The sequence below is a fragment of the Oncorhynchus mykiss genome, chromosome 20 (assembly GCF_057628025.1).
Source record: "Oncorhynchus mykiss isolate SJ-2025 chromosome 20, ASM5762802v1, whole genome shotgun sequence".
Lineage (NCBI taxonomy): Eukaryota > Metazoa > Chordata > Actinopteri > Salmoniformes > Salmonidae > Oncorhynchus > Oncorhynchus mykiss.
The window spans coordinates 39,626,176-39,770,354 of NC_143041.1; the positions used below are offsets into that span (position 1 = coordinate 39,626,176).

Below are 144,179 nucleotides of genomic sequence, written 5' to 3' on the forward strand. Positions count from 1 at the left end.
ATGGATCCTAATGCTGGGCGTGCTCAGGGGGGATGAAGATAACAGTAGCATGCTAAAAACAACAACAACATAGGCAATGGCTTTGTGAGAGCTAAACTGTGTGTGGATATTTCCCCTCATTATTGTGCAAATTTTCACACATTTTCTCCCTCCATTTTTGTATTTCAATACTTTCTGGTGCACATCTGAAATAGGCAGCAGCTCATTTAAACCGATGGTGTGTTTGTGGATAAATATTACAGCTGAATGAGGAAAAGGTTTTAGTTAATCAAATCATTTTGATGCGTCATGAAAACAATGCATTGTTGTATATAATCAAATACGGTGAACATTTTTCTGTCCTTCATTTCATTTCTGTCCATGCCAAATCATTATAATTTTCTGGGACGCTCTACCACCAAGTGTGAATATACCCAGTGGCAAATCTTTCTGTCCAACCTGTGAGTGATCATTATCATTAATCTGTCAGTAATCCCATGTCAAAGGTCTTCATCACCACGACAGACTGCCTATCAAATTCCAGTGGATAATGGGAAACCACCTCACACATGGTAAATAACTTGCTAACATCAGATTACATTCATACTCTATATTGGGATTCTCTGAAACTCACTTAGATCATTCCTTTAATGATACATCAGTAGTACTTCTTCTGTTCGTTCCTTTTCATGTGTCTAGGATTAAACCTATGTCTCACAGCCCTTTGTCTGGCGTACACAGTGAGGTGCCTCCTGAAGGTTTGACCGCGGGGTAGGGGATTCCAGTACCTGGTTGACTGGGAGGGTTATGGCCCGGAGGAGAAGTGCTGGGTCCCCGCTAGGGACCAAGGCCTCATTGCTGAGTTCCAACGCCAGCCCCCCAGGTCAACCAGGTATGCGCCCAGGTATGCGCCCAGGTTGCGCCCTTAGAGGGGGGTGGGTGGGGGTACTGTCACACCCTGATCTGTTTCACCTGTCTTCGTGCTTGTCTCCCCCCGCCCCCCCTCCCAGGTGTTGCCCATCTTTCCCATTATCCCCACTGTGTTTTCTGTTTGTCTGTTGCCAGTTCGTTTTGTTTCGTCAAGCCTACCAGCGTTATTCCCATGCTCCTGTCTTTCTCTAGTTTCTAGTTTTGACCATTCTGCCTGCCCTGACCCTGAGTCTGCCTGTCTTTCTGTACCTTTCGAACTCCGCTCTGAATTACTGACTTCTGCCTGCCCTTGACCTGCCGTTTGCCTGCCCCCTGTTTTTTTAATAAACTTTTTTGTTACTTCGAAACTGTCTGCATCTGGGTCTTGACAGTTGAAGTGTTGTGGTTGCAAGTTCAAGTGCTAACAGTCAGTATCTGGATAATATGTGTGCAATGCTTGATAATGTGTGTGATGCTAACAGAGGTCTATTTTCTGGGTGACCTGAATATAGACTGGTTTTCATCAAGCTGTCCGCTCAAGAGGTAGCTTCTTACTATAACCAGTTCCTGTAATTTGTCTCAGGTTATGTATGAATGAGTGTTTACAAGAACTACGTCATCCATGTGTATTGGTCAGATTTTTACAAATGCTTCAGAACTACTAAGCTAACATATGGAATTGTTTTAAGATGATTATACAATGGATCTTTTAGCTACTTGATTTTGAATTTTAGCACCCCTGTGGGTATAAAACAAATATCTATTGAATTTGGCCTTTACTACTATAGCCCATAGAAACACAATGCGTAACACATTCATAAATTGCAAAACCTTATGATAATTTGTTTCTATGTCTGTCCTATATCTAGGAGATATAAGGAAGCTCAGGAAATATTTGTGTTTTTTGGACACATATTTAACCCCTTATTTTTTGGGGCACCAAACTACTTAGACCCTTCCATTAATTTGTATGGGTTACCTTCAGACAAGTCCCGTGACAATTGTGGGCACCATGTTCATGAGTTTCATCTTTCCATAATAGTCATATTAGTTTTGTAGGCCAAACTGTTCGGACGCTACAGATGTTTTTGTGAGAAGAACCATTTTCGGGATGTCATGGTTTGGCAAACATCGCTGTAGCTCAGCCAACTTTGAGACGCAGTCCATGCAGAAAACATAACTCTAGTTTAAACGGACAGATTTTGATGGGGATTTTTTTTATTATGACTTAAGGATTTAAAGAAACTGACTGTTAGAACAGTTAAGGATTGATGAGGAATTTAACCATGTTATAGTTGAGAGAGATCAAGCAAAAGGAGTGGCTAAGTAAATTGAGAAATGGTGTGACTAAACTGAACAAAAATAAGAAACTGTATGAAACTATGAAATTATGTAAAGTATGATGGAAAAACATTGGAGTACATTAAATGAAATTATGGGCAAATGAAAGACATTCAAATCGTATTTCATTGATTCAGAAGGCTCATTCATCACAAAAACCTTTTGATATTGCCAATTTTTATGACTATTTGGTAGGCAAAGTGGGCAAACTCAGACATGAAATGCCAACAACATTGTGAGCTATCATATTCATGCATAAAATACAGAATAGTTAAAGAAAACATACATTTTGAATTCTGTAAAGTTATTGTGGGAGAGGTGGAAAAATGATTGTTGTCCACCAATAATGAAAAAACACCTTGACAACTTGGAAACACATTGACAACTTGGAAAGCCACTGAGGATGGTAGCAAACTATATTGCCACTCCTGTTTGTCATATCGTTAATCTGAGCCTAGAGAAAAGTGTTTTTTCCTCAGACCTGAAGAGAAGCTCAAGTAATTCCGCTACCCAAGAATGGTAAAGCGCCCTTGGCTGGTTCTAACAGTTTACCAATCAGCTTGTGTTTGACCAGACACATGCTCTTAGCAAACTCTGGGGAAAAGTTGTTTGACCAGATACAATGCTATTTCTCTGTGAACAATTTAACAAGACTTTCAGCGTGCTTGTAGAGAAGGGCACTCAACATGTACTGCACTGACATAAATGAGTGATTGGCTGAAATAAATTGATAAGAAAAAGATTGTGGAAGCTCTATTGTTAAACTTTAGTGCAGCCGTTAATATTATTGATCATAATCTGTTATCGGAAAAATGTATGTTATGGTTTTACATCCTCTACAACGGGTTGGTCAAAACAAGCATTGTGATTGGTTGAGACACGTTATAAGCCATACTATAAAAACGGTTTAGCACGGGAGTAAACATTTTCTTAACGAGTCAGATAATAAGTTGCATGGACTCACTCTTTGTGCTATAATAGTGTTTAGCATGATTTTTGAATGACTACATCATTTCTGTACCCCAAACATACAATTGTCTGTATGGTCCCTCAGTGAATTTCAAACTCAAACACAAAGAGCAGGGGGGTTTTCTAAAGAAGGGCAACTAGTTCCAGAGTTCCTCTGTGGGGAGGGGTAAACCTTCCAGAAGGACAACCACTTCTGCAGCACTCCACCAACCCAAGAAGACATGAGGCTGAAATCGCTGCCAACATTGCTTCAATAAAGTACTGAGTAAAGTGTCTGAATGCTTATAACAATGTGAAATTTCTGTTTTTTATTTTAAATGTAAAAAAAAATCAATCTAAAAACCTGTTTTTGCTTTGTCGTTATGGGGTATTGTGTGCAGATTGATACAGGAAAACAGATTATTTAATACATTTTAGAATAAGGCTGTAATGTAACAAAATATGGAAAAAAGGAAGGGGTCTGAATACTTTCCGACTGTGTATATATATATATATATATATATATATATATATATATATATATATATATATAGATAGATAGATAGATAGATAGATAGATAATTGTATATATATATATATATATATATACACAGTGCATTCGGAAAGTTATATATATATATATATATATTCTGTAATGTTAATGTTTTAAATGTTTGTAAATTGTAAAAAGTATTTTTGTCTGTAATGTGTTTTTTGTTATGTGTTGGGCCCCAGGAAGACTAGCTGTCACCATTGGCGTCGGCTAATGGTGATCCTAATAAAAATCCTAAGTGTAGTCACTCACAAACCTCACACAAACTCTTATCCCTCTGTTAGCCCTCTGAGCAAATGAAAAAGCATTAGCATGGAAAAGCCATCTCACACATTACGGCTAAGCGTGGCCACTCACAAACCTAACACCTATTCATCATATCCCATTGGCCCATTCCTCTTTGATCACTGTAATGCCGTTTTACTTGAATCCTATAGAGACTACTGTCTCCAACCATTATTTTACGTGAAAAGCATGCTAATAAACGCATCTGCTTAGTGTCTCAAGGTATATCCACAGCTGTTCTGCTCAGCATCCTACAATGGTGGAGGGAGGCTTTTGTTTTGGATGTGTAAGTAGGACAACTGTGAACGGCTCATTTCTACACAGGTTTGACTGCCTTTCCCCCCCTCTGTGCTCCTGGCATATGAAAGGCTGCCTAGCTGATAGAGACGACGACCCACATTGTTTAATCCCCTGTATTGTGTAGCAGTGCTGGGAGGATTCGGAAAGTGGCAAAGCAGGGGAAACAATGGTGCAGGACATTCTCCGTTGCTACACTCTTAGAAACAAAGGTTATATCTAGAACCTAAACCTAACCTAACTAAGAACCTAACCTCTTTGGCTATTCCCACAGGAGAACTATTTGAAGAACCTTTTTTGGTTCCAGGTACAACCCTTTTGGGTCCAGGTAGAATCATTTTCAAATCAAAATGAATTGGTCACAGATTTGCAGATGTTATTGCAAGTGCAGCAAAATGCTTGTGTTTCTAACTCCAACAGTGTAGCAATACGCACATAATCCAAAAAAGCTATGATCCCTTACTGATGTCACTTGTTAAATCCTCTTCAATCAGTGTAGATGAAGGGGAAGAGACAGGTTAAAGAATGATTTTTAATTATTGAGACAATTAAGACATAGATTATGTATGTTTGCCATTCAGAGGGTGAATGGGCAAGACAAAAGGTGTTAAGTGCCTTTGAACGGGCTATGGTAGTAGGTGCCAGGTATCGCTTGTTTGAGTGTGTCAAGAACTGCAACACTACTGGGTTGTTTGAGTGTGTCAAGAACTGCAACGCTCCTGGGTTTTTCACGTTCAACAGTTTCCCGTGTGTATCAGAAAAAGTCCCCCACCCAAAGGGCATCCAGCCAACTTGACACAACTGTGGAACGCACTGGAGTCATCATGGGCCAGCATCCCTGTGGAATGCTTTCGACACCTTGTAGAGTCCGTGCCCCGACGAATTGAGGCTGTTCTGAGAGCAAAAGGAGGTGCAACTCAATATTAGGACGGTGTTCCTAATGTTTTGTACACTCAGTGTATATATAATGGTGTGCATATACAGTACTAACTTTTTGTACTGAATTCAAGGTGTTATGTTTGGGGCAAATCCAATACAACACATTACTGAGTACCACACTCCATATTTTCAAGTATAGTGTTGGCTGCCTCATGTTATGGGTCTGTTTGTAATCGTTAAGGACTGGAGAGTTTTTCAGGAATAAAAAGAAACAGAATGAAGCTAAGCACAGACTAAGTCCTAGAGGCAAGATTACTTTAAAATGGCTGTCTAGCAATGATCAACAACCAACTTGACAGAGCTTGAAGAATTTTTGTAAGAATAATGTGCAAGAAAATATTGTACAATTCAGGAGTCCAAAGCTCTTAGAGACTTAGACATATTCTAATGATTCTAACATGTATTGACTCAAGGGTGTAGATGTGTGAGAAAAAAAAATATTGAATACATTTTGAATTCAGGCTGTAACACAGCAAAATGTGGAATTAGTCAAGGGGTATGAATACTTTCTGAAGGCATAATTGGCCTGGCCTACTCCAAAATTAGGTCTACTGTAGGTGATGCTGTTGGTTCCTTGGTTGTGCAAGGTGTCTTAGTTAGTCTACAATTATAGCGAATTTGTATTTGATTTTGAATAGCCTAGAAATGGGGAATTTGTATTTGATTTTGAATAGCCTAGAAATGGGGAATTTGTATTTGATTTTGAATAGCCTAGAAATGGGGAATTTGTAATTGATTTTGAATAGCCTAGAAATGGGGAATTTGTATTTGATTTTGAATAGCCTAGAAATGGGGAATTTGTATTTGATTTTGAATAGCCTAGAAATGGGGAATTTGTTATATGTTCATAACTAATAGGCTGACACATTACCTTTAGCAACAGAATCTCGCCCTCGTGAATTTCCATCATCTCCTTCTCTCTCTCTCCTTCATTCCTTTCTCAAGCATGCAGAGAGAGGGGCTTTCAACATTTTAATTAAATATGTTTAGTTGTGAAAATATATTACTATCGATGTCTCTAACAGATCTCACTTGGTTTCCCAAATTAAGCACGGGGTAGCTGCAGCAACAAGGTTGGAGAGCCCATGGCATACAGAGTTTGGGCAGAATATCACCTTTAGCGCAGTGAGAGGCTGCATTCTCCTCAAACAGTGGTTGATGCATGGAGTAAAATAACCAGAGTAGCCTACCCAGCATGATTGAAAAACTAACAAGCGGGAAAGAGGCCTTCATTCGCTATTCGAGTAAATATGGCTGAGGTCTTTTTTCCCCTGCTCCTGTCCATTTGATAATGGACCATTCTAAAACAAAACACATTTTACATATTAGTAAAGACAAGATTCAATTGAGAATAGTCTGATGGGTAAAAATATGATCACCTGATGAGAGAACAGAATGCAGCCTGAGGCAAGGAACAGAGAGCAAGCTTTTTTTGTGACTTTCTCAAATCATCAGTAGCCTTCAGTCGCACCATGCAGCCCATATATGTTTTGATTTCTAAGACATTCTAATGTTCATGTCATTCACAACTAAAGTTGAGAAATAACTATAAATCTAGGGTATAGGACCTGTTTTAAATGCTAACTTTTATGCTCAACATTGCCACTTCAAATGCGCACTCGCTCCAGAATGGGAAAAACATCCTTATTATTTATTCAGCTAAGTTCAATTATATTATTCTTACTATAAAATCATATAATGTAAAATAATGGCACAGGACTTATAAGTATATCTTGTCTGCTAAATGAACAAGCCTACAACCTATGGCATGGCACATAGCCACATAGTCTAATATACAGTAGGCCAACTCATATTCTGTTCTTCTGAAGTACATTTTCTTCATATCACAATGTTTCTTTAGACCTGCATGAATTCAATAATGGTTTTATTGTGATGGTGTATATTAAATAGATTTTTTCAACTTTTTTTAATATAGATGTTCCAAAGGTTCGCATCAGTGCCTTGTATGCATGGAGGCCTGGAGATGCTTAATGTGTTTATGTTAATTAACTGTCATATAACAGACTCTTATCCAGAGCAACTTAAAGTAGTGAGTGAATACATTTTAATTCATACTGGTCCCCCATAGGTATCAAACCCACAACCCTGGCATTGCAAGTGCCATGCTCTACCAACTGAGCCACACGGGACCAATTACCGTAAGACCGGCAGGCTTTTGCAAAGCAATAACTGGCTGACCAAATTTCATGACTGCTACAGCCGTACGGGGTGAACAGGCCGTGGCTCAGGAGGCTGAGGTCCTTGATGATATTCTTGGCCTTTCTGTGACACCAGGTGCTGTGGATGTCCTGGACGGCAGGCAGTGTGCCACCAGTGATGCATTGGGTCACCCTCTGGAGAGCCCTGTGGTTGCAGATGGTGCAATTGCCATACCAGGCGGTGATACAGCACAACAGGATACTCTCAATGGTGCATCTGTAAAAGTTTGTGAGGTTGAAGAGGCGCTGTTGCATCTTTTTCACCACACTGTCTGTGTGAAGGGACCATTTAAGGTCGTCAGTGATGTGCATGCAGAGGAACTTTAAGCTTTTAACCCTCTCTGCTGCGTCCTCTTCAATGTGGATGGGTGAGTGCTCGCTCTGCTGTCTCCTATAGTCCATGATCAGCTCCTTAGTTTTGTTGAGGGAGAGGATATTTTCCTGGGCTCTCACTTCCTCCCTGTAGGCTGTCTGGTCGTTAATCAGGCCTACCACTGTTGTGTTGTCAGCAACTTGATGATTGAGTTGGCCACGCAGTCATGGGTGAATAGGGAGTACACGAGGGGGCTGAGCACGCTCCCCTGTGGGTCCCCCATGTTGAGAATCAGAGTGGTGAAGGTGTTATTACCTACTTTCACCACTTGGGGTTGGCCCGTCAGGAAGTCCAGGACCTAGTTGCACTGAGAGGAGTTCCGTCTCTGCCGGCAGCCTTGCGAGGCTTAACATGCTTAAGTAACTTACTCACATCGGCCATGGGGAATGAGAGCACACAGTCCTCATGAGCGCGAAGACCTGTGTTGGCGGTTCAATATTGTTTTCCTCAAAGAGGGAGAAGAAAGTGTTTAGCTTGTCCGGGAGCGAGGCGTCAGTGTCCGCGACGTGGCTGGCTTTCCTTTTATAATCCGTGACTATCTGGACTCCCTGCCACATATGTCTCGTGTCTGAACCAGTGAATTGCGACTTCACTTTGTCCCTGTACTGTCGTTTTGCCTCTTTGGTTGCCTTACGGAGGTCATAGCTGATACGTTTGTACCCGTGCATGTTCCCAGTCACCTTGCTGTGGTTAAATGCGGTGGTTCGCACTTTCAGTTTTGTGCGAATGCTGCCATCAGGAGATGTGTTGATAGAATTCTGGTAGCGTTTTCCTCAGATTCCGTTTACTAAAGTCCCGAGCTATAATAAATGTGGGCTCCGGATATGCGGTTTTCAGTGTGTACATACTGTGGTCCAGTGTAGTTCGTTGACCCATAAATGGTTCTACCTGGAACCAAAAAAGGTTATCCTTTTTTCTAAGAGTGTAGACTTGTCTTCTTTCCTGCTGTACATTGTCTCCTCTCGCACTGCTGCAATGTCTGTTCCACATGATGTTATGTTATTTGCTGGAGAGCAAAGTCTGCTTTTTTTTCATTACTGTGTAAAGGATCATAAACAAGTGCAAAGGCTGAGACTGAAGGACTTTATGATTCTCAACTTACATTTTAGTGAAACATAAGTACACATTAATTTATTACATTGGTACTACAAAGTTATTTTTCTTTATGACCCCTCAACTGAAGGAGAATTTTCAGATTAATAGCAAATAATCCTCCTATCCAAAGCCTATATATTACCATCACAAGGGAAATAGGCCTAAATCTAATAGAGGAAATCCACTTTGGTGGTATGATATTGTTTAATGCAATTACCATCATACTTGAAAACAAAGCATAATTGGTTTCTTTCATCAATCTATTGAGCTGCAACAGTTTAATCAGTTGGCCTTTAAAAGTGCTGTAGTTGCTGATTCTTGAATTACCCGTCTGAAATATGCACACTCCCAAAAGCCAAAAACACTGTCTGAATATTGGCTTCATCAAATCCTGTAAGGTTCTTTAATACAGGGTCAATATGATGGGCAGAGTGAATGAGCTTATGTTTAACAAAGAGTAGAAGAAAACATGAAAAGAAAATGATTTAATATCTTACAGTATGATGATGATGACTCGTTTATATTCCGCAGGGGATTAATTAGATATCACATTTAAATAACTACAGGGATATTAACGTCTTCAGATGTAGCTATTGATCATCCAGGCATATTATTGTCTCACAAAGGATTCCTTTTGTTCGTGTCTTAAAATGTTATTTTGGCGGAGGTCCTCCTGTCTGAATTTGGAGAATAAATGTGTCAATGACTCGTGAATTGTTGATTCGATTTTTCTCCAGAGTGAATTAACCCTGCTGTGTTGAACACTTTAATCTGTTGCTTTCACTTCTCAAGTCTCGCCTTTGGAGACCTTGGGTAGGTTTATTACAATGAGACTTTAAATAATTACAAGAAAAGCATTTAGCAATTTGTAAAGTGAAATAATTTCAATGTTTTTGAGGACATTTGTTCTTCTCATCTTTGGATCAGAGAAGAAGTTGTGGTGACTTAGCTAGAGAGGGTGAGTGTTACCTACCCCTTGACACTGATGGAACATGTCAGCAAAGTGCACTGGCCCCATCCCTGTAGGCGCTATGGTGCTGCCAAAGCTTGTTTGCAGTATGATGTTCAAACCATATTTGAACAATGTTTTGAGCAGACCTCATAAGTCTCTATAAAAAAAAGTCTGTGTGCATTCCCTTTGACTGTAGCCTAGTTTATCCCTGTTTTTTACTAGATGTAAAGGTTCAAGCCAAGAAAATACTTTTTAATCTGGCACTTTTTTTCTCCTCTCTTTTTTTCCCTCACCAGCCAAGATAACAACCCAATGAAGCTCACAGCAGGGACTGGCAGATGACTGTTAAAGGAATAAATGGGCTTACTGTGGCGCCCCTTCTGTTCGGTGGCAGAAAAGAGAGGTTAACGGGGAAGATGGGGCGACTGAACATCTCTGAGCAACAAAATAACAGCTGAGATAACTGCTCTCACTCTTACCTTTAAGGATACTGAACTTCTATGTCACCAGCAAGGAGGTGCACTTCTTTGACCACTTACTGTAGTTTCGGTTTCAGTATCATTTTCACTTGTCTGCCAATTGTTCCCACCTGGGGGCGAAGATTAGATCTCCGGAATGTGGATTAACTTGCATCGGTTGTTCATCACACACCCCAACTACGGGAAGTTCAACTTTCTGGACAAACTCTCTACAGTAAGTGAACCGCAGAGAGTTTGATGGTGTGTTTGGACCTCATCTTCCTGTAAGGAGCCTCTTTTGCCCCTGCCCCACTGTGGATCATCTCATTTCTTCTCAAAGCCTCTGGAACTGTCTCTGTACTTTTCAGCTGGTGCTGATATTGGTATCCCTGACTGCTCAAGTCCTTGTTACCTCAGTAAATTAGTGGTAAAGCTGCAGTATTCAACAATGGTATTGAGCAATGACTGGGAACACCGTAAATAGTGCTTTCCCCTCTTATAAACACACTCAAACTGTCCTTTACTTGGAGGGGAACTCAAATGGATGCTGGGGTTGCTGTTATCGATACTCTGCAGATAGCCCAGCAAATTAAATGATCAACAGAACAAAAAACCTGGCCATTAAGCGTGTTTGCAGATGGTAGATCCCAGTCACCTGGTGTGTAGGCCTTTGTTCCTGGAGAGGAGGCACAGCGAGATTAGAAGTGCAGTATCCGTGGGAGACCGCTCTTTGCCAAGCCAGACATGATGTCAGCACGTCGCTGGCTGAGAACACTGTTAAAAATCCCTAGAGGTGGCCGCTTGGAGCACAGGACTGGAGGCTGTGTCAGGTTTGATTGGCTCTCCCTTGAAGGCGATGGTTGCATGTTACTTCAGCAGTTGCCTTTTGCACATTGAAGGCGAGTGTTCTGTTTGCCTCAGCATCGGGGGTCCACACAACAGCACCACCCACCAACACTTTATTTAGTGTTTGTCTGTGCATGAATCTTTACCTTTTTACTCCTATGTGGCTGGGGAGATGTTTATCTTTGTTGTTTCAATTTTGAGTAACATTTAAAGTGCAGAAAAAAACAGCTATAATGATTTACTGCGGACCATTAGAATCAGTATTCCTCTCAAGGTAAAAACACAATAGGATCCATAGCTGCTAGCTGTAAAGGTAAAAACACAACAGGATCAATAGCTGCTAGCTGTAAAGGTAAAAACAGAATAGGATCAATAGCTGCTAGCTGTAAAGGTAAAAACAGAATAGGAGCAATAGCTGCTAGCCATAAAGGTAAAAACACAACAGGATCAATAGCTGCTAGCTGTAAAGGTAAAAACAGAATAGGAGCAATAGCTGCTAGCCATAAAGGTAAAAACACAACAGGATCAATAGCTGCTAGCCATAAAGGTAAAAACACAACAGGATCAATAGCTGCTAGCCATACAGGTATTGTACTCAATGGTGGTTAAATGCCTCAGACTGGCTAAATGCAGTAACATCGGCTACTATAGGTTTGAGGAACGGTGAACTAATCTTATGTCCTCCTGAAACAGTCACCACAACACCACATCTTTATAAACAGGAGTGCCCTAGAGTTACAACACCACACAGGAACAGTATAAAGCATTCCCATATAATATCATTGGTCAACCGAGAATCTGAGCACAAGTAAATCCTATAAATAATCTCGCAGAGAGGAATAGTTCTTGTCATGGTGACCATATGGCCAATTCATTATGAGATGCAGAGCATGTCTTAATGAGATAAAACCTTGGCTTTTCCATGGGATATTCAAACGCTCTAATACTTCAGATGCAACATCTCAATAGTGTTCGTTTTACTATGTCACCTTCTCTTGAACATGTTGATTCTAGTTTCCCTAGAGGATATCTAATAATTGTCTCAACTCTTCTCCTGTCATTGCGTGTGTGTGTGTTGTTTGTGTTCTGTGACTATCCCTAAACTGAAATCGTTTAGAAAATATTAGTCATCAAGATTTGCTACTCAACTTGTCAGTATTGTTCCAGGTCAGTATGGTTCCAGGTCAGTATTGTTCCAGGTCAGTATGGTTCCAGGTCAGTATTGTTCCAGGTCAGTATTGTTCCAGGTCTGATCCTGTAGACTGGACCTGTATGGGTGTTTTAGGGTCCCAGTCTATTCTCAACAATCCCAGACACTAAATAGGAATCCCCTAAATTCGATCCATTACTCATGTGTACTGAACTATTGGGAATTGTTGTATTTTGTCCTTTTATTCTTTCCATTTTATCACTTTTGAAACCATGCATTGATACAGAGGAAGAAGCTTCAATCTATTTTGCCATAGCTCAAAGAACTAGAGCCATGTCACTGCTTGCTGGCATATTTCCATTAGCATGCAGGGATCAAATCCACTTGAATGGGTGAGGGGTGTGCACCATTGAAGCGCTGTTGAATCATTTAAATTGGTTTGAAATGCAACAGGGAACTCGCCAGTGATTCACCTCAAAGAAAACTTTGGTGAGTTGAACTACGATGACCTTGACTCATGGAGAGGTAACAGCATGTCCAGGTATGCAAAGCACAACTCAATTTCAGCTTTGGAAATAAGAACCCCCCCCCAAAAAAAATATTCCAATGAAGTAGGTCTCTATAAACAACATCAAACATGATGTAATTTGTGGGTATGACCACAAAGCCACCCCAAGCACCAAGCGTCTCTGCACCCCTTGAAATTCCTGACATGTTGTTGACAAAAATCTAATTATAAAATAATTTTGGTAATACCTCACTTGAAGTGGTCTGAAAGAGGGCATTTATAGCAACCTGGCATGATCCTCTTATGTTAATACAAAGCATCAACGTTTCCGGTTTCCGATGAGCTTTCACAACGGTTGATGTGATGTTCTGGCACGTTAACAGTACATTACTCTGTCAAAACAGTGAGGCGATGTGCCACCTCAAGACTGAACAAAATCCATGTACCTTCGTCTGCATCACTGCATCAGTCAACTCTGCTTCGGTCAATATATTGTCTTGAGAAGTAACGTTCAGCAAAGACAACAAACTGCCTGTATGATGAACTGATGAGAAAACATCCCATTGTTAGGGAGTGTGCCAGTGTCTATTGGTATGAAGGGGAGGGCATAGGTGTCACTCTGAGCACTCATTAAAACTGGTCAAAAGTCCCTCAACTTGATACATTTTAAAATAAATATATACCAGATTAACAAAGAATAAATGAAAAGATACTGACTTTGGCCATCAACATGTTGGGGGGGGGGGTAGTGTATGAACTAAAGTCAGCAACAACAAAAAAACGCCCCTTTATCAGGACCCTGTCTTTCAAAGATAATAGGTAAAAATCCAAATAACTTCACAGATCTTCGTTGTAAAGGGTTTAAACACTGTTTCCCATGCTTGTTCAATGAACCATAAACAGTTAATGAACATGCACCTGTGGAACAGTCGTTAAGACACTAACAGCTTACAGACGGTAGGAAGTTAAGGTCACAGTTATGAAAACTTATCATATTAACGAGGCCTTTCTACTGACTCTGAAAAACACCAAAAGAAAGATGCCCAGGGTCCCTGCTCATCTGCGTGAACGTGCTTTCAGCATGCTGCAAGGTGGCATGAGGACTGCAGATGTCCGTACTGTGAAACGCCTAAGACAGCGCTACAGGGAGACAGGACGGACAGCTGATCGACCTCGCAGCGGCAGACCACGTGTAACAACACCTGCACAGGATCGGTACATCCGAACATCACACCTGCGGGACAGGTACAGAATGGCAACAACAACTGCCCAAGTTACACCAGGAACGCACAATCCCTCCATCAGTGCTCAGACTGTCTGCAATAGGCTGAGAGAGGCTGGACTGAGGGTTTGTAGGCCTGCTGTAAGGCAGGTCCTCACCAGACATCACCGGCAACGATGTCGCCTATGGGCACAAACCTACTGTCTCCGGACCAGACAGGACTGGCAAAAAGTGCTCTGACGAGTCGCAGTTTTGACTTATCAGGGGTGATTGTTGGATTCGCATTTATCGTCGAAGGAATGAGCGTTACACCGAGGCCTGTACTCTGGAGCGGGATCGATATGGAGGTGGAGGGTCCATCATGGTCTGGGTCGGTGTGTCACAGCATCAACGGACTGAGCTTGTTATCATTGCAGGCAATCTCAATGCTGTGCGTTACAGGGAAGACATCCTTCTCCCTCATGTGGTACCCTTCCTGCAGGCTAATCCTGACATGACCCTCCAGCATGACAATGCCACCAGCCATACTGCTTGTTCTGTGCGTGATTTCCTCCAAGACAGGAATGTCAGTGTTTTGCCATGGCCAGCGAAGAGCCCTGATATCAATCCCATTGAGCACGTCTGTGACCTGTTGGATCGGAGGGTGAGGGCTAGGTTCATTCACCCCAGAAATGTCCAGGAACTTGCAGGTGCCTTGGTGGAAGAGTGGGGTAACATCTCACAGCAAGAACTGGCAAATCTGGTGCAGTCCATGAGGAGGAGATGCACTGCAGTACTTAATGCAGCTGGTGGTCACACCAGATACTGACTGTTACTTTTGATTTTGACCACCCCTTTGTTCAGGGACACATTATTCCATTTCTGTTAGTCACATGTCTTTGTGGAACTTGTCCAGTTAATTGAATTCAGTTGTTGAATCTTGTTATGTTCTTACAAATATTTACGCATGTTAAGTTTGCTGAAAATAAACGCAGTTGACAGTGAGAGGACATTTATTTTTTTTGCTGAGTTTATATGCCTCTAATGGACTGTGAGACTTTAGTATGCAGAGGCCCTGCCATGTCATTTCACGGTGCTGAGTGGACCAGCTTCAAAAAGTATAATGTGATTGCCATCCTCCCTGGACTGTCATTAAATCACCTTGGAAGTACACTACTGGTCAAAAGTTTTTGAACACCTACTCATTCAAGGTTTTTTTTTAATTTTGACTATTTTCTACATTGTAGAATAATAGTGAAGACATCAAAACTATGAAATAAAAACACATATGGAATCGTGTAGTAACCAAAAAAGTGTTAAACAAATCGAAATATAGTTTATATTTGAGATTCTTCAAATAGCCACCCTTTGCTTTGATAACAGCTTTGCACCCTCTTGACATTCTCTCAACCAGCTTCATGAGGTAGTCACCTGGAATGCATTTCAATTAACAGGTGTGCCTTTTTAAAAGTTAATTTGTGGAATTCTTTTCCTTTTTAATGCATATGAGCCAATCAGTTCTGTTGTGACAAGGTACGGGGGTATACATCCCTATATACATCCCTTTATATACATATATATATCCCTATTTGGTAAAAGACCAAGTCCATATTATGGCAAGAACAGCTCAAATAAGCAAAGAGAAATGACAGTCCATCATTACTTTAAGACACGAAGGTCAGTCAATGTGGAAAATTTCAAGAACTTTGAAAGTTTCTTCAAGCGCAGTCGCAAAAACCATGTAGTGCTATGATGAAACTGGCTCTCATGAGGAACGCCATAGGAATGGAAGACCCAGAGTTACTTCTGCTGTAAAGTTACCATCCTCAGAAATTGCAGCCAAAATAAATGCTTCACATAGTTCAAATAACAGACACATCTCATCATCAACTGTTCAGAGGAGACTGTGTGAATCAGGCCTTCATGGGCGAATTACTTGAAACATTGTAGTGAAGACATCAAAACTATTAAATAATACATATGGAGTTATGTAGTAACCAAAAAAGTGTTCAACAAATCAACATACAGTATATTATATATTTGAGATTCTTCAAATAGCCACCCTTTGCCTTAATGACAGCTTTGAACATGCTGGGCATTCTCTCAACCTTTTCCAACAGTCTTGAAGGAGTTCCCACATATGCTGAGCACTTGTTGGCTGCTTTTCCTTCACTCTGCGGTCCGACTCATCCCAAAACATCTCAGTTTGGTTGAGGTCGGGGGATTATGGAGGCCAGGTCACCTGATGCAGCACTCAATCACTCTCCTGCTTGGTAAAATAGCCCTTACACAGCCTGGAGGTGTGTTGGGTCATTGTCCTGTTGAAAAACAAGTGATAGTCCCCCTAAGCCCAAACCAGATGGGATGGTGTATCGCTGCAGAATGCTGTGGTAGCCATGCTGGTCAAGTGTGCGTTGAATTCTAAATCAATCACAGACAGTGCCACCAGCAAAGCACCCCAACTCCATAACAACTCCTCCATGATTTACGGTGGTAAATACGCATGCGGAGATCATCCGTTCACCCACACCGCATCGCACAAAGACACAGCGGTTGGAACCGAAAATCTCCAATTTGGGCTCCAGACCAAAGGACAGATTTCCACCGGTCTAATGTCCATTGCTCGTGTTTCTTGGCCCAAGCCATTCTCTTATTATTATTATTGGTGTCCTTTAGTTGTGGTTTCTTTGCAGCAATTCATCCATGAAGGCCTGATTCTCCTCTGAACAGTTGATATTGAGATGTGTCTGTTACTATGCTATGTGAAGCATTTATTTGGGCTGCAATTTCTGAGGCTGGTAACTTTAATGAACTTATCCTCTGCGGCAGAAGTAACTCTGGGTCTTCCATTCCTGTGGGGATCCTCATGAGAGCCAGTTTCATCATAGCGCTTGATGGTTTTTGTGACTGCGCTTGAAGAAACTTCAAAAGTTCTTGAAATGTTCCGTATTGACTGACCTTCATGTCTTAAAGTAATGATGGACTGTCATTTCTCTTTGCTTATTTGAGCTGTTCTTGCCATAATATGGACTTGGTCTTTTACCAAATAGGGATACCTATCAAACGCATTAAGAAGGAAAGAAATTCCACAAATTAACTTTTAAAAAGGCACACCTGTTAATTGAAATGCATTCCAGGTGACTACCTTATGAAGCTGGTTGAGAGAATGTCAAGAGTGTGCAAAGCTGTCATCAAAGCAAAGGGTGGCAATTTGAAGAATCTCAAATATGAACTATATTTTGATTTGTTTAACACATTTTTGGTTACTACATGATTCCATATGTGTTATTTCATCGTTTTGATGTCTTCACTATTATTCTACAATGTAGAAAATAGTCAAAATAAAGAAAAACCCTTGAATTAGTAGGTGTTTAAAACTTTTGACCAGTAATGTATTAAGTTAGTTATCAGTAAATAAAAACCTGAAGACAGCACCTACTGTCACGACTTCTACCGAAGTCGTTGCCTCTCCTTGTTTGGGCGGTGCTCGGCGTTCGACGTCACCGGTCTTCTAGCCATCATTGATCCATTTTTTCATTTTCCATTGGTTTTGTCTTGTCTTCCCACACACCTGTTTTCAATCCCATTCATTACCTGTTGTGTATTTAACCCTCTGTTTCCCCTCATGTCTTTGTCAGAGATTGTTTTATTGTCAGTGTTGTTATTTTGTTGTGTTGGTGCGCGACGGGTCCTCGTACCCATGGTTTGTTTCATGTCTGTACCTTTTAGTGTTATGGAGCATGTTCTGTTGACATTTATTAAAAGACTCCATTTACACTTCATTTTGACTCTCCTGCGCCTGACTTCCCTGCCACCTATACACACGACGCTGACACCTACAGATGTAGGATATTAATTTGATCACCCTGTTGTTGCAGGAAATGGATCAACCCCTACAAAAAAGTAAATTAATTATAATCCACATAATAATTCACATTTCCAGTTTCTGCAGGATATTTTCCTGCTGTGAGAAACTAGTCAAATTGAGATCCTACATCTCTGTATGTGAACACTGCGAAACACTGACTTTTTAAACGTGGCGCAACAAATAACGCACCAAAACAAACGCTATTTGTTACCCTCATTCACAAAATGATATTTGCCATTTCTTGGCATTGCTTGTCTTACTTCCTTTTTGAGTTTGTAATAAGTGGTCAATTGGTATGCCTCTCAATGTGGTCAGATGTGGTCAATTGGTATGAATCATCTTGGGCTCCATATTCATCTTGGTATGTCACTCCGTGTTGTAGCGATCCTGCTGGTCTGGTCGGTGAATAAGTGACTAGTAAATTGAACATTTTGCCTGCAGGTTGAAGATCCACTTTCCAAGTATGTTGTATGAAGTGTTTCTGTCCTGAATCTAATTATAGGATGTTTATCATGTGTATCAGTGAGTTTTTAAACCATAGATTTGTTTTAAAGGTGTGCAGGGAAACCCTGGCAAACACTTTCTGAGCAGGAACTGAAACATACAAAGAGCTTTATGAATAAAAAGTTGACAATTTCTGTCTATATTATAAAATATCTGTGAAATAATGTACTTGTCCTATAACACAAAATATGTTTAAGTAAAATTGCACGGTGTGAGAAAGTAACCTTCCATTTTTGTTTCCACATCATTTCAATGATATGACGTGGAATAGACGTTGAATTGACGTCTGTGCCCAGGGGGCTATGTTTCAGACGTGTGGAGCATTACAAAATTAACACTGATATGATTTATCTTCTTTATAGAGTATCAGTTCTGTAAGCCAGTTACTTCTATCAAATAACACTGATGTCTTTCCTGGCATGTGCCAAGTCGAGGGCCTAAATCCTCCATTGTCTGGATCTATCCATCACTATGGATATTAAAAAAGGTTCTGGGACACTTATCGTAGAAGGAAAAAGGTATTAACCCTCGTGTCCTGGCCATATTCCAAACCAGATGTATTTCATTTACTGACCACATAGTCATTCCCTGTGAACAATACAATACAATAAATCCATTTCATGTTTAAATACAATACATTGACGTATACAGCAAAGCAAAGCAAGGCATAGAATTAGCTATGACTTTAAATGTAGTTAGATAAAAAAAAAAAATCTGGTCAAGTTCACAATATTAAGACTTTTCAAAATAGTTTGTCGTTTTGCTGTTGTATTTATGAAAGACGGTTGGAAGCATTCCTTTGTTCTGTATAGAGAAAGTTAGCATATCATCAAAGGGATATCACCCACACTCACTTTATCTGGAAGTGAAAAATGCCTCCAATGATAACAATGGCAGTTTCTACTTCAAAGTAATCTCAAATCCTATTTTCTTTACTCTCATGTGCCGAGAACCAAGAGATACTTCTGTTCTAAACCGAACTGTATCACAGACTCAATATAAGTTACTACAGTAGATATGCTCTCTTTGTTTGGGATATTAAGTCAAAGAACACATATGGCCATTTTGAAATCATTGATAATGACCAGTCATTAAAACAATTTAGTAGCACCACACTGTATGGTACAGGAAGGACCAGGTATTCACTTGATTTAAATCAAATTAAGAAAATACATAATAAAATTGTAATTATACATGAATAACATGGATTATATATTTCTTTGGGATTGACCCAGCACTGTTTTGTTACAGGTAGTTAGTTACCAATTGGGTTGTAAAACGACCCAGAAACAACCCAGTGTTAACACATACTTTCTTAGTAAACACTTGGTAAATACCAATTTAAGCGGAACCATTAAGAAGAAAGTTCTACCCACAATTCTTATAGATAATTCCCATATTCCAATATTTTGGGTCAGCAATCACTTGTGTTTGATGATTGTGTCTGTTGAAAAAAAGAACCATTCCAAATGTAAAAATGTATGATTTAAACATTCATGATTTAATGTGCTTATCTTCACGTTTGTTGAATAGCCCCTTTGGGAGCAGCAATTACATAAATCCCTTGCTTTTGTGTGTATTTGGGGTGGTAATTTGTACACATTGTAGTTTTGTAATTCATCCACCCACAGCAAATCGATGTATAAAAGTAAGCCACATGATTCAGTGTCTTGACTGGTGGCTCCTATCGGGTTTAGTGGTTGTACATGGGCTCTGACTGTATGAAGCACCAGTGTCACCATGTGGTCATGTGTAATGAAATCGCTATTCAAAACTGTATTTCAAGGAATGGCTACAATATTATACTGTATTTGACTTGAAATGAAACATTTAGGTTATTGATGGGATTTAGAAAATACAGTTCTTCAGCTTGTCCATTTAGCCCGTTTGCGAGTAGCAATAATCAATATTATGAGCATTTCTCAGGGTACGACTTTTGAGTGATAGAGGGGAACTACAATAGGTACTGAGTTGATTAATATAAGTTGCTATATAAAACTATGATTTATATAGGAAATAATGTTCAGTGATTAAATATGTGTGATTTAATTCAAGTCACATGTAGAATGATTTCAAAAGCTAAATAAGACCAATTTCCTCCATTTTAATTATTCCAATCAACTCCCAACTCCAGTGTAATGATTACTGGAGCCAGTTTATCACTGAAATTAGAAAAAACTGTGCCGTTGAAAATTGACTTTTTGACAGAACAGGGCTTTGAAGTATGTCAAGCTGAAACAGTTTATCAACTATGAACTTGGAAAAAGGACACAACCCAGAAAGTGTATGATGCAAATAATGAATTGGCTTGCACTCATATTTGGCTTTTTGAATTGCACATACTCAATTAGGTTAGGAGTACACAACATGAATAAAGTGAATTCCTTTCCCGCCAAAACTAGACATGTGATTGTGATTTATTAACAATATCCTTGTGGAGATACTTGATTAACAACTCCCATTGAATAGTGGGGAATCTGATGGCAAGTTGTCAGTGGGCAAACAGCCATAGGTGCTCCATATACATGAATTGATTTGTGGAGTTGAAAATGAGAGTGGGCAAAGAGGTAAGGAAAAGTGCTGATGTGATTCAGATAGGCCTATAGCCACTCTAATCGCTTACATATTTTACATTGCGACTGCATTCAGACACCTTGGGTGAGTGTACGCTGGAACCCAACAGTAAACAGCTCAGGGACCACACAGTGAGAAGTGATTTTTGCTCCTTTTTATTAGCACAAAAGCAAGCGGAGACATGCGGCGGCGAGAAGGGTAACGTGATTTATTGGGGACAGTGACTAGAATCGCCGCGCCTGCCGCTGTGGGCTAAGTGGAGGTCCAGCACTTTGGGGTTATCCATCCGTAGGGACAGCCAATACCTCAACATTGCACCAGCTAATTGAAAGTGCAGCTTTTAAAACAGAGATGTAATAAACTAACCATCAAAGCTGGTCAATTTTTACCAAAGCACCCAAAGTGAGACAGAGACAAGTTCATTAGAAGGGACATTCAGCTTAGTAAACCTTGATGACAACCCCCCCAGTGAAAAATGAGAGACATCTTGTCTTAACGTTGGAATCCTTAGTTGCAACATACATTTTTGGACTTGTAAATTAATGATATATACCTGATTCTCGATGAAAATAAATTATAAATGCCTCATGATATTAGTTTAACTGTTATACCCTATCAAAACACAAAAGCTTGTTTTAACACTGTATAACCAGGGCCATCCCATCGCTTTTTACCAAAAGAGACGGGGTGTTGCTATGTTATTGTTTCAATAAAGGATTCTAGCTTTAAATAAAGTTATATTTCATGACTCATGCAAAAAGATCAATCACTTTTCATCGTCTTGTCTCTCTTTGGAATTGAAGTTCTTCGGTTGTTTACTTTCTCCTTGTTGGGGTAGGGGACTTCATGCTACGAGCTGGGGTGGGAGACTTCAGTCCCTTAGGAGAGGTGGGGGACTTGGCACCGACTGGAGAAGAGACATGGGAAGGAGCTGGGGAAGGGGCAGGGGTGACAACCTTGGGACCTGGGATCTCAATAGGACGTTTAGGTGGGATGATGGACTTGGGCGTTAGCGTTGGTTTGGCCTGTGGAATCGTGTCTCCATGCTTGTAGGCGCTCACAACGATATCCACGGACTCTCCTCCATATTTGTTCTGCACCGTCATAGTATACCTGCCACAGTCTTCCAGGGACACACGCTTGATGGTGAGACTGGCGAACTTCCCGGATTCGAGGGACACCAAGTACTGGTCATCGGTATACACCTCTGCACCATTTTTTAACCAGGTGACTTGAGGTTTGGGGTCACCGCACACTGTGCAGGTCAAACTCAGTGTCTACCAAGCAGGGCAAAGGAATTGAAACACCGTTGGTTACCCACACAGATATAACAGAAGAAGATGGAATGTTGGAGTGCTGTTGTTTGATTTAATCAGAGTTTACTATGCTTATCGTGTCTTGTTAAATCCCTAGTCTCTCCCCTCTTGCAGCCCCAAGGTAAAATAACCAATCACACTACAAACAAGTGTGTGTAGTCACTTTGGAGAGAGGTGCAGTTACAGTGACCTTTACAAGTAGCTCTATTCTGCCATTATGCAAACCATATGACATGTCTACACAATATTCCTATCATATACATCACGCATGTGTTTCATAAGGACCCCAGTTTATGTTTTTCCCGCAATATATCATATGCTGTATGAAGTCTGACATGAGGTGCTGTGAAATGCAATATAACTCCATAATCATCCACCTAAGAGTGATTTTCCAGTGCTGTGCAGTGCTGTAAAGTACTTAAGTAAAAATAATTTATAGTACCTCTTAAGTAGTTGTATTGGGTATCTGTACTTTACTATTTCAATTTTCGACAACTTTTACTTTAGTACATTTTTAAGGAAAATTATATACTTTTTACTCCATACCTTTGCCCTGACACTCAAAAGTACTCTACATTTTGAATGCTTAGCAGAACAGGAAAATGGTCCAATTCACGCACTTATCAAGAGAACTTCCCTGGTCATCCCTACTGCCTCTGATCTGGAGGACTCACTAAACACATGCCCCTGGCTATCCGTCAATAATAAATAAACAAGAAAATGGTGCCATCTGGTTTGCTTAATATAAAGAATTTGAAATTATTTAAACTTTTACTTATGATACTTAAGTATATTTTAGTAATTACATTTAAACCCAAAACTTTTTTACTTTTCTCAAGTAGTATTTTGCTTACATTGACTCAAGTATGACAATTGGGAACTTTTCCCATCACTGGTGCTGTGTATAATGCAACAGTAGGTTACAGGGGACATCAGCTGCATCCATCTGGTTATGATAGTTGACACTGACCTTCGCAATGTGTTAAACCATGTCTGGTGACCTGTTCTAGTGTTAAATATATTCCCATCATTGTATTCAATTGCAAAATAAAATGTCAATTACCTTCTTCTCCATTATGGTAACAACATCAGGGAGACCGCCCAGCACTTTGCCACGTTCTAAAAATGAGGATATTATATAATAACAATATTGTCCGAATCAGAAAATTCCCACAGAGCCACAATCTAGCATTATGACAAGAGAATGTACTCACTGGCTTCAGCAAATGCTTCCTCTCTGGAAAACAAGGGGGAAATGGCAGTGAGTTCATTAGCACAGTGAGGCTTTGTATATTTCACCCCAAGACTGTAACTCCATACACATGCTCTGCATTACCACAATACATTAACACTATATAGAAATTCAAGCTATGTTTTAGCTGAAATGAAGATTAAATGTATATAGTATTATTGACCTGCATACATGTGCATGAAACAACACGGAAATGAATACACTGAACAGAATTATGACGTGATTATCTTACTTGAGAGTTGTGAATTCCGCAAAGGCTTTATCGTAGGCTGTGAAAAAGAAAGAAAAGATTGGCTTTTCATGCATGTAATTATTAAACATCTCCAATTACATTATTTATTATTTATTATAGTTAATATGCACGATGCAACGCGGAGTGCCTGGACACAGCCATTAGCTGTGCAATACTGTGCAGCCGTATTCATCGACATTGCCAATAGTTCTGGACCTTCTTTGGACACTGTGTTAACTAACATCCAGACGAGCTTCAATGCCATACAACTCTCCCTCCGTGGCCTACAACTGCTATTAAATACAAGTAAAACTAAGTGCATGCTCTTCAACCGATCGCTGCCCGCACCTGTCCGCCCGTCCAGCATCACTACTTCTGGACGGTTTTGACTTAGAATATGTGGGCAACTACAAATACCTAGGTGTCTGGTTAGACTGTGAACTCACATTAGAATCGGCTTCCTATTTCGCAACAAAGCATCCTTCACTCATGCTGCCAAACATCCCTTCCTAAAACGGATTATCTTACCGATCCATGACTTCGGCAATGTCATTTACAAAATAGCCTCCAACACTCTACTCAACAAATTGGATGCAGTCTATCACAGTGCCATCCGTTTTGTCACCAAAGCCCTATATACTACCCACCACTGTGACCTGTATGCTCTCATTGGCTGGTCCTCGCTTCATATTCATTGCCAAACCCACTGGCTCCAGGTCATCTATAAGTCTTTGCTAGGTAAAGCCCCGCCTTATCTCAGCTCACTGGTCACCATAGCAGCACCCACCCGTAGCATGCGCTCCAGCAGGTATATTTCACTGGTCACCCACAAAGTCAATTCCTCCTTTGGCTGCCTTTCCTTCCAGTTCTCTGCTGCCAATGACTGGAACGAATTGCAAAAATCACTGAAGCTGGAGACTCATATCTCCCTCACTAACTTTAAGCATCAGCTGTCAGAGCAGCTCATTGCACCTGTACATAGCCCATCTGTAAATAGCCCACCAAACTACCTCATCCTCATATTGTTATTTATTTTTTGCTCCTTTGTACCCCAGTATCTCTACTTGCACATTCATCTTCTGCACATCTATCACTCCAGTGTTAATGCTAAATTGTAATTATTTCGCCACTATGGCCTTTTTATTGCCTTACCTCCCTAATCTTACCTCATTTGCACACACTGAAACATATCGTACCTCACTATTGTAATGTTGTTGTGTTTTGCCTGAAATAGCTCATCCTCGCTCACTCATTACTGTTTCCAGCCCACACATCGCATGACCTGTCAGGGACCAGCCCTTGATTATGTTTGTCATCAAACAGTCTGTTGACTAACTGAAGTCTGAGCCAGGATTGCACCTTTGATATTGTTGTTCCTGTTATTTCATCCACCGGATTAGCCTAAATATGCTGCATGCTTCTGTGTACCCAGCTGCAGAGATGCCCTTTTCTTTGTATTATAAATGTAGAAATCAGTGTGAAACTGGACACGGCATGGGTTACCGTGGCAGGACTACAGTAGAGGGGCCAATAGTTGGTATGTGGTATGATAAAAACTACAACAGTTTTTAGTAGTTGGTCATTTTGATAAAAATGCGCAGTGTTCTCATTACTGTGGTCCAGCTGAAGACTCCACCTCATTGATATACTGCCAGAAAAAATGGTAATGATATACAACCTCCGTTCTTTTCAACATTTAGATGTTAGGTACACACACTAATGAAGACTGGGCTGGGAATCCAATGCATACGAATGAATGTGAATATCTAAAATGGTGAACTCCATTGATCAGGTGTATCATTTACAGATTACCATTATCCTGGTATTGTTCTTGAGGTTCATACATGCTGAATGTGCTAATATCACTGCGTTCATGTGTTATGCTATTTGCAAGACGGAAGGAGAAGTGGGTTGTTAAAGAACAAGTACGACGGCATATATACTGTCTATATGATCTGGCTTACCGTTTCCAGAGAGGTCGATGGTGCGAGTATAGGTCTTATCCGTATCTATTATCTGGATGTGGTAAAGACCCTTATCCTTGTCTGTGGGTTCAATGATCTCCATAGTGGCCATGGCTGGGGTACCTCCAATACGCACCTTCTCAGAGTGAGAGAGTTTCCTTTCCCTGGAATGGTAAAGAGGAGGAACAGATGGAGCATAATAATTATTGTTTTGGGATTGAAAAAACACTGCTATTGAAGGTATCCATTGTGTTGGATTGAGTAGGCCCCTAAAGAGCAGTCAATGAAAAATTGTATAAACTAATTCACAGGTAGCTCAATGAGGACCTAATTAGGATCATACAAACATAACATGAAATTGTGATTGATTTTAATGATAATGGTAGAATTTCCTAATTTCTCTCATAATAAGTGTCATTTTCTAGTAGTTTATCAAATAATGACCAGCTGCAGTTGCCTTTCTGGACCATTTGAGCATCATCATTATGTTATTTATGTGCCATGGCCCTCTTGGCAGGCAGGGAGGACCTGAAATTTGCCAAGCTCAAATTTGTGAGGAATCATGGGAAATGGTGAGCTTTGTTCAGTCATTGCGTGTGAAATTGTTGCCGTGCTGTGAAACATGCTCCCCTTGTCTATGCCATGCACGCCAGAAGAAAGAAAAACCCGAAGCAGCTACTTCAAAACGTTCATACAGGGATGAGAAGACCCACGCATGGTTTAGCTGAAACTGGCTTGCCTTACACAAGCTGCTGTAACCGATGACTTCCCACAAGTGTTTTTTTTATTATCCTGTAGCTATGCTGCTAGGTAGGCCTACTAAATATTTCCTTAGGACAGAGCATTAGTGAGAGTTTATATTTGTTTTGTATTGTTTGTGTGTGAAGAAAGGCTCTGGTGTCACTGTTGTTGTACATTTTTACTAAAGAGTCACAATTTTTGACAAAATCTCAAATCATGTTTACATGCCTGGCTCATGTTACGCCTTGGGATAAAACCTTGTGTGGATTCTATTTACATGAACATTTCCATAATTTCGCATTCTCTGCATAATTTAAGAAAAGAAAAGACCCCCACCCCCCCATATTTAAATACTTAGCATATGCTTACACGTGCAGCCAATGGATTTTCATCTCCTCTGTGTAGTATTTCATGTGGCATTGGAGCTGAATGCCTGTTGCTGTGCAGTGAATTGCCAACTCAGTTGCAGAGGATCCTGGTGAGCGAAAAGGAAAACCCAAGCGTCCTTTAGTGTACATATGCTGACATATATGTTCTATACGTCTCTTAAATTAATAATATATCTTCTTAGATAGACACAACTTGGTGACTTGCTGTGGTTTACTAATTGGTTGGCGAGTGCAGGGAATTGGAAATCAGCACAACAAATGCTGTAATGGGGATAAGATTTCAGGCTAGGACGACAGGTACAGATTTGTTACTTCAGCCCAGTTCATGAGGGTAGAGTAACAAGACCCTTGATATGCCCACTGGCTGTGTAATCCGCATCATTAGTTTTGCTGCACTGATTTAGCTGCACTGAGAAAAACCACAGAACTGTGTGAGGAACACATTATCTGTAATCTAACAATCAAGTCCAACTGATTTATTGCCCTGGTTGAATAATGAGTAGAATAAACTGAAATACGTTTTTAAAAGTATGCTAAAGTATGTTAAAGCATGCTAAGATATGCTAAGTATACTAAAAAAGGGAAGTGGCAATCAAGCAAGCTAAACTTGAAGATATTTGTACCTACCAGCAAGTTTAGAAAGCTTGTTGATAATTTCATCAAAAGCTGTAAGAGAGATGTTGATAGAACAAAATTACATTCAAAGTATGTTCACAGTAAGACAATATATTTCACATACAACATGGTATCATTTATAATGATAATAGTATTTACCATGGCCAGATATTTCAATTTGGGACTGATGCTTTCCTCTGTCGTCACTGATGGTAGCTTTGTAAATGCCAGTGGAAGCCTTGGAGAACTAGGTCGGATAAAAAAAAACATTTCAGGAATCAAATTAGAATAGATATGTCTCAAATTAGTATAGATATGTCTCAGTAGATATGTCTCAAATTAGTAGATATGTCTCAAATTAGTATAGATATGTCTCAGTAGATATGTCTCAGATTAGTAGATATGTCTCAAATTAGTAGATATGTCTCAAATTAGTATAGATATGTCTCAGTAGATATGTCTCAAATTAGTATAGATATGTCTCAGTAGATATGTATCAAATTAGTAGATATGTCTCAGTAGATATGTCTCAAATTAGTAGATATGTCTCAGTAGATATGTCTCAAATTAGTAGATATGTCTCAAATGAGTAGATATGTCTCAAATTAGTAGATATGTCTCAAATTAGTATAGATATGTCTCAGTAGATATGTCTCAAATTAGTATAGATATGTCTCAGTAGATATGTCTCAAATTAGTATAGATATGTCTCAGTAGATATGTCTCAAATTAGTAGATATGTCTCAGTAGATATGTCTCAAATTAGTAGATATGTCTCAGTAGATATGTCTCAAATTAGTAGATATGTCTCAGTAGATATGTCTCAAATTAGTAGATATGTCTCAGTAGATATGTCTCAAATTAGTAGATATGTCTCAGTAGATATGTCTCAAGTTAGAATGCAGTAGATAGGCCTCAAATTATAGTAGATATGTCTCAAATTAGAATAGATATGTCTCAAATTATAATAGATATATCTCAAATTAGTAGATATGTCTCAGTAGATATGTCTCAAATTAGTAGATATGTCTCAGTAGATATGTCTCAAATTAGTAGATATGTCTCAGTAGATATGTCTCAAATTAGTAGATATGTGTCAGTAGATATGTCTCAAATTAGAATGCAGTAGATAGGCCTCAAATTGGAATGCAGTAGAAAGGCCTCAAATTGGAATGCAGTAGAAAGGCCTCAAATTGGAATGCAGTAGATAGGCCTCAAATTAGAATGCAGTAGATAGGCCTCAAATTGGAATGCAATAGATAGGCCTACCCTCTGTAATAGTAGCATTGACCATGTAAGCATGATTAACATCCTTACATTGAGATTAGAATTGTTTTGCTTTAGTCAATTCCGGTTCATACACTGTCTCTAACCACATTTCCATCCACAATTTTTACATGAGTAAAGTCAAACCATATTTTGTAAAAACAGCTGTGATGGAAACAGGAAGTTTCAGTACAATTTTATAAATGCTGACAGATCATTTGTTAGTTCAACATTGTTACGGTGCGTGAATGAGGACCCAAAAGCGAATTAACGTAAACAGAGCTTCTTTAATAACAAAACAAAACGTAGGCTCAGATGGACCGGCAGGTTCCGACAGGACAGGACAAGGTTGCAGCAAACATGACGATAGTCTGGTTCAGGCATGAACAACACAAACAAGAATCCGACAAAGACAGGAGCAGGAACAGAGAGAGATATAGAGGACCTAATCAGAGGGAAAAAGGGAACAGGTGGGAAAAGGGGTGAATGAGGTAGTCAGAGAAGACAAGGAACAGCTGGGGGAAAGAGGGGAAGAAACGGTAACCTAGTAACGACCAGCAGAGGGAGACAGGGTGAAGAGAAAGGACAGAAACAAGACACAACATGACAATACATGACAGTACCCCCCCACTCACCGAGCGCCTCCTGGCGCACTCGAGGAGGAAACCTGGCGGCAACGGAGGAAATCATCGATCAGCGCACGGTCCAGCACGTCCCGAGAGGGAACCCAACTCCTCTCCTCAGGACCGTACCCCTCCCAATCTACTAGGTACTGACGACCACGGCCCCGAGGACGCATGTCCAAAATCCTACGGACCCTGTAGATGGGTGCGCCCTCGACAAGGATGGGGGGGGGGGGAAGACGAGCGGGGGCGCGAAGAACGGGCTTGATACAGGAGACATGGAAGAGCGGGTGGACGCGACGAAGATATCGCGGAAGAAGAAGTCGAACTGCGACAGGATTAATAATCTGAGAAATACGGAACGGACCAATGAACCGCGGGGTCAACTTGCGAGAAGCGGTCTTAAGGGGAAGGTTCTGAGTGGAGAGCCAAACTCTCTGACCGCGACAATATCTAGGACTCTTAGTTCTACGCTTATTAGCAGCCCTCACAGTCTGCGCCCTATAACGGCAAAGTGCAGACCTGACCCTCTTCCAGGTGCGCTCGCAACGTTGGACAAAAGCCTGAGCGGAGGGGACGCTGGACTCGGCGAACTGAGATGAGAACAGCGGAGGCTGGTACCCGAGGCTACTCTGAAAAGGAGATAGCCCGGTCGCAGACGAAGGAAGCGAGTTGTGGGCGTATTCTGCCCAGGGGAGCTGTTCTGACCAAGACGCAGGGTTGCGAAAAGAAAGACTGCGTAAGATGCGACCAATAGTCTGATTGGCCCGTTCTGCTTGACCGTTAGACTGGGGGTGAAAGCCGGAAGAGAGACTGACGGAAGCCCCAATCAAACGGCAAAACTCCCTCCAAAATTGAGACGTGAATTGCGGACCTCTGTCCGAAACGACGTCTGACGGAAGGCCATGAATTCTGAAAACATTCTCGATGATGATTTGTGCCGTCTCTTTAGCAGAAGGAAGCTTAGCAAGGGGAATAAAATGAGCCGCCTTAGAGAACCTGTCGACAACCGTAAGAATAACAGTCTTCCCCGCTGACGAAGGCAGTCCGGTGACAAAATCTAAGGCGATGTGAGACCACGGTCGAGAGGGAATAGGAAGCGGCCTGAGACGGCCGGCAGGAGGGGAGTTACCGGACTTAGTCTGCGCGCAGACCGAACAAGCAGCCACGAAGCGACGCGTGTCATGCTCCCGGGTGGGCCACCAAAAACGCTGGCGAATGGAAGCAAGCGTACCCCGAACGCCAGGGTGGCCGGCTAACTTGGCAGAGTGAGCCCACTGAAGAACGGCCAGACGAGTAGGAACGGGAACGAAAAGAAGGGTCCTAGGACAAGCGCGCGGCGACGGAGTTTGAGTGAGTGCTTGCTTTACCTGCCTCTCAATTCCCCAGACAGTCAACCCGACAACACGCCCCTCAGGGAGAATCCCCTCGGGGTCAGTGGAGGCTACTGAAGAACTGAAGAGACGAGATAAAGCATCAGGCTTGGTGTTCTTAGAGCCCGGACGATAAGAAATCACGAACTCGAAACGAGCGAAAAACAGCGCCCAGCGCGCCTGACGCGCATTAAGTCGTTTGGCAGAACGGATGTACTCAAGGTTCCTATGGTCAGTCCAAACGACAAAAGGAACGGTCGCCCCCTCCAACCACTGTCGCCATTCGCCTAGGGCTAAGCGGATGGCGAGCAGTTCGCGGTTTCCCACATCATAGTTACGTTCCGACGGCGACAGGCGATGAGAAAAATACGCGCAAGGGTGGACCTTGTCGTCAGAGAGGGAGCGCTGAGAAAGAATGGCTCCCACGCCCACCTCTGACGCGTCAACCTCGACAACGAACTGTCTAGTGACGTCAGGTGTAACAAGGATAGGTGCGGATGTAAAACGATTCTTGAGGAGATCAAAAGCTCCCTGGGCGGAAACGGACCACTTAAAGCACGTCTTGACAGAAGTAAGGGCTGTGAGAGGGGCTGCCACCTGACCGAAATTACGGATGAAACGACGATAGAAGTTCGCGAAGCCGAGAAAGCGCTGCAGCTCGACGCGTGACCTAGGGACGGGCCAATCAATGACAGCTTGGACCTTAGCGGGATCCATCTTAATGCCTTCAGCGGAAATAACAGAACCGAGAAATGTGACGGAGGAGGCATGAAAAGAGCACTTCTCAGCCTTCACAAAAAGACAATTCTCTAAAAGGCGCTGGAGGACACGTCGAACGTGCTGAACATGAATCTGGAGTGACGGTGAAAAAATCAGGATATCGTCAAGGTAAACGAAAACAAAGATGTTCAGCATGTCTCTCAGGACATCATTGACTAATGCCTGAAAGACAGCTGGAGCGTTAGCGAGGCCGAAAGGAAGAACCCGGTATTCAAAGTGCCCTAACGGAGTGTTAAACGCCGTCTTCCACTCGTCCCCCTCCCTGATGCGCACGAGATGGTAAGCGTTACGAAGGTCCAACTTAGTGAAAAACCTGGCTCCCTGCAGGATCTCGAAGGCTGAAGACATAAGAGGAAGCGGATAACGATTCTTCACTGTTATGTCATTCAGCCCTCGATAATCTATGCAGGGGCGCAGGGACCCGTCCTTCTTCTTAACAAAAAAAAACCCCGCTCCGGCGGGAGAGGAGGAGGGGACTATGGTACCGGCGGCAAGAGCTACAGACAAATAATCTTCGAGAGCCTTACGTTCGGGAGCCGACAGAGAGTATAGTCTACCCCGGGGGGGAGTGGTTCCCGGAAGGAGATCAATACTACAATCATACGACCGGTGTGGAGGAAGAGAGGTGGCCCTGGACCGACTGAACACCGTGCGCAGATCGTGATATTCCTCCGGCACCCCTGTCAAATCACCAGGCTCCTCCTGTGAAGAAGAGACAGAGGAAACAGGAGGGATAGCAGACATTAAACATTTCACATGACAAGAGACGTTCCAGGAGAGGATAGAATTACTAGACCAATTAATGGAAGGATTATGACAAACTAGCCAGGGATGGCCCAAAACAACAGGTGTAAAAGGTGAACGAAAAATTAAAAAAGAAATGGTTTCGCTATGATTACCAGAAACAGTGAGGGTTAAAGGTAGCGTCTCACGCTGAATCCTGGGGAGAGGACTACCATCCAGGGCGAACAAGGCCGTGGACTCCCTTAACTGTCTGAGAGGAATGTCATGTTCCCGAGCCCAGGTCTCGTCCATAAAACAGCCCTCCGCCCCAGAGTCTATTAAGGCACTGCAGGAAGCTGACGAACCGGTCCAGCGTAGATGGACCGACAAGGTAGTGCAGGATCTTGAAGGAGAGACAGGAGTAGTAGCGCTCACCAGTAGCCCTCCGCTTACTGATGAGCTCTGGCTTTTACTGGACATGAAGTGACAAAATGACCAGCAGAACCGCAATAGAGACAGAGGCGGTTGGTGATTCTCCGTTCCCTCTCCTTAGTCGAGATGCGGATACCTCCCAGCTGCATAGGCTCAGCACCCGAGCCGGCAGAGGAAGATGGTAGTGATGCGGAGAGGGGGGCAACGGAGAACGCGAGCTCCTTTCCACGAGCTCGGTGACGAAGATCAACCCGTCGCTCAATGCGAATAGCGAGTTCAATCAAGGAATCCACGCTGGAAGGAACCTCCCGGGAGAGAATCTCATCCTTTACCTCTGCGCGGAGACCCTCCAGAAAACGAGCGAGCAAAGCCGGCTCGTTCCAGCCACTGGAGGCAGCAAGAGTGCGAAACTCAATAGAGTAGTCTGTTATGGATCGATTACCTTGACATAGGGAAGACAGGGCCCTGGAAGCCTCCTCCCCAAAAACAGATCGATCAAAAACCCGTATCATCTCCTCCTTAAAGTCCTGATACTGGTTAGTACACTCAGCCCTTGCCTCCCAGATTGCCGTGCCCCACTCACGAGCCCGTCCAATAAGGAGAGATATGACGTAGGCGACACGAGCAGTGCTCCTGGAGTAAGTGTTGGGCTGGAGAGAAAACACAATATCACACTGGGTGAGGAACGAGCGGCATTCAGTGGGCTCCCCAGAGTAACACGGCGGGTTATTGATTCTGGGCTCCGGAGATTCGAAAGCCCTGGAAGTGGCCGGTGGATCGAGGCGGAGATGGTGAACCTGTTCTGTGAGGTTGGAGACTTGGGTGGCCAGGGTCTCAACGGCATGTCGAGCAGCAGACAATTCCTGCTCGTGTCTGCCTAGCATCGCTCCCTGGATCTCGACGGCTGAGTGGAGAGGATCCGAAGTCGCTGGGTCCATTCTTGGTCGGATTCTTCTGTTACGGTGCGTGAATGAGGACCCAAAAGCGAATTAACGTAAACAGAGCTTCTTTAATAACAAAACAAAACGTAGGCTCAGATGGACCGGCAGGTTCCGACAGGACAGGACAAGGTTGCAGCAAACATGACGATAGTCTGGTTCAGGCATGAACAACACAAACAAGAATCCGACAAAGACAGGAGCAGGAACAGAGAGAGATATAGAGGACCTAATCAGAGGGAAAAAGGGAACAGGTGGGAAAAGGGGTGAATGAGGTAGTCAGAGAAGACAAGGAACAGCTGGGGGAAAGAGGGGAAGAAACGGTAACCTAGTAACGACCAGCAGAGGGAGACAGGGTGAAGGGAAAGGACAGAAACAAGACACAACATGACAATACATGACAAACATTGGTGCTTTCTTTTTCTGCTGATAAAATGTATCACGCACGAAATGGCAGTGGAAGGCCTTTATGCGCAAATATTGATATAATAACCATCATATCGAAGTATCATTCCGCGATGATATGGTATGTAGTCTACTTCTCCCACTACAACTGGGGAAACCATGCAGTTTATTAGGCTACAGATGAAATAAGTTATGATGAACTTCACAGGGTGATGAAAGTGCACAGTGATGAGCGTGATGCTCCTTTCTAATAAATACCAAGGGTCTTATTCTGATGAGATGGTATCGATGCGTGACTGCCATTTGATAGATAAAAATATTCTCGCTATTATCCATAATAATCTCAACATGTTGACTAGCCTACCCGCACAGCCTACCCGCACTGCATCTACAAGCTGTTGGCTAGTGTGCACATGCCAAGACCAGAGTAGACACATTTGCAAAACTATCGCTAGAGTTGTAAATACGATGGAAACACATTGAACTTTACATTTGTATTTGGTACGTCACAATTTAAGCTGACTTTTATCTGCAACGAGTCAGTTTGGTGGAAACACACCACTGGTGAAAAACATTTTTGAATTTTTTTTTGTTGAAATATTCGCATGAAAATCTATTGCCAATTGGATGCAAACCTAGCTATTGTCTCAATTTCATTTAATTTTTCTCACCACTTCTGGCATTTACATGTGGCCAATGTCAAACAGGCTCAGAGTAACCTCTTCCATCTCATAGCTTTGTGAGGACAGAGTACGATTGCAGGGTGTGAATATTTATAATGACATAATTGGAAGTGACTGCTTTCTATGACAGTGGAGCTTTACTGAGGATCGAGCTGCTCATCTTCTTCCCCTCAGGGTTATTCCTCTTGTTTCCTATAAATGACTGGTGCCCCTAGGACCTCAAGTCAAAATTCACCTCGACTGCACCTCTTACTTCCCTTACATTACATTACATCACATTACATCACGCATGTTTTGCTGGCTGTTTGTCTCTTGTCTTTTTGTGTGAAACAGTGGAGGCTGCTGAGGGCAAAATGGCTCATAATAATGTCTGGAACGGCGCGAATGGAATGGCATCAAACCATGTGTTTGATTTACTTGATACCATTCCACTCATACCGCCCCAGCCAATACCATGAGCATGTCCCCCCCAACTAAAGTGCCACCAAAAACCAACATCCTGTGGTATAAAGTAGGCGGATAAAACCAACATCCTGTGAACTGACAGCATGACTGTGTAGGCGGATAGAACCCTCCAACAACACAAACAAGGGTAATACAGTATTAGAGTATTAGTATGACTAACTTTGGCTCGTCCTGATCATGTCTAGATGATATGGAAAGTCACAGGACTGCTCAGAAATGTACTCAACAACAATTCTGTTCTCAATGACTGCCTTGAGATTTCCAGCAATGAAGTCATAGGATGAATGTGCCTAACCCGGTTTACCAGGCTGCAAGGTCCTTTTACTGTAGACTACTATCCAAACTACTGGGTTTCCAAGAAATTTAATTGTGCTTCTGCCTATTGTCCACATACAGTAACACCTGCTATTATATGTACAGGTAAAATAATGGAAGCACTTGAGTAAATGAGGGATGCAAAGTATGTTGAAAGCAGGTGCTTCCACACAGGTGTGGTTCCTGAGGTAGTTAAGCAATTAAAACATCCCATCATGCTTAAAAGCTCTGCATGGTCAATCTGATGTCTGCAGTGGCTGTACAGAATGGTGTCACATCCCTCGAATAGAGTTCCAGACACTTGTAGAATATATTCCAAAGCGCATTGAAGCTGTTCTGGCGGCTCTGGTGGCTCGTGAGAGCCCAACACCCTATTAATACACTTTATGTTGATGTTTCCTTTATTTTGGCAGTTACCAGTCTTTTGTTCAATCTTTATACAACAGGTGAGTCTAATCCTGAATGCTGATTGGTTAAAAGCGCATTCCAGCAGGTGTCTATTCCATAAATTACCACGGGCTAAATCTATGACGTTAAAATGCAAATATATACAGTATATATTTTTTTATGTTTAAAACATACCGTATACTTGCAGTGAAGCCGCTCAACAGCTACATCACATTAATCATCTAACCAACTCCCACCCAGAGCGACACACAGAAGCAACCAGGGTGGCTGCTGAGGGGAGGATGGCCCTGGTTGCTTTTGTGTGTCGCTCTGGATGTGAGTCTGTTAGATGACTAATGTGATGCAGTTGTTGAGGAGCTTCAGTGCAAGTATATTGTATGTTTTAAACATGGATCGATGGAATACTCAGTACTTTGTTGAAGCACCTTTGGTAGCGATTACAGCATCGAGTCTTCTTGGGTATGATGCTACAAACTTCGCACACCTGTATTTGGGGAGTTTCTCTCATTCTTCTCTGCAGATCCTCTCAAGCTCTGTCAGGTTGGATGGGAAGCGTCACTGACCACCTATTTTCAGGTCTTTCCAGAGATGATAGATCGGGTTCAAGTCCGGGCACTGGCTGGGCCACTAAAGGACATTCAGAGACTTGTACCAAAGTCGGTCCTGCGTTGTCTTGGCTGTGCTTAGGGTCGTTGTCCTGTTGGAAGGTGAACCTGTCTGATGTCCTGAGCGTTCTGGTGCAGGATTTCATCTAGGATCTCTCTTGGTTTCATCAGACCAGAGAATCTTGTTTCTAATGGCCTGAGAGTCTTTAGATGCCCTTTGGCAAACTCCAAGCGGGCTGTCATGTGCCTTTTACTGAGGAGTGGCTTCCGTCTGGCCACTCTACCATAAAGGCCTGATTTTTGTGCTGCAGAGATGGATGTCCTTCTGGAAGGTTCTCCTATCTCCACGGAGGAACTCTGCAGCTCTGTCAGAGTGACCATCTGGTTCTTGGTCACCTTCCTGACCAAGACCCTTCTCCCCCGATTGCTCAGTTTGCCCGGGTGGCCAGCTCTAGGGAGAATCTTGGTGGTTCCAAATGTATTCTATTTAAGAATGATGGGACCTTCAATGATGGGACCTTCAATGCTGCAGAAGCTCTCAGAGCTCTACAGACAATTCCTTCGAATTGAAGAAACATCTCAAGGATGACCAACTGAAACAGGATGCACCTGAGCTGAATTTCGAGTCTCATGGCAAAGGGTCTGAATACTTAAGTAAATAAGGTATTGCTGTTTTTCATTTTTTATAAATTTGTAAAAATGTCTAAAAACCTGTATTTGCTTTATCATTATGGGGTAAAGCTGTAACTTACCAAAATGTGGAAAAGTCAAGGGGTTTGAGTTCTTTCCAAAGACACTGTACAAAGAAATGTCATTTGAAAAAAGGTCAAACAAAACAAAGTGCAGCTAGTTTGCAGTCTTTCCAGCTTCAATTTGAAGTGATTGTGTTAGCCGTGTTGTTGGCTAGCTTCTCTGAACAACAGCGTCCTGAAGAGATATTACATGTTCTACGCCAGGCAAAACCGCTCCTCAATAGCTCATTGTTATGTATGTATCCAAATAAATGTCACTAGAAAACAGCTTAGACAAATGCAGCTACTTTTGTTATTCTTTTTTTTTTAACGTTTGACGTGATTCTAAGTTAGTTGTAGTTGGCTAGCTAGCAAGCAGTACGGCAATGGAAAATTTAGAACGAACGTCTGGGTCGCGTCCATAGATACAGAACAAAAAGACTGAATGACTGGGTCGCGTCCATAGATACAGAACAAAAAGACTGAATGACTGGGTCGCGTCTATGGCAACCGAATCAATAAAATGAACAACCAGCAGGCTTGGGTAGCAACCCTAGATTTGTGTTGGGACTATATCTTGTGGAAGGATGAAATAGTATTAATAAATTAATCTAAAAAACTTATTTTTTTTAATGAAAATATGTCAATCATTATTTTAATATGTTGGTAACCTCTTGTATAAAAGTGAACATGTCCTTGAAGCCGGTGTTTGGAGGATATATTGGCACAGTTCGACTTCGTCTCGGGCTTGACAACACCCGTGCCAATATATCCTGCAAACACTGGCTTATCGGGCATTATCACTTAATTAGAAGGTGTGTGTCTGTGTGATACAATTACCAGGGAAATAGGAAGCTTGCAGGTTCCAGATGCCAGATTGACTGGCCCTTCAGGGGTAATCTCAACGCCATCCTTAAACCAGTGCAGCGCAGTTTCCTTCTTCAGATTATCCACCTGCATTATGAAACAACAGAACCCATACCCCACAGGTAGGTGAACCAGCCCAAACAAAGACGCATGCCTGCATTACAACAACACCATCTGTCAACGCAGGAGAACAACGACTGAGGTGAATCATGCTGACTGTGTTTGTCGTTTAGATTGGCAGTAGCGATAACTCATGCCATCATTTCCATTTAATCTCTTGGCTTAATCTAATTGTACTTTCGGTGAATGTTTAATTACCTTGCAGATGAGTGCCACAGAGCAGTCATCCCCGACATGGACTGACAAAAACTCACTGAAGTGGGGGCCTGGAAAGAGGGCAAGAGAGACAGAAAGGGTGGGAGGGAGAGAGGGGGGGATAGAGGGAGGGAGGGTGAAGAGCGGGCATATGAAGGTCAGATTTCATCAATTGTTTTGCTAATAACACCCTTGTGTCTTTGTAATATCCTTGTAACAATGGGTGGCTTATGGATTTGCAGGTGTGATAACAGTGTGTGGCTGCCATAAATAATGTCAACCATTTTGAAGGAAAAAAACATTATGATATCAATTCATCATCTTAGTATTTGAAATTCATACCTAATTTAAATATTACTCAAATTAATTTCCCAAACACTAGAGGACTGCATAATGATTTCCCAAACACTAGAGGACTGCATAATGATTTCCCAAACACTAGAGGACTGCATAATTATTTCCCAAACACTAGAGGACTGCATAATGAATTTCCCAAACACTAGAGGACTGCATAATGCATTTCCCAAAGACTAGAGGACTGCATAATGAATTTCCCAAAGACTAGAGGACTGCATAATGAATTTCCCAAACACTAGAGGACTACATAATACATTTCCCAAACACTAGAGGACTGCATAATGAATTTCCCAAACACTAGAGGACTGCATAATGCATTTCCCAAAGACTAGAGGACTGCATAATGAATTTCCCAAAGACTAGAGGAATGCATAATGAATTTCCCAAAGACTAGAGGACTGCATAATGAATTTCCCAAAGACTAGAAGACTACATATTTTGAAACACTGTTACCGTCTTTCACTCTGACGTACTCGCTCCTTTGGTGTTCTGCGTCAGCGAGAGCTGCCTTGAAATCTACAACCCAAACAAAGTGATACAGGGGATAAGTCCTGGATCTCTCATGGAGCCCAACCCTGGATTAGAGCACAACCCCCACAGCAGACAGGCTCTCACCAGCTCCGACAAGCACCAGAGAGGACTGTCCTCTGGCTTTGCCATCCTCGATCTGAACAGTAAAGGTGCCCTCACTATCCTCTGTGAAATGATCCAGCACAAACTCAATGATGCCAGCCTCAACGTCATGACTCGCATGATTTGGCTGAGAACACAGAAGAAGACACCAAGAAAGTTTACATGAGAGGACTCATATTAAGTGAATGTTGAGGAATCGTAATGGGCGAATCCAATAATGTGGATATGTTGTGTAATCCACTCTAGTCTTGGCTATAAAAGTCTATTCATGCCATGACATAGTGATGATAGAGTAGAATTAATAGTACAAAGAGAAAAAAAAGTTGTCTGTGCAAGTCCATTGTGAGTTCAATGACAGTGTTGTGTCTGAAACTACACCCTATTTCCTGTATAGTGCACTACTTTTGACCAGAGACCCATAGGGTCAGCCTCCTAGAACCTCTAGTCAGGAGTTGTGCACTGTATGCCAAAAAGGTGTCTAAAGATGTGCACTAAATAAGGAATGGGGGTCAAAAGTGCACTATGTCGGGAATAGGGCACCATTGCGGACAAAGACAGTATGTCGGTTTAGAGTTGACAGGAATAAGGAGGAGAGTCTTACATTAGTCGGTGAGAGTTCATTGTTGTTAGCTAAGAACTTATAGGTGACAGCAGAGGAGATGTGCTCAGCCTGCAGCCAGAAGCGCATGCGGCCGCGCTCCAGAATCTTGTAGGCCAGCTGAGTCTTTAGAGGGATCACTGTGGAAGCAGAAACAATAATGGAAGAAGGTGACGCAAATAGAGGTAGGTTTTGTTCAAAGGAAGACATTTCCCTTCTCAAAGCATAAGAATAAGCTGTGATGAACCACATGCTAAAAACGTTGATGGAGTGAGGGCTGACAAAAACTATTTTCTGGGATTAGCAGTTGTGTGGTTTACATGGAACTACAGTGAAAGTATTCGGCCCCCTTGAACTTTGCGAGCTTTTGCCACATTTCAGGCTTCAAACATAAAGATATAAAACTGTATTTTTTTGTGAAGAATCAACAACAAGTGGGACACAATCATGAAGTGGAACGACATTTATTGGATATTTCAAACTTTTTTAACAAATCAAAAACGCGCAAAATTATTCAGCCCCCTTAAGTTAATACTTTGTAGCGCCACCTTTTGCTGCGATTACAGCTGTAAGTCGCTTGGGGTATGTCTCTATCAGTTTTGCACATCGAGAGACTGAAATGTTTTCCCATTCCTCCTTGCAAAACAGCTCGAGCTCAGTGAGGTTGGATGGAGAGCATTTGTGAACAGCAGTTTTCAGTTCTTTCCACAGATTCTCGATTGGATTCAGGTCTGGACTTTGACTTGGCCATTCTAACACCTGGATATGTTTATTTTTGAACCATTCCATTGTAGATTTTGCTTTATGTTTTGGATCATTGTCTTGTTGGAAGACAAATCTCCGTCCCAGTCTCAGGTCTTTTGCAGACTGCATCAGGTTTTCTTCCAGAATGGTCCTGTATTTGGCTCCATCCATCTTCCCATCAATTTTAACCATCTTCCCTGTCCCTGCTGAAGAAAAGCAGGCCCAAACCATGATGCTGCCACCACCATGTTTGACAGTGGGGATGGTGTGTTCAGGGTGATGAGCTGTGTTGCTTTTACGCCAAACATAACGTTTTGCATTGTTGCCAAACAGTTCAATTTTGGTTTCATCTGACCAGAGCACCTTCTTCCACATGTTTGGTGTGTCTCCCAGGTGGCTTGTGGCAAACTTTAAACAACACTTTTTATGGATATCTTTAAGAAATGGCTTTCTTCTTGCCACTCTTCCATAAAGGCCAGATTTGTGCAATATACGACTGATTGTTGTCCTATGGACAGAGTCTCCCACCTCAGCTGTAGATCTCTGCAGTTCATCCAGAGTGATCATGGGCCTCTTGGCTGCATCTCTGATCAGTCTTCTCCTTGTATGAGCTGAAAGTTTAGAGGGACGGCCAGGTCTTGGTAGATTTGCAGTGGTCTGATACTCCTTCCATTTCAATATTATCGCTTGCACAGTGCTCCTTGGGATGTTTAAAGCTTGGGAAATCTTTTTGTATCCAAATCCGGCTTTAAACTTCTTCACAACAGTATCTCGGACCTGCCTGGTGTGTTCCTTGTTCTTCATGATGCTCTCTCCGCTTTTAACGGACCTCTGAGACTATCACAGTGCAGGTGCATTTATACGGAGACTTGATTACACACAGGTGGATTGTATTTATCATCATTAGTCATTTAGGTCAACATTGGATCATTCAGAGATCCTCACTGAACTTCTGGAGAGAGTTTGCTGCACTGAAAGTAAAAGGGGCTGAATAATTTTGCACGCCCAATTTTTCAGTTTTTGATTTGTTAAAAAAGTTTGAAATATCCAATAAATGTCGTTCCACTTCATGATTGTGTCCCACTTGTTGTTGATTCTTCACAAAAAATACAGTTTTATATCTTTATGTTTGAAGCCTGAAATGTGGCAAAAGGTCTCAAAGTTCAAGGGGGCCGAATACTTTCGCAAGGCACTGTATGTGGTTTACATGAACCCGCATTACCAGTCTACAACAGCACACACGCCCCTACAGTTTAAACCCATTATACAAGCAAAACAAAACTACGAAAATTGACCTTTTACCCTGAGCTGTGTATTCCAAATGGTTATTTGATGGGAACCAATTATTTATGAGAGTGAAAATAGAAAATGACCTGACAAAGATCCAACTCTGATCTTTTTTGTGTGTCTGATTAAATCACAATGGGAACATACCAGAGTAGCGGACATTCCTTTTCTCTTTGAAAATAGAAAAGCCATATTAAATCATTCAGAACAAAACCTACCTGGGTGTCGAATACCATAGCTCTTTGCCAGCATTTTCTCCAGCTCTGTAATAGAGGTAAACAAGGGAGAGTGTATTTCAGCATTGTAATGATCCAATATCATCCACAGCGATTCCTTTTTACATGGAACTTCATCATACATTTCGACAGTAACAGTTGTCTGCACTGCACAAGACCAGACATGCATGTCCCGTATCACGGCATCATATCATATTTATGAAAAACAGTGAAAGGCACCACTATTGTTTCTGACTCCAACATCTGCCGTATAACGACATGCTGTTGTGTTGATTTAGATGTACTAGTACAGTATGCATGCATGTATGGACTAAATCTATTTCATACCATGATCCTGAATGAGGGTTATAAATAAGTAACCTCCTGTTTATGATCGACCCCCAGCCAGGGCCTACCTTCGGCATGGATTTCATGGCTGGCAGAAACACCATCAGTGTTAGTTACAGCAACGGAGAAGCAACCCGTATCCCCCTGGTCTGGGTGTTTGAAAATAAGCTTAGAGCTAGAAATAAATAAATAAAGACGCACCATTAGATAATATAGAAATAAATAAATAAATAAAGATACACCATTGGATAATATAGAAATAAATTAATAAAAGACACACCATTGGATAACGTAGAAATAAATACATAAATAAAGACACACCATTGGATAATATAGAAATAAACAAAGGCACACCATTGGATAATATAGAAATAAACAAAGGCACACCACTGGATAATGTAGAGCCCAGGAGATACTGAGCACATCAATGTGGGTATATTACACACTTCTGAATCACTACTAATAATTCTTGAACGTTTTGTTTTGTTGAAATATATTTGATCTGTTGACAAGTTTGGTGCATAGCTTACATATTGCCCTCTGTTTTGATGACAATGCCTTTGGAGAAGTCAGTGATTTCCTTGTAGAATTTCTTCCACACAAAGTGGGAGCTCTCTGTAATTTGACAACTTTCAAATGACAGGATGAGGTCACCTGACTCCTCGTCCACTGTGCAGGTCATCTCCTGGGCACCTTTTGGAGTGACAAAGCAAAGAGTGAAGTTGACAGGCAACAGCAATAAACATCTGGGAGTGCAGCATCCTAGAGATGTGTGTTTTGGTACAGTCATAGTAGGGTAGTGCAGCATCCTAGAGATGTGTGTTTTGGTACAGTCATAGTAGGGTAGTACAGCATCCTAGAGATGTGTGTTTTGGTACAGTCATAGTAGGGTAGTACAGCATCCTAGAGATGTGTGTTTTGGTACAGTCATAGTAGGGTAGTACAGCATCCTAGAGATGTGTTTTGGTACAGTCATAGTAGGGTAGTACAGCATCCTAGAGATGTGTGTTTTGGTACAGTCATAGTAGGATAGTATGTTCATTATATGTTCACAGACTATTTCTGCATTTATGTTCTGCATCCTCTGTTGAATGAATACCTAGAGAGTTGTGAAAATGACTTTTCTCTGATCTCAACCAGCCTTGTGCTTGAGTCGCTGATGTCCCTGCAGAATACAACACTGCCCTCTGCAGGTCGCCTGCTGGTCTGCACCTTCTCACTTCAACATCTCTACCGAGCTCCATATGAGTCATCTATTTTTCTCTACTCCCACGTCCTCCCAATGTTCCTTATCGACAGAAGCACAGACTACCCCTCCCTAAGCCCCTCCTCATAACCCTGTCTAGTGTACTACACACCCTGTGGTATTACTCTCCTAATCTAAGTCCCATTTTAATGGGAATCCTGACCCAAATAAACATTCTCTGTGGAACACACTGAACGAATGCTGCTCTGCTCTAAGCCACATTGATGTGCAGCATAGGGAATTGTGTCTGTTTGTGTCTGTCCAACAGTACCTTTCACTGCTTTGGCAACCACAGGGTTAGAAGCCAAGGAAGGCTTGCCGGCACCTTCAGCGTTCGCCGCGCGCACTCTGAACACATAGGACACTCCAACTTCCAGCCCAGTCACCTGAAAACGAGGAGGACTGTCAAATGTGCCAGATAGGCTGACACATTGTCATAACGCAGGTATTCTAGGAATACTCTCTGTACCTTGTGGTAGCGGTGACTGACAGCGTGGCTCTCGTTGGAACAGTGCCATTCATCTGAGCCTTTCTTTGCAAAGTCAACAAAGTAGCCTGTGATCGGGCTGGCGCCGGTGTAGACGGGAGCCTTCCACTCTACCAACACAGAGTCATCACGGATCTCGCAGAAAGTCATGTCATAGGCTGGACCTGAAATTCAGAGTGCAGTAAATGTACAAAAATGACAGACAAGCAGTTCTTCATGTCAGACGTAAGTCAGAGCACATACGTCAGACTGTGTAATGTCTATGTGCTTCTGTTTTAACGATTGATGTTGGAAGTGGTACCGGCGATAAGCTTCTGCTTGAATACACCTATTCCATAATTCATGAAAAATTATGAGATATGCATTAATGGTTTAATTATGCAACGGTATTTGCATGTAAAATGATCTTCACTTCTTTGAACTATGCACACTTCATCTTTAAAATAGAAACTTGTTTTAGAGAGGTTTTCGGTACTGTACCTGGCTCGGGTATGGTCCAGGCATCACAATGGAAGGCCTTGCTGGGGGCAGAGGGGGCACCAAGACCAGCAAGACTTCCACCATAAACCATGAACTCATAGACTGCACCTGCACTCAGATGTTCAACCTGTGGTTGTGAAGGAAAGTACTAAAATGGTTACAACTAATTGAACTGCAATAGATTCCATATGATCCTACACTATCTACACTAAAGGTGACATCTAGGACCTTAAAGGGTTCTACGGCTGTCCCCATTAGGAAAACCCTTTTTGGTTCCAGGTAAAAACCTTTTTTTGTTTCAGGTAGAACCCTCTATGGAAATGGTTCTACATTGAACTGAAAAGGGCATGGAACCAAAAAGGGTTCTGCAAAGAGTTATCCTATGGGGACAGCCGAAGAACCCTTTTAGGTCCTAGAAAGCACCTTTTGTTCTAAGAGTGTATAATCCTAACTATTACAGATGTCTTTAGATGACTCAGGTCGATCAGATTTGTACCTTGAACAGCCGCTCTTTGATTGGTGGGATGTTGATCTCTCTCCATGTGTGTTCTCCGTGCCTGTGTTTGTCAATGTAGTATTCAACCACCGGAGAGCCACCGGAGTGGACTGGGTGCTTCCAGTTCAGAACCATAGACTCTCCGTCACAGGCCAGCAGAGCAATGTCATATGGAGCAGAGGGAGTCGCTGCACACAGAGTTTACAAGTGTCTTAAACATGTATCATGATTAGGGCCCTGTTTTTTGGGCCCTGTTTTAATCATGTCACATGACCTGGATTGGATATATAGCAGGGTTCTCTACACTCTTAGAAAAAAAGGTGCTATCTGGAACCAAAAAGGGTTCTTCGGCTCTCCCCATAGAAAAACTCTTTGAAGAACCCCTTTTGGTTCCAGGTAGAAACTTTTTGGTTCCAGGTAGAACCTTTGTGGGTTCCATGTGGAACCCTTTCCACAGAGGGTTCTACCTGGAACACAAAAGAGTTCTACCTGGAACCAAAAAGGGTTCTAACTGGAACCAAAAAGAGTTATCCTTTGGGGAAAGCTGCAGAACCCTTTCAGAACCTATTTTTCTAAGAGTTTATGGTTATGGTTGTTAAGGCTTTCGGTAGCATGAATAATACATTCATTTTAGTGCATAATGGCGCCAACTAGCATGTAGCCTAGCGTTTCAGCACGTTGGGCCAGTAACCGAAAGGTCGCTGGTTCAAATCCCAGAGCCAACTAGGTGAAAAATCGGTCGGTGTGCTCTTAAGCAAGGCACTTAACCTTAATTGCTCCTATAAGTCACTCTGGATAAGAGCATCTGCTAATTGTAAATATGATAATTGTTGTTAAAAAACCCTGCAATCCACATAGCTTGGAGTATCGTCAATGAGTTTAGAAATGTATGGTTTGATGAAACAATCTGCAGTTGTTGGTTGAATGTCCCAAAGGAACTCTACGAACCAATGGTTTGTTTTTGACTCAGATTGCCTAAATTATTCACATCATTTGGACATCGAGAAAAGTACACGATGACAGGCTCAAATCCAATAGGCTCCCAGGCTGTCCTGCTGAAACGTGTGAATAGGAAGAATGACGGTCCTCTTCATTTATTGGAGACATTTATTTAATGATACGATGCTTGTGATGATATAATCATTAGATATTCAGCCGACTTAAGGCATCAAAGTTAGATGCCTTTGTGTGTCTTACTTCTGGACAGCTACCAACGGCCTTGAAGAAAGTCTTGACAACATTGCTACAATTTATTCACTGTGATCATTCACAGAGAAAAGAGCCTCCAGCTAAGCACAGTGGGTCGCTAAAATTTAGTATTTGCAATTTTCTTCTTTGTTACTGTTGCTACTGCCATATTGAATGCAGCACTTTTTCCACCTGGTTGGAATCTCGACAAATGACAAGTGTATTCTGTCTGCTGTGTGTGTGTGTGTGTGTCCATACTCACTGAGTGCAGCTTTGACAGAGAGGGGGGAGGACTCCTGTGATTCATCACTAAGACCCAGCTCATTGATGGCTTGCACACGGAAAGCATATGTCTCACCAGTGGTCAAACCTTGAACCACAAACCTAATCAAAAATAGCAAATGAAGCAAAATCTCAATACATCATTACATGATGAATGAAATCACACTTCAAATAATAAGTACAGTGCCTTGCAAAAGTATTCATCCGCCTTGGCCTTTTTCCTATTTTGTTGCATTACAACCTGTAATTTAAATAGATTTTTAATTGGATTACATGTAATGGACATACACAAAATAGTTCAAATTGGTGAAGTGAAATTTAAAAAATTCCTTGTTTAAAAAAAATTGAAAAAATAAAAAACAGAAGAGTGGTGCGTGCATATGTATTCACCCCCTTTTCTATGAAGCCACTAAATAAGATCTGGTGCAACCAATTACCTTCAGAAGTCACATAATTAGTTAAATAAAGTCCACCTGTGTGCAATCTAAGTGTCACATGATCTAAGTATATATACACCTGTTCTGAAATGCCCCAGAGTCTGCAACACCACTAAGCAAGGGGCACCACCATCTGAAACTCCAAAACTTCAGAAACTTTGAACATCCCACGGAGCACCATTAAATCCATTATAAAAAAAATGAAAGAATATGGCACCACAACAAACGTGCCAAGGGAGGGTCGCCCACTAAAACTCATGGACCAGGCAAGGAGGGCATTAATCATAGAGGCAACAAAGAGACCAATGATAACCCTGAAGGAGCTGCAAAGCTCCACAGCAGAGATTGGAGTATCTGTCCATAGGACCACTTTAAGCCGTACACTCCACAGAACTGGGCTTTATGGAAGACTGGACAGAAAAAAGCCATTGCTTTAAGAAAAAAATAAGCAAACACTTAGTGTTTGGTGTTCGCCAAAAGGCATGTGGGAGATTCCCCAAACATATGGAAGAAGGTACTTTGGTCCGATGAGACTAAAATTCAGCTTATTGGCCATCAAGGAAAACGCTATGTCTGGCGCAAACCCAAAACCCCTCATCACCCCGAGAAACCCATCCATGTTTTTCATCGGCAGGGACTGGGAATTGAAGGAATGATGGATGGCGCTAAACACAGGGAAATTCTTGAGGGAAACCTGTTTGTCTTCCAAAGATTTGAGACTGGGACGGAGGTTCACCTTCCAGCAGGACAATGACCCTAAGCATACTGCTAATGCAACACTTGAGTGGTTTAAGGGGAACATTTAAATGTTTTGGAATGGCCTAGTCAAAGCCCATACCTCAATCAAATTGAGAATCTGTGGTATGACTTAAAATTGCTGTACATCAGCGGAACCCATCCAACTTGAAAGAGCTGGAGCAGTTTTGTCTTGAAGAATGGGAAAAAATCCCAGTGGCTAGATGTGCCAAGCTTATAGAGACATACCCCAAGAGACTTGCAGCTGTAATTGCTGCAAAAGGTGGCTCTACAAAGTATTGACTTTGGGGGGTGAATAGTTATGCATGCTCAAGTTTTCTGTTTTTTGTCTTATTTTTTGTTTGTTTCACAATAAAAAATATTTTGCATCTTCAAAATATTTTGCATCTTCAAAGTGGTCGGCATCAAATGATACAAACCCCCAAATAGTCAATTTTAATTCCAGGTTGTAAGGTAACAAAATAGGAAAAATGCCAAGCAGAGTGAATACTTTCGCAAGCCACTGTACAAGACAGAATACATACTTGTTGTTCTTGTGAGGTTTGTGGTTAGCTGAACCCCAGTCCTTGGAGCCTTTTACACACACATCGATGTAGTAGCCAATAAGATTATTAGGCTCCTTGGGTTCAGCCCATTGGATAAGAAGAGATGTATCAGTCTCCCTTGTGGCAACCACCTGACCAGGAGCGGAGGGGACCCCTACAGTAGATTAATAAGGCATGGTTAATGTCTAAGGAAAAATGTCAACTATCTATAACTTACTTTAGGTGAAGGACAATTTATTTTTTTTGCTAAATCTGTAATATATGGGTGCAAATTACTTTTTAAACATTTTTCCAGAGTAACTTTTTTCAAATTCTACCCTTGACTATTGCTATGCTTTGCAGGGAGTTTGACATTTAGAGCAAATACTTGAGAACAACCTTGTGGGGGACTTTTAAGTGATAGCTATAAAGCCACTGAAGAGGACCTTCTTACCGCGCAGCTCTTGAGTCTGAATGGGCTCTGTGGGCTCAGAGGCTTCACTGCTGCCGTACATGTTTGCAGCCAGCACGCGGAACAAGTACTGTTTTCCCTCAGACAAATCGAACACGGCATAGCGAGGAGATCTCACGGGTACCTGAGTGTTTACCCTCTGCCACGCACCGCTCTCGGCCAAGCACTGTGAGGGAAGAGCCCCAAAGACAACATTTACACTCTGTAACAACATCCACAGATACTGTCAAACGCAATGGAGAAGAAGACATAACCCCAGTTCATTATGTAGACTTCAACCATCCATTCGATTTGAATCCTGACCCTACTTGTCATTGCCCTTGATTATTCTATTGAAGTGGGATCCCAGAAAGATTTCATGTGTTTTAGAGGACACAAATCTAGTGATTCCATGTTGAAATGTGTCTCTATTCTGTTGCTGCAAAATGTGGGCAAAAAAGAAAGGTGAGAGAGCAGAGAGAGACCAACCTTCTCAATATAGTACCACACTGGGGCCTGGCCCTGATAAGGAGCAGGTTTCCAGCTGAGGACAACATATGTTCGGTCAGTCTCTGAAGCGTACAACTTGGAGGGGGTTCCTGGTACTTTCTTCCCATCTACGGACACAAGACATCACAAAGAATTCACAAACTGTTTTTTGCCCAAGTGGGAGCATTCCCCCGAGTTGTCTATACACATACAGTGCCAGCCAAAGGTTTGGACACACCTACTCATTCAAGGGTTTTTCTTTATTTTGACTATTTTCTACATTATAGAATAATAGTGAAGACATCAAAACTATGTAATAAAACATATGTTATCATGTAGTAAACATTGGTTTGGTTACTACATGATTCCATATGTGTTATTTCATGTATATAAATATTTTTTTTTAATTATTTTTTATTGAATATTAAAACATACAATTTACTTACAGTGAAGCCGCTCAACATCTACATCCCATTCAGTCATCTAACAGACTCCCATCTAGAGCGACCCACAGAAGCAACCAGAGTCAACTCAAGGGCACGTCGTCAGATCTCCCATAAGGTCAAAAAAGGGGACCAGAACCAGCAACCTATCAGCTACCAGCCCAAGCTCCCAACCACCAGGCCACCAGCCCTCCAAGATCCCCCCCACAGTCCCCCCCCCTTGAGAAAAATAAAATAAAATAATTCCATTATTGCTAAATATTGAGACAGAAAGCAGCTGATTAGTAGCCTAGTGGTTAAGAGCATTGGGTCAGTAACCAAAAGGTTACTGGTTTGAATCCCTGAGCTGACTGGGTAAAACAAACCTGTCAATGTACCCTTGAGCAAGGCACTTAACCCTAATTGCTCCTGTAAGTCGCTCTGGATAAGAGTGTCTGCTAAATAACTAAAATGTAAAAGATGTGACAGTTGTTGTACAGATGTTAGGCATGGTACAATGTGAGGGCTAATGATATGGCAATATTGTAAAGGGGGAGTTGGACCTCCTTTCAGTGTCTGATGAGGTACACAGAAATAAGCATAGAAAAGTAATATCATGACTTCTTAGAAGAACATCAAAGATTTTTGCATCAAACGAGTTGATCGAGATTCAAGGATCCCCATACATCATAGAAAACCATGTAGTACCTTCAACGTCGTCGTGGTAAATTACAACGTCAAGTTTTCCACCCAACTTGATGGCTGTCAAAACAAAGATAAAAACATAAAAGTATATACATTTAATTTGATTCTAGAGAATACATGAACTCACAAGGTAAAGTTTAAGATGTCATCACCACATTACCATGGAGTCTTTCAAATTCAGTGGGGTCCAGGGCGGCGATGGGGTCAGATATTCTGGAGGGCTTGCTGATGCCGTGTGAGTTTATTGCCCGCACACGGAAATAGTAGGAGTGGCCCTCAAACAGGCCAGGCACAGGATATTTACAGATCTTAATGGGGGAGTCATTGCACTGCACCCAATTTTCAGTTCCAGTTTCACATCTGAAACAAAATGAGGAAAATTGGTTCATCTCCCCAAATCCATCTCTGAAGAGGACATTTTGGCTGATATAGCTACATTATCCTGTCACCAGCTACGAACAGTGGTGGAAGAGTATAGGTTGTAATTTGCAGATTTGTCTCCAATTTTGGAGCCTAGATTGTTGTGTGATTATAAGAAGAAGAAGAAAATGAAAGTATATAACGGGTTCCTGATGTTTTTCCTGGTCAGATCATGGCATCTGGAAAAAGTAGCAGGAAATATTCCCATTTGATTCCCATTTCAACACCTTCCGTTACCTATCTACAAAGTATCCGATGATTGGGCCTTCAGTGGTGGTGTTGGGAGGCTTCCAGGACACGATGACATAATCTCTGTTGGCGTCATGGATCTTGATGTCCATAGGGGCACCTGGAGCTCCAGGCACTGGGGGAGGACCATCTGACACAGGGACAAAAAGCAAGTCACATCTTCATACTCTGTCAAAGTATATCATGCCATAGCCAAGTATTAAGGTCGTCACTAGTTACTACATCCACAAATGGCTAAACACCGCTTATTTCTACAGTTTATTTTCTTTAAATCTGACCTAACCCTAACATTAACCATATGCCTAACCCAAACCTTCAATTAAGACCAAAAAGCTAATTTTTTAATTCATTAATTTTTACAATATAGCCAATTTTGACTTTGTGGCTGTTGTAACTACTGACAACCCTGCATTTAGCGAGTTGGGCCAATGCGGTTTATGAATTGTGATGCATTTACATGACACTATAAAATTATATGGCAGCCATGTTAGCTCCCCATTGACATTACATGGGGAATATTTAAACAATACTAACTGAATGTCTAGAACTAGAAAAACATTCAAAATTCAAAAATGATATTCCAAAAGTTGGCTTCACTCTCTATTCTAAAAGTTGGCGTAACTGTAAATATATGGCTTTGAATCACACAATACCTGAAACTCCCTGTGAACAGAACCATCAAAGGACCAAATCAGCTTTTTTGAAAGATATCAGAATATTACTGACACTACAATTTTTAAAGTAGCTGCATTGCTGGTACACACAGAGGGGGTATAGCTACAAACAGGGGCGCAACTTTGGTTTTAGATATATATATATTTTTTATCCAGTCGGATAAACACTCCAAACAGCCTACCCGACCGCTTGGAGGCGTCCGCATGGTCCTAAAGCAAACCGTTGCCTTGTTTTGTATCACATTCCAATGATAAAACTGAGAGGGAAAAAAAATGCAATTTCAGAAGTTAGTTGGGGATGTCCCCCCGTCCCCAGTGAAAGTTGCGCCCCTGGCTACAATTCTCAAAGTTAGTTGTTGTTTTACCTGCACAGGAAACAAATGCACTGTGGACCGCATCTCCCCCCTTTGTAACCATACGGAGTGTGTAGACACCCTCATCATCCTTGTTCAGGTGAGGCAGGGTCAGCTTGGTCTCGCCTCTAGCAGACTCTATCTTCACCCACTTGGAGTCTGACAGCCGATGATCTGACACAAAAAACAGCAACATTAAAAAGTGAGGACCTGTCAGTAGCTGAAGTTACAAAACTGGCCCAGTAAATCGTCGGTTATTGAGAGAGTTATGATCGTAAGAGAAAATGTGATACCGTCTCTGAACCATTGAGCTTCAGGCTGCAGATTGGTTAGGTTAGGAGTAGCGGTCGTTGTGGCGGCCAAGGTGACTGTGTCTCCCTCTGTTCCAAAGACTGAGCCAAAAGTCTCCAGGAAGGTGATGTTGATCTTGGTGTATTTGATCTCCGGCAACATGGGAACTGCAGAAGACAGTAAAGGAGGACATACTTACAGTATTATGACTCTATTTCAGTAACATCATTATAGAGCACCATGATCACAATTATTGTCTGCAACCATGCAATTACATACACTTTGAAAGAGAGTGAGCGCTCTGAATTATTCTAAAGATATTGTGACAGTCTGACAAAAACGATCTATGTACCTCAGCATATTCATACCACTTAAATAGCACTCTCTGTCTCCTATTCTCTTTTTAAAGAAGACAAAAGGGCAACTGGTGTTGTGATTAATATATACCAGAGGAGGCTGGTGGAAGGAGTTATAGGAGGACAGGTTCATTGTAATGGCTGGAATGGAATTAATGGAACGGTATCAAGCACATCAAACATTTGGAAATAAATCAAAAACAACATTCTTCTAACAAAGCATGTTTGAATTGATATACCTTCTACAGTAGTTTATGTTTGTCTCTCACTATAGTACAACACATTGTTGTGTTGAGTACATTGATTCATATGTAGGCTACATCTTTACAATTCAAAAAGAATGAGGCCCTATTCAAGCAATCCCCAGTGATTGGATTTGCCTCAACGGTGCTCAGAATCTACTCAGAGGATAAATTAAAGTATCAGAGAGAATACACAGGACAGTTGTGTTGGGTGGACTTACTTGTGTAAGGAAGCCATGCATAGGAAGATGAATGTCCTTCTTCTCTTATCCCTGCAGAACAGACATATTATACACACACAATAACTATGCAACAATACAATACACCATCATGTTGTACGATTATGGTATAAATCAAGTAATTACACATACGCTTTCCATTTAAAAGGGGCAATCAGCAGTTGCTCCATAAATGTTTGGACTTATAAGTATATATAACTTCTAATTGCCTCATGAGCTTAGTTTAACTGTCGTACCCCATCAGAACCCAAAATATAATCTTGTTTTACGCCAATGTTTCAAAACGTGGTTAAAACTATAATTGTGATTTCATGGATGTTCAGTCCTTGCATCCATAGCTCTGTCTATGAATTGGGGAGATGTTACATTTCTCCAGCCCCATCCCTCAACTTTTTACCGCAACAGTAGTGGGGAGTATGCTTTATTATTGTGTCCACTGCTGATTGGCTGTTTAAATAAGCATTATATTAAAAACAATGCATTGACAAAACATGTATACTGTATGTTTTTGCCTTTGCAGACTTACTCTTGACAATGACAGAGGCTTGAGTAGAGACCTGTCCATGAATGTTACCAGCCATAGCAGTGTACTGCGCAGTGTCATCAGTTTCACACCTATAGTGAATACCGGAAGAATACATATTGGAAACTGTACATGAACAAACATAAACATCTCAGCAATACTTAAGGCTTAGACTTTTATCTATTTATTTTTGTTTGTGGATTTATTATTTATTTTTGATTAATTTACTAACCACCAAACATAATTTCATGAGTTGAATTTACAGGATGGTAAACTTTCAAAGGATGATAAATTATGTAGATTATGCAAATTGCTGTTGACTAAAATCAATACTGTGAAATATCAAGACACGGTCCTCATTTGAAATGTTTTTATGGCTCTATTAATGCACAATATTGTACAGCAAATAAATACAGAACATTTAAATACTTTTCTAGCGTCGTATCTTGACCTCTAGAACCACACACACTCAAGATCATGGCAGACATTATCAAATGTTTTGAACTCAGGACAGGAGAATAATTATATGCAGGGGACGAAGAAAAAAGCAAGTCCATGAATTCTTCAGGAGATATTCAACATGAGAGGCTTTTAAACATGAATGGCAAACATCTGAAGATTCAAGGGGGGAGAGAAGGCTGAGAATAGTGACAGATATCAGACCTTGACCTTGCACACACTATTTTAAAGCTGTCCACACTCACTTTCCCTCTCTGTCTCCAAACCACGGTTGTTCTCTTTGAGTGTGAAAGGGTTTGAACACTGGGAGAATACAGAGTGGCATTTCTTTATTGAGACCTTTCATTTTGATTTGGAGAGGCAAAAAGTGCTTTGAGACTTGAGAGGGGATCTAGCCTTGGTGCCCCTGAGACTCTGACAGCGAGGGGATGCAGTGCTCTTTAAGGAGCTCCAAGATCCAATGACACAGAGCTCAGCACTTCGCAATGAACAGCTGACGAGTCCTCAAGATGAGGGCGGCGCCCAAGAGGGCTTTTGACTAAATTGGAAAAGCTCCACAGCTACAGCTCCACCATTCACAAGACTCCCTTTTGTGGGCACTCGTGTGTTAATTAAGTTAACATTAAACACTGGGATTGTGAGTGAAATGCAGGGAGGCCACGGTGAAAATCCCCAATGTTCCAAAAGCAAAGTCATGATATTGTATCAGATTTTTTAAATGGCCGTGATAAGCTACCGTGATGGGATAATGTTTTGTGGACAAATGGATCTAAATAATAAACAACTCAAATCAATGAGAACATGTGCTTTCCCTCATTGTTTTACCACTGACGGTGTGCATCCATTGTGCCTCCTAATGTCTGAAACACATAGATTAGCTATAGCTGGTAAACCCAAAAAAATCCTACCATGAGAATAACTTACTTGGCAATCTCCAGGGTATGAATTCCAACATTGTCCTGCACATTGTATTTAATTGATGACATGTCAATGCTGACACCATCTTTATACCTGGAGAGAAATCAAGTAGAAGTGGTTGATGGTGAATCTTTCAGTTGGATGTGGTAACACAAAAGTGACCACGTGTGCAGAATATTGTGATCAGACTGTGTATTACCAGAGAGGCTAGCTCACTGAATATGCTACTCTGGAAATTCCTTTGGTCTCTACTGAGTTAGGTACATCAGTTTTTAGTTTTTCTTGTATCTTATTTGTGGAACAATCTTCTAAATGTTCTTAAATGTGATGCTCTGGTGCCTCTAGGGTGATTCAGAAGGTTGACTGACGACCTTATTACTGATGAATATGATGTTCTGGTGCCTCTAGGGTGATTCAGAATGCTGATTGAGGACCTTATTACTGATGAATGTGATGTTCTGGTGCCTCTAGGGTGATTTAGAATGCTGATTGAGGACCTTATTACTGATGAATGTGATGTTCTGGTGCCTCTAGGGTGATTCAGAAGGTTGACTGAGGACCTTATTACTGATGAATATGATGTTCTGGTGCCTCTAGGGTGATTCAGAAGGTTGATTTAGGACCTTATTACTGATGAATGTGATGTTCTGGTGCCTCTAGGGTGATTCAGAAGGTTGACTGAGGACCTTATTACTGATGAATGTGATGTTCTGGTGCCTCTAGGGTGATTCAGAATGCTTATTGAGGACCTTATTACTGATGAATATGATGTTCTGGTGCCTCTAGGGTGATTCAGAATGCTGATTGAGGACCTTATTACTGATGAATGTGATGTTCTGGTGCTTCTAGGGTGATTCAGAATGCTGATTGAGGACCTTATTACTGATGAATGTGATGTTCTGGTGCCTCTAGGGTGATTCAGAATGCTGATTGAGGACCTTATTACTGATGAATGTGATGTTCTGGTGCCTCTAGGGTGATTCAGAATGCTGATTGAGGACCTTATTACTGATGAATGTGATGTTCTGGTGCCTCTAGGGTGATTCAGAATGCTGATTGAGGACCTTATTACTGATGAATGTGATGTTCTGGTGCCTCTAGGGTGATTTAGAATGCTGATTAAGGACCTTATTACTGATGAATGTGATGTTCTGGTGCCTCTAGGGTGATTTAGAATGCTGATTAAGGACCTTGTTACTGATGAATGTGATGTTCTGGTGCCTCTAGGGTGATTCAGAATGCTGATTGAGGACCTTATTACTGATGAATGTGATGTTCTGGTGCCTCTAGGGTGATTTAGAATGCTGATTAAGGACCTTGTTACTGATGAATGTGATGTTCTGGTGCCTCTAGGGTGATTCAGAATGCTGATTGAGGACCTTATTACTGATGAATGTGATGTTCTGGTGCCTCTAGGGTGATTCAGAATGCTGATTAAGGACCTTATTACTGATGAATGTGTTTGTTTTTTATGACCATGTTCTACTTTCTGCTTGCATTTTGTATTTATATTTTGATGTGTGTATTTTCTGTCATTTATGTCATTCATGGCTCGTCTGTAAAAGAGACCTTGGTCTCATCATGACTCCCTGATCAAATAAAGGTTAAATAAATAAAGCTGGTAAATTGGGAGCATATTCAGTGTGCAGGCCTCTCTGTTATTTACAAGTTTACTTCTTTAGCCCAGCACGTACGTTTTTAAGGATGTTCGTAAGACCACAAACATTTCTATAGACTGTGTAATCAGTCTGTACCTTTGTCATAGCAGGTACCTAAAGTGGTAGCAGGTACCTATAGCAAATACCTAAATGTATCTACAATTTCACCCTGTTTATCAATGAGTCAAATCTCAGGAATGGAGAACAAAACACATTTCTACAGAGACAGTGACAAGTTTAACTATGCTGACATCTTAGCCTCAACTGAAATCAAACACCATCAATCATCTGTAAAACATTGACCATTATTTCACTCCCATAGAGGGAATGTGAGAATAGCACCAGGGGAACAGTTCTCCCTTTGTGCTACACTCTTAGAATAAAAGGTGCTGTCTAGATCCTTAAAGGGTTCTTTGGCTGTTCCCATAGGAGAACCGTTTGAAGAGCCCTTATTGGTTCCAGGTAGAATCCTTTTGGTTCCATTTAGAACCCTTTCCACAGGGGGTTTTACATGGAACACAAAATAGATCTACCTGGAACCGAAAAGGGTTCTACCTAGAACCAAAAGGGGTTATCCTATGGGGACAGCTGTAGAACCCTTTTGGAACCTTTTTTTCCTAAGAGTGTACACCACCAATACAATACCATTTGATATCCATAGATAAACAACTTAGACTGAATCCTTACCATTTCACAAGTGGGGTAGGGTAACCCTCGACCGTACAGTATAGTTTCACAGGAGTGTGCTCCCAAACGGTATGGGATCGGAGTGTGGTCAGGAATTGAGGACCCCTTATCATAGACTCCTCACGAACGTACTTCTCAACCATCTTCTTCCGCACCTGAAGACAATATGTAAATGTGACATTTTTACAGTATATGAAACCTCATTAAGTTTTCATCAATATCCTTTTCACCATACTGAGCCAAGCTGAGCTGAGGCGACCTGTACTGCGCCTGCCTGTTTATGCATCCACCATACAGATGTAGGATCTTAATCTCAGCCAGTTTGCTACAACAGGAAAATAATCCTGCAGCAACAGGACATTTGAATTATTACATGGATTATAATTAATGGATTAAAAAATCACAAGGGGAAATCAAGTCAGCAAATTGAAATTACAAACTTCACAAGTCTTTTTAAACCTAAAATACACTACAAGTTTTACATTTCCTGAAAATTCTCCTGCAACAGGGTGATCAAATTAAGATCCTACACCTGTAGTTGCTCGAACCGCGCTTGAGAGGATAATGTGAAAAGAAAATATCGGAGCCTGTACAGTACGGTTTGGCTCAATATGGTGAAAAGAGTTTTCCGATCTGATACTAAATATTTCCGCTTGTCTTTTTCAAAATACATTTTTAATTATGGTGACATCTCCCAACAAGACAGATAAGGACCTTACCACTCCCTGGATTCTTGTTTCTTGTTTGTGATGATAATCGTCCTCCACAACCTCAGAGCTATATAAACAAAACAGACATAGTCAAAGCATAATTTACAAAAGGTAAAAGCAATTCCAAGTTCACTATTTGTTGGGCATTTATGAAGTCAACATAAACAAGTGTAAGCAGCTAATTATGTTCAAGCAAACAAGCATTTAGGACCAAATCTACATTAAGTAAGGCTCACCGCAGTGAAAAGTCTCTAAGCACCACAAAAAACATCTATGTTAAGTCTAACCATAACAACCATAACAACCATAACAACTAAAGGATGTGCCATACATACAGTAAGCATCTTCGCTACATTTCAATAATCAGCTCATTGCTGAGTAAATATTGTTGTAAAGCTAAAAAGCCCTTCATTTGCATCAAAAGCCCTCTCTCTAATAAAATATAATCACATATTTAGCAGATGTTATTGCGGGTTTTTCAAAATAGCTTCATGTTGACAGAATTCTGATTGCATTTCTGTCAGATTATCTAGTGTACTATTTCTTGGGGATGAATCATCAGTCTGTAAATACCTGACAAAATCGGTAGTGAGTGTTGCAACCGAGGACAGATGACTGTTACGCGCTACACTATTCAGCACTAGGTCAGCACAGTCCCGTTTTGTGAGCTTGTGTGGCATACCACTTCGCAGCTGAGCTGCGGTGCCACGTTGAAAGTCACTGAGCTCTTCAGTATGGGGCATTCTACAGCCAATGTTTGTTTATGGAGATTGCATGGCTGTGTGCTCGATTTTATTCACCTGTCAGCAACAGGTGCAGCTAAAATAGCCAAATCCACTATTTTGAAGGGGTGTCCACATACGTTTGTATCTATACTATATTTCAAAGAGGAAATTACAAACTTCAGAAGCCTTTTCAAACTTCAATTACACTGCAAGTTTTAAATGTTTTGCATTGCAGGAAAGTTCTCCTGCAACAGGGTGATCAAACACTCTACATATGTACAAACTAATGTGAGTGTCCTGTCTCTAGTACTGACATAGATTTTTTTTACATTTGTCATTAAGCAGACCCTCTTATTCCGAGCAATTTACAGCAGTGACTGCATATATTTTCTTACTTAATTACTGACTTTATTGTCCCCATGGGGAAATTTTGTTGCAGAGTCATGTTTAAAGAGGCGTTTAAATACAAAACAAAATTGACAGTACAACTTTCATAACAGTTACATACCAATAAAACATAAAAAAAAAAAAAGACTAACCTGCTGGCCTTACTGAGTCATTAGGAACATTAGCCCGAGCTATTTAGGAGGGATATCACACATGGCACAAATGATTGTCAAGTTCTGTTTTTCCTGCTGAGCGGTGCCCTGTATCTGCGCCCAAAGGGGAGTCGTTCAAAGTCCGGGTACAGGGGGTGGCTTGGGTCTAAAATGATTTTGTGAACCTTGGGGTACCAGCCTTACTGGTACCCCATGGGAATCAAACCCACAACCCTGGCGTTGCAAGGACCATGGTCTACCAACTGAGCCACTGTTGATCAATACACAACGCACAAATAAACACACCCCTCGTTGAAGGCAAATAAGTTAAAGGTGTATTACAGAGAAAACCGTTCATTGTACATTGGCAGCTGCATTAGCAGCAGCTAATGGGTATCCATAATAAATACAAATACAAATTGCAAGACAGTGTAGCATGTGTCTCCAGTTTACAGAAGATAATGTGATCCAGTGATGTAATAGCAGTAGGATGGTCGCATAGTTACATGAGATTAGGCAATTAGCAGGGAACCAACCTGTTAGTGAGTTACAAGTGCTCTCTCCAGGTGTAAACTTACCCACTGTTAAAAGCCCAGCTGAATACACTAACTGCCATTTGAAACTGTACACCCGGGGCCAGATATAATTTATGTATTTACACCAGTGCTTTATCCTCAGAGGGGAATAAAGACCAGAAACAAATAGTAGAGGAAAAACAGTTAACTGTCTTAATTTACATTTAATCTAAATATGCTAAATAAGCTCTACCATTTAAATGCATTATTCGCTCTGGTAAATAGCAGGTGCTTATTATACTCCTGTGCAAAAAAATTGTAAATCTGGCCACCAGTTTCCAAACCACATGAGCTACATTTACACAGGCAGCCTAATTCTGATCTTTTTTTCACTAATTGTCTTTTGACCAATCACATCAGATCTTTTCACATCAGATCTTTTTCAGAGCAGGTCTGATTCGTCAAAATTGGGTTGCCTGTGTAAACGTTTCAAATGAAGCATAGGATTCCTATGGGCCCATCTTCCTTACCTTGTATACTGCTTTGCTACAACCTTAGACTGTGCACTGTGGCAGTCGTGGCATACGTACACCTGCTTGTGTCTGGCAACTGTTGCAGCCATAGTTGATCACTTTTAATGACCTGTGATTGAAATGACGAACACACATACTGTATTATATTGGCTAATAGTAATATAATGGCTACCAATAGACATATAGTAGTTGTATGACAGCAACAAACCATGTTAATGTAGTTTTACAATGCAATGCAACGGATCCATGGCTCTTCTGGCTTTTTGATCCACTGATGCATTTCAAGGCACAATATGCAGTACAATATGCAGTACAGTATGTCCTTAGGTATTAGCACAATGAGACAGATATTCACTAATTTGTTCCCATTGGAAACGACAGGCTGTGGTCTATCTTGGTTTACTTGTAAAAATCGTTGGTATTAGTGCCTGTGAGGTTACAGACACTGGGGGTCAAATTCCATCAAACCTGCAGTGCAAGGGGAAACATTGTGCCTGTTCTGATGTAATGGAACAGTCCGAGTTATGGGAAGGAGAGATAACACCTGTTCTGATGTAATGGAACAGTCTGAGTTATGGGTAGGAGAGATAACACCTGTTCTGATGCAATGGAACAGTCTGAGTTATGGGTAGGAGAGATAACACCTGTTCTGATGTAATGGAACAGTCTGAGTTATGGGTAGAAGAGATGGCCCCTGTTCTGATGTAATGGAACAGTCTGAGTTATGGGTAGGAGAGATAACACCTGTTCTGATGTAATGGAACAGTCTGAGTTATGGGTAGGTGAGATAACACCTGCTCTGATGCAATGGAACAGTCTGAGTTATGGGTAGGAGAGATAACACCTGTTCGGATGTAATGGAACAGTCTGAGTTATGGGTAGAAGAGATGGCCCCTGTTCTGATGTAATGGAACAGTCTGAGTTATGGGTAGGAGAGATAACACCTGTTCTGATGTAATGGAACAGTCTGAGTTATGGGTAGGAGAGATAACACCTGCTCTGATGCAATGGAACAGTCTGAGTTATGGGTAGGAGAGATAACACCTGTTCGGATGTAATGGAACAGTCTGAGTTATGGGTAGAAGAGATGGCCCCTGTTCTGATGTAATGGAACAGTCTGAGTTATGGGTAGGAGAGATAACACCTGTTCTGATGTAATGGAACAGTCTGAGTTATGGGTAGGAGAGATAACACCTGTTCGGATGTAATGGAACAGTCTGAGTAATGGGTAGAAGAGATGGCCCCTGTTCTGATGTAATGGAACAGTCTGAGTTATGGGTAGGAGAGATAACACCTGTTCTGATGTAATGGAACAGTCTGAGTTATGGGTAGGAGAGATAACACCTGTTCGGATGTAATGGAACAGTCTGAGTTATGGGTAGAAGAGATGGCCCCTGTTCTGATGTAATGGAACAGTCTGAGTTATGGGTAGAAGAGATGGCCCCTGTTCTGATGTAATGGAACAGTCTGAGTAATGGGTAGAAGAGATGGCCCCTGTTCTGATGTAATGGAACAGTCTGAGTAATGGGTAGAAGAGATAACACCTGTTCTGATGTAATGGAACTAGAGCTAGTTAACTGGCAAATAAAGGTTCCATGAATGTTCAGTTATTCCGGTTATTCATACAATACTACAATCTGAACGTCATTAAGACACGTATAACATATGAAGGGGTTCAATGTATATTTCACAAATGATATGGTGTTAAATAAAACATACTAACCCGTGAAGCCTATTGCTGTAGCAGATTGAATATTAACCGACACAAGAACAATCTGAGCAGGACATAAACTTATGCCTCGATCACACCGACAGTGTCATTGCATTCTGGTACCCCAGAAGTACATTAATTTCCAATTGGATGCTGCGTTTGCCTTTCAGCATTACGCTGCAGAGGCAGTTGCAGTGCGTTCTGTGTGGTGCACACATTGGATTTATCTAACGGATGCGTCAAACTGTATGCGTAGATGGCTTGACAGACAGCAGAATGGTAGCAGGTAGCAGAAGCAGAATTATTAACTTTTGTTGCACACATATCCAGATGATGCAGCGCACCATTTTGCGTAAGACACTGTAGGTGTGATCAAGGCGTTAGTTTTGAATAAGTTCTTTGAATATGGACATAGTTGTCATTTCTATGGGCCTATGACAGCCTTAAATTCCCACAATCGTACACAGTTGCATAATGCATCTCAACAATTTAAATAGGTTTAGAATCAAATAACAGGAATTAGCTTTTTGACTTTTCTATCCTATTCCCTATATTCATGTATCTGCCAGGTTGAGCTAAATTATAGTTAGAATACTTCTCAAGTATAAAGCAAAAGTGCTTAACATCAGACATTCAAGCACCAGATATATCAACCCCTTGACACTTGAACTCCTGAGCCACATTTCTCTGCATATAGTCTGCCTTATAGTCAGCTCTTTTTTTATAGAATGACTTTTAAAAGTCCATATAAACTGATTTATTAGCATGCCATCAGAGCAACATTATGAGATCAATAATACAAGTCCCCAAAAATATTAAAAGGAATATTGCTAGATAATATAATTTTATGTCACGTCAAGGTCTAGGCAGTAGGCACTAATTAGGCAATTGGACTAATACATCACCACATTCCGATATAAACAAGTCCCAAGCGCACATTTCTCAAATCAGCACCTGTCGGAAAAATCAAGGAATCTGTAAGGGAAGGCAATAATAGGCCTGACTTACCCCAAGAGATTACACGAGTTGAAAGCAGAGGTGGGTCAGCCGTAACACACTTGGAAGTCACTCGCTGATGAAAACAAAAAATGACCCACAGAGTGCAGCAACTCTCAGCATCCCATTTATGGATAGGCATATGACTATATATAGCTTTTACATCAACCCTCAACATCATTTCTTACTTGCAGTAGGCTAGGCTACATATCATGCAGTGTCGGCGCTTCTTTGCTCACTGTATAGGTTATAAAACATTTATTCCATTTTGCAATATTTACCAAATTTGGCCTGAGCACAATGTGTCCAGTTTACTTCATTTAAATGTCATACTTCTTTCAACTCTAGCCTCTATTTCATGAATAGGCCTACGCTACAATTGTAAGAATTTCAAATAATTGTAATATTTGTAATATTTATTTTAGCGTTAGGCTATCTTAATGCATTCTTGTTTTGCTCTATGCTCAACTGAAGGAACCAAGACGGAACCTTAAGACATACCCTGAAACCTGAACTGTAGCCAGCACTATTTTTAACGGGAGATTGGGTTAGGAGTCAACAGTCTATATTCCTAGGCTAGGCTATTCCTGCCAATAGCCCCAGATCAGAGGCAATGTCACACAGCTTGTTAGCTTTATGCAAACATTATTCATCTATTAGTTAGCTTAAATTAAAACAATAACTGCTCATTCATAGCCTTCTGTCATAAATAACATTGTACAAAATGTACGCAAAGCCTGCCCATTTGTTATAGAAATATTAAAGAGATAAATGCAATTGCAATAAACATTAAAAGTTTTTGTTTGTTGTTTTTTTACTCAACTGTGTGGCCCAGTGTAACGTCATGATAGAAGTCTGTGTTTAATATTCGTGGCGAGTATGCGCGCCTGTGGGGTATATATGGTTCATGGCGAGATGGATTACAGTTTATTTCAAATTGACGTCTAAGGTTTACTTGTTTTGCATTTTAGCAAACCCTAACCCTTTTCCTAACCTTCACCTAATTATCCTAACCTGATACGTTAATTATCCTAACCTGCTGCTTAAATTCTCCTACACAGCTACGAAAAAGTAAAGTCTGGTGAACTACCATACAGGCTGCCTGCTACAAAGATACATGTAACGCCCCACCAAGCAGACCGTCAACCAGGTTGTCATGCTGCGTCAGAGTTGCTAACTAATCGTCACGCAAATCCCTTCTCAAATCTCACGATTCCAAACCTATACGGCATTACATAGAACACATTAATTATCTCACATCTCGGAAAATATTTGTAATGTTATACTTCTTGTTCACGAAATGCGTGCTAAGATTGTTGTTTTTTTTGTTTTTTAGCTTGCGCCCAATTGACTCCATTCACTCCTTGAAGAGGTGATCTTGTCCCAGAATGCACTGCGCGGCCCATTGACTACGCATGGGAAGCGTGCCCTAATACATTTCTAATGGAGTTTCCCATCTTCTCAAAAGTATTGTAACGACCCTGGGGTTTTCAGCGCGGATATCGACTCTGCCGCTTGAGCATGCTTTTGGGGCACAGTCGATAGCGCGCTGGATTTCGGACTAGAAGGTTGAGGGTTCGAGACCTGCTCCTTGCTGTTTCATTACATTGGTGTCAGGTGTCAGACGTTGCTTGCTCCATTGCACTTCTCACATGATCTTGCGTGGCTTCAATTTTCTACACGAGACCGTGCTCGGGACACTCTTTACACAACACTTCGATAGGAAGTGATTTTTGTAGCATTGTAAGGTTAGCATTTTCGCTAACCCTAAACCTTTTCCTAAACTTAACGCCAGTCTCCTAAACTTCTACATTAATTATCATAACCTTCCTCTTAAATTCTCCTAACCTGCTACGAAAAAGTCATTTCGGTATCAAAGTGTCGTAAAAATAGTGTTTCTCCTGACAGGAGACCGTGAGACCAGTTGTTATTATTGAGTTAAAGTAGATTCCTTAATAGAAAATGACTCGAGTTAAAGTGAAAGTCAACCAGTAAAACACTACCTGAGTAAAAGTCTAAAACTATTTGGTTTTAAATATACTTAAGTATCAAAAGTAAATGTAATTGCCCAAATATACTTAAGTATCAAAAGTAAAAGTATAAATATTTTTAAAATCCTTATATTAAGCAAACCAGACAGCACAATTCTCGTTTTTTTTTATTGATGGGTGGACAAGGGCACACTCCAACACACAGACATAATTTACAAACAAAGCATTTGTGTTTAGTAAAACCGCCAGATCAGATAGAAGGGATGACCTAATAAGTGCCTGAATTGGACAATTTTCCTGTCCTGTTAAGTACTTTTGGGTGTCAGGGAAACTGTATGGAGTAAAAATAACATACTTTTATTTAGGAATGTAGTGAAGTAAAAGTTGTCAAAAATATAAATAGTAAAGTAAAGTACAGATACCCCAAAAACTTAAGTAGTACTTTAAAGTATTTTTTACTTAAGTACTTTACATCATTGCGTGAGACTCAGCTCTGTTGCAGGAAAACAATTTCACACTTTCATTATTGTTGGCTACTACCAGAGACAATAGAGAAAGCGAGACATCCACACATTTTTTAAGAATAGCGTGGCTATTCTGGTCTACCTATTGCCCCTGCCACCTTGAAGGGCTGCCCAATATCTCACTGGCTATTTTTTTCTGGTCAGGCGGGGCAGGTGGGGAGAGCTGGGAAAGGAAAATAAATAGACCATAACCATTGGTCTTACACCGTAAAGTAAGCTCACGTGAGAGAGGGAACGCCTACTTACACAGACAGGAACCGTGAACATTTTTTCCAAAGGTAAACTGCCTAAGTAAGACATCTTCATTTATCCACCATATTTTCTACAACCAGACGTCGAATCGTAGTGGCTATCTAACTTTAAACCATAAGTGATACCAGTGAGATGTCATATTGCTAATCTATAAAACAATATAAATATTTCCTCATCTAAATGGTCTTGGACAAACTTCTAGTTCTGTATACGCCAGGTTACTGTAGCGGGGTTTTACATCGATCCACAAGAACAAAATAACAAAACACAGGTAAGAACTTGTTGTGTCACTCGTAGGCTATATTGAAAATGTACCCACATAGTCTAGGCTACGTGTAGCCAGCTGGAGACAGTGTTTGTAAAATAATTAAAGTAACCCATAGCCTTCTATTGTGTAATCTCAAGTTACGCTCCCCACGACGGTTTACACAGAGTTGCAAAACAGGCTCGATTATTTGACTTGACAGCAAACCGTGGCGCTGATGGGCGCAAATATCAGCTCAATAGTATTTGGCAAGCACCAATGTAAAAATCACACAATTTAAACCATTGTAGCCTATACATGTTATTACATATGCTATATAGACTAAAAATAAAGTATTATATAATAAGCTAAAAACATTTAAGTCAGGTTGCGAAATTGTGGTGTCGGTATTGGGAGGGGGGGGGGGGTTGGGCGAATAGTACTTTTTAAAAGCATTTCCTGCAATTCTGCACAGTTTGACATGACTTATCATGCCTCTCTTGAGGGCTATGGAGGGGTATATGGATGGGCTTTTTTGAAAACACAATATAAGTGGAAGGAGAAGTAGTCACCATCACCAAATGAAGGTATTTCAAGGCAAATATTAAGGCGTAAAATATGAAGACTGAGTTGTATTATAATGATCCATCCATTGTAAGGACCGACGCTGGAGTAGAGAAGCAGGTATGGGGGAGTCAAACATTTAATTGCAACAGACATGGAACAAGACCGGACCAGCGTCAGCACAAGGACATATGACAATCAATGTTGAATCGGGGAACAGACATATATAGCGGAGGTAATGACAGAGGTGAGTGAGTCCAATAATCGCTGATGCGCGACAGGGGAAGGCATGTGGGCATAATGATGGTGGCAGGAGTGTGTAGTGCTGGGGAGCTCACGGGCGCGGAGGGGAAGAGCCGGAGCAGGTGTGACACACATGCGTATTACTTTATATTAAGAAGACACAAAAGATGAAGACTGAGTTTTATTATAGTTGGAGTTCGTCTACCTACAGTTGGAGTCGGAAGTTTACATACACTTAACTTGGAGTCATTAAAACTCGTTATTCAACCACTCCACAAATTTCTTGTTAGCGTACTATAATTTTGGAAAGTCGGATAGGAAATCTACTTTGTGCATGACACAAGTCATTTTTCCAACAATTGTTTACAGACAGATTATTTCACTAATAATTCACTGTATCACAATTCCAGTGGGTCAGAAGTAGAGGTCGACCATTATGGTTTTTCAACGCAGATACCGATTATTGGAGGACCAAAAAAGCCAATACCGATTAATCGGCTGATTTTTAAAAATGTATTTGGAATAATGACAATTACAGCAATACTGAATGAACACTTATTTTAACTTAATATAATACATCAATACAATCAATTTAGCCTCAAATAAATAATGAAACATGTTCAATTTGGTTTAAATAATGCAAAAACAAAGTGTTGGAGAAGAAAGTAATATGTGCCAATATGCAATATGTGCCATGTATGAGCCATGTAAAAATGTGTGCCATGTAAAAAAGCTACAGTTTAAGTTCCTTGCTCAGAACATGAGAACATATGAAAGTTGGTGGTTCCTTTTAACATGAGACTTCAATATTCCAAGGTAAGAGGTTTTAGGTTGTAGTTAATATAGTATTTATAGGACTATTTCTCTCTATACCATTTGTATTTCATATACCTTTGACTATTGGATGTTCTTATAGGCACTATAGTATTGCCAGTGTAACAGTATAGCTTCCGTCCATCTCCTCGGCCCCTACCTGGGCTCGAACCAGGAACGCATCGACAACAGCCACACTCAAAAAATCGTTACCCATCACTCCACAAAAGCCGCGGCCCTTGCAGAACAAGGGGAATAACTACTCCAAATTTAAAAGCGAGTGACGTTTGAAACGGTATTAGCGCACACCCAGCTAACTAGCTAGCCATTTCACATTGGTTACACCAGCCATTAGGCTGATAGGCTTGAAGTCATAAACAGCGCTGTGCTTGCGAAGAGCTGCTGGCAAAACGCACAAAAGTGCTGTTTGAATGAATGATTACGGGCCTGCTGCTGCTCAGTCAGACTGCTCTATCAAATCATAGACTTAATTATAACATAATAACACACAGAAATACGAGCCTTTGGTCATTAATATGGTCGAATCCGGAAACTATCATTTCGAAAACAAAACGTTTATTATTTTAGTGAAATACGGAACCGTTCGGTATTTTATCTAACTGGTGGCATCCCTAAGTCTAAATATTCTTGTTACATTGCACAACCTTCAATGTTATGTCATAATTACGTAAAAATTCTGGCAAATTAGTTCGCAATGAGCCAGGCAGCCCAAACTGTTGCACATACCCTGACTCTGTGTGCAATGAACGCAAGAGAAATGACACAATTTCCCCTGGTTAATATTGCCTGCTAAACTGGATTAGTAGTTATAACTAGTGATTATGATTGATTGTTTTTTATAAGATAAGTTTAATGCTAGCTAGCAATTTACCTTGGCTTCTACTGCATTCGCGTAACAGGCAGGCTCCTTGTGGAGTGCAATGGTTAGAGCGTTAGACTAGTTAACTGTACGGTTGCAAGATTGGATCCCCTGAGCTGACAATGTGAAAATCTGAAAGTCCGATCCAAGGCTGTCATTGAAAATAAGAATGTGTTCTTAACTGACTTGCCTAGTTAAATAAAGGTATAACAAATTTAAAAAATCAGATTGTTATGAAACTTGAAATTGGCCCTAATTAATCGGCCATTCCGATTAATCGGTCAACCTCTAGTCAGAAGTTTACATACACTAAGTTGACTGTGCCTTTAAACAGCTTGGAAAATTCCAGAGAATGTCATGGCTTTAGAAGCTTCTGATAGGCTAATTGACATCACTTGAGTCAATTGGAGCTGTACCTGTGGATGTATTTCAAGGCCTACCTTCCATCTCATTGCCTCTTTGCTTGACATCATTGGGAAATCAAAATAAATCAGCCAAGACCTCAGAAAAACAATTGTAGACCTCCACAAGTCTGGTTCATCCTTGGGAGTAATTTCCAAATGCCTGAAGGTACCACGTTCATCTGTACAAACAATAGTACGCAAGTATAACACCATGGGATCACGCAGCCGTCATACCGCTCAGCAAGGAGACGCGTTCTGTCTCCTAGAGATTAACATACTTTGGGGCGAAAAGTGCAAATCAATCCCAGAACAACAGCAAAGGACCTTGTGAAGATGCTGGAGGAAACGGGTACAAAAGTATCCACAGTAAAACGAGTCCTATCTCGACATAACCAGAAAGGCCGCTCAGCAAGGAAGAAGCCACTGCTCCAAAACCGACATAAAAAAAGACAGACTACGGTTTGCAACTGCACATGGGGACAAAGGTTGTACTTTTTGGGGAAAAGTCCTCTGGCTGATGAAACAAAAATAGAACTGTTTGGCCATAATGACCATCGTTATGTTTGGAGGAAAAGGGGGGAGGCTTGCAAGTCGAAGAACACCATCCCAACCTTGAAGCACGGGGGTGGCAGCATCATGTTGTGGGGGTGCTTTGCTGCAGGAGGGACTGGTGCACTTCACAAAATAGATGGCATCATGAGGGAGAAAAATTATGTAAATATATTGACGCAACATCTCAAGACATCAGTCAGGAAGCTAAAGCTTGGTTACAAATGGACAATGACCCCAAGCATACTTCCAAAGTTGTGGCAAAATAGCTTAAGGACAACAAAGTCAAGGTATTGGAGTGGCCATCACAAAGTCCTGACCTCAATCCTATAGGAAGTTGTGGGCAGAACTGGAAAGTGTGTGTGCGAGCCAGGAGGCCTCCAAAGTGCCAGCTCTGTCAGGAGGAATGGGCCAAAATTCACCCAACTTATTGCGGGAAGCTTGTGGAAGGCTACCTGAAACGTTTGACCCAAGTTAAACAATTTAAAGTCAATGCTGCCAAATACTAATTGAATGTATGTGAACTTCTGACCCACTGGCAATGTGATGAAAGAAATAAAAACTGAAATAAATAATTCTCTCTACTATTATTCTGACATTTCACATTCACATTAAAATAAAGTGGTGATCCTAAATGACCTAAGACAGGGAATTTTTACTAGGATTACATTTCAGGAATTGTGAAACTGATTTTAAATGTATTTGGCTAAGGTGTATGTAAACTTCAAACTTCAACTGTATGTGTGTGTGTGTGTGTGTGCATATGTGTTAGTGCCTTCTGAAAGTATTCAGACCGAACAAACTGTCATGGTCCAAACACACCAAGACAGTTTTGAGGAAGGTACGACAACACCTTCCCCCCCCCAGGAGACTGAAAAGATTTGGCATGGGTCCCCAGATCCTCAAAAAGTTCTATAGCTGCACCATTGAGAGCATTGTGACCGGTTGCATCACCGCCTCTTATGGCAACTTCTCGGCATCTGACCGTAAGGCGCTATAGAGGGTAGTGCGTACGGCCCAGTACTGGGGCCATGGTTCCTGACATCCAGGACCTACATATTAGGTAGTGTTAGAGGAAGGCCCAAAAAATTGTTAAAGACTCCGGTCACCCAAGTCATAGACTGTTCTCTCTGCTACCCCACGGCAAGTGGAGAGCCAAGTCTAGGACCAAAAGGCTCTTTAAGAAATTCTACCCCCAAGCCATAAGACTGCTGAACAGTTAATCAAATGGCCACCTGGACTATTTACATTGCCCCGCCCCTTTTGTTTTACTCTGCTGCTACTCACTGTTATCTATGCATAGTCACTTTACAAATTACCGCGACCAACCTGTACCCCCGCACATTGATTCGGTACTGGAAACCCCCTGTATATAGCCTCATTATTGTTATGTAATTTTCTTGTTACTCTTTGATTATCATTTTCTTTTTACTTTAATTTATGTGGTAACTATTTTCTTTACTCTATTACTTGAAATGCGTTGTTGATTAAGGGCTTGTAAGTAAGCATTTCACAGTAAGGTGTGTTGTATTCGGCGCATGTGACATAACAATTGATTTGATTTGAATTCAATTGATTGGACATGATTTGGAGAGACACACACAAGGTCCCACAGTTTATAGTGCATGTCAGAGCCAAAACCAAGCCATGAGGTCGAAGGAATTGTCTGTAGAACTCAGAGACAGGATTGTGTCAAGGCACAGATCTGGGGAAGGGTACCAAAACATTTCTGCAGCATTGAAGGTCCCCAAGAACATCATTTTTAAATGGAAGAAGTTTGGAACCTCCAAGACTTTTCCTAAACCTGGGCGCCCGGGCCAAACTGAGCAATCGGGGGAGAAGGGCCTTGGTCGGGGAGGTGACCAAGAACCTGATGGTCACTCTGACAGAGCTTTAGAGTTCCACTGTGGAGATAGGACAACCATCTCTGCAGCACTCCACCAATCAGGCCTTTATGGTAGAGTGGTTAGGCGGACGCCACTCCTTAGTAAAAGGCACATGACAGCCCGTTTGGAGTTTGCCACCAGGCACCTAAAGACTCTCAGAACGCTCAGGACCTCAGACTGGGGCGAAGGTTCATCTTCCAATAGGGCAATGACCCTAAGCACACAGCGCAGGAGTGGCTTCTTGTCTCTCGTCTCTGAATGTCTTTGAGTGGCCCAGCCTGAGCCCGGACTTGAACCCAATCAAACATATCTGGAGAGACCTGAAAATAGCTGTGCAGCGACGCTCCCCATCAGGATATGCAGAAAATAACGAGAAAAACTCCCCAAATACAGCTGTTCCAAGCTTGTAGCATCATACCGAAGAAGACGTGAGGCTGTAATTGCTGCCAAAGGTGCTTCAACAAAGTACTGAGTAAAGGGTCTGAATACTTATGTAAATGTGATATTTCTATTTTTTTTTATTTTTTTTATAAATTTGCAAAAATGTCAAAAAAATCTGTTTTTGCTTTGTCGGAATGGGATATTGTGTGTGTATATTTATCAGGGGGGGGGGAAACTATTTAATCCATGTTAGAATAAGGCTGTAAAGTAAAAAATATATAGAAAAAGTCAAGGTCTGAATACGTTTTGAATACTGTGCTCTGACCTAATGAGAATGGGTTGGCCAATCATATTTCAGGGGGGGGGGGGGGGGGGGTGGTGCTACCCCAGGCCAGGCTAACGCATTTGGGGCCCCGTGGCACCTTTTCAAAAAAATCCTAACAATATAATTCTCCTTTGACGTTATGGGCTATTGTGTATATATCAGTGATACAAAATCTAAATGTAATCCATTATCAAATTCAGGCTGTAAAACAACGAGATGTGGAATAAATCAAGGGGTGGGAGTACCTTCTAAAGGCACTGTATATACACTACATGGCCAAAAGTATGTGTCCACATTCCACTACATAGCCATATACTATGGGTGTCCACATTCCAAATTAGTGGATTTGGCTATTTCAGCCACACCATTGTTGACAGATGTATGAAATAAAGTACAAAGCCATGCATAATACATAGACAAACACTGGCAGTAGAATTGCCCGTACTGAAGAGCTCAGTGTCTTTCAACGTGTCATCGTCATAGGATGCCACTTTTCCAACAAGTCCGCTTCTCAAATTTCTTCCCTGCTAGAGCTGCCCCGATTAACTATATGTGCCGTTATTATGAAGTGGAAAGTTCTCGGAGCAACAGCGTCTCAGCCGCAACGTAGAAGGCCACACAAAATCACAGAACGGGACCGCCGAGTGCTAAAGCACGTAGCGCATGAAATATAATCTATCCTCGGTTGCTACAATCACTACCAAGTTCCGAACTGGCCCTGGAAGCAACGTCGGCACAAGAACTGTTCGTCGGGAGCTTCGTGAAATGGGTTTCCATGGCTGAGCAGCCACACACAAGTCTAAGATCACAATGCGCAATGCCAAGCGTCGGTTGGAGTGGTGTAAAGTTCCCCGCCATTGGACTCAGTGAAAACACGTTCTCTGGAGTGATGAATCACGCTCACCATCTGGCAGTCCTACGAATCTGGGTTTGCCCGATGCCAGGAGAACACTACCTGTCCCAATGCATAGTGCCAACTGTAAAGTTTGGTGGAGGAGGAATAATGGTCTGGGGCTGTTTTTCATCGTTCAGGCTCCTTAGTTTCAGTGAAGGGAAATCTTAACCCTACCGCATACAATGACATTCTAAATGATTCTGTGCTTCCAACTTTGTGGTAAGTTTGGTGAAGGACCTTTCATGCTTCCGCATGTCAATGCTCCGTGTACAAAGCGAGGTCTGTACAGAAATGGTTTGTCGAGATTGGTGTAGAAGAACTTGACTGACTGGCCTGCACAGAGCCTTGACCTCAACCCCATCGAACACCTTTGGGATGAATTGGAACACCAACTGCGAGCCAGGCCTAATCGCCCAAAATCAGTGCCCGACCTCACTAATGCTCTTGTGGCTGAATGGAAGAAAGTCCCCACAGCAATGTTCCAACATCTAATGGAAAGCCTTCCCAGAAGAGTGGAGGCTGTTATAGCAGCAAAGGGAGGACCAACTCCATCTTAATGCCCCTGATTTTGGAATGAGAGGTTTTATTTTAAATAAATTATTGTGGGGGACGAATCAACCTTTTCTGAATATCCCCTGTGGTAATTCCACCTATGATTTAAGTTGCATAGGCAATTGAAGTTTTAGGCGTTATAATTGTAAGAGTTAGCCTAACAACAAATATATTAGGCCTACAGATCATGTCAATCCAGCTATGGTCCAAAATCAACCTATCCTAATGGTATGTTTTCTTCGTTTCAGCGTAAACATGAAATCTTTGGCGCTTGTTGTCCTGCTGTGCCTTGGCTGCGGTCTGATGTCTTCCTCATTCGTACTCGCGGCGCCGTAAGTACTGGTAGGCCTGTCTGTCTGGTTAATGCACTGGTAGGCGTATCTGTCTGGTTAATGGCCTCTGCATCAAGCCCTTCATTCCAATGTAAGTAGTCTTTTTGAGACACAACTGCTCATAGGTCAGCGTGAGGCAGCTAGGATTGATCCCCCAACCTTCCAAACCCAGGACACTTTAACCACAGGGCCACTGAGTTGGTGTCATTCCGTAGCAGGTCTCAATGCAAATTCAAGGCCATTAAATGAGTGAGGCACTTTGATCATGCTAATGTTACTATTTTATTAAATGTAACCCTGCTTTATTTCAGGCATATGTGGAGTAAGTTGATCCTGACTCAACACTGGCCAAGCACATTTTGCAGTGTAAGCTACTTTATGGTTTCATAGCATAATAAACTCTACGTATCATGTGATCATCTGATTGTATAATTGATACGGTGGCCTTAAGTGTCCAGATGTGCCACCTTGTATGACAAAATAAACATTTTGATTTGCAGATGGAACACTGTGATCCCAAATTTGACTACTGGACTTTGCATGGACTGTGGTAAGGATGACCTAATAATATTCAGTAAAAAATAAAGCGCTGACTATCGTGGACTCTGTTATCTTTGTACACATTTGACCAATGTCTGTGTCTTACAGGCCAGATAAAGGCCAGGAATGCAATTCATCTTGGCACTTCAATGTAACTCTAATCCAGGTATGTTCTGCTGTGGGAAAAAACATACATTTTGCTTATTCATGACAATTTTTTTTATTTTGAAGTCAAAAGTCAAGTGTTTATAATTGTAAAAAATGAAGTGAAATGTTTGATCGTGACTATGTTTTACAGGACCTACTTCCAGATATGCAGAAGTGGTGGCCGGATCTTATAACTCCAGCATCCTCTGAATTCTGGTCTGTTCTAATTTTGTATAAATACTTTACTCCAGGTCATTGTTATATTTTCAGGTAAGAAGATTTTTCTAAACAAATGTTAGCACATTTGATCTTCTATTTACAGGCAATATGAATGGCAAAAACATGGAACGTGTGCTGCAAAAGCAGAGTCCCTAAACAGTCAACACAAATACTTTGGCAAAGCCCTGGAGCTGTATCACACGTTAGACCTTGATGGGTAAGTGTACTGAATTAACAATAGAGTATCCTCATGAAACATATGGGATAATATATGGTCTGTATACCCTGAAGCCTGATTTATGTTTCTACTAGTTATAAATTCTTTGTATGTCTTCAGAGTGATGAAGAAATTTAACATTGTGCCCTCGGAGACGTACTACACTGTAAGTACATCATTATTACTACATTACCAAGGACAATGGCATTTTGCACTGATATTAAATTGCTGTATGTTTAAAGTTAGACTTAAAGAACGCCAAGTATTTCTGCGTCATATCAAGAAACATACTATACTGTGTTAAATGAAACCCTGTGTTATGGGAAACCCGCCATAGTTTTTCATTTACTCCAAGTCATTTGACTTACTGTTCCTGTTTACAGATGTAGGATCTTGATTTGAGCCAGTTTGCTACAGAAGGAAAATAATCCTGCAGCAACAGGTCAATGTGAATTATTATGTGTAATTAATGGACATTTTTGTAAGAGTTGATACATTTTTTGTAAGGGAAACTCAAGTCAGAAATTTCAAAGTGGAAATTACAAACTTCAGAAGCCTTTTTAAACCTCAAATACACTTCACATGTTGAAGTTCTTGCATTGCAGGAAAGTTTTCCTGCAACAGGGTAATCAAATTAAGATCTTACATCTGTACTTAGCTACTGTCAGTGAAATGACTGAGATGTGTGCATGCATCCAATAGCATGCGATGAATACTCATGGTTAAATGTACTACTTCTGTGTTTTTAGTTTGACCACATCGAAGGAATCATTCTCAACTTCTACAGTGTGAAACCAAAGATTCAGTGTATTCACCCAAAGGTATCATGTGTTTTAAATATTTTTATTTTGGTCAAATGCAAACTCAAGCACAACTAGTTATTCAATTTGCCTAAAGGTTTTCTTTGAAGAGTAGAGGACTATGTGGATTGCGTACAATTTTGTATTTAGAATACATTTTCTTAATCATTCTTCATAAATAGTATTTGTTTCACACAACTAAAATGTTCAATCATGAATCCTAACCCTGAATCGAGAACGTATCACTAAGTTATTTCTTGTTCATAGGGTGGGAAGGTGCAAATCTTGGGCCAGATCGAGATCTGCTTCAACTCAGACTTCCAACTTGCCAACTGTGAGCATTCTGAGACAGACACTCTGAGACTAATTGACTTCCTCAATGTTAAGGGTACCGAGTTTAGTGTATGTGACCATGCCACACCTGTCTACTACCCTCCCCTTAAGGGGAAGCCATCAATGTAGTGGCTAGTGAGGTCTGGTTACTCTATAATCAGTTATATCTCACATGGAACACACTCTTCGAAATAAGGGTTCTTCGGCTGTCTCATAGGAGAAACCTTTTTGGTTCCCTTCCTCTGTAGAAAGGGTTCTACATGGAACTCAAAAGGGTTCTTTCTACCTGCAACCAAAAATAGTTATTCAAAGGGTTCTACTATGGGGACAGCTGAAGAACCCTTTAAGGTTCTAGATAGCACCTTTTTTTCCTGAGAGTGTAGATACAAGGTTCTACTAAGTGTGAGTTAGCTCAGAAATACTATTCTAAAGTACTAAAAACACAAGTGTTTCCAAATGAATTTGTCTACAACTATTTTCATGTGTTCTGCTTGATTCTTAGAAGCAGGTTGATCATGTTTTAACTCAGGGAATGAATCCGCTTTTAATGATAACACTCCTGAAGGCCTATACTTCCTATATAATGTTTTATAAATCATTTATATGCAAATGGCATACTAAGAGTTATATAAGGTCCTTAAATCTTGTGCTTTGCCAAATGTGTCATACAAATATGTAAAAAATGTTTTATTGTCACATACAACAAATAGGTACAGTGAAATGTGTTGTTTTACAGGGTTAGCCATAGTCAGATATTTCACCTTGTCGCTTCAGGTATTTGAACCAGCGACCTTTCTGTTACTGGCCCAACGCTCTAACTGATCATAATAACCCTAATGCCACCAGTAAAATAGTATGAAATTTGCTTTTAAATTATTATTTAAATTGTTTAAAGTATGGTCCTACTTTTTGTCAAACAAAATCTAAAGTTTAATGCACAGTTTATGAAGAAGTCTGTTCACTGCCTCCATTACTCTTGATATATGTTTTGATGTTAAAAGTGTTGAGTAATTAAGATTGTGTATGGTGGTGGTTAAAACGCATTGGTTTACATTAGTAATGCCATCTCCATAATTTGATGGAATGATGATCCTGATTTAATCAGATATACTTATTGTATCTGAAACTGATGTTGTTTCTGCTGTTAAGTTAGTTAGATTTAATTTCAGTTGTGGGATACGCTTTGGTTTTAAATGGTGGCTTTGTTTGATATGGTTCCGATCCTCTGTAATTTTTTACTGACAATGAATTAAATACATGTTTCTATTGCAGCAGTTGTACATACTCTTTACCCCTGCAATTTGCATTTTAGTGAATACACATATGCACATTCAACTACATGCCACAAGAGGTCAGGAAACGTCTACACAACACCAATGGCCAACAGAGGCAGTATACCTGTCTTACATTGTCTAGCGTTGTTCAGTCTGTTACAATAAATTACACATTTAAAGAAATGTTATATCCACAAAATGTATTACATGATATAAAAAACTCCATGTCCAGGCACTCAAATGCTGAATGAGTTTGACTTAAAATCATGTATATTTATTGTTACACACTCTTCACCATCTTAACTGCAGCTGATTAGTCAGTTTATTAGAACAAAGACGATGATTACTACTCAATCTTAACTCTCCTGAGCAAGAAGATGTCTAAATCATTTTTGTTAATGAAAGCTATTTACTATAGTGGTAGAATAGCAATGCTGGTGGTGTATAGGCTAGTTATCCCATACAGTCAGCCTTGATCTTTCCTCTTGACAGTTTACCTTGTGTGTATGAGATTTTTGGGCTGTTGGAGTACATGAGACATTGTGCTTTTTACAGACCTGGGCCTCATGCAAGGCCTCATGCAAGGCATGGAAACATACTGAAGAGCTTCATCTGTTAGTGGCTGGTGGTAAGTAAAAGCTTATTTTCGCAAGAAGTATTTAAACGGGATTTATCAAAATCCTGGGACGGAATGTATAAATAAACACACAATAACTTGTCTAACTTACATCTCATCATAGTTGAGTATTTCCCTTGCAAATGTGAACTGCAAGTTTTAATTTTGTATTACGGGCCTTGGCTGTCAGATATAATGAATATTATGTGTGGTGCAATCAGTTTTATGTCAACTGTTGTAGTAGGATAAGAGGAAAGCGGTTATAGCAGGGGTGTAAAACATACGGCCGGCGATGGGTTCCAATCCGGCTCGTGTGTGGTTTGAGTATTTTTTTATAAAAATATATTTTATGGGAGATGTTATGGACACAATATACTTTGAAATGACTAAAACCAAATCGAAACTGTAGAAATTATAATGGTTCTACATTCATGCAGTTTCTGTGTTCAGCTCACTAATAATAAACTAAATAAAACTAGACAGGAAAGGAGCACTGAAAATATAACCAAATGCGGCCCCTGGGTAAAATTAGTTTTACACCCCTGGGTTATAGTGTCAATGTGAAATCTAATTTGCCAAGAACAGGAAAAATCAAATAGGTGTAGGGGAAGCAACGGCTGCCTCAGTTGGTATTAGACACACACAGTGAGATCCATGCATCACTCCCTTGATTCTTCCTGACTGAAAACTATCAGCTGCATCACTGTTACCTAATTGGTAACCAGGCCCATTTGAAATACATTTCATTCCTCTTCTCTCCTCTCCTCTTGAGAGGTTCATTGTCTTATGTCCTCAAGTCAATGGAGACAGCATGGGATAGTCACACACACACAGGAGCACTCATGGCCTCATTCCTCAGCTCCTCTATAGCCAGGGTGGTTTCCTCTTGGTAACGGTCCTAAGCCAGATCTCATCTCGATAACGGTCCTAAGCCACATCTGATCTTGGTAACGGTCCTAAGCCACATCTGATCTTGGTAACGGTCCTTAGCCAGATCTCATCTTGGTAACGCTCCTAAACCAGATTTTTGTTACGTTACAGCCTTATTCTACAATGGATTAAATAAAAACAATCCTCATCAATCTACACACAATACCCCATAATGACAAACCAATTTTTTAAAATATTTTATTTATATAAAAAAATAGGTTGTTTACATAAGTATTCAAACCTTTTGCTACAAGACTCAAAATTGAGCTCAGGTGGATCCTGTTTCCATTGATCATCCTTGATGTCCATCTGTGGTAAATTCAATTGATTGGACATGATTTGGAAAGGCACACACCTGTCCATATAAGGTCCCACAGTTGACAGTGCATGTCAGAACAAAAACCAAGCCATGAGGTTGAAGGAATTGTCTGTAGAGCCCCGAGACAGGATTGTGTCGAGGCACAGATCTGGGGAAGGATACAAAAAAAATTCTTCAGCATTGAAGGTCCCTAAGAACATAGTGGCCTCCATCATTCTTAAATGGAAGAAGTTTGGAACCACCAAGACTCTACCTAGAGCTGGCCGCCCTGCCAAGTTGAGCAATCAGGGAGGAGGGCCTTGGTTAGGGAGGTGACCAAGAACCCGATGGCCACTCTGACAGTGCTCCAAAGTTCCTCTGTGGAGATGGGAGAACCTTCCATAATGACAACCATCTCTGCAGCACTCCACCAATCAGGCCTTTATGGTAGAGTGACCAGACGGAAGCCTTGCCACTCTACCATAGCCTGGCCAGACAGAAGCCACTCCTCAGTAAAAGGCACGACAGCCCGCTTGGAGTTTGCCAAAAGGCACCTAAAGGACTCTCAGACCATGAGAAACAAGATTCTCTGGTCTGATGAAACCAAGATTGAACTCTTTGGCCTGAATGCCAAGCGTCAAGTCTGGAGGAAACCTGACACCATCCCTATGGTGAATCATGGTGGTGGCTGCATCATGCTGTGGGGATGTTTTTCAACGGCCGGGCCTGGGAGACTAGTCAGGATCGAGGGGGAAAGATGAACGGAGAAAAGTACAGAGAGATCGTTGATGAAAACCTGCTCCAGAGCGCTCAAGACCTCAGACTGGGGAGAAGGTTCACCTTCCAACAGGAACATGACCCGAAGCACCCAGCCAAGACAATGCAGGAGTGGCTTCGGGACAAGTCTCTGAATGTCCTTGAGTGGCCCAACCAGAGACCGGAGTTGAACCCAATCGAACATCTCTGGAGAGACCTGAAAATACCTGTGCAGTGACGCTCCCTATCCAACCTGACCGAGCTTGAGAGGATCTGCAAAGACTGGGAGATACAGCCCAAATATAGGGGTGCCAAACTTGTAGCATAATACCCAAGAAGACTCAAGGCTATAATCACTGCCAAAGATGATTCAACAAAGTACTGAGTAAAAGGTCTGAATAAATATGTTAATGTTAAATATCTAAACACTTGTTTTTGCTTTCTCGTTATGGAGTATTGTTTGGAGATTGAGGGGAAAACCATTTTATCATAACAACGTGGAAAAGGTCAAGGGGTCTGAATACTTTACAAATGCACTATATGTTTTTCCAGCAGCATACTATGATTGATATTGTCAAAAGCTGCACTGAAGTCTAACAAAACCACTCCCACAAATGTTTTAATTAGCATTTTCTCTCACCCAATCAGTAATTTGTGTAAATGCCATCCGTACATGGTGAATGTCCTTCCCTATAAGCGTGCTGAAAATCTGTAAATTTATTTACTGTAAAATAGCATTGCATCTGGTCAAAAACTATTTTTTCCAAAAGTTTACTAAGTGTTGGTAACAGGCTCATTGGTCGGCTATTTGAGCAAGTGAAGGGTGCTGTACTATTCTTGGGTAGCGGAATGACTTTTGCTTCCCTCCAGGCCTGAGGGAGCACACATCTTTGTAAACTTAGATTGAAGAGATGGCAAATAGGAGTGGCAATATCGTCCGCTATCATCCTCAGTAATTTTCCATCTAAGTTGTCAGACTCAGGTGGCTTGTCATTGTTGATAGACAACAATACTTTTTTCACCTCTTCAACAGTCACAAAATTACAATGCTTGTCTTTCATAATTTGATCAGTTAAGCTTGGATGTGTAGGTTTGGCATTTATTCCTGGCATGTCATGCCTAACTTTGCTAATCTTGCTAATGAACAAAATAATTAAAGTAGTTGGCAATATTAGTGGGTTTTGTGATGAATGAGCCATCGGATTTAATGAATGATGGAGCTGAGTTTGCCCTTTTGCCCAAAATTTCATTTAAGGTGCTCCAAAGCTCTTTGCTTCATAGTGTAGTCTCTTCTTTTTATTCAGTTTAGTGACATGATTTATCAATTTGCAGAACGTTTGCCAATCGGTTATACAGCCAGACTGTCAAGACCCGGTTATGAACTCGGGTCTCCGGTGTGAGAAACAGTCACTTAGCAAACTGAGCCACTAATAGTCAGCAGAACCCAGAAGATGAGGCAGACACAGCAGTACTAGAGACGGTGTTTTAATAAAGTAAAAAGGAAAGTTCTTCAGGCAAAAATATAAATCCACAACATCAAAAGTAATTCCAAGAGAACAAAGGTCATCTTCCAAGTCAAAAGGTAAATCCACAAGGTGGTAGGTACAGCAGAAAAAAGCCTCATAAGATAATCAAAAATAAATAAACAAGAACAGAGTTCCACAAGAGCGTCCAACGGGCACAACAAATGTTCACAGCATCACTGGGGCTGGGTGCTAACATTCAAACACAGAGCAAAGAACTGAGGAAAACTAAAGGTTTAAATACAATCAAGGGAAACGAGGCACAGGTGCAAATAATAACTGGAAACAAGGGAAAACAAAAGGGTCAAAAAGCACAATGGGGGCATCTAGTGACCAAAACCGGAACAACCCTGGCCAAATCCTGACACAGACTTTGTTGCCGTTCCTTTTGCCTCATCCCTTTCAACCATAACATATTTTTCAATTCCTCATCAATTCACCGAGAGAAATTTTTTTTACAGACATTTTCATAATGGGTGCATTCTTATTAGTAACTGGAGAAAGCAGTTTAATAAATGTGTCAAGTGCAGTGTCTGGTTGCTCATCATTACACACCACAGACCAGCAAATATTCTTTACATGATCAGCATAGGAATCACTACAAAACCTCTTGTAGGACCTCTTATACACAATATTAAGTCCAGCCTTTGGAACTTTGGTTTTCCTAGATATGGTAATATTGTGATCACTATAGCCGTTGGATTTGGATACTGCTTTACAGCAGATTTCTCTATCATTAGTAAAGATGTGGATGATTTCATTCTCTATAGCCAGGGTGTTTTTCTCTTGGTAGAGGTCCTAAGTCAGATCCAGTCAACTGGCTTTTAATCAGTGTGCATTCATGGGAGCTAGCACCAGAGATAATGGTAATGGCTGATAGCAATTCTGTCTGCCGTTGAAAGTAATAATTTTGTCATTCACTCATCTGTGGTAGATGAGAGCTAAGATCCTGTGTTGTCTGCCCTTTTTCCTGTGAGGGCAACTGGGCCGAAAGGAAGTCATTTCACCTTGAGTCATCGCTGTTTCTCCCTGACCAGAGTGAGTGGTGAAAGTAAGGCTGATTTCGTCTTCGCCTCGTTGACCGAAGACAAGGGTCCTTATGAAGAGCTCCTGAATACACCAGAGGATAGTATAATGGAACAGTATTTGTGTTTTATATGGTGAGTATGTGATATCCTTTATTATGAATGTAAAAAAAACAAGTGGATACATAGTGAGAGTATCCAGCTCTCTACTGTAATGACGTCTAATCTGCATCAATAGAAAGGAGGAGTTTGGAGGACTTGTACAGAGAACTATATACTGGCTAACTGATGTATATGCAGTTTAGCCATTTTGTCATGAATTTTGTTCTGGAGGCAGCTCTACAAAGTGGTCACTAGCTGGCACAGCCACATTCATAAAATTAGATTTTAAACCTAACCTTAACCACACCGTTAACCCTAATGCCAAACTCTAACCTTAACCACACTGTTAACCCTAATGCCAAACTCTAACCTTAAATTAAGACCAAAAAGTTAATATATGTTTAGTTTAATTTTTAAATTATAGCCAATTTTGACTTTGCAGCTAGCCTATCTAAGGGGACATCGCTCAGTTCTGCCTCCAGGACAAGACTCATGACAGTAAATGTCAAGCTGCAATGTATACAGGACCAATATATGTTGTAGTTGTTAGTAGTCCAACAAAGGTGATACATGCAGAGTTCCTATATATTTCTTTAAGCAGCTGTGTAGTCCTCAAAACCACATAACCTAGAAATGCATTAATGTCTAGTGCTCTGCCTGTCCTCATAAATCTAGTTAAATGATGGTAATCCTTCAGTGATACAACAGTCAAACACAATAAGAGAGATCTGCTGATTTTCAGACAAATCTCTATTTCCCAGGAAATGACACTGATAAAGAGTGCCACTGGCTAGCCTGATTTATCAGCCTTCACCAATGCATTTTATGGTAGTGAGTTGATTAAATATATAATTGCAACTCACCTATGCTGTGATTAGAAATATTAAGTTATATTTTATCGTCAGTCGTCTAAGGAATCACAATATTTCAAGGAAATGAATAAATACATGATAAGATCTTGCTACTAGTATACCTCATTTGGGGGGCTTATCTAGGAACATCCAGGTGCAAGATGCTGTATTAAACGTGTGCAGCTACACAGGTGAGATGAAGGGAGGCATATCTTTTCACAGCAGACCTATAAACACAGCCAGGGTGACCACTGCTCCATTACTCACTCTCCAGAGAGCTGAAAGAACAGGAGACGGACATGAAGACTAGACAGATACGGGCGGCTGACATTCTGGGTCCTGATGGATTGCTCTCTATGGATCACAGCACCCCTGGCTTTGGGTGAGATAAGCTTAATCAGCCACAGGTCAGACCTGGCTACAGCCCAGATACTTCTCCACCTCTGTATCTCTGTCTCCAAGCATTCTATAGCTTGTATGTTCCATGCCTAACAAAAGTCCTTCCAGCCAATTAGACACAGCAAAGCAGTACCTAGGCAAGGGTTTGGGACTGCACTGATAACCATGGCATTTCTCATTAATGTGCATCCTGATATTTGAGGGTCAATGTGTAATGGCCAGTCTTTCGGGATAATTACATTTTACTTACGTAAAATACATTTCTTTTCACGTGAGTGAGCATGAACGATGGCTCAAATGATGTGCTCAGTGAATATATTAAGGTACCTTCTTAAACAAGATAAATGTTAAGCCGTACTCTCTATCAGAGATTTTACACATTTATTTTAATTAATGTCTACCTCTAACAAGGAACAGTATTATGACTTGGTAATTCAATACAGTTTAGGTGAATGTCAAATCCTCTGAAGGAATATTTAAATCTATAATGCGATTTAAAGAGTACAGTAATGTGGATATAATACTACAATCCTCCCATTTCATTTATGGTATGACTTGAACATAAATGTAAGGTTCTGATATACTGTAAATAAATATACATCTGCATTACTGTATGTGCAGGCTAAGGTTCAGATCTACTACTGTATTCAGGCAGTTATTATGCTTCGGCTCCATGGGGACCGGTGCAGTATGGGAGACTTACATCATCTGTTTTCAAACAGGATTCAAGGTGGGCTTTCTTGAGTAATGGCTTTCTTCTTGCCACCCTACCAAACATGCTTGGGGGTGTGTATTTATTCCTTGTGTTATTATTTTTCTAAAAAATATATATGTATAATTCTCTCTGCATTGTTGGGAGGGGCCCGTAAGTACGCATTTCACTGTTAGTCTACACCTGTTGTTTACAAAGCATGTGACAAATACATTTATTTGATATTGTTGTCACATGACCACTTTGACCAACCATAAAACCCTGTAGTTCTTTTAAAGTTGCCATTGTGTTCTCGGTAGCCTCTCTGATTAGTCTTCTACTTGCTCGGTCATTCATTTTGGAGGGATAAAGGCAAGGTATACACCGTCCAGCTCCTTGGTGCTCATGGTTGAGTGTTTGCTTTGCAATTCACTACCCAGCAGAGGGAACCTACAGAAACTGCTGAATTTATCCTGAAATCAAGTGAATAACTACAATTTAACACCAGTGGAGGCCAATTAACTTGGTGTGTGATTTTGAAGGTGATTGGTTACACCTGAGCTAAATTAGGATTGCGATTACACTGATCCAAACAAGCTATTTAATTTTTTTATTTTTAAAAATTCTTCAAATTATATATATTTTTTTATGAATATTTGTTTTTACCTCGAAGTTGTGGAGTAGGATGTGTAGATCAATAAAGGGGAAAAAACTATTTTAATTCCAGGCTACAGTATACAGTGCATTCAGAAAGTATTCAGACCCCTTGACTTTTTCCACATTTTTTTATGTTAGTCTTATTCGAAAATGTATTAAATAAGCAAATGTCCTCGTCAATCTACACACAATACCCAATAATGACAAAATGAAAACAGGTTTTTAGAAATGTTTGCAAATTTATAACAAATAAATAACAGAAATACCTTATATTCAGACCCTTTGCTACGAGACTCAAAATTGAGCTCAGGTGCATCCTGTTTCCATTGATCATCCTTGAGATGTTTCTACAACTTCATTGGAGTCCACTGGTGGAAAATTCAATTGATTAGACATGATTCGGAAAGGCACACACCTGTCTACATAAGGTCCCACAGTTGACAGTGCATGTCAGAGCAAAAACCAAGCCAGGAGGTCGAACGAATTGGGAAAGATCTGGGTATGGTACCAAAAAATGTAATGCAGCATTGAAGGTCCCAAAGAACACAGTGGCCTCCATCATTCTAAAATGGAAGAAGTTTGGAACCACCAAGACTCTTCCTAGAGCTGGCCGCCCTGCCAAACTGAACAATCAGGGTAGAAAGGCCTTGGTCAGGTAGGTGACCAAGAACCCGATGGCCACTCTGACAGTGCTCCAAAGTTCCTCTGTGGAGATGGGAGAACCTTCCATAATGACAACCATCTCTGCAGCACTCCACCAATCAGGCCTTTATGGTAGAGTGACCAGACAGAAGCCTTGCCACTCTACCATAGCCTGGCCAGACAGAAGCCACTCCTCAGTAAAAGGCACAACAGCCCGCTTGGAGTTTGCCAAAAGGCACTTAAAGGATTCTCAGACCATGAGAAACAAGATTCTCTGGTCTGATGAAACCAAGATTGAACTCTTTGACCTAAATGCCAACCGTCACGTCTGGAGGAAATCTGGCACCATCTCTACAGTGAAGCATGGTGCTGTTGGCAGCATCATGCTGTGGGATGTTTTTCAGTGGCAGGGACTGGGGGACTAGTCAGGATCGAGGTAAAGATGAACGGAGCAAAGTACAGAGAGATCCTTGATGAAAACCTGCTTCAGAGCGCTCAGGACCTGTCACACCCTGATCTGTTTCACCTGTCTTTGTGCTCGTCTCCACCACCTCCAGGTGTCACCCATCTTCCCCATTATCCCCTGTGTATTTAAACCTGTGTTTTCGCTCTGTCTGTGCCAGTTCGTCTTGTATGTTCCAAGTCAACCAGCATGTTTTTCCGTTGCTCCTGCCTTTTCTATTCTCTTTTGCAAGTCCTCCCGGTTTTGACCCTTGGTTGTTTTCTGGACTCTGTACCCACCTGCCTGACCTTTCTGCCTGCCCTGACCTTGAGCCTGCCTGCCACACTGTACCTCTTGGACTCTGAACTGGTTTTGACCTTTTGCCTGTCCACAACCATTCCCTTGCCTACCCCTTTTGGATTATTAATACATATCAAAGACTCAAACCATCTGCCTCTTGTGTCTGCATCTGGGTCTCGCCTTGTGCCCTTATAGGACCTCAGACTGGGGCGAAGTTTCACCTTTCAACAGGACAATGACCCTAAGCACACAGCCAAGACAAAGCAGGAGTGGCTTCGGGACAAGTCTTTGAATGTCCTTGAGTGGCCCAGCCAGAGCCCGGACTTGAACCCGATTGAACATCTCTGGAGAGACCTAAAAATACCTGTGCAGCAATGCTCTCCATCCAACCTGATAGTGCTTGAGAGGATCTGAAGAGAAAAATGGGAGACACTTCCCAAGTACAGGTGTGACAAGCTTGTAGTGTCAGACCCAAGAAGACTTGAGGCTGTAATCGCTGTTAAACGTGCTTCAAAAAAGTACTGAGTAAAGGGTCTGAGTACTAATGTAAATGTGATATTTAATTATTTATTTTTTATGTCTAAAAACATGTTTTTGCTTTGTCATTATGAAGTATTCTCTGTAGATTGATGAGGGGGGAAAACAATTGAATCCATTTTAGAATAAGGTATTAACGTAACTAAAATGTGGAAAAGTCAAGGGGTCTGACTACTTTCTGAATGCACTTTAAGGCTACAAAAGGTGGACTTTTTGAATGGATTGAGTAGACTTTCTATAGGCACTATATTTGAAAAAGTTGCTGATGTGAGTCTCTTCAGTGTATTCCAGAAGTTTTGATTTGTAAAAATGCAATACATACTTGGGAGGAGCATGGTTTAGGATCCACAGCTTGATGTACTGTACTCGCCTTATTGGATGTGATCAATGTGTCTTGGCAATGTAAGTATAGTAGATAGAACCTACTGGTGTTGTGTGGAACCTATGAGGAATTGTTTGCATGATAACTCCCACATTCCATCTGTATTCTCAGAGTGAGATCAAGTCCAGTATAATTATATGCTGCCCTAATGGCTGCTGTACAAACTGAAGTGGTGACTGAATTGTTTTTTACACCGCCTGAATCTAAAATGAAGAATTTCCACATAGCGTGTCTTCTTGAACAGATATTTAGAACATTATTTCAACTTGGAAGATTTACTGTAATAGGAGTGCTGCATCATGAATCCCAGTCAGATATAAGAAACCAAGATGGTTCGATCTCTTCCAGGTAAATTACTGTATGGAAAGCGGGTATGTCAATACAGACATGGTAAAGCTCTTTGAATGATATCCTCTGGGGTTTTTTGTGAAACAAGACAGCAACACCTTTGCTATACAGTTGCTCTAAAGGGAACATTTTAGGTGCTTATATCCACTAAAGCAGGTGTAACCGAAGGACGATATTTGTCGGGGGTCCGGAACATAATTGTAATAATTTGTACACTGCAAATAGACCACCAAAAAATATGCTTGTATTTGAAAGTAACAATAATGTTATACTTTGATTACATTGAGACATGAATGAGTCTCTTTTATTTATTTGTGGGAATACTTCGGAACAGATTTCCTTAATTAAACACATTTTTAGCTGAATTACTGGAGATTTTACAGTCTTTTTGTTTTATCAAAAACTACAATCCCTAAAAACTTTGGGAGGCATAAAAAAAGCACTAAAGCATATTCTTTGAATTCTTGACACTGTCATTTCAAAATAAGATGTTGACTTTTTAAAGTGGGTATACATTTCAAATCCTGACATTGTTTTGAAGTGCCACCGGTACTTAATATAGTCACTGCAGTGACTCTCCATAGATATGAACGATTGGTTTTGAGGCTTTTATTATCTTTGTCAGACAGTACTCCATGACAATCTAATCTAAAGAGCGCATTCTGTCTTTGGCTTTTTCTAGGTATGATGTTGTGTGCCAGTGCCACATTTGTGGAAGGTCTCATTATCTCGTTATTTTAGCATTTCACAGATATTAACATACGGACAGATTCTAGCAGGATCACTTAGATGTTTCTGTTTGTACTTGCAAATATCACACCGACCAGGGCGTAATAAATTGCAGTCAATCCCGCAGATGGCCCCACCCACCAAGGCGTAATAAATTGCAGTCAGTCCTGCAGATGGCCAGAGGCAGAGATAAGTCATGCATTGTGATGTTCAAAGGAATTAGATAATATGTAAATGTTCACATTTACTGTAGACAGACCACCTGCAAAGTATGCAAGCCTTGTCGACTATAAAAGTATGGCTCTGCTTTACACGAACAGCAGCTGTAGAAGCTGACTAAATGTAAACGCTTTATGGAAGAGTAATACATTTGGTCTTTGTAAACTGCAATAATTTGTTCACCGTAAGATTTGGTCAAAATGTCAAGATTCTTAAACCCGCTCCTCTTTTTCAATTTTCGCCTAAAAGACTTACCCAAATCTAACTGCCTGTAGCTCAGGCCCTGAAGCAAGGATATGCATATTCTTTGTACCATTTGAAAGGAAACACTTTTGGAAGTTTGTGGAAATGTGAAAGGAATGTAGGAGAATATAACATAATAGATCTAGTAAAAGATAAGTAAAACATTTTTTTTTAACCATTTTGAAATGCAAAAGCAAGGCCATAGTGTATTATTCCAGCGCAGGTGTCATTTAGATTCTGGCCACTAGATGGCAGCAGTGTATGTGCAAAGTTTTAGACTGATCCAATTAACTATTGTATTTCTGTTCAACATTTTGTATCAAGACTGCCCAAATTTGTAATTTGTTTATTAACTTCATGTTCAAAATTGTGCACTCATTTAAGCTTTCTGACAGTATCAGATATATCTCTGTCCTTGGAAATGTTCTTGTTACTTACAACCTCATGCTAATATCATTAGCCTACGTTAGCTCAACCGTCCCGTAAACGGGACACCGATCCCAAAGAAGTTTTAATTTACAGGTGTATGGGAAGTTGTGTATGTGCTCTGACAGCTTCTGGTGTCCTGTCCTCCCAAGGCCTCTGGATCAGGGATAGATCAGAGATGTCGTCCCATAGCCTCAGAATTATGTACAGTACATAACTCATTATTCTCAGAGACATTGTCCCCTTTATGAGAACGAATGCAAGCATCCCTATAAGGCCGGTAACAACCGTTACCACTGTTTGGTTGTACTTCTGATACAAGTGCAATCTAATCCCACCAGTCCCAGACATAGGCAATGTCTGGATGTTCATATAAGCATTTTGCAGTGCATGCTCTGATGGATGTGAAACATCTGAGTGTTGAAAAAAATGAAATCCACTGTGCACTGGGTATTTCTCACTTCGTTACCTCTAAGCTGCAATTTTATATTTGAAGGTTTCAGTGAGGGCGACTATGTAAGCATCATCAGATTTGTACATACATTTCATCCCTCCTTGTTTAGAGCATTGGTTTAGGTACCACTTTAACCAGCTGCAAAGACAGTCTCACTATAATGTAGGCCTAATGCATGATTTCATAAACAATCTCTACACAGTCAGCCTATTCAAAGTCGTTTGTGTATTTGTAATTGCCCTGTGATGACCCTCTATAGACACAGGTCATTGGGTTAGGTTGTAGGCCTCTATAGAGACAGGTCATAGGGTTAGGTGATAGGCCTCTATGGACACAGGTCATAGGATTAGGTGGTAAGCCTCTATCGCCACGGTCATAGGGTTAGGTGGTAGGCCTCTATAGAGACAAGTCATGGGCAGAGCCGGCTCCAGGCATAAGCAACATAAGTGGTCGCTTATGGCCACCAGCCACTAGGGGGCCCCTGACAAAATAAGTAAATAATAATAATATTTTAGGAACTCAGTCAGGTTCTCAACTTACTATTGAGAGTTAGAATAGTAGAATACAGAGGGTGCAATTTCTAAATTTGGTGCATCAGCAGTTTCTCTCTTGTTATGTCAGTCACTGACAATCACTCAATTAGCATGTCAGCAAAAACATTTTAGACTGGTAAGTTAGTCTAGCCAGCTATAGTGCCTTCAGAAAGTATTCATACACCTTATTCAACATTTTGTTGTGTTACAGCTTGAATTCAAAATTGATTAAATATTTGTTTTCTCTCACCCATCTACACACAATACCCCCATAAACCCCCCGATGTTTTTGCACATTGAAAATAAAATACTGAAATATTTAATTTATATAAGTATTCACTCCCCTGAGTCAATACATGTTAGAATCACCTTTGGCAGTGATTACAGCTGTGAGTCTTTCTAGTCTCTGAGAACTTTGCTATCCTGGATTGTGCAATATTTTCACATTTGTTTTTTAATTCTTCAAGCTCTGTCAACATAGATTTTCAAGACGATTTTAAGTCAAAGCTTTAACTAGGCCATTCAGGAACATTCAATGTCATCTTGGTAAGCAACTCCAGTGTATATTTGGCCTTGTGTTTTAGATTATTGTCCTGCTGACAGGTGAATTTGTCTCCCAATGTCTATTGGAAAGCAGACTGAACCAGTTTTTCCTCTAGGATTTTGCCTGTGCTTAGCCCTTTACCTTTTTGTTTTATCTTTAAAACACTCCCTACTCCTTGCATATGACAAGCATACCCATAACATGATGCAGCCACCACCATGCTTCAAAATATGACGAGTGGTACTCAGTGATGTGTTGTTTTGGATTTGCCCTAAACATAACGCTTTGTATTAATTTCTTTGCCACATTTTCTGTAGGATGCATGTTTCAGAATATTTTTTTCTGTACAGGCTTCCTACTTTTCACTCTGTCATTTAAGTTAGTATTGTGGCATAACTACAATGTCGTTGATCCATCCTCAGCTTTCTCCTATCACCGCCATTAAACTCTTAAGTGTTTTAAAGTCACCATTAGCTTCATGGTGAAATCCCTGAGTGGTTTCCTTCCTCTCCAGCAACTGAGTTAGGAAGGACTGTTAAGGTGCGTGAATGAGGACCCAAAAGCGAATTAACGTAAACAGAGCTTCTTTAATAACAAAACAAACGTAGGCTCAGATGGACCGGCAGATTCCGACAGGACAGGACAAGGTTGCAGCAAACATGACGATAGTCTGGTTCAGGCATGAATAACACAAACAAGAATCCGACAGACAGGAGCAGGAACAGAGAGAGATATAGAGGACTAATCAGAGGGAAAAAGGGAACAGGTGGGAAAAGGGGTGACGAGGTAGTTAGGAGGAGACAAGGAACAGCTGGGGGAAAGAGGGGGAGAAAAGGTAACCTAATAACGACCAGCAGAGGGAGACAGGGTGAAGGGAAAGGACAGAAACAAGACACAACATGACAATACATGACAGTACCCCCCCACTCACCGAGCGCCTCCTGGCGCACTCGAGGAGGAAACCTGGCGGCAACGGAGGAAATCATCGATCAGCGCACGGTCCAGCACGTCCCGAGAGGGAACCCAACTCCTCTCCTCAGGACCGTACCCCTCCCAATCTACTAGGTACTGATGACCACGGCCCCGAGGACGCATGTCCAAAATCCTACGGACCCTGTAGATGGGTGCGCCCTCGACAAGGATGGGGGGGGGGGGGGGAAGACGAGCGGGGGCGCGAAGAACGGGCTTGACACAGGAGACATGGAAGACCGGGTGGACGCGACGAAGATATCGCGGAAGAAGAAGTCGAACTGCGACAGGATTAATGATCTGAGAAATACGGAACGGACCAATGAACCGCGGGGTCAACTTGCGAGAAGCGGTCTTAAGGGGAAGGTTCTGAGTGGAGAGCCAAACTCTCTGACCGCGACAATATCTAGGACTCTTAGTTCTACGCTTATTAGCAGCCCTCACAGTCTGCGCCCTATAACGGCAAAGTGCAGACCTGACCCTCTTCCAGGTGCGCTCGCAACGTTGGACAAAAGCCTGAGCGGAGGGGACGCTGGACTCGGCGAACTGAGATGAGAACAGCGGAGGCTGGTACCCGAGGCTACTCTGAAAAGGAGATAGCCCGGTCGCAGACGAAGGAAGCGAGTTGTGGGCGTATTCTGCCCAGGGGAGCTGTTCTGACCAAGACGCAGGGTTGCGAAAAGAAAGACTGCGTAAGATGCGACCAATAGTCTGATTGGCCCGTTCTGCTTGACCGTTAGACTGGGGGTGAAAGCCGGAAGAGAGACTGACGGAAGCCCCAATCAAACGGCAAAACTCCCTCCAAAATTGAGACGTGAATTGCGGACCTCTGTCCGAAACGACGTCTGACGGAAGGCCATGAATTCTGAAAACATTCTCGATGATGATTTGTGCCGTCTCTTTAGCAGAAGGAAGCTTAGCAAGGGGAATAAAATGAGCCGCCTTAGAGAACCTGTCGACAACCGTAAGAATAACAGTCTTCCCCGCTGACGAAGGCAGTCCGGTGACAAAATCTAAGGCGATGTGAGACCACGGTCGAGAGGGAATGGGAAGCGGCCTGAGACGGCCGGCAGGAGGGGAGTTACCGGACTTAGTCTGCGCGCAGACCGAACAAGCAGCCACGAAGCGACGCGTGTCATGCTCCCGGGTGGGCCACCAAAAACGCTGGCGAATGGAAGCAAGCGTACCCCGAACGCCAGGGTGGCCGGCTAACTTGGCAGAGTGAGCCCACTGAAGAACGGCCAGACGAGTAGGAACGGGAACGAAAAGAAGGTTCCTGGGACAAGCGCGCGGCGACGGAGTTTGAGTGAGTGCTTGTTTTACCTGCCTCTCAATTCCCCAGACAGTCAACCCGACAACACGCCCCTCAGGGAGAATCCCCTCGGGGTCAGTGGAGGCTACTGAAGAACTGAAGAGACGAGATAAAGCATCAGGCTTGGTGTTCTTAGAGCCCGGACGATAAGAAATCACGAACTCGAAACGAGCGAAAAACAGCGCCCAGCGCGCCTGACGCGCATTAAGTCGTTTGGCAGAACGGATGTACTCAAGGTTCCTATGGTCAGTCCAAACGACAAAAGGAACGGTCGCCCCCTCCAACCACTGTCGCCATTCGCCTAGGGCTAAGCGGATGGCGAGCAGTTCGCGGTTTCCCACATCATAGTTACGTTCCGACGGCGACAGGCGATGAGAAAAATACGCGCAAGGGTGGACCTTGTCGTCAGAGAGGGAGCGCTGAGAAAGAATGGCTCCCACGCCCACCTCTGACGCGTCAACCTCGACAACGAACTGTCTAGTGACGTCAGGTGTAACAAGGATAGGTGCGGATGTAAAACGATTCTTGAGGAGATCAAAAGCTCCCTGGGCGGAAACGGACCACTTAAAGCACGTCTTGACAGAAGTAAGGGCTGTGAGAGGAGCTGCCACCTGACCGAAATTACGGATGAAACGACGATAGAAGTTCACGAAGCCGAGAAAGCGCTGCAGCTCGACGCGTGACTTAGGGACGGGCCAATCAATGACAGCTTGGACCTTAGCGGGATCCATCTTAATGCCTTCAGCGGAAATAACAGAACCGAGAAATGTGACGGAGGAGGCATGAAAAGAGCACTTCTCAGCCTTCACAAAAAGACAATTCTCTAAAAGGCGCTGGAGGACACGTCGAACGTGCTGAACATGAATCTGGAGTGACGGTGAAAAAATCAGGATATCGTCAAGGTAAACGAAAACAAAGATGTTCAGCATGTCTCTCAGGACATCATTGACTAATGCCTGAAAGACAGCTGGAGCGTTAGCGAGGCCGAAAGGAAGAACCCGGTATTCAAAGTGCCCTAACGGAGTGTTAAACGCCGTCTTCCACTCGTCCCCCTCCCTGATGCGCACGAGATGGTAAGCGTTACGAAGGTCCAACTTAGTGAAAAACCTGGCCCCCTGCAGGATCTCGAAGGCTGAAGACATAAGAGGAAGCGGATAACGATTCTTCACTGTTATGTCATTCAGCCCTCGATAATCTATGCAGGGGCGCAGGGACCCGTCCTTCTTCTTAACAAAAAAAACCCCCGCTCCGGCGGGAGAGGAGGAGGGGACTATGGTACCGGCGGCAAGAGCTACAGACAAATAATCTTCGAGAGCCTTACGTTCGGGAGCCGACAGAGAGTATAGTCTACCCCGGGGGGGAGTGGTTCCCGGAAGGAGATCAATACTACAATCATACGACCGGTGTGGGGGAAGAGAGGTGGCCCTGGACCGACTGAACACCGTGCGCAGATCGTGATATTCCTCCGGCACCCCTGTCAAATCACCAGGCTCCTCCTGTGAAGAAGAGACAGAGGAAACAGGAGGGATAGCAGACATTAAACATTTCACATGACAAGAGACGTTCCAGGAGAGGATAGAATTACTAGACCAATTAATGGAAGGATTATGACAAACTAGCCAGGGATGGCCCAAAACAACAGGTGTAAAAGGTGAACGAAAAATTAAAAAAGAAATGGTTTCGCTATGATTACCAGAAACAGTGAGGGTTAAAGGTAGCGTCTCACGCTGAATCCTGGGGAGAGGACTACCATCCAGGGCGAACAAGGCCGTGGACTCCCTTAACTGTCTGAGAGGAATGTCATGTTCCCGAGCCCAGGTCTCGTCCATAAAACAGCCCTCCGCCCCAGAGTCTATTAAGGCACTGCAGGAAGCTGACGAACCAGTCCAGCGTAGATGGACCGACAAGGTAGTGCAGGATCTTGAAGGAGAGACAGGAGTAGTAGCGCTCACCAGTAGCCCTCCGCTTACTGATGAGCTCTGGCTTTTACTGGACATGAAGTGACAAAATGACCAGCAGAACCGCAATAGAGACAGAGGCGGTTGGTGATTCTCCGTTCCCTCTCCTTAGTCGAGATGCGGATACCTCCCAGCTGCATAGGCTCAGCACCCGAGCCGGCAGAGGAAGATGGTAGTGATGCGGAGAGGGGGGCAACGGAGAACGCGAGCTCCTTTCCACGAGCTCGGTGACGAAGATCAACCCGTCGCTCAATGCGAATAGCGAGTTCAATCAAGGAATCCACGCTGGAAGGAACCTCCCGGGAGAGAATCTCATCCTTTACCTCTGCGCGGAGACCCTCCAGAAAACGAGCGAGCAAAGCCGGCTCGTTCCAGCCACTGGAGGCAGCAAGAGTGCGAAACTCAATAGAGTAGTCTGTTATGGATCGATTACCTTGACATAGGGAAGACAGGGCCCTGGAAGCCTCCTCCCCAAAAACAGATCGATCAAAAACCCGTATCATCTCCTCCTTAAAGTCCTGATACTGGTTAGTACACTCAGCCCTTGCCTCCCAGATTGCCGTGCCCCACTCACGAACCCGTCCAGTAAGGAGAGATATGACGTAGGCGACACGAGCAGTGCTCCTGGAGTAAGTGTTGGGCTGGAGAGAAAACACAATATCACACTGGGTGAGGAACGAGCGGCATTCAGTGGGCTCCCCAGAGTAACACGGCGGGTTATTGATTCTGGGCTCCGGAGATTCGAAAGCCCTGGAAGTGGCCGGTGGATCGAGGCGGAGATGGTGAACCTGTTCTGTGAGGTTGGAGACTTGGGTGGCCAGGGTCTCAACGGCATGTCGGGCAGCAGACAATTCCTGCTCGTGTCTGCCTAGCACCGCTCCCTGGATCTCGACGGCTGAGTGGAGAGGATCCGAAGTCGCTGGGTCCATTCTTGGTCGGATTCTTCTGTTAAGGTGCGTGAATGAGGACCCAAAAGCGAATTAACGTAAACAGAGCTTCTTTAATAACAAAACAAACGTAGGCTCAGATGGACCGGCAGATTCCGACAGGACAGGACAAGGTTGCAGCAAACATGACGATAGTCTGGTTCAGGCATGAATAACACAAACAAGAATCCGACAAAGACAGGAGCAGGAACAGAGAGAGATATAGAGGACTAATCAGAGGGAAAAAGGGAACAGGTGGGAAAAGGGGTGACGAGGTAGTTAGGAGGAGACAAGGAACAGCTGGGGGAAAGAGGGGGAGAAAAGGTAACCTAATAACGACCAGCAGAGGGAGACAGGGTGAAGGGAAAGGACAGAAACAAGACACAACATGACAATACATGACAAGGACGCCTGTATCTTTATTGTATTGATGGTGGATGGTGTATTGATACACCATCCAAAGTGTAATTAATAAATTCACCATGTTCAAAGGGATATTCAATATCTGCTTTTTTTTACCCATCTACCAATTGGCAGTGGTGGAAAAGGTACCCAATTGCCATACTTGAATAAAAGTAAAGATACCTTAATAGAAAATGACTCAAGTGAAAGTCACCCAGTAAAATACTAGTTGAGTAAAAGTATTTTGTTTTAAATATAATTTTGATACTTAAGTACATTTTTGCAAATATATTTACTTAACTATCAAAAGTAAAAGTATAAATAATTTGAAATTCCTTGTATTAAGCAAACCAAAACATACAATTGTATTTTTTAATTAAGGATAGCCAGGGTCACACTACAATATGCAGACATAATTTACAAACAAAGCATTTGTGTTTAGTGAGTCAGAGGCAGTAGGGATGACCAGGGATGTTATCTTGATAAGTGTGTGAATTTGACCATTTTCCTGTCCTGTTAAGCATTCAAAATGTAACGAGTACTTTTGGGTGTCATGGAATATTTATGGAGTAAAAAGTACATTATTTTCTTTAGGAATGTAGTAAAGTAAAAGTTGGAAAAATATATATATATAAATAGCCAAGTAAAGTACAGATACCCCAAAAAACTACTTAAGTAGTACTTTAAAGTATTTTTTAATTAAATACTTTACACCACTGCCAATAGGTAACCTTTTTGCAAGGCATTGGAAAACCTGCCTGGTCTTTGTGGTTGAATCTGTGTTTGAAATTCACTGCTCGACCGAGGGATCTTACAATTATCTGTATGTGTGGAGTACAGAGATGAGGTAGTCATTCAAAAATCATGTTAAACACTATTATTGCACACAGAGTGAGTCTATGCAGCTTATTATGTGACTTGTTAAGCAAATGTTTACTCCTGAACTTATTTAGGCTTGCCATAACAAAGGGTTTGAATACACATTTCAGCTTTTCATTTTTTTATTCATTTGTAAACGTTTCAAAAAACATAATTCCACTTTGACTTTATTGGGTATTCTGTGTAGGCCAGTGACACACAATCTCAATTGAATCAATTTTAAATTCAGACTGTAACACAACAAAAAGTGGAAAAGTTCAAGGGGTGTGAATACTTTTTGAAGGCACTATCTAAACATGTAGTAATCATGGTCAAATACTGACCGGGCATGCAGGGCAGGTGCCCATGGGGCCCTGACCTTCAGAAGGTTCCGTTGATTGTGTAGAATTGCAGGAAATATACGGTATAACATTTTTCTCTCCACCTTGACAAAGGGGGGCCACTAACAGTGTGTGGGTGGGCAACCAAATCTTGCTTAGGGCCCCCAAAAGGCTAGGTCATGGGGTTAGATGGTAGGCCTAATGGAGCTTTCTCCTAATGGCTGCCATGTTGATAATCTAATGCACATTATATAATGAGCTACTCCTCAGAGGCCAATTAGGATTATCAATGCACACTATCAAGATCCAGCTTTATGCAATGGCTTATCCATTTCAATTGACTGATTTACCAACTAAATGTTACCCATGGGGCATACCGGTTATATTACAGGCATCCTAAAAGTGGTTTGCCTTTTCTTAACCTAATCATCTTCTTATAACCATTTTACAAACACTACCACACATTCCCCTATGGTCCATGCATCCCTAACATGCCTGATGATGACAGATGAGACCTCAGAATTTCACTGGGCATCATACCAACATTGCATGCTGCTCTCTGCAGTGTCCACCAACATGAACATGTGGATTAGCTGCTCTCTCTTGATCGAGAAGGGGAGTTTTCTACTAGACTACCAACGGTGAACGTGCTGTTTGATTGGGCGCGAAAAGAAGAATCCCAATGTTGGGGAGGAGGAAGGGAGCCATCGCTCACATTGCATCACTCACTGCACGTGCTGATTCAGCGAGACGTAAGAGATAGCGGCGGGTGCTGAGGATACTCGCCAGAATCACTGCTGCTTGGATGCCACTGTCAAATCAAAGCTTTGCGCGGTAGTAAGGAAGGACAGACACTGCGGCGGTGTCAACGGTGACCAAATCGCAAAGGTTTTCCTGGTGGCTGTTTATCTGCCGTATAGGAAGTATGGATTAGAAGTGACTAGGAGGACGCTAAATCCCCTGTGTTGTTTACTGATCTATAGTTATTGAGCAAATATAAACTGCCAGTGCTGATCTGAAATGCAGATCTGAAGCAGGGCGCAATGGACACGAACATGCGGAAATTTACAGTTAGGAGATGGTTTTCCGTCTACCTTCGGAAGAAGTCACGGTCCAAAAACTCGAACCTCTGCAGATTGGAGGTTAGAATATTGTTGTGTATTGCTATTTTGTGTCACGTGTGTGCGCCATAACGTAGAATCATTGTTTGCTAATGGTGTGATTTAGCCACTGCTGTCACACAATGATATTGTGGAAGGCTGTAGGCTGTTTTGTGGAACCTTACAGGTGTTGTTTTGCTGTTATACACCTGACATGATATTAGGCTACACTTGCCAGTGCAATTTCAGTATTTTGACAAGCTTTGTAACCTACCATGGCGCAACATTTTCATGCTATAATAATCATGTTGAATTCTGTATAGCCTGGTATTGCTGTGCCACAACAAGTCTGAATCCGACAGATAGGCCTACAGGTGTTCCCGCCTTTCTTGCACAAACACCTGCACTTGTCTTGTCTTACTAGCAATGACTTTGCTGATAGCTGCTTTATTAAGGAACGTTTTACTTACTATGACTGTGATATGTTGTTGTCTGTACCTAGCTACCTTAAAATGAATTCAATCACGATACCTGAGTATGGTTCCTGTAGGCTATTCTACTATTACAAGCCAAATTATATTTTATGGACTACGTTGCTATGCTTGTTGAATAAATTCCCTGCCGCGCTCTGTTGATTTGTAGCTACTTTTTTTTTTTTTTTTTACATTTAATAAAAAAAATGTTAAGCCTAATATAGGCCTAATGCATTCTGGGTTTGGTGTAGCGCGGCTTATTTGCTTATTAGGGACAATTTTTAATTACTTTTATGTGGGCTACTTTTATTGATTCTTGAAGAATATAACTTATTTTGCCTCGTGAGCTTAGTTCAACTGTTAAACCCCATCAGAATCCAAAATATAAACTTGTAATCAAAACTATCATTTTGATCTCATGGATGGTCAGTCCTTGCATGTATAGCCCCATCCATGAATTCCGGAGAGGTTACATTTCTCCAGCCCCATCCATACCTTGTTTACCCGCATTGTTATTGTTTTAGCAGCAGATTGACCCTTTAAAATAATTAATTAATTATTAGATTTGGAGGAAAATATTGAATCAGGAAACCAAGAGAGCAGTAGACCGTTTTTTTTACAATTTACAAAGGGGAATTGGAATCCCTAGACACACCTATCCAATCCAACCACGACCCAGGAGATTGTAATCTTCACCTTTTGATTCACCATATTGCAAAGCTACCTGGACACGGTGCTGTTCAGCGGCCATGGGGCTGAATTTGCAATCAGTCTTTTGTCCATTTGCGTTGATTGCGGTACTGTCCATGGTGCTGAATGTTGGCCAATGATTAAAGGCACAACAAGGGATTCCCACATAGTTAGATGACTTCTAAAGTGGTGGAAACACATACACTATATCCTATTAAATTAATATGAGTGGAACTCTGTACCATACTATACAATACCATACAAAATACTTGAATTGTAATTTACATGTAAATTCATTTTTGCAAAGTTGACATGCAAATACATAAAACAAGTTCTCTATCCCAATTTAACTGCATTCCTATCCTCTTTTTCTACGTATTGTAGAAACAGTTTCTAACCGATGTGAACACTGTCATTCAATTTTGTCCTTTCTTGCTGAGCTTTCAAGTAACTTGCTGTTAAAATGACCAGTGTTGACATACCTGCCTCAATGAATTCAAAGTTAAGACCTCATAAGAGGGCCAAAGAGTCTCAGTGTGGTTACGCAGACCCGTGAGCAACTGTGGCCCCTCATGATGAGTTTAGTATTTGTGGCCCCCACCTCCATCAAAGTTGCCCATCCCTGGTGTAAACATTGCTTGCGGGTTATAGATATGTCACTGCTTGTGACGGTTTGTGTTACAGAATGCTTCTATGTCTGTGTGCAGTTATCAGTAGCAATGAGATTCACTTTGACGGCTCTTTGTAATCCTTTCTGACTGTGTCATAACAAGATGTGCAGACCGACCAGCCTCTCTGAGATAATATGTTCCCACTGGCCAGAGACGTCATTTCAATGTCTACTTTTGATTTACATTTGGTTGAGTTGTCAACTAATGTGAATTCAACGTGAACCCAAAACATTTCATCATGTCATTGGATTTAGGTTAAACATTGTGTATAAAAAAAAAAAGACGAAATTCCCTTAAATTGATGACTTTTTGCAAATCCAATCGGTTTTCCATCACATATAATTGTTTTGTTGAAATGTTGTGGAAACAACGTTGATTCAACCATCATGTACAAAACCTCAATCCACATTACACACATGATATTTCAAACTAGGTTCCACCAAACATTTCATCAGTCTGGAAATCATCTGCAATACACTGAGGCATACTAAGCATGATTAACTTACTGTGCATACAAATAAATATATGGAGACAATAGCTGATGGATTTAGATATGAGAGTGCTCGTGACATCATGGGGTATGATTGCCTCATGAGTAATCCTGGTTGTATCAGGAATCGCACAAGAAATGGACGCTATTTAGCAAATCGCTAAGTGATTTTCATTATATTGTCATTAATATATACTTAATTCATATATATTTGGCTGAAGACACCCTTGTAGCTAGATGTCATTAAGAAAACATATTGTTTAGGCCTGAGACTAGGGTCTTTACAGATGTGTGGCATTGACCAACTCAATCAGTTAAAGATGGCGCCAATCAATATTGAGGCCAAAGAGGTATTGCAGTTAGCATATCTATTTTAAAGGCCCAGTGCAGTCAAATACGTGACTGTCCTGTGTTTTATATATATTTCCAGACTGAGGTTGGAATAATACTGTGAACTTGGGTAAATTATGATAATGCCCTTTTAGAGCTGTTTGAAAAGACTGCCTGAGATTTCAGCCTGTTTTGGTGGGAAAGAGTTTCGGCCTGCCTGGTGACATCACCAGGTGGTAAATTAGTTAATAGACCAATAAGAAAGAGTTCCAAACCTCTTTTTGCCAATAACAGCTAGTTTTCAGTTATCCCTCCCAACTCAGACCCCTCCCAGACTGTCCTAGCAAAATTCTTACTTGAGAAATTGCTCTTTGCTAAGAAGCTACAGTATTTTTTTATATTTTTTTTTTACCATTTCAATTAAAAACAACCACAGTAAGGTACTTAATTCTTACCCAGAACTGATGTGATATTGAGATTAGAGGTCGCCCGATTAGGATTTTTCAACGCCGATACCGATTTATTGGAGGACCAAAAAAAAAAAACAGATGCCGATTAATCGGCCGATTTATTAAAAAATGTTTTTATTTGTAATAATGACAATTACAACAATAGTGAATGAACACTTATTTTAACTTAATATAATAGATCAATAAAAATCAATTTAGCCTCAAATAAATAATGAAACATGTTCAATTTGGTTTAAATAATGCAAAAACAAAGTGTTGGAGAAGAAAGTAAAAGTGCAATATGTGCCATATAGAAAAGCTAACCTTTAAGTTCCTTGCTCAGAACATGAGAACATATGAAGGCTGGTGGTTCCTTTTAACATTCCTTTTAACATTCCTTTAAACAAACTTCAATATGTCCAAGGTAAGAGGTTTTAGGTTGTAGTTAATTTAGTATTTATAGGTCTATTTCTCTCTATACCATTTGTATTTCATATACCTTTGACTATTGGATGTTCTTATAGGCACTTTAGTATTGCCAGTCTAACAGTATAGCTTCCGTCCCTCTCCTCGCCCCTACCTGGGCTCGAACCAGGAACACATTGACAACAGCCACCCTCGAAGCTTCGTTACCCATCGCTCCACAAAAGCTGTGGCCCTTGAAGCAGGGGGAACAACTACTCCAAGTCTCAGAGCGAGTGACGTAACCGATTGAAATGCTATTAGCTCGCACCCCGCTAACTAGCTAGCCATTTCACATCGGTTACACCAGCCTAATCTCGGGAGTTGATAGGCTTGAAGTCATAAACATTGCAATGCTTGAAGCACAGGGAAGAGCTGCTGGCAAAACACACAAAAGTGCAGTTTGAATGAATGCTTACAAGCCTACTGCTGCCTACCACCGCTCAGTCAGACTGCTCTATCAAATATCAAATCATAGACTTAATCATAACATAACACACAGAAATATGAGCCTTTGGTCATTAATATGGTCGAATCCGGAAACTATCATTTCGAAAACAAAACGTTTATTATTTCAGTGAAATACGGATCCAAATCGGTGTCCAAAAATACCGATTTCCGATTGTTATGAAAACTTGAAATCGGCCCTAATTAATAGGCCATTCCGATTAATCGGTCGACCTCTAATTGAGATAAAAATGTCTACATTTGACCTTTAAGTACCCAGGCACATGAAATGAAGGATGATTCTGGAGGTCAGTGTTTTCTTAAGGAGGAAGAATCTGGCACTAAGTCAGGTCGAGACTCATAGGACTGATTGACTGTTTTATTCCATTATACTGAGATTATTAATGGGAGAGATGAACTGCTGCGGTAACATTTAACTTTATTCCTACTTTGACACAGTGTAGGGCAGGCTACTTCTAAGTAGGAGGATCAGACTTTACAAACAGCATGAATGGGATGGAATGCATGGTGATTGTCTGCCATAGTAAACTGTTATAGCTGCTATCAGAGTTGACATTAGAACTACCAAGATACTATTGAGCGGAAGCATTTACCAGATGTTTTTATCCATGTGGACCATGTAGGAATCATACCCACAATTATTGTATTGCAAACACCATGATCCAACTAACTGAGCCATTTTGCCAAGTTTACCTTTTCAGTCAAAGAGATTATTTAGAAATACACACCATCATAAGCTGTTGACCCAGATAACAAACCGTGGTATTCAGGATACACTACGCAACATGTCACGCTGTTGTCCATGTTTATTGGCAAAGAGTAGTAATTGGACAAGGGTTGTTTATACTTTTGATTCAATAAGATTATCATCACTAGAGTTTATTTTCAAAAAGACTGATTTAACAACCGACTGATTGGATACTGTAAAAACCTACTAGTACTACCTGGTAGACTCCCCTCACAGGTAGATGTTTCATTCTATTCCGTTCCAGTATTTTAGAATAGTGTGAAATACTGCTATGTGGAACTAGGCCAAATCCTTACTGGCTTTCTTTCTGATTGGTAGGACTATTGTTGCTTTTTCTTCCTTGTAACATTTGTTTGATCTTTAGGATAATAATAGCCATTCTCTGTAGTCTAAAATTGTATCGTTTGCTACCAGTTATTCTAAATCAATCACAGGTGTTTTAACTAGTATGAATAGATAGTGTACTGGTTAATGTGAGATATCACTGCTTGCACAAGGCATCATGACTAATTGCAACCTGCGTTCTTTTTTCCCAGTTTGAACAGCAGAGTGTTGAGCTGTTAGAGGTTTGGATAGGATGAAAAGCCCACTGTCCCTATGGAACTGACATGTTGAATAGCTACAGATGGACTGGGAGCATTTGAAATCCCATTGTTTCATTTATTAGATTTTATTTTCTAGAGCCCCCACAGAGGTCATCCTTAACCCATTGATTCTTGAAAATCCACAGGATACATGATTTTCTTCCTATTCAATGCTCTGTTCAACATGGTATAGAGGAGGAGAAGCTATAGATTAACATACATCAGAAGAGACAAATCTGCATGTGTGGATTTGAAAAGCATCCTTTTTATTCCATCCCAACAACGTATTGTATACAAAGGGTTATGTGACTGTTTGTTGTATTTGTTTTGCTGTGAGTGAGAAGTCAGTTTTACCAGGCTCTCAGCTGTGTCAGCGTGACAGATTCTGCATCAATCAGCGACGGTCAGGGCAGGACTCTCACATGCTGTGGTCGGCACATTTCAGAGGCACGCCATGAAGACAGCATTAATAGCCAGAGCGCTCACTCTACTGCCAGCCACACAGCCCCACTCACGCAAAACGTGCTCACACTAATCTCCCCTGACACGAGGGGAACAGGATGGACTACTGGCTGGTTCTTATTATACCTCAGTGGTTCTGTGGACAAGGTCACCCTCTGATTGGTAGCCTACAACACCTGTTTCAAACCCTCCTATTGTTACCATGTGTGGACATTGAGGATACTAAGGGCAGAGAGTGTGGTAGCACTGTTCTATCCTCATAGTCATGCCTAGTTTCTTCTGGTTATTCTGGTCTACTCGTGATGCTGGCTGTGCCATCTCAATTCGTCGTTAAAGTTGACTAGTCTCTGTTGGCTCTGATTAAATGGGACTTCCCGAGGTTGGACATCTGCCTAAATCCCTCTCTCTGGCTCTCCCGGTGTCTGGAACAACATGGGTGTTCTCTCTATTCCTGTCATCACTTGCTTGGTTTGATATGTGGGCCATTTGTTTCCCTGCAGGATGATGGCATCCTGAAAGAGATTGACATCAGCCAGCACACCAAAGAGGGATTTGAAAAGGCAGACCCCTCCCAGTTTGAGCTGCTGAAAGTGCTAGGCCAAGGCTCCTATGGAAAGGTAAACATATACCTTGATTAAGGTGTTTGGATCTACAGTATGTTATACCTACTCTGTGTTGTATGTGTACTGTACATTTGTGACCCTTTCCCCTAGTGTTCAATCTGGCATTACTGTTACTTTTGCACTCAGATTTTCCGATATTTTTGGGTGTGTGTATTAGTATTGTATTTGAGAGACATTCTGCTGCCCTGTTGAAGCTAGTAACATAAGCATTTCACTGCACCTGCTATAACACCTGCAAATCTGTGTATACGACCAATCAACTTTGATTTTATTTGATATTAATCTCATCCACAGGTGTTCCTGGTGAGAAAAATCAGAGGCTCTGACAGAGGACAGCTTTATGCCATGAAAGTGTTAAGGAAAGCAACACTAAAAGGTACTTATTATGAAACTTTCGAAGAGTTGTATGTTTTTCATCAGCCCAAGCTAGCTAAGATCGATTATTACATTAAACATACATCATCGGGGTATGATTGACTATTACAGTAAAATGATCAGGGTATGATTGGGGCAGGAAGATTCTAGCGGTTAAGAGCGTTGGGCTAGTAACAAAGGTTGCTGGTTCGAATCCCTGAGCCAACTAGGTGAAAAATCTGTCGATGTGCCATTGAGCAAGGCATTTAACCTTAATTGCTCCTGTAAGTCGCTTTGGATAAGAGCATGACCAAAATGATTGATTATTACAGTAAACAGACATGATCGAAGTCCCGATCCAGACAAACTGTTTTTTCTACATAAGTAAGAAAATATATATTATGTTTCCTATACTCAACAAATCTCAGTCAAAAACATTACTTTTTTTAATCAGCTCTAAAAAATGAAATGTAGCCTTTTGTCCCTGTCTCAGGAAAGTGAGATGATGTCCTCCTTGCTTACATAATACAGGCACAGCTGCAGGAGGGTCCTCACTGCAAGGCAGAGAGCCATTGCAAGAGGAAACTGGCATAATATTCTGCATTGCAGTACAGGTGATTGAAGGGAGGCTTCCAGTGTTACGATTTTAACACAAAATAATTCATAAGGAAGTAGCTGACTTCCATTTCACAGGTGACCTAGGAAGAAGGCTTAGGGTAATGCAGATAGATTAGCAGAAAGCAGCTGTCTATATTATACTACGATGTTCCCACTGCATGACCAGATCAGTGGCTGACTAGTGAGGGAAATGCCTTACTCATGCATGGTTGGGAGGTCTCATAGTTTCAACAGGTTTGACAGTATAGAAATTCGAACCTGAGGTATTTTATACAGTCTCATCGGAGACCGACCCAACTGTAAGGGTTTCAATAAGTATAGCTTTCGTCAACATCTATTCAGTTCTACGAGTATGTTAACTCATTACCACTACTTTGATATGCTTTGTCTGTTTTTCAGTCCGGGATCGGGTGCGGTCCAAAATGGAGAGAGATATTCTGGCTGAAGTCAATCACCCGTTCATAGTCAAACTCCATTACGGTGAGCTCATCGACGCAACCATGTTCTGACTGGCACACATATATAGAACAGACACTGACAGGTCTAAACTGAAAACCCTGTTTTTAAAATGGGCAAATAATTATGTAACCAGATTGTCTTTATTTAGGTGATGTTAGAATGGGTCTGCCGTCAGACATCAGGCAGAAACATATTTTGATATTAAATGTAGTTGGATCTTGCATTGAATAACTCTCCAAGCGTTTTATAAAGCTTGGCACGTCTCTCTAAACATTTCAGTGATGTCTGGAGCCCTTCAGACAGCGAAAGCCGTCACTCATCTCAAAGCACCTCACCTCCTTGTTTATCAGCATGCTCTGAGTAATTCCACAGCAGCCCCTGACAGAGAGTATTGCTCTGAGTATTCCCACAGCAGCCCCTGGTAAACAGAGTATTGCTCTGAGTAATTCCAAAGCAGCCCCTGGTAAACAGAGAGTATTGCTCTGAGTATTGCCACATCAGCCCCTGGTAAACAGAGAGTATTGCTCTGAGTAATTCCACAGCAGCCTCTGGTAAACAGAGAGTATTGCCCTGAGTAATTCCACAGCAGCTCCTGGTAAACAGAGAGTATTGCTCTGAGTATTGCCACAGCAGCCCCTGGTAAACAGAGTATTGCTCTGAGTATTGCCACAGCAGCCCCTGGTAAACAGAGAGTATTGCTCTGAGTATTGCCACAGCAGCCCCTGGTAAACAGAGAGTATTGCTCTGAGTATTGCCACAGCAGCCCCTGGTAAACAGAGAGTATTGCTCTGAGTATTGCCACAGCAGCCCCTGGTAAACAGAGAGTATTGCTCTGAGTAATTCCACAGCAGCCCCTGGTAAACAGAGAGTATTGCTCTGAGTAATTCCACAGCAGCCCCTGGTAAACAGAGAGTATTGCTCTGAGTATTGCGAGTATATCTCAAAATTAGACAAGGAAAGAAAGATTTCCCTTGCCACGCATGCCTTGAAGCAGTACAACCTCTCACAAAAGTCTGATTCACATTTAGAGGGTTTTCCTTTTATTCCATGTCATGTAGCGAAGGATAATATGTGTTGAGTGACCATTGTGATGTTGTTTTGGCCCAGCCTTTCAGACGGAAGGGAAGTTGTATCTGATTCTAGACTTCCTCCGAGGGGGAGACCTCTTCACACGGCTTTCCAAAGAGGTCAGTCAGTCATGTTAGTCACTGTGAGGGCTTACTGCGCCCTAATTCACTGTTTTATTAATACATTCAATCACCACATGATGTATTGTGTCCAATCCAAAACACCCTTTGACCAATGGGTAAAAAAACGAATGTCTCTATCATAATCCGTTCAAAAGTTATTAGAGTTGTTACCCTTGTAGGATGGCCAATATTAGGATGACTAAATGAATGGAGGCCACATTATAGTCACAGCTTGGCTGGATGCTGTGCGAGAATTAAGGCTAACTGACAGGCTCATAGTTGAACTCGTCATCTTTCTTCTCAAATTCGGAGGGCATAAATCAATATAGAGGTAGGATAGATATCGATTTTGAGACATGACATGGTATTTTCATATTTTAGTATACAGTTTTCATATTAATGCAAAATTCCTGTTCTTTTTAGAGGAGTTCTGACAAAAACAAGAGTATCTCTGCGAAATGTCAACTGAACACTGAGCATACCGCAATCATTTTATTTTCAAAGCCTTTTACATTTAATTAAGCTTGTGTAATGGTAATTTTGACTTTTTGCTTCGCTCGGAAACAACTTTGCAGACGGCCACCACAGCAAATCCTAAAAGGTTGCTTCTAGAAAGCAGCAGCACTCTGATTATAATATAATTGATTATAATTACTGCATCATTAATCAAATTTCGCGCAATCAGTTCACACAATCAATCTCCAATTGACTTGGGCACATTTAGAATGCTAAGTCTCTTGGTACACATGTCCCTGTGATTGAATAGGTACAGTATATTTCGAGTTGTAGCTTCATCAAATCATTTTCCCCAGTGATCAATAGCCTGGTCAATGTGTGTGTTTAATAATGAATGGGCTGGTGATTTTTTTTAGCTTTATTTAACTAGGCAATTCAGTTAAGAACAAATTCTTATTTACAATGACAGCCAACCAGGGAACAGTAGGTTACCTACCTTGTTCAGGGGCAGAACAACACATTTTTACATTGTCAGCTCGGTGATTCAATCCAGCAACCTTTTGGTAACTGGCCCAAAGGTCAAACCACTAGGCTACCTGCCGCCTCTATGATTGGGTCCAAACACACTCTGAATGAGATTGGTTTTGCCTTAATTGGCTTTGCTTTAATCTTGCTATTCAGCATCTCTGAATGTCCATGTACTGTTTACAGAGTGAGCTGAAAGAAGAACTTCAGTAATAAACAGTGTAGTGTTTTCAAGTGAACAACCCAGGTTTATTATTATTATTTTTGACCAGTCCTTTAATCTTGACATTTCTCATGCTCTTTCACTCAACTTAATTGCCTGTTTGCACCAGTGGGCCACACCTCATCGCAGAAACAACCTCTGTCCCTATCAGTCAGATTACAATATCTCCTTTGTTCTGTTGATTCATTACTCCTGAATCCATCCACTAACCCAGGGATAGTCAAACCATGGCCCGCGAGCCAATTCAAACTGGCCCGCGGCGAGTGTGAGTCATTTTTTTTATATATATATAAAAATATATATATATATTTGGGGGTGTTCAAAACACTCCAGGCCACACGTTAAAGTCTACAACTAGATAGAACGTGTGTAGAAATGATAACGGACCGATATATTTTTAAATAACTACCCTTTTTCTGGCCTACAAATTGATTTGGACAAACAAATCAGTCCTAAAAACAATGTGCAGCCCTCCGTTGAATTTCGAAATCCCAATGTGGCCCACAAGTAAAAATGATTGCCCACCCCTACACTAGCCCATATAATAATACCGCTATTATGAATACATTATAGATAACAATGCCTGTGATGGACTGGAGGAAAAACAAGCATTTTCTTTATTTTGCTTCCTTGCTTATCTTACTATCGATTCAGTGACTCATATTTCCAAACCTCTCCTAGAGTACCCCCAGCCATTCTACTTATTTGTTAATTTCCAACTGGCACACCTGATCCACCTGGTCAACTAATCATCATTGGTTGAATCGGGTGTGCTAGTAGGCCTACTGGAACAGATCATATATAATGAACTGTTGGTGTACTTGAGGGGAGTTTTACCAAAGGATTAAGGGGATGGAGATTATTATTGCAGAACAAAAACAACCTGCCGCCCGGATAATAGACCACCAACTTTGTAAACGCATTCATCCATTCACCCATGCTTCCTAAAACCACTGCCTCTGCTGTGTCATCGTGACTACTACCAATTCTGTAAATGATAACAACTGGAATAAAGTTGAACTTAATCTGTAAACAATTTGTCTCTTTGGATTTAAATGTGCTCTACTGGGCAGAGAGACATGTGGGAATTGAGATGTGAATGAATTACTGCTGGTCTTGGAATCAGTCATCTGGAGCAGCTAGCAGATGCACGGGTGCTGGCGGGATCTTGTTACTTTAACGGCAATTCAATTTTCTCCTTGGCACCGCAGGGTTTATTCCCCAAACAAATTCTATTTGGGAGCTAAATCAATCTTACTGTGGCTAAAATTAGCTCTGTAGTAAACAAGGAGAGAAGTCAACAATCCCATGCTCTGACTGAGGAAACTTTGGCTCTAAGGTTCTATGACATCCTAAATGCAAATATTTTGGGTGAGGTTCCAAGCAGCTGGCTTTGTGATCAAGTTAATGAGTTTCAATATGAGTTCAATCTGTGGCTAGTGCTCTTGTTTTGCTCAGGCTACCTGACATTGGAATAATGGAAAACACTCTGATGTGTTTTAAACAGATCAAATTTAACAATCTAAAACACTTCAATGTAGGCTACTCTTAGGTTTTAAAAAGATGATCTTTCATGTTCACAATCATATATCACGTGTGTACTGTTTGCATATTGTCAATGACTCATGGACTGTCACTGGTAGTCTTTCTCCTTTGTCCATTTGCAGGTGATGTTTACTGAAGAGGATGTGAAGTTCTATCTGGCTGAGCTGGCCTTGGCCTTAGATCACCTTCACAGTCTGGGCATCATCTACAGAGACCTCAAACCAGAGAAGTAAAACACTTGTACACCCACTGACTGTACAGTGCCATAGACTACTTCTCTGTTCAAAGACCACCTTTGTGGTCCTGTCTGGCGCAGTTGGTAGAGCGTGGTGCTTGCAAGGGTTGGGGATTCGATTCCTGCTGTGTTGAGCCATACCTAAAGTGTATGCACACATGACTGTAAGTTGCTTTGGATAAAAGTATCTGCTAAATGGCATATATTATACAGTTTTTATGCATGTGAATGCATGTATGCATGTTTCTTCATCTCAGAGATGTATTAATATTCTGATTGGGAATGACCAAGCACATAACTGCATTGGATTACTGGAGCGCCGTCTGATTTGAGATCATATAATACTGATCTAGGAGCTCAAACAAGGTTGCTGCTCTGTGTTGCTGTCTTCTCCGTGCCTATCAAAACATCTACATGTCTCTGGTGCAATCAAGGCAGCATCTGTCTGTCTTCTCCGTGCCTATCAAAACATCTACATGTCTCTGGTGCAATCAAGGCAGCATCTGTCTGTCTTCTCCGTGCCTATCAAAACATCTACATGTCTCTGGTGCAATCAAGGCTGCATCTGTCTGTCTTTTCCGTGAGCACATCCTTCTGTTTATTCTGAAAGTGCTATCAAAGGGCTTTTACAGTTGATGGAAACGTTTGACGACCTCCAAATGCATCAGTCAAGGAAACATTTAGGCCCCTGGGATGTGAAAAGTGTCCACTTTTCCATCAACCTCTATTTTTCATGTTTTCCATGTTAACAATGTGGAATGCAGGACTAGTAAATTGGCTCTCAGGGGGATTTGATGAGAGGAAATAAATTAAGAGCTCTCAGCCTGCTCCTTGATTTCCCTCTCCAATGGGAATAATTCATGCGTGAAGGTGTCGCGTCTTTACAGGGTTCATTTTATTTACAAAAATATATTTCACTAGTACATACTCTTATCCAGAGCAAGTTACAGTAGCGAGCGCATAGATTTTTCCCAATACTGGTCCTCCATGGGAATTGAACCCACAACCTTGGCATTGCTTTGGGGCGGCAGGGTAGCCTAGTGGTTAGAGCGTTGGTCTAGTAACCGGAAGGTTGTGAGTTCAAAACCCCCGAGCTGACAAGGTACAAATCTGTCGTTCTGCCCCTGAACAGGCAGTTAACCCACTGTTCCCAGGCCGTCATTGAAAATAAGAATTTGTTCTTAACTGACTTGCCTGGTTAAATAAAGGTAAAATAAAAAAATAAAAAAAATAAAAAATTGCAAGCACCATGCTCTACCAACTGAGCCACAGTGGATTTACAGTGGGCTGCATTTTTTGAAGGGCAGGCTATTCCCTGCTTTACTGTTGATGATTAATGACAGCAACCCAAGGGCACAGTGTGCTGTGCACAAATCCATTTGTTCTAACAAACAAACACTCAATAAATGTGTGGGTGACATGTACTGTGCAGAGAGGTGTAAAGATTTTATATACAGTGTTTCTATTATACAGATATACTGTATATTGATGTGACATTCCTTCCCTCTACAGTATCCTTCTTGACGAGGAGGGCCACATCAAGATTACAGGTGACTAGAAACTGTTTTGAAAAGAGATTAGTAGCGTTAGTAGTCCCTTGGAATAGCAGTTGTCTCTCCTCTACATTGAATACATTAAGCCCATTGCTGGTGGCCGTTTTCCACCGTCTTTAACATCAGTCCCTTTGTGTTTTAGATTTCGGGCTGAGTAAAGAGGCAACAGACCATGACAAGCGAGCGTACTCCTTCTGCGGGACGATAGAGTACATGGCCCCTGAGGTGGTCAACAGAAGAGGACATACACAGAGTGCTGACTGGTGGTCATTTGGGGTCTTAATGGTATGGACCTCCCTCCCTTTCTTTAGATAATGCATTACACACATACTATAGCTATTGGTTGGCTGCAATGTTGCTGCAACGCAATCTCCAGGGCAGAGTTTCATATAGTACAATTATTCTTGCATCCAGTATGTGGACGTAGCACTACGCATACAGCCTGTACGACCAGATGTGGTATCGTAATTTGATCACTTTGTTGTTGCAGAAAATTCTCCTTCACAGCAGGAACTGCACATTTGTAGTGTTTTCCAGGTTTAAAAAGGCTTCTAAAGTTTGTAATTTCCACTTTAACATTTCAGACTTGATTTGTCCTAACGAAAAATGTATCAACCCTATAAAAATATACATGAATTATAATCTACCTCAAAACCTTAAATAAATAACTGTTCCTTTTAATTTTGTATTAGCACTTTGCATTTTCACTTTTAGTATTTTTTTGAGCATAGATTAAATTAAGGATATTATTTTTGCATCTTGGCTTCCTTGGGGTATTCCTTCTCGTGGTTTTGAGTATGAGTACTCTTTGAACTCTTTACAGATATGTTCTCTCCCACGCACTGGCCGCCTTTCGTTGTAGCCTGTGCGCAAGCCCTCATACTAATCCACATAATAATTCACATATCCTGTTGCTGCAGGATTGTATTCCTACTGTGGGAAACTGGTCAAATTAAGATAGTACATCTGTATACTCCAAATGTGGATCTTAATGCATCACACAAAAGATCGATAATAATGACTATGCATACGTGTAGTAGTTCACTACTAATAGGTCATACATTCATCTCTTCAGTCCTCTTAAATTACAAGATGAATGCGGATTGAATAGAGCCAGACATGTTATATCAGGTTGCTGCTCACTAATCCACACATTACTCAACTACCTGTAGCTGCGGTCAAATGACCAAATCGCCCTCTAGTGGGCTCATGGGTGGAATGTTAATCATCCTTTTCATTATTCCATAATAAATAAAAATTATTATTTTTTAAACAGTCAAATCCGGTGTTTTTATATCAATCAGTTTTGTTATGTTTCAGTCTTTTGTGATGTGTAATACTGGGATGCAAAATCAAGCATGAATACATTTCAACTCTAAATCTTTTTTTACATTTTTTTTTATTTAACCAGGTAGGCCAGTTGAGAACAAGTTCTCATTTACAACTGCGACCTGGCCAAGATAAAGCAAAGCAGTGTGACAAAAACAACAACACAGAGTTACACATGGGATAAACAAACATACAGTCAATAACACACTAGAAAAATCTATATACAGTGTGTTTAAACGTAGTAAGATTAGGGAGGTAAGGCAATAAATAGACCATAGTGGTGAAATAATTACAATTTAGCATTAACACTGGAGTGATAGATGTGAAGATGATGATGTACAAGGAGAGATACTGGGGTGCAAATAAGCAAAAATAAATAACAATATGGGGATGAGGTAGTTGAGTGGGCTATTTACAGATGGGCTGTGTGCAGCTGCAGTGATTGGTAAGCTGCTCTGACAGCTGATGCTTAAAGTTAGTGATGGAGATATAAGTCTCCAGCTTCAGTGATTTTTGCAATTCGTTCCAGTCATTGGCAGCAGAGAACTGGAAGGGAAGGCGGCCAAAGGAGGAGTTGGCTTTGGGGGTGACCAGTGAAATATACCTGCTGGAGCATGTACTATGGGTGGGTGTTGCTATGGTGACCAGTGAGCTGAGATAAGGTGGGACTTTACCTAGCAAAGACTTATAGATGAGCTGGAGCCAGTGGGATTGGAGATGAATATGTAGCGAGGGCCAGCCAACGAGAGCATACAGGTTGCAGTGGTGGATTTGGTGACAAAACAGATAGCACTGTGATAGACTACATCCAATTTGCTGAGTAGAGTGTTGGAGGCTATTTTGTGAATGACATCGCGGAAGTCAAGGATCGGTAGGATGGTCAGTTTTACGAGGGTATGTTTAGCAGCATGAGTGAAGGAGGCTTTGTTGTGGAATAGGATGCCGATTCTAGATTTAATTTTGGATTGGAGATGCTTAAGTCTGGAAGGAGAGTTTACAGTCTAACCAGACACCTAGGTATTTGTAGTTGTCCAATATTCTAAGTCAGAACTGCCCAGAGTAGTGATGCTAGTCGGGCAGGCGGGTGTGGGCAGCAATCGGTTGAAGAGCATGCATTTAGTTTTACTAGCATTTAAGAGCAGTTGGAGGCCACGGAGGGCGTGTTGTACGGCATTGAAGATCATCTGGAGATTTATTAAAAGTGTTCAAAGAATGGCTAGAAGTATACAGAATGGTGTCGTCTGCGTAGAGGTGGATCAGAGAATCACCAGCAGCAAGAGTTACATCATTGATATATACAGAGAAAAGAGTCAGCCTGAGAATTGAACACTGTGGCACCCCCATAGAGATTACCAGAGGTCCGGACAACAGGCCCTCCGATTTGACACACAACTCTATCTGAGAAGTAGTTGGTGAACCAGGCGAGGCAGTCATTTGAGAAACCAAGGCTGTTGAGTCTTCCGATAAGAATGTGGTGATTGACAGAGTTTAAAGCCTTGTCCAGGTCGATGAATACACATGCACAGTATTGTCTCTTATCGATGGCGGTTATGATATCGTTTAGGACCTTGACCGTGGCTGAGTTGCACCCATGACCAGCTCAGAAACCAGATTGCATAGCAGAGAAGGTACGGTGGGATTCGAAATGGTCGGTGATCTGTTTGTTCACTTGGCTTTCGAAGACTTTAGAAAGGCAGGGCAGGATAGATATATGTCTGTAACAGTTTGGGTCTAGAGTGTCTTCCCCTCTGTAGGGGGGGATGACCGCGGCAGCTTTCCGATCTATAGGGATCTCAGACGATATGAAAGAGAGGTTGAACAGGCTAGTAATAAGAGTTGCAACAATTGCGGCACATAATTGTAGAAAGAGAGGTTCCAGATTGTCTATCTCAGCTGATTTGTAGGGGGTCCAGATTTTGCAGCTCTTTCAGAACATCAGCTATCTGGATTTGGGTGAAGGAGAAGCGGGTGGGGGGCTTGGGTACGTTACTGCGGGAGGTGCAGAGCTGTTGGCCGGGGTAGGAGTAGCCAGGTGGAAAGCATGACCAGCCGTAGAAAAATGCTTATTGAGATTCTCGATTATCGTGGATTTATCGGTGGTGACAGTGTTTCCTAGCCTCAGTGCAGTGGGCAGCTGGGAGGAGGTGCTCTTATTCTCCATGGACTTTAGTGTCCCAGACATTTTGGGAGTTTGTGCTACAGGATGCACATTTCTGTTTGAAAAAGCTAGCCTTTGCTTTCCTAACTGACTGTGTATATTGGTTCCTAACTTCCCTGAAAACTTGCATATCGCAGGGGCTATTCGATGCTAATGCAGTACGCCACAGGATGTTTTTCTGCTGGTCAAGGGCAGTCAAGTCTGGAGTGAACCAAGGGCTATATCAGTTCTTAGTTCAATCTTTTTTGAATGGGGCATGCTTATTTAAGATGGTGAGGAAAGCACTTTTAAGGAATAACAAGGCATCCTCTACTGACAGGATGAGGTCAATATCCTTCCAGGTCGATTAGAAAGGCCTGCTCGCTGAAGTGTTTAAGGGAGCGTTTGACAGTGATGAGGGGTGGTCGTTTGACCGCGGACGCAGGCAATGAGGCAGTGATCACTGAGATCCTGATTGAAGACAGCAGAGGGAAGGTTGGTCAGGATGATATCTATGAGGGTGCCCGTGTTTACGGATTTAGGGTTGTACCTGGTAGGTTCCTTGATCTTTTTTGAGATTGAGGGCATCTAGCTTAGATTGAAGGATGACTGACTGGGGTGGTAAGCATATCCCAGTTTAGGTCACCTAACAGTATTTCTGGAAAGGTGGATTTTTAAAAGTAGAAGCTCGAACTGTTTGGGCACATTCCTGGATAGTAAGACAGAACTCTGCAGGCTATCTCTGCAGTAGATTGCAACTCCGCCCCCTTTGGCAGTTCTATCTTGGCAGAAAATGTTGGAGTTGGGGATGGAAATTTCAGAATTTCTGGTCCTTCCTAACCAGGATTCAGAGTGTGCTAAAGCAGTGAATAAAACAAACTTAGGGAGGAGGCTTCTGATGTTAACATGCATGAAACCAAGGTTTTTACGGTTACAGAAGTCAACAAATGATAGTGCCTGGGGAATAGGTGTGGTGCTGGGGTCTATAGGGCCTGGGTTAACCTCTACATCACCAGAGGATGAGTAGGATGAGGGTACGGCTAAAGGCTATAAGAACTGGTCGTCTAGTTCTTTGGGAACAGAGAATAAAAGGAGAAGATTTCTGGGCATGGTAGAATAGATTCAGGGCATAGTGTACAGACAAGGGTACGGTAGGATGTGAGTACAGTGGAGGTAAACCTAGGCATTGAGTGACGATGAGAGAGGTTTCGTCTCTGGTGGTACCAGTTAAGCCAGGTGAGGTCTCCGCATGTGTGGGGGGTGGGATAAAAGAGCTATCTAAGGCATGTTGAGCGGGACTGAGTGCTCTACAGTGAAATAAAACAATAAGAACTAGCCGAGGCAGCAGTAGACAAGGCATATTGACATTAGAGAGTGGCATAAAGCAATCACAGGTGTTGATCTGGAGAGCTAAGACAACAACGGTAAATAGCGATGAATGGGCAGAGCGGGTCAGTTGTGCACATACAGGACCTGAGGTCAAGGCTGGGGATAAACAAAATGAGGTACCGTGTTATCGAAACAGTCCAGGGGGCATCAGCTGTGTAGCGGAGTGATCATAGGGTCCAATGAGCAGCAGCAATGAGTGAGTCAGGGAGCCGTTCGGTAGTCACTACTATGGTAGGCGAGCGGGACATGGACAGGTGTTTTCTTTTTTTTAAGCCTATAACCGTGTGTGAGGTGTATATTTTTGTTTCAGAGTAGATTTGTTTAAGACTACCAAGAAACACTCTTTGTGACCTTGATTTAGCCCACTGCAGTAAAATGCAAAAAAAACAAGGGACTGCCTCTAGTTCTCCACTTTCTCTAAAGTACAAGGGACTGCCTCTAGTTCTTTTATATTTCCCTAATGTTTTCAAGGCTCAATACTTTAGTCTCACATTAAAACCAGATCAATACAAACCTTGTCAAATGTATTCCTTTTAGGGACAGAATTTGGGCCTAGTATTGATTTTGTGCTCTATTTAAGGATCCTATTCTGGATTTTCAATTTTCTTACCTTTGATATTAAAAACTGCATTGTTGAGGAAGAGCTTTAAAGTAAGCCTTTCGCTGGACTGTTTACACCTGTTGTATCCTGTGCACGCAAAAACATTTACTTTGATTTGATTTTATAACACAAGCTCTGCTCTCTCCTAAAGAAACGCACCAGGCACTCTTACTGATTTCACCTGGCTCTCCATCTGCAGTGCTACAAGAAGAGCATGTGTAGTAGCTGGAAAATATTATTATTCCTATATCATGCCCTAGTATAGTGAGTTAGCCAGCCAAGATGTCTGGCATAACTACCTGACTTGATATGCCAAACACCTAGTCCTCAAAGCAAACAGCAATTGTGAGTCATCTGTGACACTGCAGACCTGGGAAGCTCCTCAACTTCCCTCATTTCGTACAGCAATAATCAGGAAATGAAAAGTCATTGCACTGTAATGTTTTTTTGTAACACTTGACGTATGAGAACCATATGAAAATAGAAATAATGTAGACAGGAAAATCGAATTTCCTCTAGAGCAGAGAAGAGCTGGTTTATTTATGTAAATTAATTCTGAGTTGAGCTCAATTCAAACTGATAAGGGCACCCTGGCTGTGGGGGATTGTTTTCGAGGAATCAATCAATGATGTAACAGAGGCACACAAACACACACACAGCAAATTGACTTTGTTTCAAGTATTGTCAGATGATTATATTGTCAGAAAGCATTGAGCCATCTAATGCTCAACACGTGAGCATGGCCGCTTGAATTTGTATTCACACTCACATACAGCTGTAGAATCCTAATTTGACCTATATTGCCACAGCAAAATAATCTTGCACCAACAGGATTTTAATGTTAAGTCCATAATGTTGCTTGATCGGTGGTTAGGCTAAAAGTAGGCTACATGAAAAGTGCAATACTGTTAATGTAACCATGTGTTAGTGTGGGTTTTCAGTGAATTTATGTAAATAATGAAGCAAAAGAGTGATCAAATTAGGATCCTACATCTGTAGATTAAATGTTACGTAAAGGGAGACATAAGGACAGGAGCTAGCATCAATGCAAGCTTTTAAAGTTGAGTGCTATTTCACATTCATTTTAATGGTTGAAGAAATTGATGACAACAGTTTGATTGTAGTATTTTTAGCATTTTCACAGCTTTCCTGTGTAGCTCAGTTGGTAGAGGATGGTGCTTGCAACGCCAAGGTTGTGGGTTTGATTCTCATAGGGGACCAGTATGAAAATGTCTGTCCTCACTACTGTAAATCACTCTGGATTAAGAGTGTCTACCTAAATGTAAGTAGAAGCTGTTCAAATTGTGGTGAAATACATTAGATTGATTTGTAAATTGCGACTGACATTGTTTATCTTTGATTTCAGTTTGAAATGCTGACAGGATCTCTACCATTTCAAGGCAAAGACCGCAAGGAAACAATGGTCCTGATACTGAAGTAAGATACTATACTGACAATGTCTATGGCAACTACCCCAGGAAGAGTAGCTGCTACCTTGCCAACAGCTAATGGGGATCCCTTATAAATACAAGACTATATATGAAATAATTGTTTTTTCCGTGAAATAACTTTTTTTTCTGTTTTGTAGGGCAAAACTTGGCATGCCGCAATTCTTAAGCCCAGAGGTGCAAAGTCTAATACGGGCCCTCTTCAAAAGAAATCCTGCCAATAGATTAGGTATGTAGTCAAGAGCATTACTAAAATGTGTCTTTTCACATGATCCATTCTATTTATCAATTGGAAGACAAATTTACAGCATTAGATCAACCTTTTCTCATTTATTAAATGGGACACAGTAGACAGCATTGAAATCTGAATCTTAGGATAGTGCAGGCTAGAGGGCACAGTTACTGTATGTTTTCTCTTACCCATCGGTGGAAGCTGGTTGGCCAGTGGTGGGACTGAATATAGTCATATGAATCACTTCCTCCCTGATTTATAAGATGGAGAGTAAATTCACAGAGACCTCTTCAAGCTGGAGTCATTCTTTATGTATCATTACAGGAAATATTAGTCATAATTTACCTAAAGCTGAGAGGTTATGTGTTATATGCATCTATATGAGCCTTTATAAGACATGTATGTATATGAGCCTTTATAAGACATGTATATGAGCCTTTATAAAGCATGAATAAGAGCCTTTATAAGGTATGTATATGAGCCTTTATAAGACATGTATATGAGCCTTTATAAGACATGTATATGAGCCTTTATAAGACATGTATATAAGCCTTTAGAAGACCTCTATATGAGCCTTTATAAGGCATGAATATGAGCCTTTATAAGACATGAATGTGAGCCTTTATAAGACATGTATATGAGCCTTTATAAGGCATGTATGTGAGCCTTTATGCATTACTGCATAGGGCTTATATGTTATGTAGCCACCACCGGAGACCCTAGTTAAATAAAATGGTCTAGAGAGTGTAGTTAATATTACCCATAATACCCCATATTCTCACTGAAAGAGCAGAGATACTTGAGATAGAATTTTAGTAAGTGAGAAATTTACAGCCCAGTGAAGGTAAAAAGAGTATTCGATCTAAATGTCCTGGTGTATTTTACTGTTAGGTGCTGGACCAGATGGAGTCGAGGAGATTAAAAGGCATCATTTCTTTGGAAATATAGATTGGAATGTGAGTACAATGCTTCTCGTAACCTTTTCTAGAAATCATTAAAGGCAAAGATGACCATCCATTGCTTTTTGATATGTCCTGAGGATTTCCTTTGGATTGTTGTACTTTCATACAAGAAGTGAAGGTATTTTAGCTCAGACTTTGTACCTACTGAGTAGAGAGGAAAGAAAACAAGATAATTGAAAGCTTTCTTCTTTCCAAGAGGACAATTTTCTGTACAGTATTTGGGTTGAAACATAATCTATTTTTACTCTCAGAAGTCACTGACCTATTTCTCTTACCTTGTTTTGGTTTTTGGTTGCCATACTAACAGATCAAGCAAAGAGACATACCTAATCACCATGGATTAAATGTAGCTCAATAGTAAATGGAAAAATTAAAGTAGCATTTTACCTTTCCCCCTCATGGTGAAACCACAGAAGCTTTACAGAAGAGAGATCAAGCCTCCATTCAAACCAGCAGTGGGCAGGCCAGAAGACACCTTCCACTTTGACCCCGAATTCACCTCCCGCACACCAACAGGTGATTAGTAATTGTAGGTGAAGTAGTTCAGCCCGTTGGCATGTGTGGTGTGCGTTTGTGTGTGTGTGTGTGTGTGGGATGTTGCCACATTATTTCATTAATCATGATGTTATGTTTCATTTCATGCTGTTTGCTTTTCTGTTATGCTGTTTACTGAAAATAATAATTTCTCCATGCATCTGTGTTCCACACACAAACTGACATCAATTTGCTGTTAAATTACTGACAAATAACCCCCTCTTTTATATCGACATAAAGTACATTTCCATATTGACAAAGTCAACCAGCCACAACCCTCTGAAATGATTATATCATTCAATGAGTGCAGTTACATGCACACAATAATATAATTATTGTGAATAATCAGATTAATGTAATAGTTTGACTTAAACGTTTGCATGCTTTGCAAGAAGATCGATTTTCCTAATAATCCTGTTTCCATGGTCACATCTGAAATCAGACTTCCTGGTGGGACTTAAATAAATGGAGAAAATCACCAATCAGAATGAACGTTCTACCATGTTATTTTTCTGAAGCATATTTGATTCTGAGTTCGGACATATAACGTTTATATGTGAAAACCATTCCTAAGTTTTTCCAAACTCAGTTCACTCTCGCAGCGCAAAAGAAGGCAGCTCATGCTGCTCATGCTGCTCATGCTGCTCATGCTGCTCATGCTGCTCATGCTGCTCATGCTGCTCATGCTGCTCATGCTGCTCATGCTGCTCATGCAGCTCATGCTGCTCATGCTGCTCATGCTGCTCATGCTGCTCATGCTGCTCATGCTGCTCATGCAGCTCATGCTGCTCATGCTGCTCATGCTGCTCATGCTGCTCATGCTGCTCATGCTGCTCATGCTGCTCTTGCTGCTCATGCTGCTCATGCTGCTCATGCTGCTCATGCTGCTCATGCTGCTCATGCTGCTCTTGCTGCTCATGCTGCTCATGCTGCTCATGCTGCTCATGCTGCTCATGCTGCTCATGCTAACACATGGCCATATCAAATCCACTGCTACAGTATAACTCTGATTTAAAGCATTTACATGTCCTAATCATTTGAAAGAGTGCTCAGAAAACCAGGCGTTTTAATCGCTGTGTGCTTACTTCCATTATGACTTTATGCCGATTTCAGATGAGCAGAGTAAGGTGTTTACTCATTGGGACTATTTGGCCTACACTACAATGCTATATTTGGCCTACTGCCATAATCAGTTGAATGTTGAATTATTAGTGTGCATGTAAACGTACTCAATGAATCCTAGTCCATGTGCAAAGGAAATTTGGTACAAAAGTACCAATATTTAACCTCATATATCAGCTGCTAGTGTGCAAAGTCAGTAGCTGTAGCTGTACATAAAGGTTCAATAATAATAATTTAAAAAATACCCTATAGGCCACATCTGTACACTACAATGGGACTGCCCCTCAAAAGTAAATTCATGATAAATTACAGTAACTCAACAGATGTAATGTATTTCCAGTTGCTAATATGTCCCAAGTTCCCATGTCTGTCCTGTTCTCCCATCAGACAGTAGAGGTTGTAACAGGTTCTGTACCATCTGTCACCTTCTCCCATCAGACTCGCCTGGCATCCCTCCCAGTGACAACACACACCAGCTCTTCAGAGGGTTCAGCTTCGTGGCCACTAATCTGGACCAGGACCAGTCCATTGCTGAAATACAGCAGAACTCAACCGTCAACCCTATTGTACAAGTGAGTATGCTAGAGGGAGAGAACTAATCAACTCAGGTATACAGCTCCTCCATCAACTATATAAACTTATTAAATACTCAAAGGAATATTTGAAACAATCACAAATATCAATATTTTTTTAGATAATATGACATCCTTCAGGCAATTGTCTTTTTATATATATTTTTAATTTTCCATGAAATTAAATGTAACCACAAAAATGGACGTTGGTGTCTCTATAGTCTCAACTTCAAGGGGAATATCAGAAACTCTGTATGTACAAATGAAGAAGAAATCAATATGATATCAGGAAGGAACCTCATTGGGATGTCCTAGCATAACATCAGAATACATTAGATTAACCACTTTCGATACTCTATTCGGAAAGTGTTGAGTAAATGAATTAAAGGCTGATTATCTGCTTTATGTAAATCATTCATATAAATAATTGATACCTTTTTTTTGGTGCTTCAGGGAGACCTCTTTCCTTTGGACTATATGTGTATGGATTACCTGACCTATCAGCTTAGTATCAACTACCACCCTTACCTGACCTATCAGCTTAGTATCAACTACCACCCTTACCTATCAGCTTAGTATCAACTACCACCCTTACCTGACCTATCAGCTTAGTATCAACTACCACCCTTACCTATCAGTTTAGTATCAACTACCACCCTTACCTGACCTATCAGTTTAGTATCAACTACCACCCTTACCTATCAGTTTAGTATCAACTACCACCCTTACCTGACCTATCAGTTTAGTATCAACTACCACCCTTACCTGACCTATCAGCTTAGTATCAACTACCACCCTTACCTATCAGTTTAGTATCAACTACCACCCTTACCTATCAGTTTAGTATCAACTGCCACCCTTACCTGACCTATCAGTTTAGTATCAACTACCACCCTTACCTGACCTATCAGCTTAGTATCAACTACCACCCTTACCTGACCTATCAGCTTAGTATCAACTACCACCCTTACCTGACCTATCAGCTTAGTATCAACTACCACCCTTACCTGACCTATCAGCTTAGTATCAACTACCACCCTTACCTGACCTATCAGCTTAGTATCAACTACCACCCTTACCTGACCTATCAGTTTAGTATCAACTACCACCCTTACCTGACCTATCAGCTTAGTATCAACTACCACCCTTACCTGACCTATCAGCTTAGTATCAACTACCATCCTTACCTGACCTATCAGCTTAGTATCAACTACCACCCTTACCTGACCTATCAGCTTAGTATCAACTACCACCCTTACCTGACCTATCAGCTTAGTATCAACTACCACCCTTACCTGACCTATTAGCTTAGTATCAACTACCACCCTTACCTGACCTATCAGCTTAGTATCAACTACCACCCTTACCTGACCTATCAGTTTAGTATCAACTGCCACCCTTACCTGACCTATCAGCTTAGTATCAACTACCACTCTTACCTATCAGCTTAGTATCAACTGCCACCCTTACCTGACCTATCAGCTTAGTATCAACTACCACCCTTATTTATCAGCTTAGTATCAACTGCCACCCTTACCTATCAGCTTAGTATCAACTGCCACCCTTACCTGACCTATCAGCTTAGTATCAGCTTACTATCAACTACCACCCTTACCTTGGGTCAGCAGGTAGCCTAGTGGTTAGAGCGTTGGGACAATAACCGAAAGGTTTCTGGATCGAATTCCTGAGCTGACAAGGTAAAACATTTGTTTTTCTGCTCCTGAACAAGGCAGTTAACCCACTGTTCCCCTGAACAAGGCAGTTAACCCACTGTTCCCCTGAACAAGGCAGTTAACCCACTGTTCTCCTGAACAAGGCAGTTAACCCACTGTTCCCCTGAACAAGGCAGTTAACCCACTGTTCCCCTGAACAAGGCAGTTAACCCACTGTTCCCCTGAACAAGGCAGTTAACCCACTGTTCCCCTGAACAAGGCAGTTAACCCACTGTTCTCCTGAACAAGGCAGTTAACCCACTGTTCCCCTGAACAAGGCAGTTAACCCACTGTTCCCCTGAACAAGGCAGTTAACCCACTGTTCCCCTGAACAAGGCAGTTAACCCACTGTTCCCCTGAACAAGGCAGTTAACCCACTGTTCCCCGGTAGGCCGTCATTGTAAATAAGACTTTGTTCTTAACTGACTTGCCTAGTTACATAAAAAACAGCATCTGATGAATTCAATGTATTTTACGTGGTGACAGTGGTGAAATGGAGGTGATCCCCATGGTCTTCTGTTTTAACCATCTCAGCCACTGCTCCATAGAAGGCCTCTCGTGTCCTGCAGCGCACAACAACACATCCACTCACATGAATAACAGCATAACTGATTCTACCAGATGGTTCATACCTGAGTGAGAAAGTCACTAACCAGAAAGGCCTCCCAGTGCCCTCAGGCCTCAGCAAAGCATATTGATTTGTGGTAGCACATAGTTCCCTTGATGACATCATGGCCATGTGCGCTCTGCCGTGGCAACGCTCTGGGAACATTTTGATCCTCTGCTTTTTCCATTGTATTGAACAAGTGAGGTTAGAAGCTGCTGCAGTGTGGATGAATGAGCCAACATCTCTCATAGAACACAATAGACTAGCATGGAATGTCCTGCAGACCACAAGGTGAATGTGTGAAACCAAGAGAGACTATTACTCTAGTGATGTGTGAAACCATGATAGATTATTAATGTAGTGATGTGTGAAACCATGATAGATTATTAATGTAGTGATGTGTGAAACCATGATAGATTATTAATGTAGTGATGTGTGAAACCATGATAGATTATTAATGTAGTGATGTGTGAAACCATGATAGATTATTAATGTAGTGATGTGTGAAACCATGATAGATTATTACTGTAGTGATGTGTGAAACCATGATAGATTATTAATGTAGTGATGTGTGAAACCATGATAGATTATTAATGTAGTGATGTGTGAAACCATGATAGATTATTAATGTAGTGATGTGTGAAACCATGATAGATTATTACTGTAGTGATGTGTGAAACCATGATAGATTATTAATGTAGTGATGTGTGAAACCATGATAGATTATTAATGTAGTGATGTGTGAAACCATGATAGATTATTAATGTAGTGATGTGTGAAACCATGATAGATTATTAATGTAGTGATGTGTGAAACCATGATAGATTATTAATGTAGTGATGTGTGAAACCATGATAGATTATTACTGTAGTGATGTGTGAAACCATGATAGATTATTAATGTAGTGATGTGTGAAACCATGATAGATTATTAATGTAGTGATGTGTGAAACCATGATAGATTATTACTATAGTGATGTGTGAAACCATGATAGATTATTCATGTAGTGATGTGTGAAACCATGATAGATTATTAATGTAGTGATGTGTGAAACCATGATAGATTATTACTGTAGTGATGTGTGAAACCATGATAGACTATTACTGTAGTACATTCACATTTTCAGTTCACTTTTCTTGCTCTCATTTGTGATTTGACATACAGCCATGAAAGAAGAACACTTCCTAAATCTCCACATGTAAAGTGGTACATCACAAGAGAAAGGAGAAATGCGACCAAAGTGCACTCACGCAGAAACACTGTTCACCTAGAATGTTCTTCAAGGACCATTCTTACCAGGGGAATCATTTGATAGCTATGGTAGATCTGTTTTGAAAACCAGTATGCTCCATTTTGCATATGAAATAGGCTTCCCCTGGATATGTCTGAGGATTATAGAAGGACTGATGGATTCCCTAGTCTGCCAGAGCAGGATTATAACATGAGCGAAGAGTAAGGAAGTCTGTTGACAAGCTTACTGGAGCATGATTATGACCAAAGGCTTTTATGTAAAATATGCTTAAATGTATTTGTGATGGCTGGACATGTTTGTCATTTCAGCAACTTCATGGGACCAACATCCATTTCACAGATGGGTATGAGGTAAAGGAGGAGGTGGGCTTGGGGGCGTACTCTGTCTGCAAACGATGCATCCACAAAATCACCAGTGTTGAATATGCTGTCAAAGTAAGTGAACCGTATGGGTAGATTTTTCAAGGGGAATGTTTATGTATAGATAGTTTATCATTCTTAGAGAAGGTAATTCTTTTCACGGCTCGTCAGTTACATGAAACAGCAGCATATACAACAAAGGGACGTTACGATCACTACAAAGATTCCGGGTTGATGTACGACCTTTAATTATTGCAGCCTTGTGATGTACTGTATATAGGCTACCCATTGCACTTCAACAACTATAAGCCTTTCAACTATAATATAGTTTCCCTTAGGATGATTCACGCAGCGACAATGATTCTGTATGTTGTGCAGACGATGCTCTGAGTTACACATTTTATCATGAGGGAACCAAGCAGTTGTAATTTAACAGGGGGGGGGTGTCTCTTTCAGATCATCGACAGAGTGAAGAAAGATCCATCTGAGGAAATTGAGATTCTGTTGAGATACGGGCAGCATCCAAACATCATCACGCTGAAGGATGTATGTCATCATTCAATGACTCCCATACACACGCACATGCTGAAAGCCCCCCATAAGGACAGAGAACCTTGCCAGTTTGCATACCAAAGGAAAAATGTGCCCATAAAAACTTAATTGAATTTTCACTGACCCTTATATTTCATTTTATCTTCTACAGTTGAAGTCGTAAGTTTACATATACTTAGGTTTGAGTCATTAAAACTAGTTTTTCAACCACTCCTCAAATTTCTTGTTAATAAACTATAGTTTTGGCAAGTCGGTTAGGACATCTACTTTGTGCATGACACAAGTAATTTTTCCAACAATTGTTTACAGATGATTTAATTTATAATTCACTGTATCACAATTCCAGTGGGTCAGAAGTTTACATACACTAAGTTAACTGTGCCTTTAAACAGCTTGAAAAATTCCAGAAAAAGCTGTCATGGCTTTAGAAGCTTCTGATAGGCTAATTTACATAATTTGAGTCAATTGGAGGTGTACCTGTGGATGTATTTTGAGGCCTACCTTCAAACTCCGTGCCTCTTTGTTTGACATCATGGGAAAATCAGCCAAGAACTCAGAAAATAAATTGTAGACCTCCACAATTCTGGTTCATTCTTGGGAGCAATTTCCAAACGCCTGAAGGTACCACGTTCATCTGTACAAACAATAGTACGCAAGTATAAACACCATGGGACCACTCACCCGATATACTGCTCAGGAAGGGGACACGTTCTGTCTCCTAGAGATGAATTTACTTTGGTGCTAAAAGTGCAAATCAATACCAGAACAACAGCAAAGGACCATGTGAAGATACTGGAGGAAACGGGTACAAAAGTATCTATATCCACAGTAAAACGAGTTCTATATCAACATAACCTGAAAGGCCGCTCAGCAAGGAAGAAGCCACTGCTCCAAAACCACCATAAAAATGCCAGACTACGGTTTGCAACTGCACATGAGGACAAAGATCATACTCTTTGGAGAAATGTCCTCTGGTCTGATGAAACATAAATAGAACTGTTTGGCCATAATGACCATCGTTATGTTTGGAGGAAAAAGGGGGAGGCTTGCAAATCGAAGAACACCATCCCAACCATGAAGCACGGGGGTGGCAGCATCATGTTGTGGAGGTGCTTTACTGCAGGAGGGACTGATGCACTTCACAAAATAGATGGCATCATGAGGGATGAAAATGATGTGGATATATTGAAGCAACATTTCAAGACATCACTCAGGAAGTTAAAGCTTGGTCGCAAATGGGTCTTCCAAATGGACAATGACCCCAAGCATACTTTCAAAGTTGTGGCAAAATGGCTTAAGGACAAGAAGGTCAAGGTATTGGAGTGTCCATCACAAAGCCCTGACCACAATCCTATAAAACAATTGTTGGCAGAACTGAAAAGGCATGTGTGAGCAAGGAGGCCTACAAACCTGACTCCGTTACACCAGCTCTGTCAGGAGGAATGGGCCAAAATTCACCCAACTTATTGTGGGAAGCTTGGGGAAGGCTACCCGAAATGCTTGACCCAAGTGAAACCATTTAAAGGCAATGCTACCAAATACTAATTGAGTGTATGTAAACTTCTGACCCACTGGGAATGTGATGAAAGAAATAAAAGCTAAATCATTCTCTCTACTATTATTCTGAAATTTCACATTCTTAAAATAAAGTGGTGATCCTAACTGACCTAAGACAGGGATTTTTTTACTAGGATTAAATGTCAAGAATTGTGAAACTGAGTTTAAATGTATTTGGCTAAGGTGTACCGGTATGTAAACTTCCGACTTCTAATGTATGTCCTTATTGGATTTTACTAGCCACTGTTTGTTGGCTGTGAGGACTAGACGAATGTAGTCTTTGGTTCATAAATACCTCCACATGGTATTAAAATGTATTTTTGGCCCCTAGGTCTATGACGATGGGAGGTATGTGTACCTTGTGATGGAGCTGATGAGAGGTGGGGAGCTGCTGGACAGAATACTCTATCAGAAGTGTTTCTCTGAGCGAGAAGCCTCTGCTCTTCTCTGCACTATTACCAAGACAGTGGAGTACCTTCACTCACAGGGGGTCAGTATCATTCATGTACGGGTACAGGGGAGCATCTTCACTCACAGGGGGTCAGTATCATTCATGTACAGGTACAGTGGAGTACCTTCACTCATGGGGTCAGTATCATTCATGTACAGGTAACTGCCAAAATAAAGGAAACCCCAACATAAAGTGTCTTAATAGGGGGTTGGGCCACCACGAGCCAGAACAGCTTCAGTGCACCTTGGAATAGATTCTACTTGTGTCTGGAACTAAATTCTTGGGATGCGACACCATTCTTCTAGGAGAAATCGCATCAGTTTTGTTGATGGTGGTGGAAAATGCTGTCTCAGGTGACGCTCCAGAATCTCCCATAAGTGTTCAATTGGGTTGAGATCCAGTTACTGAGACACACACGTTACACCCCGATGCTCCTTTGAGACCCCTATTTCAAAATCACTGAGATCTCTTCATTTTTCAAATCAAATCACATTTTATTTGTCACATGCGCTGAATACAATGGGTGTAACTGAAATGCTTGTTTACGAGCCCTTCGCAACGATGCAGAGTTCAATACATAGATAAATACATAAATACATAGATAAACAGTAACACAAGGAATAACATTAAATAGGTCGCATTTGTAAATGAGAACTTGTTCTCAACTTGCCTACCTGGTTAAATAAAGGTGAAATAAAAAATATTAAAAATACACAGTACCAGATCAATATACAGAAGGAATAGCTATATAGAGGGAGTACCAGTACCAGATCAATGTGCAGAGGCCAGTACCAGATCAATGTACAGAAGGAATAGCTATATACAGGGAGTACCAGTACCAGATCAATGTACAGAAGGAAAAGCTATATACAGGGAGTACCAGTACCAGATGAGGTATTTAAGGTAGATGAAGGCAGGATAAAGTGACTAGGCAACAGGATAGATAATAATAAGGTATTTGAGGTAGATATGTACATGAAGGCAGGGTAAACTGACTAGGCATCAGGATAGATAATAATACGGTATTTGAGGTAGATATGTACATGAAGGCAGGGTAAACTGACTAGGCATCAGGATAGATAAGAGTAAAATATAGTACAGAGTAGCAGCAGCAAATGATGTGTATATGTGTGTTTGTTGTTTCGGTAATGGCGTCTGTGTGTTTGTGTTCTGTCGCTATGCATGTGTGTGTTATGTGTGTGTGCGTGTGTAGTGTATGTGAATGTGTGTGGGTTTTGTGTGAGTGTGTCAGTGTATTGTGTCTGCGTGAGTGGGGAGTTTTGGGGAGTGTGCACAGAGTCGCTGCAAGACAGGGTCAATGCAGATAGTCTGGGTAACCATTTAATGAACTATTTAGCAGTCTGGCTATTTAACAGTCTTATGGCTTGGGGCTAGAAGCTGTCTCGGCACCTGTTGGTCCGGACGGTAGCTGAGTGAATAGTCTTCATCTGGCCTTCCTTCCTCTTCTAGCCATGGTAACCAAAATAATGGGCTACTAGGCATGTTTTATACATGACCCTAAGCATGATGGGAAGTTAATTGCTTAATTACCTCAGGAACCATACCTGTGTGGAACCACCTGCTTTCAATATACTTTGTGTCCCTCATTTACTGGGGTGTTTCCTTTTTTTCTGACAGATACCCATGTTTTATTCTAGCAGTTACCTATATGCGTCCAACTAACATCTTCATCAAAGTGAAGGAGTAGCACCCCTGGTACATTCCTATTAGCTTATCTGTTTTGTCATAGGTGGTACATCGAGACCTGAAACCAAGCAACCTCCTCTATGTGGATGAAACGGGAGATCCTGAATCGATCCGAATATGTGATTTTGGGTTCGCCAAACAATTAAGGGCAGAAAACGGTCTCCTCATGACGCCCTGTTACACAGCAAACTTTGTGGCTCCAGAGGTGAGGAAACATTTGATCTTATTTATTTCAAGTACATGTCATATTGTGATGTGACACAGATTGACCATGTCTTTCATAGGTCCTGAAGAAGCAGGGGTATGATGCTGCTTGTGACATCTGGAGTTTGGGGATCCTACTCTACACTATGCTCGCAGGGTAAGCCTAATTCACTGGTTTATTTAAACCTGGCAGGGTAAACCTAATTTCACTGGTTTATTAAAACCTGGCAGGGTAAACCTAATTTCACTGGTTTATTAAAACCTGGCAGGGTAAACCTAATTTCACTGGTTTATTAAAACCTGGCAGGGTAAACCTAATTTCACTGGTTCATTAAAACCTGGCAGGGTAAACCTAATTTCACTGGTTCATTAAAACCTGGCAGGGTAAACCTAATTTCACTGGTTCATTAAAACCTGGCAGGGTAAACCTAATTTCACTGGTTCATTAAAACCTGGCAGGGTAAACCTAATTTCACTGGTTCATTAAAACCTGGCAGGGTAAACCTAATTTCACTGGTTCATTAAAACCTGGCAGGGTAAACCTAATTTCACTGGTTCATTAAAACCTGGCAGGGTAAACCTAATTTCACTGGTTTATTAAAACCTGGCAGGGTAAACCTAATTTCACTGGTTTATTAAAACCTGGCAGGGTAAACCTAATTTCACTGGTTTATTAAAACCTGGCAGGGTAAACCTAATTTCACTGGTTCATTAAAACCTGGCAGGGTAAACCTAATTTCACTGGTTTATTTAAACCTGGCAGGGTAAACCTAATTTCACTGGTTTATTTAAACCTGGCAGGGTAAACCTAATTTCACTGGTTTATTTAAACCTGGCAGGGGAAGCAACATTTGCACTTTGCTACTTCTCCTGGATACCACTGATTGAATGACTCATTTTTGGGACAGTGGAGGACAGATTACTTTCTAAGCTGAGGTCGAGTCTGTGGTAGAGTCATTGTAATTGTACTCTTCACAAGCCCAAATCTCTCAGGACCTGCCCTGACAATTTAATGTCCCAGCCTGCGGCTCAGGTTTAAAATCTCTAATCAGGGCATTAGAAAAAAAGCAGCATTCTTTCACTGGGTGAAAACTGGTTGAATCAACATTGTTTCCATGTCATTTCAACCAAACAATTCAATGTGATGATGTTGAATCAACGTGGAAAACTGATTGGATTTGAAAACGTAAGGGAATTGTATCTTTTTTCAACCAACTTTTAACCTAAATCCATTGACATGGTGTTTTTTTTGTTGTTGTTGATTTCACATTGAATTCACGTTAGTTGACAACTCAACCAAATGAAAATCAAAACTAGGCGTTAAACGAACGTCTGTGCCCATTGGGACACTGTTGACGCCATTATTCATATTACTTCTAAAAATATCTCAGCCGAGGTATTGGAGAATCACACCTCACAAACACCTAGATTTTAAGACCCCAAATTCAAACAAACTCACATATATCTTTCCCTACTGTGCAACAGTAAAGCACATTTATTACTGTAGAGCAGGGAAGTTTGATTGAAAAGTGTTTGATTGTCTTCTCCTTCTTCACCCTTGTGTTTACAGCTTCACCCCTTTTGCCAATGGTCCTGATGACACCCCGGAGGAAATACTGGCTCGCATTGGTAGCGGAAAATATGCCCTCACCGACGGAAACTGGGATACAGTTTCTGATGCTGCAAAGGTGAGGTTATGTGTCCTTCATTAATAGCACATCACTGTTTATTTAATGATTTAATAAATCCAGTTCACATCCAATTGTTGTACATGGAAGTTTGAAATGAAATCCCATCCACATTGGTTTAGCTGCAACGCTGCATTTCATACTGGTCCTAACTAGACTATTTCTGTGTTGGGTTCCAATAGGACATAGTCACTAAGATGCTCCATGTGGATCCACACCAACGGCTGACGGCTCCCCAGGTCCTCAGACACCAGTGGATAGTCAACCAAGAACAGCTGTCTCAGTGTCAGCTCATCAGACAGGATGTACAGCTTGTTAAGGTAAGGAGGAAAACCTGATGAAAAGCCCAAACCTGACAATGTAAGAAGCAACATCATCTGTACGTGTTGCCAATCTCTAGCCTGACTGACAACATTGTTTCACCTCAGCCCAGCAGTTTGACTGGTTGACCAGGCTAGTCGATCTTTGTCACTAAGCAAATGATGTTAGCTAATTGTGATAGTTATTGTTTTGAATCACAAGCAACGTTGTCTTCTAAAGCTCTCTGACTAATGAAAGGTCTCTCACACATGAATTTCTCCTCTGTAGAAGTGCTGTTGTCATTCTACTGCCACCTTGTGTACAGATATACCATTACATGTAGAACTTTTGCATTTTCTACGTCAGCAAAAGTCATTTGAAACCTGCTCAACGTTTCACTTACTGTACTTGCTATGCCCCCTTTAATTATGCAGTTTTAGAATAGAATAACTTTAAGTGTTTTCTGTCTCCCTAGGGAGCAATGGCTGCAACATACTTGGCGTTGAATCGATCGCCTCTGGCCCCAAAGCTGGAGCCTGTGCAGTGTTCAAGTTTGGCCCAGAGAAGAGGAATGAAGAGACTCACATCCACTTGTTTATAGCACCCTCATAGATGATTCAGGGACAGCTTGAAAATGGGTCAAGGTGCAATGACTTTCATCAGACACTGGTTTAAGTGCCCGTCCAAAGAACCAGGAAGTCTACAGTAGTGGGAACAAGGAGGAGCCACTTGTAACAAGAAAAAAATAAATGGTAGAGAAGATGCATCACATTGTTGCACTAAGACAGGAATCTTTACAGATTTTAGATGCACTCAAAACAAACAAATGGTGGCTTCGAAGACCAAGCAGAATTCTGTTCAAATCTTCTTAAATGTATCATTTGTATTGAAGAAATGTAACATTAATATATTTTATTCATTCATATTTGCCTTTTCATTTAGGTGGCATCTGAAACTGTTTGTTTGTGAATTGACACCTGTGTATTATGTAGAGTATGTTTAGAATGATATTGTCTAGGAGACCAAGTCACCTTATGCAACGTTGAGTTGACACTGTCATAATCGCTGTAACAGAAAAGTCTAGAACAGCTTGTAGTTCATAACTACACGATACAAATTTTACGAGATTTTATCGACAGCATCTGTATTTTTCCCTGTGTCTGAAAATAAGCATGTTGGAATGTTACTTTGCTGACACATTGTCCATAGTCTAAAAGTTAAATTACAGCTGCTAAGGATATGTTGGTACATTTTGTAGCATTCCAGAAATCCACAGTTAGTATAGACATTAAAATAAACTGAAATAGCTGAATGAGTACAAGGAGTAAACAGTGCATTCAGAAAGTATTCAGACCCTTGACTTTTTCCAGATTTTGTTACGTTACAGCCTTATCTAAAATGGATTAAATAAATTAAACATCCTCATCAATCTACACACAATGCCCAATAATGAATAGCAAAAACATATATATTTTTGCAAATGTACAATAAAAAAAAAATGGAAATACCTTAGTTACATAAGTATTCAGACCATTTGCTATGAGACTCAAAATTGAGCTCAGGTGCATCCTGTTCCCATTGATCATCCTTGATGTTTCTTCAACTTGATTGGAGTCCACTGGTGGTAAATTCAATTGATATGACATGATTTGGAAAGGCACACACCTTTCTACATAAGGTCCCACAGTTGACAGTGCATGTTAGAGCAAAAACCAAGTCATGAGGGAGATGATCGAGACAGGATTGTGTCAAGGCACAGATCTATGGAAGGGTACCAAAAAATATCTGCAGCATTAAAGGTCCCCAAGAGTGCAGTGGCTTCCATCATTCTTAAATGGAAGAAGTTTGGAACCACCAAGACTTTTCCTAGAGCTGGCCACCCAGCCAAACTGAGCAATCGGGGGAGAAGGGCCTTGGTCAGGGAAGTGACCAAGAACCCGATGGTCACCCTGATAGAGCTTTAGAGTTCCTCTGTGGAGATGGGAGAATCGTACAGAAGGACAACCATCTCTGCAGCACTCCACTAATCAGGCCTGTATGGTAGAGTGGCCAGACAGAAGCCACTATTCAGTAATAGGCACATGACAGCATGCTTGGTGTTTGCCAAAAGGCACTTAAAGGACTCTCAGACCATGAGAAACAAGATTCTCCGGTTTGATGAAACCAAGATTGAACTTTTTGGCCTGAATGCCATGCGTCACGTGTGGAGGAAACCTGGCACCATCCCTATGGTGAAGCATGGTGGTGGCAGCATTATGCTGTGGGTATGTTTTTCAGGGACTGGGAGACTAGTCAGGATCGAGGCGAAGATGAACAGAGCAAAGTACAGAGAGATTCTTGAAGAAAACCTGCTCCAGAGCACAAAGGTTCACCATCCAACAGGACAACGACCCCAAGCAAACAGCCAAGACAATACAGGAATGGCTTCGGGACAAGTCTCTAAATGTCATTGAGTGGCCCAGTCAGATCCCGGACTTGAACCCAATCTAACATCTCTGGAGAGACCTGAAAATAGCTGTGCAGCGACATTCCCCATCCAACCTGACCGAGCTTAAGAGAATCTGCCGAGAAGAATGGGAAAACTTCCCAAATACAGACGTGCCAAGCTTGTAGCGTCGTACCCAAGAAGACTCTAGGCTGTAATCGCTGCCAAAGGTGCTTCAACAAAGTACTGACTAAAGGGTCTGAATACTTATGTAAATGTTATATTTCTGTTTTTTTGTTGTTTTTTTCATTTTAATAAATTAGCAAACATTTCTTAACCTGTTTTTGCTTTGTCATTATAGGGTATTGTGTCTAGATTGATGAAGAGGGAAAACAATGTAATCAATTTTAGAATAAGGCTGTAACTTAACAAAATGTGAAAAAAGTCAAGGGGTCTGATAACTTCCGAATGCACTGTATGTCTGCATCAGTAGAGGCTGCTGAAGGAGGACGGCTCATAATAATGTCTGGAATTATGTCAATGGAAGGGTATGGAAACCATATTTGATACCATTCCATTGACTCCATTCCAGCCATTACTATCAGCAGCCCTCCCTTCAGCAGCCTCTACTGGTCTGCATCAATCTATAACTTTCAGGTTGGTTCATAAGGTTAGACATACTGTAGTGTACAATATTTATTTTCTGTAGCTTACAGTTCAATATTATTTTCTTTATAAAATCTAGTGCGCATTATGTTGGATTCTTTTGATAGTTTTGGCAATTTCTAACATAATATTCTACTTTTGTTTTGGGGAGGGGTACTGAAACAGACCCAATTTCAATTGTTATATTTCTTGTGTAAATGTGACTTAAGTTATTGTATCAAACAAATGTATTTATTGTTTCTACATTGTCCATTATGTTTGTGTATTAATGTATGTTTATGTCAGTATGTTTTATTTTTTTAATACATGACAGATTTAAGTGTTTTTACCTGATCTGGAGTGCACTATGTGATCTGGAGTGCACTAGGTAAATTACTTTTAGAGGGACGTATTTGTTTTAGTAGCAGATACATTGGTATGCATTTATTAGCATTATATATCAACAAAGATTAATCTTAAAACATTATGGAACCAATATGAGTGGATTGATTTAGTGTTCATATGTTAAACACAGCATAAAACACATACAGTTGAAGTCAGAAGTTTACATACACTTAGGTTGGAGTCATTAAAACTCGTATTTCAACCACTCCACACATTTCTTGTTAACAAACTATAGATTTGGCAAGTCGGTTAGGACATCTACTTTGTGCATGACACAAGTAATTTTCCCAACAATTGTTTAGACAGATTATTTCACTTATAATTCACTGTATCACAATTCCAGTGGGTCAGAAGTTTACATACACAAAGTTGACTGTGCCTTTAAACAGCATCATGGAAAATTCCAGATAATGCTGTCATGGCTTTAGAAGCTTCTGATAGGCTAATTGACATAGTTTGAGTCAATTTGAGGTGTGCCTGTGGATGTATTCAAGGCCTACCTTCAAACTCAGTGCCTCTGCTTGACATCATGAGAAAAGCAAAAGAAATCAGCCAAGACCTCAGAAAAAACATTGTAGACCTCCACAAGTCTGGTTCATCCTTGGGAGCAATTTCCAAACGCTTGAAGGTACCACGTTTATCTGTACAAACAATGGTATGCAAGTATAAACACTAAGGGATCACGCAGCCATCATACCGCTCGGGAAGGAGACACGTTCTGTCTCCTAGAGAAAAATAGAACTGTTTGGCCATAATGACCATCGTTATGTTTGGAGGAAAAAGGGGGATACTTCCAAAGTTGTGTCAAAATGGCTTAAGGACAACAAAGTCAAGGTATTGGAGTGTCCATCACAAAGCCCTGACCTCAATCCTATAGAAAATTTGTGGGCAGAACTGAAAAAGCGTGTGCGAGCAAGGAGGCCTTACAAACCTGACTCAGTTACACCAGCTCTGTCAGAAGGAATGGGCCAAAATTCCCCCAACTTATTGTGGGATGCTTGTGGAAGGCACCCGAAACGTTTGACCCAAGTTAATGAATTGAAAGGCAATGCTACCAATTACGAATTGAGTGAATGTGAACTTCTGACCCACTGGGAATGTGATGAAAGAAATAAAAGCTGAAATAACTCATTCTCACTATTATTCTGACATTTCACATTATTAAAAATAAAGTGGTGATCCTAACTGACCTAAGACAGGGAATTTTGACTCTTATTAAATATCAGGAATTGTGAACAACTGAGTTTAAATGTATTTGCCTAAGGTGTATGTAAACTTCCGACTTCAACTGTACAGTAGAATGCCACCTTGGATGCCTTTATGTTTATGATTTAGTTGCAAATCAAGTCGTAAAGAAGCTGTGTGAAACAAACACCAGAAATCCCAACAGTGTTTTCAGTGGACCAACACAATGACATATTATAGAATTACAGGTTGAAAGTACACAAGATTCGGGAATGGTTTATCATTCAACTTAAGTACACAATGGAGCTTTAGTTGCTCCATAATATTAAGAATACGGGATAATCTGACAAAACAGGTTCCACAGGATAAATTCCACACACTTACCTTTAGAACATTTTCATAATTTCTAGAATATTTTCATAAATTTGACAGTACAACATGTAAAAAGCATTACAGCCTAATGAACACTGAGCCTTGACAATTTCTGCTTTCACAAAGCTTAATTGAATAACTACTAAAATACAATATTAGAATCATCGAATCACACAATAGATAACCTTGATCAATGACTCGCCTTGTGCTGCTGTGGCTTTTATATAGATCTGCATACTGAAGGTTCTTCTGAGAAGATATTTATTCAAAGAGTCTCCTGTTCTGTGTTGTTCAGTCACTAAGCCCTCAAGTGAGGACACACTATTGTCTGAAAACCCCTGTAAAGTAAGTAGCTAAAAAGTAACATTGTGAAACTCGTGCTAGTAGGACTGTACATACTGTATAGGTTACTTAACTATGTTCCTTGTATTGGCAGTGCATGCCAAAACTTTACAAATAAATCAAGTGGGAAAGAAACTCTGTTATGTTGATATTTTGTGATGATAGTCACAGGCATACACACAGTGACCCTTATCAGTTTGTGGACAACTTCTGGTCCTGTGTGGCAGGGTATTGGCAATGCAAGGGTGACTTCCCCTGGGGCTACCCATACAAAAAAATATATGCATACACTACTGTAAGTTGCTTTGGATAAAAGTGTCTGCTAAATGTATATTATATTACTTAATATAATAATAGTATGCAGATTTTTTTTCAAGCTAGGCCTAATTGAATGCAATTTTGGTTTACCTTCGCTAGAAACCTGGTTGAACCTGTTTCACAGTAACAAAAAAGAACAATGGGGGGAAATCGGTAGTGCTGTGCTACTTCTCCTGGCTACCACTGATTGAATTACTCGTTTTTGGGACAGTGAGAGGGACAGTGGAGGACAGATTACTTTCTAAACTGAGGTCGAGTCTGTGGTAGAGTCATTGTAATTATACTCTTCACAAGCCCAAATCTCTCAGGACCTGCCCTGACAATTTAATGTCCCAGCCTGTGGCTCAGGTTTAAAATCTCTAATCAGGGCAAAGCAGCATTCTTTCACTGGGTAAAAATAGGTTGAATCAACATTGTTTCCACGTCGTTTCAACCAAAACATAAGAGTGTGATTACGTCATTGTAAATAAGATTTTTTTTTCTAAGGCCAGGCACCACAGGCAACATTTTTGATTTTGCTTCCACCTGTCAATTTTCTGATTTGGGGATATTTAGCATAAAATAAATAAATACTTTATTGGTATAATTTTATTCCAACTCCGTCAACTACACCTAGCATTAATGTCGTTCTTGATAGCATGTTTCATGTAGAACTTCAACCGCTATTTTTAAATCTCTCCATGTTGAATCATATATCATCCAAAAGCATGTTTTCCGGAGCATGTCGTTAGCTAGTCCATACATGGCTATATCCTTTGTTGACGTAGTGCTTCGTGCTAAAAGATTAGTAATTTCCTGACATCCGATTGGCATTTAAAGGCACTTTCCGGCAACTTGATTGGTTAAAATGCGTCACGTGCCGCGCAGCTCTTCCTTGTTTTAAAATATCTCCCGCGAAGAATCAACGTAAAGAGAGACACAATTAGTAAATCTCGAAGAATATAACTACAGTATGTGAATAAAAATAGGCGATCTCAGTTAGCCAATGCGAGAAAAGCAGTGAATGAAAGAAACAATGTGCCTGATCCGCCGATCGGGGCAGTGACAGTACAGGTCGATGAGGAAAAGGAGGTAGCCCGCAGCAGCGCGTTGAGACGCAAATTAGTTGAGATGAAGATGCCAACTAGCAGCGACCAACCAGACAGCAGCCAGCCAACAGTGGCTTTTATTCCACGTCTTAAATAAACCAACTTGTACATGATTTGATTTGCCCTAAGTGTCTAAACACTGGACTGAAAATCACCATAGACTTCACCAACCATTGATTCTGTAATTCGGTCATGATAGAATGTGCAGACTGTGAAGGTGATCGTGATGCATTTAGGAGTGTTTACACTTCCTCCCGGCTGCAGGAGTGCTCCAGGGGAGATGTGGCATTTGATATAAATGTGAGGATGGTTCTTCTAGCCCACGAATTTGGACTTGGTTATGCAGCTGTAAAGAAAATAAGCAAAGTCATAGCGATTCCTTCCTTATCTCAGCTCATATCAGAGACATGATAGGAGAATGACAGGTAAATTAAAAGGGAGAGAAGCCCATTATTGCCAGGTGACTTGCTGTGTATAAATAATATGTATTTCCTTGCTCCAGCATATGTATTCAAAGCTAATAAAAAAGAGTGATAGGAAAACATAACTATACAATAAGATTGTCACATAGGCCTACAGTGTCATAGGGCTGTAGCCTAATGTGGTTAGTGAGAAATTAGCTTTACGTAAAGTAAATACATGCTGATATGCTAATATTTAGTATTGCAGTTATGTCTGTAATGTCGACAGACATAATAAGTACTTTTCCCCCCACTTTAGTTTCAGAGATGCAGAGAGGGCTTCAGTCAATGGAGAGTACTGCAAAGATAATTAGAAGAGCATACACAGATATAGACCCAGACATAGCAGAGATGCTGAAGGAGGATGAGGATGTCATCATAGACATTAATGTATCCTTCGATGGCACAAGAGAGGATTCACTTCCAACTACGGGAAAGGTTTGTGCATTGGTGCTGGTACCAGCGACCCATAGAAAATGGTAAAGATCCACTCTGTCACAAAAACCTTAGAGGCCATACATTTTTTAATTGAGTGGGTGCACAGAAAATGGTAGCTGTATATGATGATGATGATATATATGATGATAACGTCCTCAAAAGAATGTATGACGGAGGAACCCAGAATGCAAATGAATGTCAGATGCCCCAAAACTGTCTTTGTGGAGCCACTGCTATAACAAATGTGATGAACAAATTGTGGATTAACAGCACTTTGGTGACACAAGCAATCAGAGAGGAGTTGTGAGAGCTGATGCTGCTTCAATTGAATGTGGAAGTGTAGGCGCAGGTCCCATGACACAGTCAAGAAAGTAAATCGTCACCAGCAACAACTCAGAGGGCCTTACATATGGGTCAGGCATAGCTGATTCATGTTCTTCACATTTCAACTGCCGTACAAAATCCTTGTATGTGACAAATAGAGCAAAGTGATATGAGAATTTGTCCAAAACTGCATATTTGCCAAACAGACCAGTATTCAAAGCATATGCTCTATTGCTTGAACCAAATGTATTAAACGTGCTAATGTACTTGTAAAAGGTATATTTTATGTTTATTTGTCAGTTTAGAAGTGATATATGAATAAGAGTTTAATTAATGTGACATAAATGGTCCTATTTATGGAAAGTACATGTTAATTGCATTAGCCTCTCTTTATCGGCCATTTTCTCAAAATTACATGTTCCCTGTGCGCCAATTCATTTTTCCCAGTCTTCAAAGGACGTACTTATTCCACACACAGGTTCTTAGGTCTTATAGTCAGACTTTTACAGAGGCGTTTCTTTTATATATTGTGTTGTGTGGCTGCATTTGCATATTTAAAAATAAATAAAACTTGTAATACAATAATATATTTTATGTATGTATACTTTCCACTGGTAAATTTTCAGTCTGATGAGAGTAAAGAAATAAATCCATATTAGCCTGTAGTGCCTGGCCTTAAAACTGACTTGCCTGGTTACATAAAGGTTGAATAAAAAATAAATAAAAATAAAAAGTTGATTCAACTTGGGAAACTGATTGGATTTGAAAACGTAAGGGGATTTTGTCTTTTTTCAACCAACTTTGAACCTAAATCCAATGACATTGTGACCTTTTGGTCAGTGTATTGCATTATTGTGTCCCGGTTGAACGTGTTTTAAAGGTGGTTGGTGTTTGAGCCAATAAGTGATGAGTACAGGGTCACCTCCTTCGGAGAATTGTTGTGTAACCAGTTCAGCAGCTATTCTTGAGCATTATGTGTAGTACCTAGCAATAGAGCCGAGTTGCTGATTCTGGATCAGTGGCACAATCTCAGAAAGTAGGGGCGGGTCATCACCATGAGGCCGGATATCGTGAGATTGCATAGCAACACCAATGAGAGGCGTCCTAACTGAATAATTGCGACTGTGTCGTAAAAATTATGTTTTGGTGAAGCTCTGTGACCACTGGTGTCCTCTACGCTTAACTGCATTTACCCAGTTTATACATTCCCATAGTTATAATTTCCTCTGCGAACCACCACAATCCGAAGTCATGGCAGGTACTTTGGCACGTAAAGCTGTTGACCACCTTAAAAGCAAGGAGTTCAGAGACTATTTGATGAGGTAAAACACATTTGGAAGATCTGGAAGATAGCTAGCTAACGAGATTAATTTTACTGTAGCGACTAGCAAGCTTGCTAACAGTAGACAGCTAACGTTAGCTAAATTAATGATCAAACAAATCAAGCTAGCTATTTGTAAATTCGTGTGCACATCTGCAGGTAGTGTAACGTTACTACAGTTAACGTTTGTTTGTGCAAATGTTTCTAACGACGTGTCCTGCTTGAAGGACGTTTGGCTTGAATGTTGTTGCTATCACCGAAGCTAACTAACTGTTAGCTGTCAAACTAGCCTACTGCTGTGTGTGCTAATGTGTTACCGGTGATGTGAGACCTATGGGTATTATTAGTTAGCCCAGGCAGGATGTGAGGTGTTGATTGTTTTTCATAAGGTATATGCATATCCCTCTAACCAAACTCATTTTATGTTATGTCTGTCATCTTGGTGTCTTCATGGGAACTTTCAAAATAAGCACAGTAAGTACTCTCTGTTCATTGTGCAGGCTAGTTTAGTATTTGTCTACTAAAATCAGAATATTTTGGCTCCATTGACCATTTGCAGATATACTTGTCTCTTAGGTAGTTATCGAGACTGTTTAATTGCTATGGCAGCTTGAAAACATTTGACCCTTACAGTGACTTTGTTGCTCTTTATATTCCTTGTACCTTAAATGTAGTTGTGTACTTCTATTCCAGCACTTCTGGGGACCTGTGGCCAACTGGGGTCTGCCCATTGCTGCCATCAGTGACATGAAGAAAAGCCCTGAGATTATCAGTGGCAGAATGACCTTTGGTGAGACATGATACTGAAACATAGCTAAGCAATGGCTGATGTCTAACATTAGGGACACGTTTCTGCCAGGGATTGATAGTCACTCTTGTTGAAGAACTCCAGCGTCATTCTATTTCATTTCAGCAAGCCATGACACCCGCTATCACAGATTGTTCTGAAATCATTTCTGTAGTTAGAAACTGCTAAGATTAGCATACCTGCAACACTATTTTGTTAAAATGTCATTTGATCTCTGAACAAATTAAGCTTATTGTTTTGCCCCAAAATTGACCCTTTTTTTATTTATTTATGCGATTCACATAAAATGTAGTAAATATAGAACCCAAAATCTGATTTAGACCCAACTTCTTCCTACCATTGAGTAAGACATAGGGAATCCAATTAATTATTTAGGGTTGCTTTTGATCATTTTATTGGATTCCTCATGTCTTACTCGTTGTTATGAATGATGGTCCAAATCAGATGTTAGGTACAATATTTATCA

The 144,179-nt window shown here is 41.1% G+C and overlaps 4 protein-coding genes and 1 long non-coding RNA gene across 10 annotated transcripts in view; 4 read left to right on the forward strand and 1 right to left on the reverse strand.

The window, feature by feature from the left end:
- Positions 1-21,138: 21,138 nt before the first annotated feature.
- LOC110499392 (myomesin-2) lies at positions 21,139-63,920 on the reverse strand. Of its 4 annotated transcripts, XM_036956247.2 has the most exons (37): positions 63,662-63,920; positions 63,393-63,456; positions 60,671-60,782; positions 58,371-58,428; positions 57,652-57,806; positions 55,313-55,399; positions 53,933-54,021; positions 53,389-53,439; positions 52,572-52,736; positions 52,291-52,452; positions 51,240-51,381; positions 50,743-50,942; positions 50,586-50,639; positions 49,456-49,583; positions 48,970-49,153; positions 48,516-48,690; positions 46,779-46,900; positions 45,329-45,516; positions 44,833-44,959; positions 44,335-44,516; positions 44,137-44,251; positions 43,150-43,312; positions 42,688-42,794; positions 42,275-42,319; positions 40,029-40,165; positions 39,410-39,554; positions 39,248-39,310; positions 38,441-38,508; positions 38,096-38,209; positions 27,668-27,755; positions 27,521-27,559; positions 26,874-26,979; positions 25,764-25,927; positions 23,800-23,836; positions 23,530-23,552; positions 23,379-23,434; positions 21,139-22,276 (listed from the first exon to the last, which is right to left on the reverse strand). In XM_036956247.2, the coding sequence occupies exons 3-37, from the start codon at positions 60,760-60,762 to the stop codon at positions 21,815-21,817; spliced, it is 4,293 nt and encodes a 1,430-aa protein (XP_036812142.2). In that variant the 5' UTR covers positions 60,763-60,782; positions 63,393-63,456; positions 63,662-63,920; the 3' UTR covers positions 21,139-21,814. The 4 variants fall into 4 exon arrangements, with proteins under 4 accessions (XP_036812142.2, XP_090069186.1, XP_090069185.1 ...); XM_090213060.1 differs by lacking the exon at positions 60,671-60,782 and having other exon boundaries at positions 63,662-63,896; XM_090213059.1 differs by lacking the exon at positions 63,662-63,920 and having other exon boundaries at positions 63,393-63,512.
- A 1,986-nt stretch (positions 63,921-65,906) lies between these two features.
- Positions 65,907-77,742, forward strand: LOC110499393 (ribonuclease T2). Of its 2 annotated transcripts, none has more exons than XM_021576511.3 (10): positions 65,907-66,173; positions 74,132-74,215; positions 74,527-74,581; positions 74,716-74,765; positions 74,864-74,921; positions 75,054-75,118; positions 75,225-75,338; positions 75,459-75,504; positions 76,088-76,159; positions 76,406-77,742. In XM_021576511.3, the coding sequence occupies exons 2-10, from the start codon at positions 74,139-74,141 to the stop codon at positions 76,598-76,600; spliced, it is 732 nt and encodes a 243-aa protein (XP_021432186.2). In that variant the 5' UTR covers positions 65,907-66,173; positions 74,132-74,138; the 3' UTR covers positions 76,601-77,742. The 2 variants fall into 2 exon arrangements, with proteins under 2 accessions (XP_021432186.2, XP_021432185.2); XM_021576510.3 differs by having other exon boundaries at positions 66,118-66,418.
- A 4,930-nt stretch (positions 77,743-82,672) lies between these two features.
- On the forward strand, positions 82,673-84,854 carry LOC149974597 (uncharacterized). The gene is made up of 2 exons (XR_016489507.1): positions 82,673-83,028; positions 84,121-84,854. It is a non-coding gene; the product is annotated as an uncharacterized LOC149974597 (long non-coding RNA).
- Positions 84,855-98,857: 14,003 nt separating this feature from the next.
- LOC110499394 (ribosomal protein S6 kinase alpha-2) lies at positions 98,858-139,090 on the forward strand. The gene is made up of 21 exons (XM_021576514.3): positions 98,858-99,300; positions 105,586-105,702; positions 106,003-106,084; positions 107,080-107,160; positions 108,247-108,326; positions 111,201-111,307; positions 112,826-112,863; positions 113,009-113,151; positions 119,689-119,759; positions 119,911-119,999; positions 120,894-120,958; positions 121,378-121,480; positions 123,059-123,192; positions 127,072-127,197; positions 127,579-127,668; positions 129,563-129,721; positions 131,433-131,594; positions 131,674-131,750; positions 133,164-133,281; positions 133,464-133,601; positions 134,057-139,090. Exons 1-21 carry the CDS (start codon positions 99,202-99,204, stop codon positions 134,180-134,182), a joined length of 2,205 nt encoding a protein of 734 aa, XP_021432189.2. The 5' UTR covers positions 98,858-99,201; the 3' UTR covers positions 134,183-139,090.
- A 3,656-nt stretch (positions 139,091-142,746) lies between these two features.
- LOC110499396 (mitochondrial pyruvate carrier 1) overlaps positions 142,747-144,179 on the forward strand; it is a 2,817-nt gene continuing 1,384 nt past the window's right edge. Inside the window, exons 1-3 of one of the 2 annotated variants that reach the window (XM_021576516.3) lie at positions 142,747-142,906; positions 143,376-143,379; positions 143,599-143,695. In XM_021576516.3, the coding sequence (XP_021432191.1) occupies positions 142,836-142,906; positions 143,376-143,379; positions 143,599-143,695 (172 nt within the window). In that variant the 5' untranslated portion in view covers positions 142,747-142,835. Of the gene's footprint in view, positions 143,380-143,598; positions 143,696-144,179 lie in introns of both variants that reach the window. The other variant, XM_090213061.1, reaches the window with a different exon arrangement.

Excerpts from the sequence above, each read along its gene's own strand:
- LOC110499392 (XM_036956247.2), bottom strand. The coding sequence starts at position 60,762 with ATGGCTGCAACAGTTGCCAGACACAAGCAGGTGTACGTATGCCACGAC. Across the intron at positions 50,943-51,239 it reads ATCGGATACTTTGTAGATAG|ATGTGAAACTGGAACTGAAA; the intron begins GTAACGGAAGGT and ends ATTTTGTTTCAG. Across the intron at positions 39,555-40,028 it reads ATGAACTCTCACCGACTAAT|CCAAATCATGCGAGTCATGA; the intron begins GTAAGACTCTCC and ends CTGTGTTCTCAG.
- LOC110499393 (XM_021576511.3), top strand. The coding sequence starts at position 74,139 with ATGAAATCTTTGGCGCTTGTTGTCCTGCTGTGCCTTGGCTGCGGTCTG. Across the intron at positions 75,119-75,224 it reads CCAGCATCCTCTGAATTCTG|GCAATATGAATGGCAAAAAC; the intron begins GTCTGTTCTAAT and ends TTCTATTTACAG. Across the intron at positions 75,505-76,087 it reads CCTCGGAGACGTACTACACT|TTTGACCACATCGAAGGAAT; the intron begins GTAAGTACATCA and ends CTGTGTTTTTAG.
- LOC110499394 (XM_021576514.3), top strand. The coding sequence starts at position 99,202 with ATGGACACGAACATGCGGAAATTTACAGTTAGGAGATGGTTTTCCGTC. Across the intron at positions 111,308-112,825 it reads AGAGACCTCAAACCAGAGAA|TATCCTTCTTGACGAGGAGG; the intron begins GTAAAACACTTG and ends TTCCCTCTACAG. Across the intron at positions 113,152-119,688 it reads GGTCATTTGGGGTCTTAATG|TTTGAAATGCTGACAGGATC; the intron begins GTATGGACCTCC and ends CTTTGATTTCAG.